The 144,179-nt window shown below is 38.6% G+C and overlaps 3 protein-coding genes across 4 annotated transcripts in view; 2 read left to right on the top strand and 1 right to left on the bottom strand.

Moving 5' to 3' along the window:
- Positions 1 to 217: 217 nt before the first annotated feature.
- Positions 218 to 34,525, bottom strand: ttll11 (tubulin tyrosine ligase-like family, member 11). The gene is given in 10 exon segments (XM_041238562.1): positions 218 to 2,720; positions 8,225 to 8,331; positions 9,010 to 9,264; positions 23,640 to 23,758; positions 24,133 to 24,228; positions 25,422 to 25,997; positions 30,719 to 30,852; positions 31,693 to 31,792; positions 33,511 to 34,028; positions 34,031 to 34,525. Coding segments are annotated over 10 exon segments (2,220 nt in total). The 5' UTR covers positions 34,053 to 34,525; the 3' UTR covers positions 218 to 2,427.
- A 3,441-nt stretch (positions 34,526 to 37,966) lies between these two features.
- si:dkey-34e4.1 (carboxyl-terminal PDZ ligand of neuronal nitric oxide synthase protein) lies at positions 37,967 to 77,443 on the top strand. 2 transcript variants are annotated; one of them, XM_041238563.1, is made up of 11 exons: positions 37,967 to 38,616; positions 40,871 to 40,942; positions 61,950 to 62,042; positions 62,342 to 62,400; positions 64,207 to 64,315; positions 64,778 to 64,919; positions 65,373 to 65,533; positions 69,101 to 69,265; positions 70,488 to 70,653; positions 71,081 to 71,408; positions 76,726 to 77,443. In XM_041238563.1, exons 1-11 carry the CDS (start codon positions 38,488 to 38,490, stop codon positions 77,258 to 77,260), a joined length of 1,959 nt encoding a protein of 652 aa, XP_041094497.1. In that variant the 5' UTR covers positions 37,967 to 38,487; the 3' UTR covers positions 77,261 to 77,443. The 2 variants fall into 2 exon arrangements, with proteins under 2 accessions (XP_041094497.1, XP_041094498.1); XM_041238564.1 differs by lacking the exons at positions 37,967 to 38,616; positions 40,871 to 40,942 and adding an exon at positions 61,228 to 61,651.
- Positions 77,444 to 105,915: 28,472 nt separating this feature from the next.
- Positions 105,916 to 144,179, top strand: part of LOC121306680 (GTPase-activating Rap/Ran-GAP domain-like protein 3) — an 80,061-nt gene continuing 41,797 nt past the window's right edge. The window contains exons 1-2 of the mRNA XM_041238511.1: positions 105,916 to 106,442; positions 133,053 to 133,122. Coding sequence (XP_041094445.1) covers positions 106,342 to 106,442; positions 133,053 to 133,122 — 171 coding nt within the window. The 5' untranslated portion in view covers positions 105,916 to 106,341. The remainder of the gene's footprint in view (positions 106,443 to 133,052; positions 133,123 to 144,179) is intronic.

Below are 144,179 nucleotides of genomic sequence, written 5' to 3' on the forward strand. Positions count from 1 at the left end.
ACAGCAGTCGGTGCCACCTGATGGGAAAATATTGCACATTCATTTTATTACAGAGAATGTAAACATTGCCTTTTAAAAGGTTTAATTTACAGAGTGTAATAAAATAAAAACAAGAAGAAATAAAGACTTAAATCAATGCACCACCATTCAGCCATAACCGAATGATTCAAACTACATGTCTTGGGATGGAGGATGATAAAGAATCTGGACAGCGTGATTGTCATTTGCTAGAGTGTTTAATATGTTTTCTCTGGCATGGCAGCTCAGCAGTGCAGCAGCTTAGATTGTTGAAGCACCAGGGGTATTTGAAGAAATGAAGAACTTGAGGAATGGAATCAAGGGACCCCAATCTACAGCCTGCAAATCAGAGATAAATTCTCACAGGCCTGCCTGAGTGAGGATTAATCACAACATGACAGAAACTGTTGGCTGTTGGCTGGAGACACGTTGCCAAATGTATGAAAAATATGACATGCGACAGATCACAAAGCTACAACTTTTCAGTGGGAGAACGTCCCAAAACACATTACATTGACAAAAGGGTCAAGCAACACCCACATGTTCAGCTGCTCTGGCATGTGACAGTAACTCAGGCAGAGCCTTTGTGTCTTGAGTGTTCATCAGTCTTCTGCTTGCCGCCTCCACCAGCAGTAGGGCTGACAACAGCGGCTATTAGTTTTGTGAACCATGTGGCACTCAGGGCATACAAGTCCACTGCTTAATTTACCATGACCAGGAAAACTAGATCAATTCATGAATGCCATACAGACTATTTTTTGGAAGCTAATACTAAGCAATACTTCAGATGACTGTACTACTGTGCTTCTATACCGGATACAAAATGCCATTCAATTCACATAACAAATCTTTTGTAATAGGCTGAAATCAAACTCTTCATGTATGAAAACCTCTATTAATTGAATACAGTTCATCACCATATTGATTGTACTGGACAGTGCACCAATCAGCTATCTTAACCAGATCTGGTAGTATCATAGAACAATTAAACAGACTGAATGCCTTGGTTAAGCCAATAAAAGCAAGGTTGAGTGCATGGCTTCATATTGTCACAATTATGTACCAGATTATCTGAATGTATGTTAGTTATTTTTATATGACGATGATATAGTTTTTGCAGTGTCTGCAAAACAAAGTAAGCAAACAGGTTATCTTGTGACGGAAGGCAAGTGAAAGTACATCTGATATATCATTTTGTCTGCAACGCCTTTATAAGGAATACTGTGGGAAGGCAAGGGAAGGCTTGTTATCTGTTTGTTTCTGTATAAAATGTTCCTGGTGAAAGCTACTCAGCTGCATTATCACTTCTTACATATAGAGTATATTTTGATTTTTATAAACAACCACATGCTTATGCAGCATTTTCCTTTGCATCTATTTATAAGAGAATATATAATACAGAATACACTTTAAAAAAGAGCATAATTTGAATTAGGCAAAGGTTTATATTAAAATCAAAGAATAACTGCCACTGAAGTCACTAATTGTATTACTGTGACCCTCACCTCAATCAATCATAACGATACATAATCCGTATTAAGTTATTACAAGTGTAACATGTAATTGTTCCTGGTTAATACATAACGTGACCCATTATACTGCAGCAATCAATGATTAATGGTTAATGTCACTAGTGTTGAAGACAAGTTTAATAAAATATTAGAAAGCAAGATTTAAAAACGAACCACTTCACTGAGAATCAGGCGCCATTATGTGATACTGATTCCTTTTTAAGTCTTGTTAAAATGCTGGGTAAGCTATTTATATAACCATAATTAACAGCAAACTGACAACTCAACATCTTGCTTCTCATAATGAATTCAGAAAACAAAGGAAGCTTGACACCCTAATAAAAGGAAGAGAAGGGATGGGGTGGGTGTGTTAATGTTACCATGTGGAACAGACTATAGTGCCTTCATAGTCCATTTCCAAAGAGATAAAATCATTTGGAAGACTGATAACATAACACACAGTAAACTCTGAGTTACAGTTGCATCTGCCTTGACCTGAACAAGACCTCAAACACACAAACCTTACACTTCTTAATCTCATAATTAAATAAATTCCAGACTACTGTGGCATTAAGCAATACCAATATAAATACTAATATAAATAAGACTTCAAAGTACTGCATATCCACACGTGGCATGGGAGACATAATATATATGCTGTAGCTCGCATTTTGTGTGGATTTTGTAAATTCAATAGATAAATAACAGTGCGTAACAAAAAAAAAAGAAAAAGCAAAATCCACCAATTCCTTTCCTTGATCAGCTACTGCTGATTCTATCTGCAATCCATTGCGGAGGCTAGTATGAATGCAGTGTAAAACCCAGCCATGAATGTCAACAGCAGCCTTAATGGGAGACCCTTTTTCAGCTGTTGCTGTCATCTAGGTCTGAACCTAGATCAGTTAACGGCAGAGTTTTCTATGCAGTTTCCTTTGATAGTGGGCAGTACAGGTCGATGAAACCTGTAATCTACAGATTTGCTGGCCGCAGCTGGGCAGTTGAAATGAGGCGGTACTGGGGCAGTTGGCACTGAATGAATTCCTTCGGGCTGGCAGGAGGCTAATGCTGCCCTCCCCTTTGCTGCTCCGCACAGGTCAGCCAGTGCCGCCACTTGCTCGTGAAGAGGGAGGGACTTGAACCTCCGCTGGGCCAGGTAGAAGAAGGCTTCCACAAAGGCCTGCAAACACATCCCTGCAGGTAAAACAGAAGAACTCATGTTATCAATCCCTGAACCTCAACAGAACCAAGCAATCGCATTAAAACATCAGCAATCTGCAAATCACCCTGCAAAGTACTACACAGAATTATCTGTATTAGTTCTAGTTTTGAAAGAAACTATATGAATGCAGTTCAGAAATGAGATGGTTACTGCTTTTGACAATACACCATTGGCGGTTGTTCATAAATCCACAAATGTATTGATTTTCACGAAGGACAAACTAGCTATTTTTAGTCACCGATTAAATGGACTAGCTAAAATTACAATCTTTAGATTTTGCAGTATCTTCTAAATAATAAGCTTTTATTAAGTATTCTATTGCTATAATATTTGTTCTTATTTGTTTACAATAAAAAAAAATCACTCTAGCTGTCAAGATCACATTGGTCCTAATATTTCATAATTGTGAACAACAGTATTTTATTATTTCTTCTTCAGCTACGTTCTTTTAAATTAGCACCACTATGTTCTGAATTACAAGTGTCACATAATGTTTTGTGAAGTGGTGCTATACAAAAATAAACAGAATCCCAAAAGGATAGAGGAGATGAAACACAGTATCAAAAAAAAAAAAAAAAAAATTCTGTGTTAATTTAAATAACACTGCTGTACTTTCTTGTACATCCCCAGGAGTCAGGACACTCTTGTACACATATCATGTTACATATCTAGGGATTTCTTTCATCGTTAAAGATTTAAATACATACATATTCCCTGCCTATGACAAAAATTTAACGGTAACATTAGCTTTAAATAAATAAATTCTAGTAGTGATGGGAATATGCGAGTAAATAAAGATTGATGATTCAGACCGTCCTCAATGGATAACTGTTCTTATATTTCTGCACAGTTTTTATGTGTATAATGAGGATACAGTACATTTCATAACTTGAGGGCATTATATAAAATGGTTGTGCTTGGTGGACTGATGTATTGGTAGTCCTTTTACTAATTTGCATCTGTGTTTCTATCCTGTAAGCTCTCTCAGATTGCACTCATCGTGGGTGGCGGATACAAGGGAATTGAGCTAATTCTCTTACTGAATACATTTTGTTGAAAGCTCTCTAGATCTTGGTGATGATTATACTGGCTCACCCAACTACATTAAAATGCATAACCCTGTTTTCTTATCAGTTAATGTAAAATGGCTTACTGTAGAAGGATTATTTCAAGGTCTTGGCTTCCCGATAATTGTAAATGTCTGGTTCATGTTACAGTAGCACAATAATTAAAAATACATTGTTAACATTGATTGAAAACCCAGCAGAATGGCGCGTGGCAGAAATAACTTGACCTTCTCACAGGCTGCTGATATCATTTTGAGGGAATGGACTTTTTCTGAACAGGATTTTTTTTTATTTAAACAGAACACTTTCACATGACAACACTTGTCCTGTCCAGACTCTGTGAATTCTCAACCCCACAGGGACGCAGGAGATCATTTAACATCTGTACCTGGAAGCTTTCTGCACCAACCCATGTTATCAGGAATAAGCTGCTCCTGTCTGTATTTGTGAAATGACTAAAAAAAAAAAAAAAATGCAAATGTGTAGCTTACATTTCAATATTGATACTGTTTAAGATACATGATAAAATGGTAAAAATGCAAACAAAAATGTTTGTTCCCTAAACACCACATGGCTATTATTTCACCCTGGACAGGTTCTAATGAGTAACGGTTCTTATCCAGCTCAGCTGGATGGGGTTGTTTGGGGATGAGTGCATGCTGAGGGAGCTTCTCAGTATAAATATCTCAAATGACAGGATGTTGTTTTTCGTACCCTATATTTAAATAGCAATAAAAGATCATGAGAGTTAAGCATTAACATCCATTATGGACATATAGAATATAAAGTATATCCAGTGGTGAATAAATAAATAAGGCACCCCCCCCCCCCCCCCCCCCCCCCCCAAAAAAAAAAAAAAATATAGATATGATGCTAATTTTGTTTCAAAGAAAGTTGAAAATAACAGCGTATTCACGGAAACGGAGAACCTTCTCCAGCAGAACTGGAGAGAACCCTGTGGATCTGTGGATTTATCTAGGGACAGCAGCTGTAGCTGTACAGAATCATGCTGTTAGTCATGGCTGGGTGAAATGAGATCAATGCTGCTCTGCTGAGTGACTCATCTGAGCTTTTCCTCCAACACAAAGTTTTAATAAAACAAAACTTGATATTGTCTCCAAACTAAAAATACAGAATGCATTGTGTCAACTTGACACCTAATGCTGTTCTAACTACTCCTGAAACATTGCCAGTTGGTTTCTTTCTTTTATATAAAGACTAAAATTGGTGCAAAGATTGCACTGGAGCATGAGCTCAATAAACACAACTATGTAACTGTAAACACTAAAGTTTCTTACGATGGTGGATGATTCAGACCAGGAAGGTGTGGTCTTCAAAAGATTGCCCCCCCCCCCCCCCCTTGGGCTATAGAGAACTGGCCTTTACCTGCTCATCTTCTACCCTGCTGTCTAACAGTGTGCATATCATTGCAATCTGAATACTCCAGCCTGCACAGATTGTATTATTTTTTTGGTTAGACATTACACTTTACTGTATGCATTCCCAATCAAGCATCCACTGAAAGCGATTATAATGTCGGTAAGTAAAGCTTAATCCAAACATTTTACAATGACATGAGTTAAAAATATATAAATCCTGTACTAGTGTAGGAAGAGGAAGCTGTGGTAGCTGAATAATGGGAATTTATCAGAGACTGCTTGGGGTTTACCAGAAGACCACAAACCTGTGCTGGTATGCTCATCAATATGCTTTTCCAAAACCTTAACAGAATCTTTTGGGCACGGTTTTTTCTATGTCCATCAGGAAGGGAGACATCGGATAACGTACTCATTTAACAACCTCAAAATGATAAAAAAAAAAAAAATTGAGCAAGTTCTTTAATTGGAGCCCAACATTGTTTCAGATTCACATGGATTCAGCTTTTGTGATTGCTTTGACTTGATTAATTACTTATTTCCCTCAATTAAATTTGTATTAACGATTCTGAAATGATTGCTAGGTGTTGACATTCTCTAGTTCCCAGCTGCAGCATCCACTGCAAAAGCCAGAGTGATGCCTCTTATAACCATCTTATGTCGGAAGATTTGTCATTGCCAAAGAGTAATAGGAAAAGAAAGCTGGCATCCTATCAACACTTATCCATGCTTTATATTTCTTTACTTATAGCAAAGTATAACAGAAATAAATACATAATTAAGGAAACTACGGCAATGACTGAGACTGTGCAATAGGAAACTACAACTAGAATACAAAAAGCATGACACTGCTACAGAACTTGTAATTTAATTTATTATATTTATACATGTAATTGTCACCTAATGACTAAAAATTTGTGACTGTCATCTTCATCTGTTTCTACTAATCACATGCTACATCTACTGTAAATCAAACAATCAATCAAATAAAGATGGAATACTAATAACATTATCTACTATACAACATTCTATTGGGTGATTCTTGTGAACTGCAAGACACACAGTACAGAATATATTTCTACTGTAGCTTGACTGTAACATTCAAAGCTTGTGAGGGCTCACAGCTAGAATGGAAAACTGACTAAACTGAAACTGGTGTAAAGGTGACAAACCAATACAGTAGTGTGCAAACTTATTGGAACACTTCAAGATTTATCATTACTATCCTTTATATACCTACCTGCATGAAAACCTCTGGGTGTGAGAATAAACATTTTCAACGTGTAATCAGTGATATAGAAACAATAGGCAATCGTGTGAAAAAACTTCTAAAAACTGGCATGCATTTTACCATTTGTGGCTATGTGTTCCTTTTCTCTTACTATTTGAAATTGCTTGCACGTGTGGCCTAATAAAGTCATCAATTAAAATTAGACAATCACTAATTTGTCTATTTTGACAATGTTCCAAGATTTTCAGTTACAGTGGGTTGATTTCATATGCACAGCAAATGAAAACAACAGAAGCAATGGGGTGTTCTAATAAATGTGCAAACTGCCGTACATATTTGCACAGGATGTGTGAAAGGGCACATAAATGCTTTTAAAACAAAGGATGTGTTTCATTTTTCATTCTCTAGCGTCAAATCTTAAGAAAAATTTTACTATAGGGAATGTCTTTTTTATTATGTTTTGTGTGTGTGTGTGTGTGTGTGTGTATGAATGTAGTGCCAGGAGGGAAGCATCAATAACATAATTCATGTTGTGCCGCATGCTGTGAACAGTACCAAAGCACAACACCAGACTTCTCAACTCTATTAAGCCACAACCTCCGTCCTGAACTAAAGGGAAAACCCTTCCAAATGTGCCGGATTCTAATTAAGTTTCCGTGCTAGCAAGACGTCTGAGGATAGAAGCTAGAGACCGTCTGATCTCATTCTGCTTCACACTGGTGGATCGCTAGCATCAGCATGAACTTTCCCCACTAGTCAGGATGTTTCATCTAAAAAGAATGAAATACGTTGCCTGTCTTTTTTTTTGGGTCACTTCTCTGATGAGCAAATTTGTCTCCGGGGGGGGGGGCTTATACAAAGATGTCTGAAGAGCTGACATATTTTTAATTGCATTTCTCTTTGTCGGAAACCCTGGAGGTACAGAATATACCAGATTCAAATCAGTAGTTTTAGCGAGGGATGTTACCTAGAGCACTTTACTGTCTTGGAATGAAGTACTAGGAATTCAATGACAGAAAGGAAGGGGAAGAAGAAAAAAACTGAAAAATAAAAGCAGAGCAATACAGAGGTTATAATAATAGGACTCCCACTTCAGGTTTCACAATGATGGGTAGGATCTCAATAAACCGCACTCTATAGGTAGCAAGTAACTCACTTAGCATATGATGGAATGGAAATATGTTCTCCAGATTTACAATAAATAGGATTTCTTTCAAATGTGTTGAGGGTACAATTTACATCAAGCTTTTTAAATACCAGGCATCACGTTTATTTCAAGGAGATTATACTCCTAATTATAAACCTGCATATTAAAAAATATATATATATATACAGTTATAATCTTTCTCAACACACTGATTTTCATTTTATCAAATTACATTTTTCTGCCTGAACCAAAAGATAACTAAAAGGTTAGCATGATTATTATTTTTTTAGTTTACCAACGGAGCAGCCAAAAAATCGTGTCCAAATGAAAAGTTTTCCAATCTGAGAGCCTGCACTTTGCACCATCATGGTTTAAGGTTTACTGGGCAGTGTATTTATTTATAAGGCACATATCTGCCTAGTCTCAAGATGTTGGGCTGTTCTTCTCTTCAAGCTCAACAACATTAATATGCACGAAACACTTGGGACAGTACAACAGAGTGGAATACCTGATTTTAGCACAAAAGGGTGGTGAATTTTCTTCCTGCCTGTGTGTATGCTAAATGTTACAAACCTAAAGAAAAAGTACTCTTCTCTGCTAACTGAAAGTATAAGTTAAGTTCAGACATAAACTCTGAGATGTCAAAGTGTTTTACCAGATTCCCGTTGCTCTGCTCCCATGCTGTTCCATCTCCTTGTGATGTCAATGTACAGAATATCCACAGATGCCATCGACAGGTTGCTGTTACTAAGCTTACAGTTCCTGAAAGGTACAAACGCACAGCTTCAAAGAGTGAAGGATGAATTAGGAACATTCTTACAGTCTGAACACATAAAGCTGCCACTAAAGTATTTGCTGAACCATAGGATGGAACACTCACCAGAGTCCCAAATCTGCACCACAAAACAAGGCTGTAAAAGTCTTGTTCCCATATTAAACTGATACTGTTGTCAGCTATATTGTCTAAAATGAAATAATATGAACCCAGGGCTTTATGTCCAAATAAATATGACTGACATCAAAAATGTCCTTCAGATACTTATAATGGTAACCATTTGATTGCTTTTCCATTCTTTTTCTGCAGTTCAAATTTTGACCGCTCCCTATTGTGTACGGGTCCTTACTGGGCTACTTCCATCAAAAAAAAAAAAGAAACAACAATTTGCAGAGACAGATTTCTGCCAGCAAGCTGCGATTCTCACAGGGGCTGACAAGAGCTCTAATACAAATCATTTGGAAACAAATAGGATGGATTGAAAATTACTTTCAAAGCAGAACAGCATTTGACCACAGTACTTTTCTTGTCCACTATGTTAATTAATAAAAGACAGACCTGTGTCTACGACATCCAGCCCCACACTTATTGCCACTGTTTCACTTTGACAGTACAGTCTTCAAACAAAATTAACTTCCCAGTCTGAAACACTGACAGTGATGTACCTTATGAAAGTTCGAAATCCAGTAGGGCCAAGCCTCATTGTTCCTTTCACTCCAAGGAACCTCACAAACAGCTCAGCAATCCGATCAATGACGCGCAGGTAGTTGAACTGCTTGGCATACTTTGGGAACACTTGCTTCAGACAGAGGGAGGGCAGATTGTTCTCCTTCACTCCACTGTCCTGCTCTGACTTGTCCGAGGACCCAGCATCCGATATGTCTTCTTGCATTTCTGATGCAATCCCAGCCAAACGCAACCTGTTATCGGTACGTACTATTCAGCATGACCTATATCCACAGCATGCAAACACTATACAACATGGATCGTTCAAAACTAAACAGATGGTTTCCTAGCCTTCGGTAGACATTTTTAAAAATCTGCAAAGGAAATTTTCTGAGCAATGGTCATGCCAAATCACAATTGGATGAGTAGTTCTCAAAATAAAAGAAAAAGGGTTAATGCCAAAATGTCATTGTGACTATCCTATGTACTGTATCATTACCCGCATGCTTAATCTATATCCCTGTATATGTGTACTGTGTGAATATCACTACCCTGCACAACAGGCATAAAACAGATTTTATTTTTTTTGACAATGAAGCCAAATTAAAAAATATGCAGACTATCACATTAGCAGTTGTAACTTGGATCAAACTGTCTAGAAGTGATGCTAATCTTGTCAGAAGCTGAGAAGAGGTTGGAAAGGTTGGCCCAATTAACACATTATCATATTAACAACAATCTGTTCCAAAGACATCCATACTTTTAGAAAGCATGTATGCATTTGTGATTTTGTGTAATACTGATGAAATTAACACCTGAAATAGAATTGGCTGTGCAACGGAATTGGTTCCAACACTAAAATTTATAGGTTGAACGAACTCCTGGAAACTATACGTTTCTGTATATGGTAACAAAGACATGTCAACACCACCTTCAATTACTGTACATAAACATTCCCAATAAAATACAGAGAGACCACAGAATAAAACATAACATTTAATGACTGGAATATGGAAACAAAAATTGAGTGTGTTTATATTTGTATCGCTGTAGTTTGCAGTCATCTTGTCAGGACCCCATGCAGCGAAGACATTATTATCTTGGTAAATTAAATAAATATTTACAAATTAACTTGAGTTAACAATTGGGCTTGAGTTGTACTGATTGCTGATTGATCCCATTATATTTTAACATTCATGGGTGAAAACAAACCTTTTGATTTAGCATAGAACGTAAACCCACATACTGTATTCTTTCGAATTTAAGACTCCCTGGAATTTAAGATCCAGCCAAAATTTCCCATCAAATAATGATGCATTTGCAAAGATGCACTTACTCATATAATAAAATGATGAATGGAGGCAATTTGCAACCATCTGCTGTCACACAGAGTATTGCGCTGCTTCTCATTTCCACACATGTTTTTCTCTGTTTATGTGAACTGTGGTATTGCTGGGCATGTAGAAAAATATGGGGGTCTGATTAGAACTGAGCCTAATAACAAAACGCTGAAATTGTAAAAGCTTCTCTTCGAATTCCTCAGGAAGCTAATGTCGCTTTGTAACAGAGAGGACCCTGTCGCTGCGCTGCTGTGGTAAGCAGGAAGGCTTGTCCGGAGCGGAGCTGATCGGGAGGTGTGCCCGGGGGGGCGTGCCTGGGGAGCCTACGCCTGTCTAAGAACGCAGCAGCGCCAGTTTGAGGCTACTGCACCATCGCCATAGCTACACAGGCGGGCGCAGAGCAAAAGCTTGCTTTGTTTACCTCGAAGAGGAGATTGTCCGCTCCACGGGATAACTACTACGGAACCCTTCAACTGCCAGTCAGTCACGTTGCTGTGTGTGTACTCAGACTGTCACATCTTTTGTTGGCAAATTTAATACATGCATCACTATACTGTACTCGAATTTAAGACCATTTTTGAGAAGATAAAATTGGTTTAAAAAAGTTAGTCTTAAATTTGAAGGAATACGGTATGTTCCTGCCTTTTTTTCCTTAATGCAATCTACAAAGACACCATTTTACTGGACATATTTTAGCTTTGAATAGCTTTACAAAATAATACAAATTATGTGTCTCATGAGAACACAAACAAGATCCCTTGTATAAATCTCTCGTTATTAAATATGCAAATCACATTCAGTCTGCCTAAAATATATATATATATATATATATATATATATATATATATATATATATATATATATATATATATATATATATATACACACACACACACACACACACCCCTTTTGCTCCTGAAGTTACATTTAGCTGGCAAGACAAGATGTTAAAGGCTACAATAAAAACCAAGATACATTTGTATCTATTACTGCTGTGCTACCTGGGATTTCAGAGCCTGCTTGTCCATTGTTATAATTATTTTCAAATGGTTCGTAATATTGGAGATGAGCCCTAGGCAAGAGGCTTTGGTGCTGGGCGATTATAGTTTGAGGTCTGCATCTATTAAACTTTAGCAGCTTATGCATTTTTTGTAAGTGCCTCAATTCAAGTGCTACTTAAGGGTACAACTCAAGAGCTAACAGTTCATAATTAATATAGAACTCACTTATTACATGTATTACTGCTTGTTAATGTGCTGTAACCCTTGAACTGCCACAATATACTGGCTGGCATATGGGCATAGACAACAACCCTTCTGCAGCGAGTCATTACATTACTGCTCCTAGAGGTCAATTACAACCTGTACATGAACGTACAGCAATACGTTTTGTGATTGCTCTTTGTAGCAGAAACACATTTGTTGCAGTAGCACTGAAATTGTAGATAAGCTTGACATTGCATTTATTGTGTGGGTATATAAATGAAGAAGCACACTGAGAAAAAGATTGCAGTAAGTCTCAGAGATACACAGTCTTGACTTGTCCATTCCACTCATATGTTTCTTAGGCTGCCGGGAAGAACCATAATGAAAGGGAAATTATTTTAAAATGACCATCAAACCAATTGACTTCTCTACTTGATGTGGCAGCTAGCTGCAAAAGCGGGAATTATCCAAGTCAGCAATACAACTTCTAATTTCACTTGTCACTATTAATCCCTAGAACAAAGATTTCGCAAGATCATTGTGATATTCCCGGTGAATCCTACATATTTACTCATCACAGTATTGTATTTCTCATTTCTCTTTTGTCGATTAAGGCTATCATTAGAGCTAACATTTGCAGTGCAACTGCTGAAAAGGAGAAGTGAAATTACCCTTTCATTCTTACAGCTATATAGCTGTACAGAAAAAAAAAAAAAAAAAACAATAAATCAATCACGTGCAAGTGCAATGTCTTAAAACCAGCAAGATAATGATTGCAGTCAAGGCAGACAAATACAAAATTAACTATGTAAAGTACAATCTATTCTGTACATACAGGAATGCAAATGTTATGTACATTTTTCAGGTATGCCGATCTTATTAGAACTTGTAAATATGCATTGTGCATTCATTTGAGTGAGCTGCTATGGCTTGTGTGTCCAGCAGGTGTAGGTGTTGAGTAAATCACTGCAATTGGATTGTGTTTTGTAGTCTGCTCTGACAGAGAGCAAATCCAAAATTAGAATTAAAGCGAACAAGAGTTGGGCCTGGATGGAAAGCCATCAATCATGTATGAGAGATGCTATCCTTCAGATAAGAGGATAAACAAATGTTTGTTTTTTATATTATTACTTTAACCATCCCATGACACTTGTGAGAGGGCAGTGAGGCAAACCTTTCACTTCCAGAACTCAGCACCTCTCCAACATTAACCCACTCTGACCCTAACCAAACCCAACCCTAAACTTAAGCAACCCTTGACCTAAAACCTAACTCTAACCCAATACCTAACCCTAAACTTAACCCTTAACAATCATATGATGCCCTGAAGACAGTTTCTGGTGGACATTCCTTTGTGCTGCAGTTCCCCATACCCTGTGATTGAAACCCCTTCAAATAGCCTCTGCTGTGATTTGCAATGCATTAATGTTGACTTTTAAAAATACATTTTCCACCACGGAGTGCATGGAAAACGCAGCTGATGTTTTGCAAGTGACTTCACAGTGGTGATTAACTATGCATAACTCATAACGCAATTTTAAAAAAGTACATCAAAAGACAAGCGGCTTTGCCAAGTGCCATTGGGAGTATATAGTGTTGACCCTCAGCATCCAGAAATGCAGTAAAATCCTAAGGTATACTGTATTTATTCCTTAATGGTGCAAGAGCATATATCTTAGCATATATCGAATCTATATGCATGCGACATAATATTAAATTCAGACACAATCAGGAGCTGCCACAGACTCTTTATTGTTTATTAGTTGTCGTAATATATCCCCTAACTTGCTAAACAATAATCTCTACTTTTACAATTGCATTTCTTTTTTTTTTTCTACAAGTCACGACACTTGCCTGTATAATAGCCCCACACACGCGAAAAAGAAATGGAATTTGCAATACATCTGCAATACATTTCAAATCTCTCGCGGGTCGTCTAATTTGTCATGTAAGGTTAAAGCAAATGTCTGTTAATAATTGGCATTTGGAAAAGCTTTAAGACAGAATCCGCTTCTGCACTAACATCAATTTCTATTTTACATCTAGTTTATTACAGTCAATGAGCCATCTATGATGTAAATGCTTGGTTATAACTGCCATTTTTATAATGTCTTCTTTTTTGGTTTGCAATACATTAAGCAGGACAGTTAGGCTTTTAAGAAAGGTGCCTTACAATCTTTAATAGCCACCTACCCATACCATGCAACAGCATTTTCACCTTTTTCTACCTGACCCACACATGAAGGCATGCAGTGAGTCAGGGCAGGTCTATTTCACAGCAGTCAGAAGGGGGGAGGGAGGTTACCATCTTCTACAAGCAAGTTTTACACCACTCAACATTCAAATCTCAAAAGCATATGGTACCGACCATGGGCTATCCATGCAAAAAGACACACATGCCCCTAGGCAGGATTTAAACCAGAGATGCTGAACCACCAATACTTATTTCTTCATCCATAAATATTAAACGTTCCATAATGCTGAATTTAGAAACACTAAAAGAAACTTAAGTTCAATGACAAACGTTGCGACTAGAAGTCTTTCTCGATGACTTATATTGACACATGCAAAATAGCTGAAGGGCTGTTGCATCCGCTAAAGATAAAGAATTATACAAATAACGGAACTGAGGCTACGCTTTCATCAGAGTTTGTGTTCAGATATTGCAATTAGATATACTGTTTGTATTCAGTTGGTTCCATCAAAAAGAAACTCTGTTGCTTGGGGCGTCAGTCAATAATAATGAATTTTCAAAGTAAATCTGCTGGAATTCATATTTGAGATGAAGACAAACTCTACTGCATACAAAATAAAAACTGTTGTGATGCCCATAACATTCAAATAACCTCCCTTTTTACTTTCAGTCATTGTTGCAGTGTCTTAACCCTTCTATTAGGTTTCGGGTCTATTTGACCCGACTCTAGTTTCCAATTAGCTTAAATGCTATTTTTTTTTACTTTACTTTAGGACTTTTCCTAAGTTGGGGTCATGAACTTATACATAGAAAACTGAACCTTTGAGATGTTTATTTTTTTTAGAACAGGTCACCTGTTTCGGGTCACTGTGACCCGTGGCATTTATCTATGTAGATTTGTATGCAGGAATAAAACAAACATCTTTAATTTGTTATTTTATTATTATTATATTTGAATTATTATCTCTGAAAATGGCTGCCTCCTGTCTGGAGATATTTATAAACAAAAAAACAAACAATATATAAATCTACAAGGCAGAGCCTAATTTTCTCTGTCAATATTGCAACAGCATTTCACTGGTAAAGACATTCCAAAATGAGGAGTTCCCAGAGTGGCAGTCAAATAAGTTTTATCATAGCTCCTGGATAAAAGAGCAAAAAAAAGAGTCAAACCTTTGCAAATAAAAACAGACAATCAATTTAAGGCTGTTTTAAATAAGTTTGAAATTGCATCGGGTCAATATGACCAAGAACATAACAGATGTACCTAAATTCTGAACATAATAGGAGGGTTAAGTAAAAGCTTTCTTTCATGTACAGTACTGGTAGTTGTAAACTACAATTATAGTTGTAAAGTCTGTCACCAATGAAAACAGTAATAATAATAATAATAATAATAATAATAATAATAATAATAATAATAATATATTTAACCAAGAAAAAAGCACATGACAGTTTAGGAATATAGAAAACCTACAGATTTAAAAAAAAAAAATTGAAATGAAAATTTAATTCCAAAGTTTCACAGCTTCAGTGAGAAAGCAAATATTGTCTAGACTAGAAGTCTGCTGTAAATGGTGTACACACCAGGGAGCAAAACTTGTATCTCTTTAGGGTGACCTCATCCCTATAATATTTTCTACTGAAGTGCTGAAAAACTGCTAGTGGATACAGGTGTAATAGGAATTCTACTGCACAGATTACCTCACTGTATGATTGATTACATTATAAGATCCTTCTGGAGGTAGCCTAAGGCTCCTGGCTGGATCAATAAACTGACATGAGTTTATTCACTTTGTAAACATTGCAATGATAATTGTGATCAGAATTCTTCCCAATGTACTGTATATGTTAGGAGACTTTCTGGTATTAATAATTGTTTTACAAATGCCTGTAATTGTTGAGGAAGTTAAATTCTTAAAGGAAGACCAATTAAGCCCCGTGAGCTATTCATTTTTTTTTTGGCACGTAATATGGCAAGCCCAATGATCATTTAGATATATCTCAAATTCATTTAGAGATATCTCTAAATCATTTCCAGATATCTCTAAATATTTGAAGACATCTACAAATATTTAATAATATATCTCTAAATCATTTTAAGATTGTCAAATACATTTAGAGATACCTCAAAATGACACCTGTAAATGATTTAGAGATATTTCCAAATGAACAGGAAGTGATTTTGAGATATCTCTAAATGGTTTAGAGATATCTTTAAAACCCTCAATTCAAGATATCTCCAAATGACAGTTTGGTGCACCATGCTAGCAAAATCCACATGATTTCTATATTATTTAAAGATCTCTCTAAATAATTTGAAGATATCTCTAAATAACTTCCTGTTCATTTAGAGATATCTTGAAATTAACAGGAAGTGATTTGATGATCTCTAAACGACTTCCTGCGAAAATGCTCAATGTTTTGAATGAACTTCCTGTCTATTTACCGATATCTCCAAATGAAAAGAAAGTTATTTAGAGATATCTTCTGATGATTTAGAGATATTTTTGAAACCCTCATTTTAAGATATCTTTAAATGACAGTTTTGTGTACCATGCTAGCAAAATCCACATGATTTCTACATTATTCAATTTGAGATATCTATATTTCATTTTTAGATATCTCTAAATATTTCTAGATATATTAAAATGCAATTTGAGATGTCTCTACATAGTAATCTGGCTTGCCATATGTCACATGTATGGGGTAACCTTTTAGTGAAACTCCCGACAATCTTTTAATAAGTACGTTCAGGGACCCTTATAATCTGCACGGTCCATGATCACTGTCACCGGGGCCTTTCAGGCATCCAGAATAACAATAGTTTTATCCCAAGACCTCTGTGCTGAAGAACCACTAATGTAATCTGTGAAAGTTTAAAAATGATGTTCCACAACCCACATCTTCTGAACTATTAACGCCTCAAGCATGATTCTTAATCATCTTCACGGAGGTAAAGATGCTACCTTTGCAAGTTTAATATTTCAAATTTCCTCTTAGCTGCTGGGATTCGAATTACAGTCACAATCGTATTGCAGGAAAGAAAGAACAGGTTCTCATTAACTCTACACTGCACACAGGTCTAGGAAAGATAACTCAATTCAGAACAGCAGTTAACGCTTAGGCCACATCGAGCTGTAACCTTTAAGCTGTATTGTAAAGTATTTACAGGCCAATAATATGACTTCTGGTATGGAGGAAAATACAAACAGTGGGCAGTAATTACCATCCATATTAACAACGCTGAAAGCTGAAAGCTGAAAGCTGGTTAGGGCTCTAAAAGGAAATACTAATACATCTCCAAAACTGTAGCACTGGACTGCAAACAATACTGCTATCACACATATTATTGATTAAAACTAAAACAAACTATGCTATAGGGATATAGACAAATTCTTACCATTTGAGAAAACCAAGCCAACTCCTGTATTCAACGGCACGACTTAACAGGTAATTCATTTGGTATCTAATTTAGCTTTAAAATTCTCATTCCCGGTAATTGAATGCATTTAAACGACAGCCAGAGTAATGGGATATTTTGGGCCCTGCTGACCTTAATAGCGTCATAATACAAGTATTAAAAAAAGAAAGAAACGTTGATTTTCTAGTAATAGTCGTGGCGTCAACCCTGACGTACGACAGGAAGAAACCAGGATTTATTACTTTAAATCAAATTTCTAATTACAGACTGCCCTGAGCCAGTACTGTCTACCGAGGATTAGCACAAAAGCGACTTGATAGTGCAATAGTATCTACGGTTTGTGATCTTCAGTTAGCAGGGAATTTAATTATTTTCACTGAATAATGTCAGCGCATCAATACCTTCTGATGATGGCTGCAGTTGCTTCATGTATGAATGGCCTATCTGTGTCGCTTTGCATGGACTTCTGCATGTACAGAATATTCTCATTTACCCCCCACCCTATAAAGAGGGAAATTGCCCCCCTGAAATGCTGAACATTTGCAAAACTCTAATCAGCACATTCACAAGGGCTGTTAGAGGGGGTGTTAATGGTGACATTTGGGTGTACAAAATTATGCTGGAGGCAAGACATGAATCTCGGTGCTATGTTGACGCCACAGGGGTTCTTTTAAAAAGTCACTAGGACAGGTTGACAGAAACAGAAAATGATACAGAGTGAATCTAGACAACAACAGGAATACATTAGTTAAGATATTTCATACCCATGCTTTACAATTTCATTTTAGAGGTAGGCCAAGGGTTCCGAAGCGTTCTTGGCTCAAAACCTTCTATCAAATGAGACATCCAGTCTGAGGACCCACCCCCAAACGATTAATCCACAGAAATGTGAAATGTTGTTCTACTTCAAACACACCATTTTACATACTGTGGGTCCACACTTTACACAATAAAATCTACCAGCATTCATACTGTACCTCTCATATCCATGACGGTTATTCACCAAATTCTCCACTGAGAATTAAAATTCCAGGTATCTCCCACCTTCCAGTTATCTACTGTATAGACCCTCCCTTGGATTCATACTCTTAACAAAAAGGGAAAACTTAACTTTACATTCAACAAAACTGCAGAAAATCCCACGTTCAATTATCTACTGTCTGTGCTTTGTGGCTTAAATTATTTAAATGGAGATTTTTTTCTGTGGCACTTGGTCCTCAAAGGGGTAATAACTAACCAAGGTTTTAAAACCCATTAACATAACCTTCTCCCAAGTACTGTAGCATTCTGCTACTGTTTTTCAGACTTTAATTTCACTTTAAATTGGGTGAAGCCAAGTTATCCAGTCACCACAGTGCTTTTATAGACTGTAGTTAACATTGAATAACTAACCGAGGCTGTAGTTAACAAGAGAAATACACAAGGCAGTACTGAAAAGCCTCTAGCTTTCCAGGGTCAAGGTAATTATTATATTGAAATGGGAGTCAGGTCTGCCAGGATGCTAAATTACGTGCTCTCTAACTTGCTGTCCTCAATACTTTCATTTTAAAACTTTACTACAGATACTATCTCTTGGAAGGCAACTCAGAGAAAATAGGAACTCACTTTTAAATAGGCTTGTAATTTTAATAATGCTTAAGGGAATTGGGTTTAATGCTGCTTATCTTCCACACCAGGTGATTAAGTTAATTTACACTTCATGGAAAATATATTTCTAATCCCTGGTCCAGTAAAACGTGTGTCCTTGTCTGTGCTTCTGGAGATTTTAAGTTGTGTACGATTTATGTGATAAAGCCAGGAAGCTGCATCAGTGGCACCTAATAGATAGTTATTACAGTCAAATTGTTATTTTCCACTCACTCGATGCTCATGTTCGAGATGTCCTAATTCATTCTTCCGTTTCCTAAAAATAGTCTGTCTTAAATATATGTAAATAGGCTGACATATTAACGAAACACTTTGCTTAAAATAACATGAAAGGAGGGGTAATCTCTGGAATACATAGGAATGCTTGCATACTGTAGCAAGGGATTACAGTGCAACATGTGTTACTACCCTGGTAATGAGCGCAGTCAATACCACCACCCTCTACTTCCTTCTACACTGTTACACTTAATATTAAACACAGGGGATGGTGATCAAATGATGCCGCTGATTATACACAAACTGTACTGTAATTTGCCACACTGTTTCAGTGAGTAGTATGTATACACTCAGAATAAACCGTTTAATTAGTAAATGCAGGTGTGTAAAGCACGTTTACCAGACACAATGAATATGCAAACATCTTCCAGAACTACAAACACTGTGCAAGACAGGGAAGGACCCGAGACACATTACTTGGCAGGTGCTTCTGGCTTTGAGTAAACTTGCATTTCAATGCTACCAATGTTGCAAAGATCTATCTGTAATACAGCCAGGATGCTGCAGTAGCGGCACCCAATACATATTTGTTACAGTGAAATTGTTATTTTCTCGTTGTTCATTTTCAAGACATCCTAATTCCCCGGGCAAGGAAGAAACTGACAGACTTTACAGTACGGAAGGAAAAGGGGAAAAAAAAATCCATACTTCCATCTACTCCTTGTGGCGTACGTTCTTGCCAGATGATAAACTGATTAAAAACAAATGAAAAATAATAATAATAAAAAAATAAAAAAATGTACTAAACACTTACACAGATATGTTGCAATAAATGACAGCTGGACAACAGAAGAACAAGTACTAGTTATGTGATATAACACTTCTCAGTGTAACAGATGCACCATTATAGAATGGACCTGTGCATACTTTTGGATTACATTTGAATTATGGCACGCTATAGACTTAAAAAACAAACAACAACGGCGATAATAATCTGATAAATGGTTTATGTTTTTTTTTTTAAAGCAGACTTAGCATTACATAACTGCACATAGTTATCATACTTTATTTTTTTTTTTTAAAGCCTCTATAAGGATATACAGATAGCGTTACACAACTCAAATGTAATCTTAGAGCTAATGTGACACTTGCTTGCATTTAAATAAGGATGGTAAGCTCTGTTGTCCTGGGGGCCACAGAGAAGACCCCTGTTACCTTCAGTCTTGTCCAGTGTGGTCGTATCACAAGGCCCCTCTTCTACTTGTTTTCTCCCATGCACAGTGTGGCCCTTCTCTGTAGGATGCCTGGTCCATATTATACAGGTTCCAATATTCAACACTGAATGAGGACCACGTCATTTACTATACATCACAAGCACTGCTTTGAATAGCAGTTTTCAGAGATTTATTTTTCCTGGGAAATACAGTGAATTTCAGGTTTATTTACTCACTTACTAAATCAGTAAGTGGTGCATATAAAATAGTTAAGCAATGATGCTCAATATGAGAAAGAAGATTTCCGCCACCACAGAATAAATAAAGCTGAACTAATGCTTGGGATATAACTGTTTAAAGTATCCCATGTCATTAGCAAGTCTAGTCACTACAAAGTCTGCACAGACTTCTACATTAATCATTTTAAAACAAGACCCAGGGGCTTTATGGTAACAATTTTCTGACTTAAGTTGCAAAGGGCTCACAGCTTATGACATCCTGAATTCTAAGCAAAAAGGTTACAAATGAGCAATTTAATTACAGTAAACCTTTTTTTTTTAAATTTTTTAAAAGAATGGTTTGCAGCAACAATTATGTAAATAGTTTCAACATCATCACACTGGTGTGAAAGGCCTGTAGATACCAAATCAACCAGGGACTGACAGCTGATGTACTACCTAATTATTCACAGAGTGTCTGCACTCAAGCTTGTTGCAACATGATGCACGCCATACTGAACCTTCATCGAACAGCCATTGGTTTGATATATTGGCGTGAAAGAAACAGAAGTGTATGAGTGAAGATGAGCAATTACATTTAAACAACTATTTTCATACAATGAAGCAGCTCAGAAATCTCAACAGTGTATTTGCTTTAAAAAAAAAAGCTAAACCTTCCACACGCCTTACCCTTTCTGAACAACCATTACCTAAAACAACCAGGTTACTGTATGTTTTCCAAAGTGATAGTATTGGGAAATATACAGGAAGGCAGACAGGGTGCTTAAATGATGCATGGAGCTTGTTTGTTGAGATCTGTAGTGTGGCAAATTAACATGCAAATTCTGTACAAGAGGGAGTAGGGTGCAAATAATAAGGAATAGCCCTGGATCACAAACAGATGAGGCAGATATAATTAACCAACTAATGTAATCAAACAAAGCAACACCTAAAGGCACTAATACACTGAAAAACAGGTCCTGTTGTCCAGCGAGCATGTTAAATCAATAGGATTTACTGACCTGACCTTCACATATAAAAAAAGATTTTCTGTCAACCCATGATCATCAAAGATGACTTGATGCCAATATTGTCTTTCTACAACCGTTAGAAAACTGTTACAAAGATTGAGGTCTGTTCAAAAGAGATATTAAAAACTTTTGAAATTGATTTTCAGCAACAAGATAAATTTACTTAATGGTAAAATGTGGCTTCTGCCTTCCCCTGATAATACAGCAAGATAAGAGCAATCTTGTGTATAACCTTCCCTAAAGCGTAAAGAATAAGAAATGAATCACTGAAATGTTTCCAGCGTGTTAATTCTTCCAACTAATAAGGTGCTCAAATGATGTTTCCTAATGCTCAAATACATTTTTTATGCTTCATTTATTTTAATTTCGTAAATAATTACACAAAAAAAAATCATTTACAACAGCAACTGCCTCATCTAATTGTAATTCAGATCTATTCCCAAAAAAAATCCAATGCAAAGCTTTCCTTGAAAAAGATTATTTTCAATGACAGTCTATTTTTTAAACCCACTGCTACCAGCAAATAATGCACCAGAGCTCAAACTGAAGTCAAATTGCATGAACTGTCTTTTTAATGTAATCTGCACATCTGCCAGACACGCTCTTTATTGCTAAATTAATATGAAATTGCAAACGTAAGGTTGGCAAAGCTAATACATCTGTGGCAAAAGACACAGGCATGGTAAATTATCAGTGAGGCACCGTTCCTTTTACAAGCATCAAGTTTAGGGGTTCCACTCCTGTTGAAATCTGATGTTACTTGCATTTAGATGCATGTAATGCTACAGACCTCTACTGTACTATTCATCTATTACTTCAAAACCACTGTCATAAAAAACAAACAAAGTTCATATTTTGACAAGGCGATAACGGAATATGCATGATGTAGCAGGTACAGTAAGGTGCCAAACCACTTACCTGCTTTTACATTTCATTTCTGTAAAGATTTTTTTCGCAAACCCCCATTCCTTTCTGTATTTTGATACGGTATGTAGTAATGTTCATAATGGGTCTATAAATAACCCCAGGGAGAACACCTCAGGATGGATTACGAATTGCTTTTAATAACTCTAAATGGACCTGGATAAATATACAGCAGAGTTCGAGAGCGGCACTATTTAGATCAGCCATTGTTTAGAGCATTAGAATAGACCTTCCCCATAGCGTCTACTGCGATATTCCATTTTACTTTGTTATTTGTACCTCATTGTCCTTGCTTGCCTCTTGGGGAAGATCTAAACTCAATCTACTGTACAACATTGATGAAACTCTATAAAATACACTGAACTGTATTAGTGTGCTGCAAGGCTACTATCAATCACTAAAGCCCCAACAGTAGTCGCAAAAGACCTTTGGACACAACACTGTTTTTTCTCCAAAAAAACCGACACAGCCCTAACATGACAAATCTTTGCTAGCTGACCCCACCGCTAGCAAAGTTTTCCACTTAATCCATGTCCTAGCAAGTCAAACGTCTATTCACAGTGTATTTATTTCAACCTTTTTTTAACGCATGTAATCCAACAACAGCCTTACGTTGGTCTGCAAAACTGTATTTGTAAGATTAGACAGTATTTGTGTGAATGTGCTGCAGTCTTTTCCCATTATGTCTGTACACCGTGTTTGCTGTCCTACGAGTGAGCGGTTTGTGAGCTGTGAAGATGGTGGGACAGCCTCAGGACTGTTTCATGGTCCCTCAGCTGCTGGCTTAGGGCAATGCGTTGGATGGAAGAATTATGTTAAGTGGCAAATGTGTGGTACGAGGTGCCTTTGAAGAAAAAAAAACCTTGAAAGTTGCATAATATTTAATAGTTCAAGGACTTGCAGAACTGACTAACAAAAGTAACATCATATTTTTTTTTCTTGCAAGGTTTATAGTGTTAAATAGTTTTATTCCTTTAAAAAAAAAAAAAAAAAGACTATAAATAATGTTAAGTGACTTGCAGTAAATAAATAAATAAATAAAAAATTCAATATCCAATATATACAGTATATTCCTGTTAAAGAGAAAGAAAAAATGTGCACACTCATAACCTTTGTGAAGTCATAGTTGCATCTCAGTAGGAATCCATCTTTGGTGTGCCAATGCAATTAAACAGACAGTGCACACATTACTCCTCTGTTTTCCTATTTGACTTACTGATTGTTTGTGGCTTTCCTTGGGGTTGGGTCCACCAGTCGAAGGGTGTCTCTGATGACCCCCACCTTCACTTCTTCATCAACTGCGCTAGGGACATACTCAAACACTCCTGGAGCAACCTGCAATACAGCACCTATCAGAAACCATTCTCAAACCCCCACGTTCCGTTTCCACTTATGTAGCAAAGATGGAAATACACAGTTTGATCATTCCATTGTGTCCAAGTAACAAGCTTAGGTTAAGCACAGAGAAAACTAAAACAGCTTAAACTGCAATGGGAGCCCATTTTACTGTCCCTGCTGCTTCACTTAGACTTAACCCTTTTGATTCAGTGAATTCAGACCAATCTGCAATTTCAGCTGTACTGCATGCGAATCTGCAACTTCAGCTGTACCGCACGCATCATCTTTGCCTAATATACAGAAATGCAGTCTGGATATTAAAATGAAAATGGCCATTATTCATGAATTGAAAACAGGTGCAGCTGTCTCACCTCTTGCTCGTGTTCAATTCTCATGCTTGGATTGGCATTGACTTCCAGTAACACAGGCTTCAAGTTCTTCATTAAGAGGATGTCAAACCCTAATATCTGTACAACACAACAAACAGATATATATATATATATATATATATATATATATATATATATATATATATATATATATATATATATATATATATATATATATATATATATATATATAGATATATATATATATATATATATATTTAGAAATTCGGCCCATCAAGGCTGGTCTTTTTTTTCCTAGCACACCATTTGCCCCATCTAATGGAATCTAATTCCATAAGGCAAAATATAATTGTTTTTTAATGTTCCTGGTGAATTAGTTGCTACTGCTTCACTTAGCCAAATGCAAACTATTCCGTGCATTTATAACTATCTTCCTATAAAAAAAGCTTCCTGTTCTAAATGCTTACTTAGCTTCCATTTTTTCTATCCCGTCCTACCCTCTGTGCTAAGTAGTTTGCAGCTATGTTGCTAATACAAGCAACACAAATACAGTATATATACAGCTCTACTGTGTAAACAGTGACAGTATAAAATCATTCTCTTCTTTGCAGTGATGGACAGACTATAGCAAATTAAAACAAAGCCTGCAGCTGTTGTCTTTTGATGGTATGATGTTCCTATTGGGAACAACAGCAACTTCACCTACCCTTTCTTACATCTTAAACCAGCCGAGTCTTCAATGATTCATCTTCCAAAAGAGTGTTTCACACAGTGTACTGGGTTCTGACTCAAAGCCTATTTATACTTTCTTGGATATTATAGTTTTAGGCTGCCCTGGAAAACTATATTGATAAGGTATTCCGAGCACTATAGAAAGTAAAAATCCAATTAACATGTGGAACATGTTGTAATTAGTATCTGACTCAATTTTATTAAAGTTTAAAAAGTCAATAGCCTTTACTGAGCCAGAACTAATCTCTACTACAGCTAGTCGAAACTGTTATGTCATCCATTGCTTTCAAAACACTCAATAAAGCTGCATTTAGGAATACTAAAAGAAACTTAGATTACATTTTTCAGCACCTTCAATGTTTTGAAAAAAACTGTAATTGAATCCAAGTTCCTTTCAGTATTACTAAGAACTGAGATGGACAACTAAAGACACTAAATAATGGATTTCAAGATTAAATACAGTATCTATTTGTTTCTTGCGTGTAGAATGTCGTTTTTATAAGTAATTTTGTACAGGTTTTACGTAAATGCTATGCAAGCAAAAAAAAAAATGGTCATGGTTTTATTACCAAACTTACCTGGAAGCATGTTGGCCCTGGCTTTCCAGCTGGGATATCAGCCTGATAATAGACTTTTAGCTCTGGTGCCAGTGCTATAACAGTTTTGATAACCAGGGAAATAATATCTGACCACACCTTCTTGATGTCAATGCCTTTGGAAGACAGCCTGTACAGAATACTGGAGAAAGTTCTCTTGCTCCCTGTGTTCATGCTGTCAGAATGAATGAAGTTACCGCTATGGATATTCAGAGAGTAGTTTGTCAAGTGCATGAAAACTTGGTGCAGATTTTTCTGGCTAGGCTCCTGATAGGGCTCTGTGCAAAACCGAGAAAGCCCCTCTCTTGCTATATAGATCTCCAGAGGCTCCAGGGACTTCACCAAGACATACAATCGGATGTCAAACTTGAGCTTGTCTATGAGTAGAGGCTTTACAATGTACTCCTGGATTACTGCAGGCTTGTTGTGGGCGCTTCCCAACATTCGGAAATCATTGGGGTCTTTAATGAGGTAGATTCCATCCCCTTGAGATCCCCCGTCAGGTTTAACAATGAAAGTAGGCTTCCAAGAGGAGTCATTCTCTTTGGCCATGCGTACCTATGTTGCAAAATGAAGGTTGAATTAGTTAATGCTGCATTACCTGCTTTATGCTTTCTGTGTAAGCTTTGATTAAATCTGTTCTTAACATACTGATAACATTTACAGATGAAAACATACATGCTTGGTACAATATTTAATAATAAAAAAACAAAGAACAGGGATCAAACAACTGTACAGCATGCAGCTCATGTTACACCATGGTATTTTTATTTCCCAGCATATGGTGCCACTACACCAAAACACAGTATAACGTATCTATTCACGAGTATCAAGATAGTATTGGAATACCACAACAAAATGGTAATCATCCAGTACAAAGAATCATTAAAAGATGCCCAGAAAGCATTATCGGAGCCCAAAGTAATTTTCCCATTTTAATGTTTTCACATTTTCTTTTCTTTTATGAAAGCTATTATGTTTCTTTGTTTGTAATAAAGATGGGAAACAGATTGCAGAGTTATAGACTCACACTATTCAAAAGAGACCAATGCACAATTAAAATCTTGTGTAGTCATACTATTGGTGTAAACCCTGGATGACAGTCTGTTCCTTAAAATAGAAATGTTATATATATATTATAGTTTTGAGCTAGCCTTTATCAGTGTGCATGACAGAAACAGGAATATAATTAATCTGCCAATTTGTCATAGCACTGCAATTAAAATGAACATCCCAGAATCCGAGAGAGAGAGAGAGACAAACACACACACAGTATATAACAAAAAGAAATGGTAACTGGGTAACTGGCAACAGAGAAAAACATATTGTGGCTGCCATCTGTGATCTTCTACAGAAAACAAATAAGATGCAGATACAAGGTTTATAAATGGAAGATCTGTTTAAAAAGAGAACCATTTGACTGTCACAAATACATGGATTTAAAAAAGCAGAGGCCTATTAGAGAATTCTAGCAGCTGGGCAATGATACAATCAATGTAACTGATCTCAACCACGTAGTGTGGTCCAGTCATTAAAGTCCAAGGCTTGTAACCAGAAGTTCACCATTCAAATCCCACTTCTGCCACTGACTGTGTGACCACTTAACCTCCTCGTGCTCCATCCTGCAGATGTTAAATCAATGTCCTATTGTAAGTGACTCTGCATATAATGTACAGTTCACAGCCTACCTCTGTAAAGTGCTTTGTGATGGTGGTCCACTATGAAAGGATATATAAAAATAAAGAAATTACATTATATTATTATGTAAACAGTGGCGAATCTCAGCATCATCCCTGTTTTAAAATATTTTAAAAAAGACAAAAACTCACTAAAGAGATGAGCACGATCTATTAAAGTTGGTTCTTCATAAACGTGGAATCCAATTTTAAATGGTCTATGCTTACCATAAACAGTATTTAGATCCACACTTTAGACCAATTGAACAGTCACTGGCCACTGATTTAACTCTCAGATATTATTACCAGCCAGATATTCTGAATAAATGAACAAGTAACTCAATAGCAGGGCTCTCTTTAGCTAAAGTGGCACATTCTTCTCTGCATTTTCTCTTGGGCTATAATCTTTTCATTTAAAAGAAAAAATGATACTGCTGCTAATCAGTATGGGACTGACTGAAGATAATGGCTCTACATTTAATAGCACTAACAGAATCAAACAATTTTAATGTTAAAAAAAAAAAAAAAAAAAAAAACTTCTCAGAACAAACATGGACTGGATCCTTTATTCCACAATGAGAAGTTGTTTCTTGTTAGTTTGATAGCATTCTAATAGTTTTATTCTTGTCCGAAATTTGCCTTGACCCTTACTCTAAAATAGGACCCTTCAGAGAGGGGTGCAGACTTCTGCACTGAATTTCCTAGCAAAGGAATTGTGAATAAGAAAAATCAGGATTTGAAATCCATAGATCCTCATGCGACAAAACTATTGAATATTATTGTATTTGAATAAATATGTCTGTATTTTTTATTTATTTTTTTAACTAATTGTCACATCTGCACAGTTTTCTGAAAGATGAAACTTTCCTGCCTTAAAAAAAATAAAATTAAAAAATGATTGAATGCTCTACACCTGGCTGAGGGGGATTTTCAGACACCGAATACCTGAAATGTTAATGGGTTTGTGGATGCCCATCCATTTGGAACAGAGCTGAGCTCAGACTCTTTCAGAAAGTCAGCGTTATGGAATTTAAGGACTAGTTCAGAACCTGCAGGGCGAGAGTCAGTTTCTTTAGAAGATGACTAAAAATGAAAGATGAGCCCTGACGACTGCGTAACCAATCAATCGATCTGATCAGGAAAGCGGTGGATGAGCCAGGGTTTGCTCCTGGAGGACTTGAAAAATCCAATTTGTCAAGGGTCATCGAGAGGCAGGACAGTGAGAATTCTGAAAGTATTACAGACTGCAGGTTGAAAGGCATTTTAACCTTGCATATTGTCTTTTGGGGATTCATCAAACCTCGTATAAGACTGATTTCTGGTTACCAAGGCCTCTTCTTTTGCTCTATACAAACACGTAATGTCCCCAAGGAGGTACTGACAGAATTTGTCTGCAGTATATATCACTTAGCACTATTCTATTTTCCCACACCTATCAGTAAACCTGTTACCATGCAGTATGTGGATATATACGTTATATATTGACATCATCGCCACCTGCTGTACAATCAAGGTATTACAGGTGAATGTAAGAAATCCGGGGCAGGCCTGAGGAACACTGGCTGGCTAGTGTGTAGAAGTGCTAAATAGGCCTCTCAATGTAATACATTAACATTTAGATAATCACAGGCCTGGACACAAGCCGGAGTCTGACTTTCAGTAAATAATAACTTTAAAAAAGAAATAAGCTGGAACTGGATCCAAATTCAAACCAACTGCATCGTAAAAGTTGTTTTTCATCTCTTTGCTGCCATCTAGAGTACAGCAACCACTTGGTACCCATCCCATTATGATGACGTATGGGAAGTAGCAGACAGTTGCTCATTGCATACAGTATGATTATTGGTGCAGGGGCTAAGCATCTAGGAAAATTAATTTAGCTTTTAACCTGGCAATATTCCATATCAACCAAGCCTTCATGTGTCAGATTTTAATGAGAGCATTAGTGGTAATTACTGTCCATTAAACCAGAAGACTGATACACCTGGGATCTATAACATAAGTAAGCTGCGTTACTACAAAAATGAGTAATTATACAAATGCTGCCAATAGATTTGTATTATTGTAATTATTTGTACAGTATATTGGTATTTATTATAATAACCAAGTCACCCCACGACTCGGAAGAGCTTTGAGTAGGCTAGCCTTTCCATTGCCAAAATAAGAATGGAGACTTTATTTAAAAGTCTAACAGTGACTCAAGTTCCACCCAGATTTGAATTACCCAGCAGAGAGCAGAATCTGTCACACACTTTCATAAAGGGAGGCTTATCAAACATTTGGCACAAAACGGCTTGAATGATTAAATTCTGCTACATTCTGCTGTACACTCTCCAATATGAGTCTGATATGAAGTGACACGGTAGTTACAGGAAGAGCTCATCTTATTAGGCAGTCATGATTCAGAATATAATGGCATACAGCTGCTGCAGGCTCTTGTTTACTGTTTAAACCTGCTGAAGGTTTGATAGACTAAAGCAGCATTTCACATGAACCTTCGAGACCTCAGTGCAAGAAAGAGAGAAGATGCCTGTTCGGTCTGTGGCTGGAAGCCAATGTTTAAGCTTGTGCATCTCTTGTGGGGTGGAGAGACAGATGTCTGAAAGGGATTGTGTAGAGGGTTGCCTGACATTACATTTCACTGCTGCTGCGGCTACTTTTTTCCATGGTACCTCTTTCACAGGAGTATTAACAGCGTGTGGAAAAATGAAAAGCTCTACTATACAGCAAGTACAAACTGTGAGCAAGGTCGAGTTCTTATTAATAATTTAATGTTTCATTTTTCTTACGTGTGGAACATTCAATCCTATGATTCTTTACTATGACTTTCACTTTTTTTTTGTTTAAATCAAAGGACTGCAACTGTGGTACCAGAAAATGTAACGAACTGTGCGGGAATGTTCCAGTATGAAATTATTTTTCATTTGTACAGAACATAATTTTAAGTATGTTATTCAGTGGTTTTTAATCAGTAGAAGGAGAATCTAAAACATATGCTTTTTGCTCCATCTTGTGGTTCATCTGATGTTTTCTGAAATAGCTAGCTACAACAGTAACATTATTGTTGCTGACAAGTGCATGTAACACGCTGCCATCTGCTGGCAGTACAAGAAACTGATTTAACAGTGAACTCAATACCATGCAATGTCCTGCTAACCTACACAAGTCCCTCTGGCTAAAACAACAGTCAACAAATTAACATGTTTAAATGTAGGCAGAACATTTTACTCTCCATCACCCATTGTGATCAAAAGAACAATAAGTATGCTTGATTAATATATGTTTGATTACAAGGTCCTGTTACACTGTGAGGTCCTGCAGTTTCTATTAATTAGCTATGCATTAACTCAGGGTTTTCGAACAAAGGGCTCTTAAGTCATGTTTGTCTCACTGAGTCCCCCAGTATGACTCTTTTGATTTAGTAGCAGGGTATCCCTTTCAGGGCTCTTAATGAGTTTGATTGGCAGTCATCAGGAGGGAGTCAAGATGCAGCAAAACCATTGTTGCTGTATGTTTAAACATGGAGTATGTTTAATGAGTAATGCTGAGGCTAATCAACTAAATAGCAGACTGAATAGTCAATAACAAAATAACTACAGGTACCTCGGCTGCAAAAAGCTGGAATTCTTCTGGCAGGATCCAGGAACGGGGGTAGAAATTGTATTCTTCAGGGAAGAGCTCATGCATTGTGCGCACTGCTCGACTCAGATTTATTTTACGCACCATCTCCATCATGCCTACAAGTTAGTTAAAAAAAACATGTTAACTTTACTCCATCTCTTCTAGTAACACAGCTTCAAACATAGAAGTTACTAAAATGCTGATCTGCAGTAAGAAAATGACTCAGTCGAGGCAATGTGAACAAGGTACTTACTGAAAGGTACAACAGACTCCCTCAAGACAGCCTTCAGCAAGCAAATTCAGCTCTCATTTTAAAACATTTTTAAAATTATTCAAATTCCAGACAAGTATTTGCGTTCATCACACAACTGCTATAATGAACAGTAATAAAGCATAAACAAATAAAGACATACAGTACAAAAACAGAAGAGCAATCTAAATTCATATACATGCACATGTGCAGCAGCATTGATCTTTGACTTTTAAGAGTGGAATTTTCTTGGCAGCACTACTGCATAGCCCGTAGAATGTTGTAAACACTACATTCATTTTAACAGCAAGATCATTATCAATATTGGCGACTGCTTTTCTAAGTGAGTGCAAAGACCTCACGGACTTTAATAATGAAAGTGTTATTTCTTTCAATTCACCTCCATTAGTTTTCTGATCTGCGCTGGGGATTCCACAGGGAGTGTTGCTATGGCGCTCCCATGAGAAGGGGGGCCAAATTGTGAGAGACTGAGTCGCCACGCCACGCTGCAGGGGCCCCTACTGGCCAGGCCCCCAGTGACCTGGCATTTATCCTTCAGGGGCTGGCAGCTCACTGATATCAACTGTCAACCTTCCAGGGTGTTAAAAAGCGATTGGCTTGGTGATGGAATCGGAAAACACCCATTGACCTTTAGTTGTAGGTCGTGGGGAGGGACTCCGGTAAGGGAACATAACTGTATATTTACCTGGGAACTTGTTGACTTGACCTGAGAAGATATTTTCATTGTCATGAAATGACACTCCATGCCAGTAAATGTCACAAGGCAGACGACGGCCCGCGGGAAACTAGGAGAAAAGGAGATACAATGAATTAAAGAAGATAAATGCAAATAGTTTTCAAGTATGCAGGACATAAAGAGTACTGAAGGAAAACAAACTTACCATTTACACTTATAACTGCACAATGATTCTACATTCTGCAATTTCTACTGAGTGATTCAAATGCGAGGATGGTGGCATCGACAACTCGTATTTTAGGACAAGATGTGACACTTTAGATAACCACGTTTTTACTGCTGAACCTTGCAATGATAGGGAAAGCTATTGCTTAAGCAATGTTTAAAAGCGCTATATTAGTTGACAGTCAAAGCTTCGTGGCAAACCAGGGTACTGTAAAGCTGTAAAGAACACTCTATGGTAGTGACAATACTTAAGGACACTGATTTGAAATCAGATTAGACACCCGCTGTGCCTTCTAATGAGTACAACAGCTGACTTTGGCAGTCAAGGATTTGTAAACCGCAAAAAAGTTACAAAAGCCAGCAAGGCCAAGACAATAAACTATGAAACCTTTTCTTAAGGACCCACTATGGGTGATTTAGATGAAAGCTTCTTTAGTCTTTACAGTAATACCACTTATTATATCGGAGATATTCTGTGGCTTAGAACTGGTATTGCAACACATCATTTCCAAGGCTAGAAGGTTGTTTTTTTTGCTTTTCAAAAGACACATTACAAACCAATGCATGCACATAGAGGGTCAGCCTATGCATATGCGCATATATATATATATATATATATATATATATATATATATATATATATATATGATATATATATATATATATATATATATATATATATATATATATATATATGTATATATATATATATATATATATATATATATATATATATATATATATATATATATATATATATATATATATAATATATATATATATAATATCACACGTGCAATTTTAAAATATATGAAGATCCTAGGAGTGTATGATATGTCTAACACATAGTGTGTAACAAACATTTATTAGTATAATAATAAATTTTAAAATATATAGCGGAATAAGTGCCGTCACAGTGGTAGTGTTCGTCACAGATACAGAGACTAGGGTGTGTGAACTATGCATCAGCTGCAGATGACAAAGTAAAAAACACATTTGAGTTCTTTATTTTTTTTACTCAGCATACCCACAAAATTAAACCTGGAGAAGGTCTTCACTCCTCTTATTCTTGGATCTTTTTTAAAAAAAAAAAATCTTTAAAAACTTGATACCACCAAAAATGTATGAATTAAAGCAACATAACTTGTAACAGGTCTTCTGGCAGATCTCCTAAGGGCAATACAGCATTCTGTTCCTTAATACTGCAGGTTCAAGAGTATTAAAAGGTAATGACTAAGTGCAGCAATCGTTCTAATTATAGTTTAAACACAAAGTCACTGTAACTGAATGCGTGTGTGGTCAAAGGGGCTGGATCACCTTTCAGGGTAAAAATGGTAGGGTTTCACATGACAGGCACATTTAGACCAAGCTTGATAAGTGTGTAGAAATCTACTGTATTGCGGTTTGGTTGCTTAGTGAAGCCGCTGCCGCTGTGTCCTCCCCCCTTTCTGTGGGGGTGTCAGTTATGTTCTTGGAAAGTTATGTAATTTTAAAATATAAAAATATAGGGGGGGGGGGGGGTTGTACAAAATAAAAAAAGACGAAAAATTGTATCAAAAACTGAAGACGTTTTATATAACACCACACTGGTAGAAAAGGTACCTCTTTCCACTTTAGCTGTTTGATGCTTGTCTTTAACGCTTCCAGCGATGTCTTCGCTTTGGAGCTGTCCACGGTGACCGACTTCCTCTTCTTTCTCTGTACTTTATTCCCATCTTCTTTCCCGTGTTGGCCTTTGCTCTTCTCGGCTTTCCCTTGCAAAACCTTCTCGCTCAGTTTAATTTCCAACGCGGTCTCGTCGCTGCTCGGATTCTGCAGCCGCTCTGCGGTGCTTGTACTTGTGTTCTCCATCTTTCCTTGCGGATTCACAGACGCTACAGCCTGAGTGTCGTCTTTCGCAGATTTACTAGTACTTGTCCGCCCAGGATCCAACGGTTTGCCCCTGCTTTTGCTCCTGGTCTTGCGATTAGGCCTGTCATTTCTGCTTTTTAGATCCTGGGCGACAGATGATGATGATGATGATGATGTCGATGAAGACAGAGATAGCTCCAGTCCTGCCGCAACTTCTACATCCTTTCCGGTTTCTTCGCCGGTGGTTTTTATTTCTTCCAGCTGTACTTGACTTGCACATAATGGTCGCTCATTCTTAAAAAAAAAAAAACACTATGTCTTTGAATACCGTACAGTTCTTACTGAAATATTTTGGACAAACATAATCTTAAACTAAACACGCACCACTGTGAAGTTGTGTCCCTTGCCGTCACTCGGCTACTTAAAGTTGTCTTTCTTTGTTACGTTATGCATTTTTATTTTGCCCACAAACATGCTATTTTGCTCCAAATCAATTACACGACGTCTTTTTGCATTTAACAATAATACGACCTAAACAACTCATATTTACAATTGCAACTGGTACGACTACGGCGACAGCTACGTTGCTACTTTTTCAATATTTTATTATTAGGCTATTTGCTTAGTTAAACAAGTATTTTACTTGCAAATACCAGCAGCTTTCTTTTAAAATATAATAACTGTCAACTTTATGTACAGAAACGCATTCAGCTGTTCGGGAGTAGCTCTTGCCCACACCCTGTCAAATCTCCTGTTTCAGAAAGCATTGTTTTGGTCCCGTTGACAACGCAACCCTACGGAAGCCCCCAAGGCACAGAACTGTAAAGTAGACACAGTAGCACAAGATGGCCAGTGGGCGGCGCTTGTAGCTCGGGTAAATCCCTTGTGCACTGCGTGCAGTCTTCAAGTTCTTTTAAATTGTATTGCATTACTTTGCAGGATGTCGTTAATTTTAATAAGGAAACGCTAGACTTCTGTAATTACGTAATGAAGAGGCTGGTATAACTCCTTTTGTGGCTTAGATTTGAAGTTGAATCAGGCACAAAATAATTGAGTTTGGTCGATTCAGCTAAGCTCCCAGTGGCCATTACTCCACGTCACAAAAGCTTCACACAGTTCAGCACCATTGTGAGTCTCAGCTTGAGAAAAGCCCAGAACAAACTGACAGGGTTGGAGTATGTTTGCAGAGCTGTGAAGGGAAAGCTTGCAGGGCCAGTGTCTCTCGTCCTGTTCATTAGCAATAAAATCGACAATATTAACACCTACATTCCAGTTGTGACCCGCTAAATTATTTATTAGGGAGAGTGTGTCATATCTATCATTTATGGGGGTGGCTATAATGGTAAACATATGCTCAGAGCCTCACACTGAACATTGTTAAATGTGGTAAAAGTTCAAACGTTTCTAGATCATCCTCAGTGCCAACAGGCGAAGAACACCCACACATTTAAACCATGATCCACTTCATTAGGATAATGCTAAACATGTGCAAAAGGTGCATGCATGTCCGTGTTCAATTCATTAAAAACTAGTTGTACTGGGACCAGCATGGTACATAAATACATTCTCATTAAGATAACTGAATTCATCAGCCAATCAATGGAAATACATATAATATCACAAGTTCTTACAGAAAACATGGCAATCCAAGTTCTTCTTCCCTTAAAAAAAATAAAATAAATAAACAGCCCAGAACAGTCATTCCAGGTTATATAGGACAACATAAGGTTTTCTTAAAGTCTTAAAAGGTCTGTATGGCTAAAAATAGAAACCATATTTCTGCATTTCAGTAGTTCACCTTTAGATGGCATCATATCATCTTTTGGAGAGGGGTATTATAGGCAATGAAACAAAAGTATAGATCTGCTATTTGCTGTGTGCAGTTTTGAAAGACGCACATGTTAAAGTAGACATGCATTTACAGTATAAGATATCTGGTACCATACTAGGTTAAAGAAAGCTATCAGTTTTGATGCCTTACTTACAGGTCATCTCTAAACCTGCACTTCCTAGGTCATTTAAGCTGGAGGGTAAAATATTCTCCAAACCTTCCAAAGCCTTCATCAAACAACTGCTTCGACTGAGATCATGTGCAGAAGTACAAGTACAACCTGAAATCAGGGGATAGAAACTGAGAGCTTTCTTTAGCCTAGCGCTGTACCATCTAAAAAGCTTAGAATGTTTGAGCTGCCGAATACTGTTACTGTGGAAAAAAATAATCTTGAAATGAGAAATACTGACCGACGCTAATGTAGTGAGTTAACTATTCAGTTTGAATCCTTTCATGCATGGCGACCTCATACGATTACAAACGAAGTGGGTTTGGAGTGAATATGTAAAGCATGTGACTCGTTGAAGTCATTTTTCACGCAAGCTGATTTTATAGACCTGTTGGACTCTGCAAAGCTTGTTGAATATTTGTGCGGCCACAGAAAAATGCCTCACTTAGTAATTTTTTTCCCCTAAACATTCAGAAGTAAATATTTTTCAAAATGCTGAATACGTGGAATTTAAGTCGCCTACGATAACACATACACGAATAACTCCCAGATGTCTTCCCTGCTTAGATTTAGCAGAAGCAAGAAACATTTTAAGCTACTTTTTTTTTTTTTATTTAGTTTTTGTTTCATGAATAATGCAGCTAATGAAGTTATCAAGCTAGAAATAAACTACAGGCATTCATTTAGAGGCGTGTAAGTAGTCTTGTTTCTCATTTAGAATAAGTAATGCCTTTCAGAAAATACGCTGCTGACAAGTCAACATTAGAACAACCCGCTCTGCTGCTATGTTTAAAATGTTTGTTTTTTTATGTATTTATTTGTTTTAATATGCTAACATTTTAAGTTGGCCTACCTTGTCAAAGTAAGGCAGGAGGTAGGCGGGGCAACATTGTTTCCTACAATACATTGCTTGTTTTACATTTAGATTTCTTATTATGTCAAGAAAATGTATTTGTGAAGAAGAAACTAGTGACTAGTGATGGCTGCAGAGGTGTGTGACAACTAAATTCAAAATACTCAATAACTAGAGCCCCAATGCGTGTGATGAGCATGCTATGCCCAGTGTTTATGGACACTTGTAAAACTGCTGATGTATCTATGCACTATTTATTAGGAAAACATCTAATACAGTTTCCTCACACTATATATTTTTCATGGTAAATTGCCTATATATAAAGACCATGGTATATATTTATTCTTAAGTGCGAATCTCTGGCAAATTGCCCCTCCATACTAAATGTATTACATGAGCAATTTGCCCACAGTGGACTGTACTTTATATCTGATGTTGGGTTCTATACTTTGCGAAATCACTTTTTTATTGTATAGGGCTTTCGATACAGCACTGCTGGCATGGCTTATTATAGAGTCTCTAGTGGAGAGTCAAGCAGCTTCATCATCCCATACATCACAAACAGCTTCACTGAAACAACGTTTCATAATGCCTTGATTTGACCGAGTAGGAGAATTCCATTTTGATTTAGCATCTGCACAAATCCTGCAGGAAATAGATCAAATCAAATATTTTTTTTTTAAAACGCAGCCAATGCATTTTGTAGGATTATAATAGCGAGTTTCATTCTCACCAAGTACATTTCATTGATTTTTTTTTTTTTTTTTTTCTGAATAGAAAGGGTGTGCCCTGTATTGGGCCAAGTCTATTTACACAACTCCTATAAAGACTCCTAATATTGTTCCATTGTATTACGCTAATCCAACACCAAGCCCTGATCTTATAAAAGGGAAACCAAGAAAATGTTTTTAACAATTGCATCTACAGTTTAAATAGCTTTTTTTTTCTAATCTATGTAGGTCAACGGTGTAACGGTAGCATCACGTGCGTCAAGTATGGCAATACAAGTATACATACACGTACTGTACTATTTAAACTATGTAACCATAATGTTACTTAATAGTTTTAACATCACCAGGAAACAATGTAAGTCTAATCAGTTTATAAATAAAAGCACTGATTGAGAACGGTTGACTAGAGCTGTAAACTGCTGTGCGGTTTGGTTCTGAAAAACCACGTTCCAAACAGTAAAACCTGTTTCAGACTCAGAAAGTTTTGCCTTGTTTTACGATTCACTTGTCTGCGCTGCAAGCCTGTTGTCTCGGCGGCACCACAGCACTGTTGTACTATCAACCTGCAGTAAAAATCAGTGATCCTGAAAGAGTCTGTGTGTCTGTTTCGAACACGTGATCCAACTTCGCTCCAATGGGAAAAGCCGCTGGCTCCGACAATAAATGATCTGTGTGTGATCTTACTCAGGAACACGCCAAACCTCTCTCAATACAGAAGAGGGGTCGTGTTTGCCAATCTGAAAAGGGGATACAATTTATTTTTATTTTTTTACTCAGCTCTGATACGTTGTTCATTGTTCATTCTTTGGACTTGTAAACATAATTGCGCGAATTTAGTTTTTTTGCGATTAGAAGCAGCAAGTTGTACAAAACGGACATGCTTGTTGGTGAATCAGAAGAAAAAAAAAGGCGCCCAAATCTATCTTTTGTGGTGGTGTATGCATGGATCCTGGCTCTGTGCTGGAACTAGATCGTATGGCAATGGGCACACACGCGTTAAACATGTTTCCGATGATCAGTACTTTTATTGCACCAGGGAGTCGAGGATAAGAACGTGTTCGTTTTGGCTACTGTGATACGTTCATTACTGTTTGTTTTTAACTGGTACTGCCACTGGCGATGTTCTGAGTTCGGTTCCGATTGAATGATAACAGCTAGAACTGAAACAATGCCGGTTCTGAATAGATACAACCTGGTGGACGACGCTGGTGACTCGAGAGTTCCTTTGCATAACGAGGAAGCTTACCAACATGGGATCAATTTTCAGGCTAAGGTGAGATTTATATACCTTGTTTTCCGCACCGGCACTTTTTGAGTTGTTAATAAATATTATTTTGTTTATATTTGAATCAATAGTAGTGGGAAACGAACATAATTTGCTTGGCACTGCCCACAGGTAGACAGACTATAGCCTGATTCGTCACTGCATACATACAGGGGGTGTACGGGAGTTTTTTTTTTTTTTTTTTTTAGTTTTTTTTTTTGTTTGTTTTTTTGTTTTTTGTGGGAATAACAACCCTGGAACGAAGGTATTGATGTTTGACAATATTGGCAAGACAAATACATTGTATCAGTTTTCACTCGGAGTAGTTGATGTGAACGTGACACTGTTTTTATTGCTGTTATAAATGGTTCTGTTTCTAGCGATAAACAGAAAGAAAAAAGATTGTAACAAAATGACAAATTAAGCACACTGGATGTGGAATTAGGGTAAAGTGCGATGTTAATAGCGGGGAGTATGTCATTCTGTCTAGTCAATCTGATGGAAAAATGTCTCATGTATCGCCATGCGATCCCAGATGGAGCAACATCATTAGCTTTACTATCATTTGTTATTGATTACGTTACCTTTGTGTGCTGCTATACTCTGCGGTTTCTTTATACGGTTCTGTAGTAGACCTGCGACAATACAGTAAAGTAAATTTTGGTTTTGACTGATTGCTTAATTGGTGCATTTCAGACATAAATGGATGTGGCCAAAGAAACTGAAAAGGGGCTTTCAGGTTACGTGCTTGTGGAAACATTGAAATAAAGAAAATACGCTTTGCCACGAACAGATTACAGAGAGTTGCGTGGTTTGTGTATTTTTGTTTCCTGTGCAATAAATTCAAGATATCATGTAAATCTGCTACATTTATAGCCACTGGATGGAAACTGTAATTCCTATATCACGCATGCTGGGTTTACAGTGCCATACTAGGATTGCATGCTAAGGATATAAATCAAGAGGTTTTGTGCATGTGCCATTCTGCTCTGGGGGGAAAAAACCGCCAAACACTGTCAATGGGGCATAGAACAACCATGAGACGCCAGTGTGACAAGTATACCCTCCAAAGTTGCCCACAGAGCCATCATTTTTGAGTCTGTTCTATAACTAACATCAGCCAATTATGCAGTCTTGGATACAATCACACTGCCTGCCTTTAGCCCTCTATTAAAGACTGTCGTTTGCCCATTTACACAACTCCCAGTTTATGAAAGATTTTTTTGTTTGTATGACTATCAGGAATCATTTAAGGGGGCATGCCTGGTAAGCCTTGTAAACAGCCATTCAATTACTTTTTTGTCTCGGTTGATGTAGTGGGTGAGACGTGGAGGTGAAGGGTTTCCAGTCTCATTTCACCTCTGCTAAGGAGCTCAGCCACAGGTCTTGCATGCATCTTTGCTGTTTTTTTCTGCTAGTCCCGAAACAGTGGCCAAAAATAATGCTGAAAAATCAGCACTGATGTCAGTGCTTTGTGAGTATTGTGCTTTGGGCTGTGCCAATAGAAAGTAATCCTAGTGTGAATAAATAAAGTACCATAAGAAGCAAAGAAAACAACATGCCGGTTTTTGTTTTTATAAAAATGTTTTTTTTGGAAGAGATGTTCTCTGTTGTAAACAGGGGTGGGGTCAAATCCTGCTTTTCAATTTCAATTCCCAGTTCCAGTTTCCATTCCCTTTTAATTCATTCCAACACATCATTGATCAAAATTGCAATGGGCAGTATTCTGTCAAAATAACTTCTCACAGTGGCAACAAATTACTTCAGTTGAACTCACTAGTAGTCAATTAAATTGGCTTCAAATGAATTGGAATTGATTATATAAAGGAATTGGAACTGGAATTGATTTTATAAAGGAATTAGAATTGAAATTGAAAAACAGGAATAGATCCCAACCCTGCTTGTAAAATGCTTTCAAGTTTTTGTATAAGGTGTGTATATAAGGACATCAAACTTTCCATTTTTATGGTCACTCATATCATGTCCATATAATCATTATCACGTCGGTCACATTTTCACAAAACAGCCTGTAACGTGACACAAAATGACACAAAAGTCCATATCCCATTTGAAAATCAATAGGCTCATAATTTGAGACACATTCTTTACCACCATCAACATTGCTGTTCTAACTTGAGTACATTGTCGTAAAACAAACTGAAACTTGGTAGAAAGCCAAATGGATTGGAGGTTTCTAATTGGGTCACAATTTTATAATCTGCCATTGGCCGTCATCAGTAACTCTGAACTGTTTGATTTGCAGTACGTCGGGAGCCTGCATGTGCCAAGGCCAAACAGCCGTGTGGAAATCGTGGCTTCAATGAGAAGGATCAGGGTAAGCTTGAGAAAATCATAAAGCTCTACGCTTTCATTTGATCTTTTCTATCTGGAAACATAAACATCAGAGTACTCTGTAATTCAGTTCTGTACAAGCGATGTGTTTGATCCTTGCACAGTAAGTCTTTTATTGATGCATTCCATAGGAACAGCTTTACATATTTTAGTAGTGATGTAATTTTACTATCTTCGTGTGCACTCGATATACACTGCATGGCCATTTTATTAGGACACGTCTACCCATTTGGATTAGGCATCGCCCTAGAAGGCTGAACATTGCTGTATCTTACTTACGCCTCGTTGCAGATCAAGCCCACCTGACAATGCTGCACTTGTACCCTGGCAATGGCTAATTTCAAGAGGGTAATGCACTTGACGGCCGTGCCATGATGGTGCACAAATGTTTTGAGGAGCGTCGTGGAGACTTTGGGCATCTCCCATGCCCATCTCAATCACTGGATCTCTCTGCACCAGGTTGATATTAGATACAGTTCCTAATACAGTGACCAGACAGTGCCTGTCCAGTGTTCCAATACTTCTTGTTTAGACAAAGAAACAACTGTTGTTGGCTTTGCCCGACACATTTGATTTATTTTCAGGTAAGGTACAAAGCTGTAGTTCACCTTTAATGCCAAGCATGGCACAAAACTCATAACAATTAGAAACGAGGAAGTCTGAGTAACTGGGAAATTCCAGCTGAACATGCTTGCCCTCATACCTGGGTTTGGAACTGCTGGAGGGTCAGGATCAGAAGGCCATAGGTGTGGTCAAGGTGTGTACCTGGTGATTAAAACAGGAGTCAGAGACAGTCTCCACATCATTTCAACTAGGAGCAAGAGGTCACTGAAGTTGACTCAGGGATGATGTTGTTGGAAGGCGTGAGAAGAGGAAGTCACGGCAGAGACTGGCAGTGATGCAGTAACAGGCACAGTTTACAGAAGCACAAAGCAAAATATTGCATTCACAATTATGACTAATTGAAGAAACACGACTAATAGTTCTGTACAATGCCAACAAGTGCCAGCATGACTTTGTATATCTCCAGAGATAAAATGGAATTGCACATAAACAGGCTGCAGCCTGCATTAATATTGTATTGCTTTTTTTTTTCTCTTTAATTTAAATGTACTGATTGGCCCAATACCTAAATTAACTGTTCAGAGATAGTGTTAATACATGTATATGCAAAGCCTATATATATATATATATATATATATATATATATATATATATATATATATATATATATATATATATATATATATAAATAAAACGACTATTTTTGCTTGTCCGTAACAGTATATTGTAATCTTTAAAGTCCTTGACGGAGGGCAAGAACTGAGTTTTGTGATCACAGACCTGTGTCCTAAAATAACTTTCCCTGTACAGGTACATTGTTTTTCAGGGGAGGTTGGTTTCATTTGCAGCTCATTTATGTTTCAAGTTGTATGCTTTTTTGAATGAAGCTGTTTTAATAACAATTGCAGCTGTCTATTCTACTATTCTGGGAGATGTAAAAATAGTCTGTGCCAGTTCATGCTATATAAAGGGGCTCTCTGGAGGAATGATGGTTATAGGCTCTGAGATATATGGGCGCCGCTAAGGGACCCATCTAAATGAGGCTACTAGAGCTGGCTGCATACAAAACAACTCTATGCGCTTGTTGAGATGGATTAATCACTGTGGTGCTGATTTTCCACTGGAGGCAAGTTATCCCCGTCTTACATTTTAAGTGACATGGGCAAGTTGACAACACTGGGGTAACAAAATATTGTCATATCTTTATCAGGCGTTACCATACAACATGTGCTAATGTTCATTTGGAAAGTATCCCCAATATTTAGACTCGAGAGAGACCTTTTTTTAGAAAGTAAGTTTAAAATAAAAAGATTGCCACAATTCCTTTATTATTATTATTATTATTATTATTATTATTATTATTTATGCATTTATTTACTTTAACTCTGAATGAAGCCCAGAATGCAAAGCTTCAAGTTAATTTCCTCTGCTACAGGTAATAGGACCCCACCTGTACCTTGCATACATTGTTTGCTGCCCACAGAAAATGTCTACTCGCCATGACACTGATGAATACAGTGCTGGCTCATCAATAAAGACAGACCCATGGGTGATACAATACAAGTACCTGGGGTTCTTGGGATCCCTTCGGTTCACTTTGATGTTGTCTACACAATGTTTTCCAGGTGCTGACGTGTACTGTATACACACCCTTTTTGGTATCGAGTTTCCCTCCCCATTAAAGGCTAGTCCTGAGTCAGTGTCAAACAAACATGAGCACCATTTGTAAATACAATAAAAAAAAGCTTTTATTACATGCCAGTGGGCTTTCTATGTAGATTAAAACACGTAAGCCTTAATAACCTTCTGTACATAAGAGCTTATCCGGTCAGTATCCCTGCAATGCATTCAAATGTAGGGACTACTGTTTTCCCACAGGAAAAAAACAGCCATAACTTAATTAAATTCAATCCTTAGATCTACAGTAGTTGAAATGTGAGCTGTGATTGTCGTTGGCAGTCTCATGGATATGGCATTTAGTGTATACAATAAAAGGAAGTCTGTTTTTGTGACAAAGGTCTTTCAGTGCAGGTCTTTCCTGTATAAATAATTCTTTATTAACACATCTCAGTATATTAGTGTCTTTGTCTGACGCATTTACTTACTTAAATGCTCTATGATGTCTGGTAACTACCTCTGTGATGTGTCTTCTTATTGCTTGAGTCGTGTTTTCTTTGGATCACTTTGAAAGGCATGCAGAAACCCGTCTAGATCTGTTTGCAGTGTACATTATAAATGGTGTAATGTCAAGTCACAGAGGTGTGAATTGGCTGCAGTGCATCTGAATGTGTGCCAATTTGCCTGCTAAGTGCTTTGCAGTTCTGTTGTCTGGAGGTCTGAGGGCAGATACTGGGTGAAGTGCATTTGGCCCTAAGGCAGTGGCAGGTGATAAAACGACTTGAAAAAGTTGTCAAAAAACACATTTGGTTGGGTTGATTTGTTGGTTGCTAATTATCGGGTGCAGCCCAAGTGATAAATTCCCCCATAAGGGTAGAGGTGAATTCATGAGTATGATGAGATCGAACGCCATGCAATCTTTAAATAAAGAAATCAGAACATCTTAATACATTTGTTACGAATGACCTAAAAGTAAATTGCACGCCTCTCATGAGGTCCCAGTACTTGTTGGAGAGTATAGGTGTACTGTAGATGTATCAGACTTTTCTAGGTCTGATTTCAGTGCATTATTTTGTCCAGAGAGCTGCTCTAATGTATCTCATTTTATTTGAGTCATTTCTGTGCTGCTAGAATTGTGAGTGCATTTTCCAATTTATTTTCCATTCTGGGCGAAATGAGGTGTGTAATTATTTCCTGTGACACTGGCGAGTTTGGTTTTGATGGAGGGCTGTTGCTGCTGCTGCTGTAGTATAGATTAGAAAGGGAACCCTAATGGAAGGAGTAGTACATTATCATAACCAAGTTCACCCCTTCGTTGCACAGGCCTGGTTAATCATACACTGCAGAGCTCTGTTCCCTGTCACAGGGAATTGACTTCTCTCAGTAGAATAATATTCCGTTGTACTGTATGTGGAATATACAGTATTGTTTTCTCTAAAAATGAATGCACACTTATTTCCGCTTTGGGCTTTTTGTACCTCCTTGGAACCAAACTTTTGGGGATTTACACTTTGAATCTTTTATGAGAATGTTTTCATAAAGCCTTAACTCCTGAGTTTAAGAACTATCCAAAGTCTCTTTTAGAGTAACATACAGTTTGAAAGTCAGACTGTTTTTGACGTTGCTAGCGTCTTTAGCACAAGAAGAGCAATTTCAGAAATATTTTATCAAACGTGATTTGTTTCATTAAAACAGACTTTGAAAAGAGTCCATAGTCTCTGTGGCGAAGGGAGAAACCTAGCAGGCTAGCCTAGAATGAGCTCCCATTGCAGTGAAATCACTCACTGCTCAGAGAAACCAGGGGCAGTCTAGCCTGGAATGAGCTCCCATTGCAGTAAAAATCACTGCCCTGGAGGCTGCTGATCTGTCACCAAGAATGCCAACTGGAACAATTCCATTGACAGTACTTGTACTGTGCGGTGCAAGCCGAAAAGTATCCATCTACAGCTTGCTTTAAATCTCGGAGATCCATACTGCCAGTGTGTGTGGTGAGTTTTATTGTTTGTTTAGTTAACTAGAAGAGTACCTGTTGAGACAAAAGCTTCACAGGCAGTGATGTCCTGGTACCGGGCACGAGAGATTGTTTGGCATGGACCAGTCCTCTTTGTGCATCAGCAGCAGTGGTTGGCACAGTTGTTGTGCAGTTGCCAGGAGCCGCAGTGCTGTGGGGATTACTCTTGACATTGTATCAGAAACCCATGAGAATGTCCCTGGAGTCATTACATATGATTGAAAGCTCTCTGAATCGTACAGATGCCTGGGATGTGATCGTGGAAGAATTTCGATGTAGTAGCACGATCGCTGAACCTCATACCCACAGACGTACCTGCCCCATTTTATTTGCTTTTCTTAAATGAAGAAATGAGTTATTATTAAGTGAGGGACTAACAGGTACATTCTACACTGGAAACAGGGAGTTTAACTTTCAAAGTTTTGGAAGTGTTAGAATTAGCTTCACTAGACTAGAAGGAAACTTAAGTCAACAAGGGAGCTGCCGTCAGTGTCCCTAAGTAATGCACCAATCATTGCAGGGTAACGACGTGCTTTGCAACTTGCAGTACGCTGCTTCTCTGAACCAGATCAATCTGCATGCATAGTGCTGTACTAATCAGAAGTAATTGTATAAAAGTGCATCAGTTGAAATCTGACAGCTCTGGAAACAACCGGGATGCATGGATGAGTTGTTGTTTGTCCATGTTTCTCAACAGGTATTATGAAGTGTTTGAACAATGTTGTGCTGGTGGAACTGACTGTCCTACTTGCAGTGCTTCTTTAGGGATTCCAAGTCTTCATATCCTACCAGATACCCGACATCATAGGTTATAAAGGCTTTTACAGTAAAGCCCATTTCTGTATCACTTGTGAATGATCCATTGCTTAGACACCCTTCTGTTATTCTTTTTTAAATCCAGCCTCACAAGACAGGAGTTTTTGTTATGCAGCGCATTGCACGTTGCACGACAGGAAGGTGTTTTGTACAAGAAGCTAAATCTAGTTACTGCACATAAATGAAGTAGCTTTTCACATTTAAAAAATGCTTGGGTTAATAATAATAATAATAATAATAATAATAATAATAATCTTGTGCTTGATTGTGTCCTGTACCAGTACTTGGATTTGACATTCATCTATGCTTGATCAATGTGTAACATTGCTATGTTGTGTTGAAACACACTGTTCATTTTTTCTTCACTGGTCTCTCGTCCCATTTTTTTAAAACTCAAACCCCACAGCATTCTACTTCCAGCTCAGCTATTTTTTTTATCTGATGGAGTGTCCATATGGCTGCTGTTTTAATGCTGAGAAATTTACTGAGCACATTTGAAGTTTATCACCAGGCTTCATGCTTGATAATTTATAGCCTTCTTCTTCAATTGCCAGCGCTGTCCAGACTTCTGTTCCAGCTGAGCGGCAGGTGTGCAGGTAAATGTGAAATGAATCACCAATCTGATTTGCATAAACAGGTAACCTCAGGGAGAACATGCAGTAGCTCTGCGTTTGGGGCTTCTGCTTCGTTCATTTTCGTTATTTTCCAGTAATCTTGGATGGACAGCAGTGCCATCAGCGTATGGTAGGTCAGTCAGTATGTTGTCAAGGGCTACAATTCTGTGGCTTGTGAATTCACTGTAATAATGAAAAAAAAGTATAATGTGTGTTAGTTTCTTTCAATACAAAGCAGATTACATTATATAAACACTGGTGCTTGAATGGATGCTTGTCTGTTCATTCATTTCCCGAAGGCAGGGGTTGTTTTGTTTTGCAGTAAGTGACCTTGGGACTGTGTGTCTGCCCGAACCACTCCTTTCTCACGTTCCATTTTCAAACAGGGGAGCAGCAGATCAGGCCAATCACCTATCTGGCCTTGGGGAGAATGCGTTATTCTAGTTGGTACAAGTACCGCTAAACTAACTGAAACCAAGGGCTCCCTGCTGCTGGAACTTCATGCCAGAATGCACTGAAAAAGTGATCACTTTCTTATGCCGACAATGAAGAGAGAAGTAGACACTCGGATGTCTACAAGGTTAAAATACTGAAAAAAAAAAAAACAGGTTTAAGTCTCCTGCATTTGCAATGGTTGCGTAATGGTTCATCAGTTATAATACTGCAAGAGACTATGGTAATCTGGAACGAATTGTTTAAAAATTTCAAAACCCAATAGGAAGCCTGTGATTCCAGGCAGGAACACAAAGGAGTCTTTGTTTTACTGTACTGACGGCAGATGTAGCATCCAGCCATTGCTTACATTGATTTTGGGTATACGCTGCAATGCATTGCCAAATGGTTGATGTCGCGAGTATTTGATAAGTCCAACTTTTTTTTGAAAAAAAGAAAAACTTGACAAGCTGTGAGTGTTCAGATAATAGGAGTTGGCAGATTCTTTCTCTGGGCAGTCTTGGATACCGAAGCACAGGGAGCAAAATGAGACTCGTATTACATAGAAGTTTCACACATTTTAATACAAGCTTGGTTAGCCACAGTGTGCAGGTAATAAGCTCAGGTGTGTGTTTATACCCAAAGTAAAACCGGGAATGGATTAAACTGCTATGCAATGGGTCTGTGGCCGTGCCTGAGTGCCCACTTTATCAGTCTTGTGATATCCTGTTGCATGGATGACCATTGAATTGTCCAGCTCTGTATGGCTATATTTCCTTGAGGCTAATGTCTTGATGCACATAATCTAGCACTAAGATTCCACTGTGTGTTGGAGACAATAAAATAAAGCAACACTTGCCTGAGTCCGATGTAAACGTTTTGAACGGACGACCAGCAGAGAGAGGCTCTTTGTGTTTACTGCAGGGCTCTATTCCTTTTCAATGAAAGTCCTTGCTGCTCTTTTGCTCAGTAGAAGGTGTTGTCCAGTAGAGAGCAGTGCTATCGTAACAGCAAGAGATGGGTTGATTTAAAGAATCCAGGGGCTGCGTGTCAGCTGAGATTTACTGGTGGGACCTTTCTGTTTAATTAAAAGCAGCTCCAGTCGAGGTGTCCTTCACTACTAAAATGTATGTCTTAAAGAGCAGCTTCTTCTAGGTATGAAATATCACAGGAACTTAACTTCTTGCTGTTTGGAATCACTGTATCATTTTCTGTCTCTTTAAAAAAAACAAAAGCAGCTCTGTGGCCTCTGTAGAGCTCTCAAACATGTCTTATCCCAATGTACAGCTGATACCCCCTTCATTTGTCCTGTAAGAAATCATACATTTGTTCTGCGGTATTTCCTACTGATGTCATTCTTCTATCTACTAGAGGCAGAGAGTTGTAGGGACTGTGCATTGAGAGAAAATGTGTTTGAAATCTCTATTTACGTCACAGCAGTGCTTTAAATGTCAGAGGTTTTAAAAAGCCAGCGTGATGTGATGACTGGGACAGAAAATTGACCTTTTAAGAAGGCTGAATCCCCAGGATCCAATCTTCTTTCTCTCAGGAGGGAGGAAAGGGAAAAATGTCTCTTCAGGAATCTTCCCAGATCCAGGGACCACCGCAGTGAATCAGAGGGGCCTATTCATAAAGCTTTAACTCGTGATTTTAATAAAAGAATATACTTTAACTGTTAAATGTTTTAAATAATATAGAAGCATACAACTTTACAGAAGAGGTTGAGGCATACCAAATGTTATTTAATCCATCAGTACAGTAGAGGTTTTAATAACTATTCTAAACTTCGGTATTCCCCAGGGTTTCATTGTAACAGTCGTGAATACTGTCTATTTTTCCATTTTGCACAGTGTTTTCTTGAACCAGTATAATACTGGTATGTACAGTATAACTTCCCTCTCTTAAAGCAGCCACTGTAGCTGTTACACAGAGTGACATGCTTGAGCAGGGGCTAGTTAAGTAGCTGTTCCAGACCCAGGGGAATATCAACGGCTTTTAATTTCCCTTAGTGTGAGGCTATATAGTGTGTGGCATAGATTGCAAGAGAGGGGAAGTGGTTCTGGAGTGACAATTTGTGCCATTTTAGTGTGCATAAAAAAAAAAAAAACATTCAGAAACAGTTTAGACCTACTATGTACTGGACTCACCAGACCTAAGCACAGTGTTACTGGATCCTCAGCTGATGCACTGTTGAACAACTATTATGTCATTGTAGATTAATATGTTGTAGTCCTAACTTGTTGCCTCTTGTTCATATTGTATTTTAGTAGCATAATTTGCCCTTACTGTAAACTATACTGTATTTAAATATTGCTTTTGCATTGTAACCCTGTATTGCCCTGCAGTCCTTGTAAGTCACCTTGGATAAAGCTGTGTGCCAAATAAATAACTAATTATAATAATAAGTTAACCTCTTAACCACAATGCAAAATGGAAGCTTATTGTGCGGCGTGTAACGATCCTAGCTTTATTAAATCAGAACGTTTTTTTTCAGTTTGTTTACCTTTTATGTTTTCTTATTTTCAACTATTCAAGGGCCAGATGGAATATACAGTACGATATCTGCGACACAGTATTACTGAGTGGGTAAAGTAAGTAAATGAATCAAGAAGGTTCTGGGGATATCAAGCAGCTTCCAGGCCAGAAGTTAATGGGTGAGCATAATAAACAAACTGAGATTGGATACTCCCTAAATCTCCATGGCGATGATGAATACTATTTCTAAAATGCATTCCATCTGGCTTGGGTTTACCAGAACTGCAATGTCGCATTTTTGCATTTCTATTTTAATGTTTAATTACATAGTTTTGCCATACTCTAAATTGATAGTTTTGAAGATGAAAATACACAAGCACAGCACCACATTTATGGCAGATATCTTAAAAGTGGAAACTTTAAAAATGTTTAGGATGCCTTGTTTTGCATTGTTTTTGAATTCTACCTTAATGTCAACATTATTGAAAACCCTTTGATGGTCAAACTGCTGCTCTGATGTTGCTTAAAGTGTGACTCGCCATATATTTTCATATGGATGAAATCATATCACCATGGTCTTCCTAGATGGGTAATCTGCCAGTAACCATTAAAAATATTTGTAAAGCTAATTTGAGGTAGGATATGTTACAGACAGTACCTGCAGTCTATCCATTATCACTGTAGATGAGAAACTGACTCGGAGCTCAGTTCAGTCCAGCTGTCTTGCAGTTCAGTTCAGTGTTTTGTTTCCCTTTGAATTCCGCAGAGCATCTGTACTGTAAATCTAAACCAGTTTAGAAATTCCTCTGGTGGTTGCTGTGCAGTCGTAGGGTTCAAATTGCTGACTGGTGCAACTTTTAAAAAGCTGTATGGAAACCCTTGGTCATTTCTACAGTTCTGACCTCAATTGAATTCCTTATGCCCAAATCAAGTGATACTAACTGTAACTGCTGTAGAACACGATAGTTTAATGAGTTATCGATCTTGAATGTCAGAAATGAAGTTCTAGATCAGTGGCAGGTTTTTCATCTATTCCATCCTAGACTTGTTCCTGCCATGCCCTTAAATACTGACTCGAGCAGTCCAGAGTCTTGCTACAATTGTCTAATTGAACCTACTTTTCTCAGTTGTGCTGTTCACCTGACCCTCTGCTTTTGTCAGTCTGCACTGGCCTGCTTTCTAAGCCAGGGATTTCACAAGTAATTTTCTGCTTTGTATATCGGTGAAAGGCATGCGTCTGCAGAACTAACTGTCAGTCGTGTGGCACTGCACAGAATTGAGCTCAACATCTGCTCAGTAGTGTACTTTTTCCCTTGACTGTAACAGCTGACCATTTCCTGTGACTGAGAATGCATGCATTTTCAAAAGAACCGCTGGCTCTGTGGTTTTTTTTTTAAGTCACTTTTTCTCACCATTTATTTAATGTAGAATGAGCGTTGTCTTTGCTTGTTAAAGTATTAAACTGTTTTAATTTAAAACCAGCAACTCATTTTCAGCATCAATACAAAATCTACATAACTTACCACTGGAATATCATCTAGTGTGCTGTGTAGCCCTGAAGAAAACCAGGCAACTGTACGAAAATTAAATCAATACTAGCAATGCCCTTGTAGAGAAAGGCTTTGAGTGCAAGCGTCTGTCTTTGAATTTATTTCTAACTACAACACTATTCAGTGTTTAGTGGATGATAGCAATGGCAGCAAATATTGCACAGAGGTCCTGATAAAGTAACATATTGGTACTGATAAGGATTACCAGTGTGGCACCGTTTTTCTGTAAAAATGGGAATATGATTCCTCTGTGGTACTGTCACCGTTCTCCAGAACCACTGGCTCATTCTATCTACCCTTGTGCTACCCCTCAATACAGAACCTGTGCAAGAGCATTGTACTAGCACAGCAGTAACACTGGGGATAACTGTATACAGTGTGTCCTGTGCACGGTCCAGAAAGATATTCTAATGTATGCAAATGTATTAAAACTCCCCATTGCGTCTGTTGTTTTGACCTGTTGTGCATATGAAATCAAAGTACCGTAACTGAAAGCCTTGGAAAATTGTCAAAATTAGTGATTGTCTAATTTGCTTGATGACTTGAATTGGCCACACATGCAGTTCATTTAAAATTAGTAAGAGAAAAGGAACACAGCCACAAATGGTAAAATGCATGGGACTTTTTGAAGTTGTATACAATGCCTAATTAAAGCAATTGTCACACAGGATATAAAGGATATATCTTGGAGGTGTTTTAATAAATGTGCACACTGCCGGTGGTTGTCTTTCCCGCCTCCATTCTGATGTTCCCTTTTCGGAAAGGAAAACACGCTGCCTCCAGGCAGTGCTCTGGCTTGTTTCCCAGCTGGCAGGCTCTCAGTTAAGCTGATGATTGGCCCAAATTTCCTCCAGGACTGGCAGACTTGTGCAAGACTTCTCACCCCTGCGTTTAATATTTGGTGTTTATCTTTCTGTTCGGACGGCTGAATTCTTGTAAAGTCAGACTACTATGTCAACACAAAGTGTTCATATTTTACTGCCTCTCTTTCGAAGGTATTTCTCTTCAACCTTTCCCCTTCTATCTCTCTCTCTCTCCCCCTTCCCCTCTCTGCCTCTCCATCTCCCTCTCTCCCTCTCTCCCTCTCTCCCTCTCTCTCGACTCAATCTGGCACCAAACAAATAGCCAGGAATGGAATTTGCTGGAATTTTTGCTGAAAATTTGCTGAAAAACCAAAGTAATTAAAATGGAATTCAAGTCTGGATGCAGGGGATCGCTCCATTGGAGGACCCTAAAGTCAGAGCAGCAAGGTCACTTTACATCTGCCTGAGGCCAATTCATTAGGACAGTATAAAGGTGCTTTCAGGAATCGAACAGTGGTAGAGCAGAGCAGCGAGAATCGACTTTACATTAAATCTTCCATAATTCTTTTGATTGCAATGAACCATTCACAGGGAAGTCATTCAATCAGTTTCATTATAATTGTATTGCAGTCACTGAAGTGTCAATCAAGGATTTCTAATCAATGTTCTTGCCTCTTGTTCAGGACCCTGCAGTATAGTTGGATCAGAGTCCACACCTGTGCGATTTCCAAATATATTCCTTATAAAAGTTTATCTTGGTAGATGAGTACAGTAATTTAAGCTTCCAGTACTTTTCCCATGTGTATGCATGCATTTACACCGTGCATATCATGCATTATTTAAATTGCGTTGGCCATCTGTGATTTTATATCATGTCTGTTTAGTCAGGTTTGTACCATGCTATTCCACCAAAAACTTTTTTGTAATGGATAAAGCCACCTGATTTTAATAAAAATGACTAATATTAAAAGCAGCCCAGATCAAAACGCATGAAGCCCAACTCGGTTAAACAGGAGGGAATCTCCTTCTTAAATTGAATGTCAGGCTTCGGTAAACACGAGACCCACAACATACCTTGAAGACTGCGAAACGCTAAGCCGTCAAGCGTGAGCCAGCCCTAGTCCTCCTGGTTGTAAATCGTCCAGTTGCCTGTCAGCGCAGGAATTATCCCCAGATCCCTCCTGTAGGTTTGCAATGTGTGAGGGTAGAGATTCGACTGTAGCGCTTAAGACTCCGCTTGTTCGCAGCTTCATGGCCGTATTGTACGCATTGATTTTATTAGCTTTGTCTTTCAACCAGGGTGAAACACCCCCTCCCAATTAGTTTTAGTACCTGGGTGCAAATCTGCTGCTTACATGCGTTTGCAAAAGCACTGACATAAGAAATAGGAATTCTACTTTTAATGGATCTGATCTGTGTTGATGGAGGAAGTGGCAACTGTTTAAACGTGATGCCCTTCTGTCAAATTGACACTTGAACCAATTTCACAGACAAACACTTCCTAGGCATAATTGATTTGAAAGGTGTACAGTAGTTGACAATTGTAGTGGACATTTGAAAATCACTTAGCCAATGACTTTTTCTGTGGGACTACCCTTGTATGTAAGTTTTTAAGAGAAATTACGTCCTGCCTGCATTCTATTTTAGTTGGCATTGAGGACTGCTTCCTGACAGATGTAGCATCGGGTCCCTCTTTGTCATCTGCCGGACTGTAGCAAGGATTTCAGCTTGCAAGTTGTCAGTTTTGTCGGTTTTATCCGCCTTTATCTGCTGAGAACTGACACGTTCCTCTTTGTTTTCTCTGCTGCAGATTCTTTGTGCGATAATTTTTTAGGACATGTGGGGTTGGTGTTGATCTCTTTATCTTGTTTGACAAAAAGGGAAAAAAAGAAAGCTGTACCTAGTTCTGTAGGACTGTTAGAGAAGATCTTTTTTTATTTTACGTGCTATATATAATTGTCCACGTACTATCAATACTTTTACAGTATAATAAAAATGGTTGTTGCACTATAGAGAAGTCGTGTGTGACAAATACATCATTTCAAGGTTATGTACAGTTCTCTTTGTAAAAGCAGTTGCAGGGAGCAGTAAAAACACCATATATTACTGAAAAACAATATGGACAGGCAGAAGATCAGTTTGTGGTCAAATAAGTTTCCTTTGCTTTACTGCATTAGCGGTTTGCAGGTTTGACTGGCGTTCTTTCCTGGACCTTTATCCAATTACAGTATATTTCCATTCTTGTAGGCCACTACTTTCTATAGAGCATGCAACTATTTTACTCAAACGGTTTAAACGTTTTCTCATTGCATTAACACCCAAATTAAGCAGTCTTGCAACGGCTGTCTGTCAAACAAGAACTTGCAGTATTACAGTAGCTTGTAATGAGATCACTAACGTTCAGTAGAGCTCACCCTGCTCTGCTTAGCCCAGCAATGTGCCGTTCATTCTTGTTCCTTTGTGATTTATTTGTCAAGATGAGCAGGATTTTGCTATAGTCTACCTTCCCCCATGTAACTATGGAATTACATCTTTGCAGAGTCTAGACCTGTCTGGGGGATCCAAAAGCACATACAGTACAATAACCACTAAGCTCCTTAAATTCATCATTGACGCTGATGTAATCCTTATTGTTAAAGTGTTCTCATTGTGCCTAAACAAGGTGCCACTACAAGTGTGTGCAGTGAAGTAGGTGAAGGTAAGTAGGCAGCATTACAAATGCAAGTATTAACATTTATATGCAAAACTGGAAGACCGTACAACGTTAAATACATGTATCATTCCTGTAATTTTTTATGTAAAAGATCACAGAGGATTTTCCATATTATTCCCTAAATAAAAAATAAAGGAAATCTGCTTGTGTTTAAGGATATGAGTAATATGTTTCCTGCACAGAAAGTCACACATGTTTCAGACAATGGGAAACCTGCCAAGCTAACCCAGAGACCAGAATAACTGTTCATTTATTTCGAAGGGGGGGGGGTGTTCCTGATAGCCAGCAATGATGCCGAATTAATCACTGTCCTACCTCTGCTTCCTGTCCTGGAAGTGCTGTATGCTTTTCGTTTTCTCCACTGCCCCATGAGGATGTTCAGGCTCCAGACCCTCACAGATCATGTTGCCGGTTATAAGTCACCGACACTAAGACACATTCCCTTCCCAAGAGCTCTAGGGTAGTTTGGTTGCTTCTAGTTGCTTCTAGCACACCAGCTGCAGTTAATGCAATTCTTAAGTCTGCAGAGGTAGCAAATAGGAACAGTAAAAAGCCCCAGTACTCCTGCAAAAGCATCTACTTACTGTACATGAAGAACCTATAAGAGATTGCTAAGGAGAAGATGATTAAGGCATCTTTGCCCCTCCCCGGTTGTAACAATAAGGAATATGACCTATACTTTTAAACTAGCACCACGACAGTGACAAGTATATACACCAGCACCACCTGCTGGTCACACAGATGCATTACAGTGGACTGAAATGAGTAAAAAAAAAATCCTTGTTGATATTCGCTTCTGATCTTAAATACTCTCTGGAAATGTAAATATACAGTAAGTTATTTTAATGTGTTATGTAGGGTGTCCCTTATTGTTAGACGAGAGCAATTTGGGCTGTGCAAAATCATGGCTGACATATTACAGTAAGAGACCTCTTATGCATGTATTGCTTATTATACATTTTATACTGTGGAACTACTATTAAACTTCATAATTGTGTTCTGTGCACAGGATGCCATCAGTACACAAGATGATGGAATTTTGACAGATCCTCACGATTTCTCATATGTGAATTATTATTATTATTATTATTATAATTATTAATCCGGGTTAGTTTGTCTCCGATTTTGATAAAGGGACAGCTGCACTGCAGACAACCTAACCTTGCAAAGCTGAATAGAGGTGACAAGCAGACTAGTGTCTGTTCTGCTCTCCATCCATCCCATGCTCTGCTGCACTCAATCATAAGAAGAAAGTGTTTACCCTTAGATGAAAAAGCAGCATGTCAGTTCTGTAAAGAGGTATAGTTTCTCTGACCGGTATTAGCCTGCATTGGGTTCAATATATTTCACACAGATGCATCTGAGCTACAGGATTGGGGTAATGGTCTTTGAACCTTCACTTGTACTTGATTTTGAGGGAGGAATGAAAGAGAATGGAGTGACTGGGTTCTGCAGCATCAAACTGTTAGTAATCAGAGAGGGGTTGGTCGTGTGCATTGGTACCGAGAGTTCGCCTGCAGCTGCTTTTTGAACAGTACAATAAATAATGGATCGGGACTCTTTTCTTTCCAAATGGGAGAGGAGATCAGTGGAATCTATCATGCAAAAGAGCACTCTGTGATCTGCAGTACATAGGCACGGTTTTCATCTTGCACAGAATGAAATTACATTATTGCTAGGCATTGAAACATTTTTATTTTTTGTTATCTTTTAGGTTTTAGGTCATTTTGGGGCCAGCAAGTTGAACAAGCTGCAAAGAATGAATACTCCTGGTTCGAATGATTGAAAGAGAAGCTTTTCCTTTTGTTGTGTTGGAATTAAATAATAATAACACCTGCCAAAACATTGTCAGTAGGATGCAGTGCCACCATAAGCAGCCAGTGAACAGACTGGAAATGGCTTGCCGGTCATCTCTTTTACGTGGTTCCTCTTAAGCATGTGTAGTTTGTGCAGCCCTTGATGCCTCATGTATTGCTGCATTCTTTTTGTAGGGCTTTGTTCTTTCTTTTTAATGATAATGATACATTATATAAAGTAAAAGGGAGATGCAGCTTTTATATTGCGCATTACTGTACATGTAGGGGAATTTGTTTGCATAACAAAAGAATCCATCATATGCATAAGAATATGCTGCAGTTCCACGCTGAGTGGATGTTTGAGTGCGTGACATCACGGACCAGGCAGTTGACAGACTCCAGTACTGCAGGTTGAAGCGTGGGACGCATATTTATTAAATAAAAAATAAATGCAATAAACAAAAGCACTTTTTCAAAACAAATAGACAGATACAAAACCCTGAACCAAAAGTATCGTGCTGGTGTAAAGCCAGCACAAGTAGCTGTTGTGAATTTTTCTCTTGCTTTCGTCTTTCTCCCGTAGCTACTCTCTCCTGCAACCCACCCTCAACACAGACAAAGACAAGCTTGTATACATGAGCACATGGCACTAATTACAAACACTCAAACAGTATGCTTCTGGGATAAGTAGTGTTTTTTGTTTTTTTTTGTTTTTTTTTAAGGCCTTTAGCCATGACACCTTTCCCGTGGACTACAAAATTCCAACACACACAGTGATTACCCAGTACATAAACAGGCCGGGCTCTGCCCTGCCACATATCTACACTCAGAGCTCTGCCCTGCCACAGGGTCTTGCTCACTTTAAGTCATTCTGTTATTTTTTCCTTTTACTTTACCAGGAAAGCTGTATTCCTCTGAAACGTCTTTCATCTCAAACTTTTGTTGGGCTGCACGTGTTCCTAAGTAAAACCTCTTTATGTTTCATAATCCTTCATCCCAAAGCCACGGTCAACGCTTCATGCCCCCTTGTTCAGGGCATGTACAATGGGCTGACTTTTACAATGCACTTCACTTTCAATGAAATTAACTGCTAGCAGTAGACGTGGCAACGCTCTCTGCATGCCAAAGATGAGGAATTGTAAAGAAAGAATTCTACCCACGAAACGACCCATATCTAAACAACAGGGGATTCCAACAACGGTGCCGTCATGTCCTCTAACGCTGTGAGAAAGACTGAGCTATTTCATCATGAGCTCTATTAAAGCAGTGATGGAGCGTCCTGTAGTATGAGACCGAGACTGCATTTAACAGGAGCAGCACCAACAGTGGATTAGACGAAGACTCTTAGAGGTTTGACAGTTGCAATGAATTCGTACTACCAGAAGAGATCTTGGGAAAATCTAAAGAAATACCTGCCTATTGTTGATACATGTATATACCAGTACCACAGTTCGTTGAATAGAGGTTAGGGAAGTGTGCCAACGGCAGCCACAGTGGAAGCCAGGAAGCTCTGTGCTTATTGCTAAGCAGACTTGATAAACTCCTTGTGAATTGTAAATCATGCGGCATTATGTACGTAGGAGGGGGAGGGGACAGAAGGAATGTCAAATGATGTAATTGTGCATGATGTCACCCATCCAATAAAGAGACTAGGCAAAAGACAGAGGCCGCTAAATAGTTTGAAGGGATGCCATGGTTTACAAATCAAGGGTCACTTTATAAGATACAATCTTCCTTTTCATGGGGTGCGTTTAATGATTTAGTCAGTGCCCCACTTGACTTCCCTCCGTTGTGCAGTTCCTTATCTGTTAAGTCACGCAGTGCTGCCCTGTTGCTCTTCAACACCTAGATGTAGGAGCGTATCTGATTTTAAGAGATGCTTGTCCTAATTGTACAGCTGTAGGACGTTTCAAGGCTGCTGTGCAAAATGGCAATTTTGATTTCAAGACAAGAACGATAGCTATAGCCTGCATATGCAGCAATGCAAATTGGTGTTATAATAATATAAATGGTAGAGGATGCTCATGTCATTTGGAGCCATTTAGTACATTAATAATGTGTCTGTCGCTAATTATTCACAGCGATTTGTCCGTCATTCTAAACACCATGTACTTCAAATTGATTTCAGATCAGATATATTCTCACTCGGTGGCTTCTTTAGAGGATGCAGTTTGCTCTAGGGATTTATATTCAAACTGTGTTTAGATTCTTACAGAAAATAACACATACTGTAGAGGGGCAATTAAACGAGCATTAGTGTTACAATACTGCATACATTTTCACTGATAGCCATTGCGTTTGAGCCAGCTGAGCCCTATGCTCTTTTTGTTAACACAAGCTGTATTATTACTGCTTTTTCCATCAAATGTAGACAGTGTGCCATTCTTCATGTATTTGTGGCATGGTGATTTATAGATTGGATTTCGATCGTGCTTTTCTATAGAAGATAATTAAATGCAAAACCACATCTGTCCCTAGTTCTGTATACACGTGGTTGCCAGGATGCACAGTATGGAAGGTGATAGAAGCTTTTGTATGACATGAGTAGACTACAGTATGCAGTTTGGGTAGTCATATTCGAGTGATCTTTCAGGACCTCCAGCATTTTTAACATTCTGGTGGCATTGCCAGCGGATTATAAGAAAGCAGTGATTCAGTTTCTCAATCAAAGCTCCATTTTGTGACTGATCTGGAAAGAAGTAATTTCTTATTGTCTTCAGACCCCATTTGAACAAACTGGTTACTGTATTTCTGTAAATGAGGATGTAACTCTACCTCTATAAACATACATTTCTTATGCAGCCATGAAAGGGTGTTCATTTTGCCACAGCAGTTTTGCACGTGGAAAATTCTGTGTATTAATTTCCATCTTAGCTCTACCACTTGCGCGGGCTTGCACAATAAAGACAGTGAAGTCTGTTGAACATTGTAAATGCTTTTCTTGTTTGTTGATTTTGTTCTGTTAGGCTTCGGAAGTTCGATTTCCCCCAGACAAGCAATTGACTTCATTCACGGGGCAATTACAAGCACCATGCACCTGCCGATTCAGTCTACATTCATGGGAACTGGAAATGGTTCCTTTCAATGAATATGCAAATCCTCTGTGTTGCCAAGGGAGTCGTTTCCAAACGTAGCAACTAGTAATTGCAGCAGAAAAGAGCACCATTATTGCCTGTGTTATACGTGGTAGTGGCGCTTCACACTAGCAGCGAACAGGTATGCAAATGATCTTTGGGCTTTCAAAAAAAAAAAAACATATTGCTGAATGCGCCATTTCTATGTGTTCTTTAATATGTCTGATGTATTGCTTTTATTAAGGTGTTATATGTGTACATATAATGTGTTACCCTATCAAATGCCCAATTATTTATTATTTTTATCCCGGTTTACCGCTTCAGATGCATCAGTAACATCCATACGTGATGTGTAAAGGTTATTCAGTGCGATGCTAATCAAACTGTTGGGAGTCGACAATAAATCCTCTCTTGGAAGCAGCGAGGCTGTGATGTTAATTAGATCGGTGACCTTTCCTTTTCAATATAACATCTTATTTAAAAATTACTCTGGGTGGGGTGGGGGGGGGGTGTTTCACAAACATTGCTTGTCCAAAGCTGCTTAGCTGTGTTCAACCACTGCAATCATTTAAAAACATACGGCAATGACAACCCTTCCCCCTGTCCTTTCCAAGCAACTGCTTTTTAAAGTGCTGAAGAAAATCTCAATGGAAAGTAAACAGAAGCAACATAACTTGGTCAGCAAGTTTTGCAAAAAGTTAGATTTCTTAGAGCATGGTAGAAGCACTTGAATAGCATTGATTGTCTTTTTGTTTTCTATTAAATGTATTTACTTTATGTCACTATTGAAAAGTATTTCAAGCGAGTGCATACTGGGTGAAATCTTGATTATACCACTCGTGGCTCAAGTTTCATCAGTTATTTTTATTACAGTATGTCATGAAAAGTTAGTGACTGGATTGATTTTTCATTGTGACGTGCTGTAAGTACATTTTATTGCTAAGCTAACTGCATGTTATTGGAAATGATTTAGAAAATGCTGATATTCCCAAAATATAAAATATTTTAGAGGCATCAAACTTTGATCTACCTTTTTGACTTCGATATTTTAAAAGAGGAATTTCAAGAACACAAAACACTGCACTTCTGTACTTGTACAAAGTTATAGATTGCCCTACGACAGCACTTTTCATATGAGTTAGGTTAGTCTTATTAATATCGTATTTAAAGAAAATGTTAACCTTGTTGCCAAAACATGACATACGGTATTTAAGTCCTGGGCGGCACGCGGTAGAAGGAAAACAAAATCTCCAGAAGGCTTGTTTGGTATCACTGCGTCCGCCCCTGACACAAATACTGTATGTCAAGGTTTTTCATGACAGCCTCTAAACAGGTGACGCTTCAAAACCCAGTAAAATACTAGTAGGCTGTGCAAGACTTGTACTGGACCTTCTAGCTGTGCTTCATCAAACACTGCATCTGTGCTGCCTTCTGCTTCAGTCGGCTCTGAATGTTAAACAGGCCTCTTTATAAAGATGTATGTTCCTGTCTTCAGCAGCTCAATCCCATATATAGATATATATATATATATATATATATATATATCTATATATATATATATATATATATATATATATATATATATATATATATATATATAACGTCTGTCTACTTAGGATTTGATTAGCTGAGTTAACGTTGTCTGAATTGATGGATGGTTTTAGAAAATACACAGAACAATAGAATTGCATTAAGGTTTTCACATTTTAAGATGCCTAGTATTTTCATTGTTTAGAGTCATTTTATTTTCCAGCAGGCAAGTCTAAATTATGGAAGGGCTGGGTTTTTAATGTGGCTAGAGGCTGTATGGTAAGATTAGTCTTTACAAGAAGAATGTGTGTCACGAAGCTTTTCAACATCCTTCTAATTTCAGTTGTTTTGGTACAGAATCGGTTTGTGGGTATTTCTGGGAAATCACTCATGAAAAAGCCACTAGAACAGAACGCGCAGGCAGTCTTAATGTTAAGAAACAGGGTTCCACGGTGGTACTGTACGCATTGGAAAGTTCTGGAGAAACCACATAAAGCCATTGAAATGTATGTAACGTTTGAGGCAACTTGACTATCGGTTTCTGTTTATTGTAGCACCTTAAAGCTTTCCCCTCTAAAAATCATTTTAGCCAGCACTGAGCCAACGGACTATTGAAGTGATGAAAATTCAAAATGGAAGCCTCAGGCCAAACAGCTGTTCATATTGGAGGGGATCTCGTTAACATAACTAATTGAAGGTACTGTGCCATGAGAGCAAGGCTTTATGCGTGTTTAGCCTACAGAACAATCTAAAGCACTCATTCCGTACGTGTTCATTATTCTTTGTGTGAAATGTCCAACATATTGAATGTATGACCAGTCTTTAGTGTATGAGGTTAGTTTCATTCAAAATAACACAAACTGTTTACAGTGCTCTGTTTTAGCTTGTTCGCTTTCTGACCAATCTCAATGCTGGCTTTTCATATGAGAATGGAAAACGCCGTCAAACAAATACAGCAGTATGTCCTTTTATCTTTTTTATTTTTTCTTCTGCAGTACGAGTTCAAAGCCAAGAATATCAAGAAGAAGAAAGTGAGCATCATTGTGTCGGTGGACGGGGTCAAGGTGATGCTGAGAAAAAAACAGAAGGTAAGGTGACCATGGGCATGTCTGCTTGCAGTCTACAGGCTGGTTCCAGGGTAAACCAGCATGGCTTGTGTGCCCCAGCCCTGGGGTTCAGCTTTGGCCCATGGGCAATATGTAAGGACCGGAAAGGAGCAGTAGATGAGTTTACACTACAGCTGTAGGGATTATTGTATTAGAGCAAATATAAAAAATTAAATTGTATAATGTGGTCTTTCTATACTTGGGGTACTTCATGTGTTTTTATTATTATTAGTTTATTTTAAAGTATTAATAGTTATTAAATGTTTCTTTTTTCATGACAGAGAAAAGAATGGACATGGGATGAAAGCAGAATGTTGGTGATGCATGACCCGATCTACAGGTAAGGGTTTTGAGCAGCGCAACGTTTAGCACCACACGATTTATAAGCATCAGTGCACCTGCATCTGTTCAAAATAACACTAAAGCAAACGAAATCAACTGGACAGGTCATATTTGCAGCGTGCTGTACAGCAGGCCTTTTATTGGTGCGAGCTGCAATTACAATCACTTTTTCTCAGTTGTTTTGTCGGATTTTTGATAAGCGTCTCTTTCTCCAGCATCACTAAGAGACCAGCAGGTAATAGACATTTTATTGAATGTCCAGGGACCCCACATACTGTATAATGATAATATCAGTGATGTGTTTAATTACCTACAACACTTGTGTATTACAAAGAATCCAGTCACAGTGGAACAGATTTCATGGAATCTTCTGTTGTCCTTATTATTATGTAGTTCACTTTAGTGTATTACAGTAGCCTTCGTAATGAAGGGATACACCAGTGACCAGTCTGCAGAAATGAGTAATAATTGGCAGGCATGTAAAGCTAAGGATAGCAACAAACTGCTGAAGTGTTTGTTGTAAGTACGTTTTTTGTGCCAATTTAGTTCAAGTATCTTGCAAAGAGTTAACCCTTTAGATGCTGGTACAGCTGCGCAGGCTGTAGATTGTATCTCTACTGTGACTGCTGATTCTTTAATAATCACTAGATCTAGAAAGGGATGGGGAGGGCTGGTCATTCTGGGGTTAAAAGGTGAGACACTGCAAAGAAAAATATGTATTATGTACGCGTAAATGGGCAACTCTTTCCAGAGTTAATGCTCTGCTTAGAAAAGTTTTGATCGCTCGTCAAGGTTCAGTCATCTTTAAAGAATGAAGTTTTAAACTTACCATGGCTGTATGTTTAACTTTGTTTGTGCTTCAGTTCATACTGTGTTTCCAACTTGATGTGAAATGTTTAAAGTTGGTTTGGGTGTGCTAGCTTCCTGGGAATATAATATTTGGGCATGTGTCCTGGAAATGAACACCTCAGGCAAGATGTTCAAATATGTTTTTTTGCACCAGTGCTTTTTGTCTGAATATAGCCAGTACTACATGTTTAGGCAACATTTTAATAGCATTTTAACCCACTCTGGATGTCAGGGTGTTATCAACAGATGGACAACATTGTCTTATACAGAGATCTTGAAATATTCAGGCAGTCTGTACAGCCATACAATCTGCAAAGATCACATGAGCCAATTGACCTCGGCCAAAGTGTCAAGCACAATGCGAACTGCATGGCGATGAATCTCATAGTCACGGACTAATTAGCTGAATATCCAGTGGGGCATGAAGGCCTTCATTAAACATTAAAAAAAGACACGCAAAGACACATTTTCTGTAATTGCCAGTTAACAGCTACAGCAGTGTTATAATTGTACGCATTTCACATGCTAATGTGGTGTCAAGTATCAGATGAGAGTTAAAGCAGTAATAATAGGGACAGAGGGCTAGTATAACAACGCCTAACATCTGACAGACGCTCCAATTCTTTTACATACTGGATAGTCTTCATATTATTTTACACTAATTTACCCTAATTGTATTTTATCTGAGGATTAGTTGAATATCGAAAGCTGCCATTGTATCACACTCCATTAGCCCAGCCACATTTTATGTAGGACTAGCTTAAAGGGTATATCCACGCATGCTGTGGCTTATCCAGCTGATGTAGAGTGCTGAATTACAAGCCACGGGGCTGGCAATAGGATATTTCAAATGATATAGCATGTGTATGTTTTCACAAGCTTTGAGTACAAAGTTTTAATTGAACACTTTTTTTTTTTCCCCCTTTTTGTTTGTTTGTTTTGTTTTAACACTAAGAATATTCTATGTATCCCACGATTCCCAAGACTTAAAGATCTTCAGTTTCATCTCCAGGGATGGAACTAGCAATACTTTCAGATGCAACGTGTTCAAATCCAAGAAGAAGGTACTTGACTATAAGGGCACTGTTAGTATCTGGAGGTTACAGACAGACAGATATTTCAAAATATACGTATTTCATTCTCGGAATGAAACAGGATATCTAATGCAGTTTGGTCTCCTTGTGCTTGTAATTATGAGTGTTATTAATCATCCCAGTGCCTTTAAGCTGTTCCATTAATTGTGTCTGTTTGGATGAGCAGCTGCGTATTTATTTTAAAATAAACACAGTTTGCAGACCTCTGCAAAAACAGCCTTACTGTAGTTGAACTATTGATTTTTATGTTTTTTCCACAGCCCAGGGAATGTACTGACCCTGTTAATAACATTACTGAATAAAGTACAGATTTTTCTATGTAGAATAGCTGTCTCTAACTGGTTTGCAAAATGCTTGTGACACTGTGGCCTTGTAAAATCCATGGCGACGGAAGGGTATGGTAAACATGCCCGTGGGTGTGCCCTCTTGCAGACACAGGCTATGCGTGTAGTGCGCACCATCGGCCAGGCCTTCGAGGTGTGTCACAAGCTGAGTCTGCAGCACGCCCAGCAGAACGCGGACGGACAGGCAGACGGGGCCAGCGAGAAGTCCGTAGAGGAGGTGCAGCCCGAGGGTGAGTCTCTTATTGCAAAGAGGTGCTGACAACCCTGAAAATAGGCTGTTTTCTCAAGCAGGAAAGTACTAGACCAATGTAAAGACACTTTGGCTGACACTATGTCTATGCCAGGCAGCTAGACCTGAGCTCCTGAGCTCCTTCCCAAAGCACCTTAACAAGCACACTATTTAAGTAATTGCACACTTTAATCAGAATGATTGCATAAAAGTAAAACGCCAGTGATAACGCTGCTATTGCTAATACGAGGTAAGAACATGTATTGATTTAAAATAACTGGTGTCAATAAGTGCATTTTTTTAAACATTAAATTGCAATTACTACCTTTGTTAGCTGAGGAAACAGTGGAATTAATTTGCGTTAAAAGGAAAGCGGCTGGCGGAAAGTTTCTGCAATGCTTAAACAAGGATGCCCTTTTCCAGCGTGCTGACGTGTCTGGGTGCCCTTTTGTAGGTCGCCAGTTAACTGGAGCAGAGCGGGAGGAGGAGAGGCAGATGGACAGGGATCTCGAGGGCTCCACTCTGTGTGAGCAGGCGGTCTCCGAGATCCTGCAGAGCCTGGCCGAGCTCGACGTGGTCAAGTCAACCCAGATCCTCAAGGAGAGCAACTTCCAGGTATTAGAACACGCAGCCACCCAACGAGGAGAGGGAGTTTAGACCGGGCCCGCTGAATTCTGGGCTCTCTGTTAATGTGAATAGCAGGGCCAGGCAAACGTTTGCCTTATCGACACACTACCTGTGTTACACTGCATTTAGGAACCCGGCAGCCGGTTTAGTCTGCTTCCGGAAAATGATTGAGATAGAGCTGCATGTCTAAAATGTCTTCAACGAAAAAGACACCGGCTGCATCAAAGATTGGAATTTTGCTAAAGATTGCTCTGTCCAGTACAAGAAGGGGACATTTCATGTATCTTGTTATTTATCTGCTTTAAGAAATCATGACATTACTTTTTTTTTTTTTTTTTTTTTACAGTGAAAACCCTAATTATTGTATATTATTGAATTGACCAGTTGCACGGAGAGACCGTGTTTTATACTGACAGTTCTCATGATAACATATTGAAAGCCAGAGCCAATATCTCTTGTGGAGATTGGATGCGCTTCGCAAATGTCAGCTCCTTCCCCTTCAACTCATTTGTATCCTGTGATGAGTGCTAGTCTCAGAGGAAGCATTGTGGTCCTGCTCCCCATAATTAGAAACTGAAAGACTTTCATCGCTAATGTAAATGCTCTGGAATGGGTCCCTGGGCACTGGTCTCACAGGATATAATGTTCGTTAACTCCTGTTGCAGCTTCAGAGACTGATGCGCGCAGCTTTCTCCAGATCTCCAACGTCTGTTTCCTGTTTACCAAGTGATTTCTGAACTTCTGTTGAAGGAAGGAGACTTAAAATGCAGCAGCAATACCATAGCCAAGCTAGCAATTCTTACACTGGAGCATAGCGCCATCTAGCAGAAAAGCTGAGTCATCACTGCATTACTTTTCAAGGATTCTATTCCTGTGACTTTCAATGAAGACATGGGGTTTGTGTTATATGGGTCCTGCATTTAATTATGCCTCGGTTTTATTGATTTATTTATTTATATCCATAAACATTAAGCAGCTGACAAGCCTTGATCCTGGGCTGATTTTTAGGTCTAGTAAAATACTTGGCATTCAGGTCCATTAGTTATAGTCAGCTGTCTCAGTGGAAAGACATAAGCAGAGCGCGTTAGTGGGTTTAAAGAAGATAAACATTTCAAAGTTTCCATTGACAAGTTAAGAGCTGGGAAAGCGAACTAACAGGATCTGCAAGCTGGGACTAATGTTCTTTTTCCTGGAAAGTCTTGTGTCCTTGCAGACCGAGTCGTCTCTTGTTTTTAGAAGCTATTAAACCAGTCAGCTGTGACCGGACTGTTTCTGTCCCATAGGTAAAGCTACTGTCAGTTACAGAGGGGCTGGGCATGTTGAGGTAGAGGACTATGTGAGACTGCAAACAGATCCCAGTCCAGTCACACTCAAGCTGGAAACTGCTACATGTTTAAACACACTTTCTTCTCCATTAATTGCACTTGTTATATGAACAGAATACTTCATAGCATTCGTGCCGTGTATATTTCTGCCGTGAAGATGGCTATAAACAAGTCATTGCAAGGATAGAAGTAAGCATCCTATTGCATAGCAGTTTGCTAGAATAGTTTGAAAGCATGAAAAATGATTATCTCCGTAAAAAATACATATATTTATACCTGGGATTCCCGTGAGGTTCAAACGGCATATGTTGACATACAGCGCTGAGATAAGGACAGAAAGGGTTAAAGTCCCTCACGCTGGCACAGTGCCCCTCAGAGGGTTGCCCGTTTCATTTTAAATGCATGCTTCACTAGCAGGGAACTGAGCAAGGGAGTGAAGATTTCTCAGGCTTGGATGCTGTGTACCACACAGTGTCTGATTGGGACACGCCTACCCTGTTTTTATTGACTGAGTGCTCCACAGCCTAAGCAGCTGAGGAAAGAACCGCCTGGCAAAGGCATCACAACCCCTCTGCTCTGATGAACTGGAGGTGCAGATAAACCTGGTGATCACGGACACTTACAGCATGAGCTGAACCAATGAGGATTTTACAGTATGTGGTTTTTAAAGTATGTAGTGCGTCCCCTCCTGGTTTCACTTAGAAAGAGTTTGCAAAGGCTTCCTTTTCCTACAAGTCTGTTTTTCTGTCTCTCTTTTTTCTCTGTGTGATCACCTAATTTATATCTTTGTTCCGTCATCACAGTCGATTCAAAATCCATCTGCAGCGAATTGAAGCCAGTCTGGAAAACTGTAATTATTACATATATGCCTTTGAACAATTTAGCTCTGACAGTGTGTCGTAGGTATGGCAAACATAATCTCTCATGAGGCATTGAATCCGTTTTAGCAATTTGATTACTGGCCTGCTGCAAAAAGCAAATTATATGTGACCGTTTCATTAGTGGAAAATGACATACTGCTTTTATCCTTGCTGATGAAAGCTGATACAAATATATCATTGCATCTCACACACGCACAGAGAACAGACCCTTCAGCCAGGAATAACATGGCATGCAAATATAACATGTGGCATGCTTCAAAGAGAGGGCGACGAAGAAAAAAAACGTGACTGTGCAGTTTGATAAACTGCACCCCCTTTTTTAACTGTTCATGCAACGAGTCTCAGTTTGGACATTGTGAGAGAATCTACTTGTTTATGAGAAGTCCTGGTTTTGGATTGGTTGGGATAATAAAGGTTCTGTCTTAGGAACCGATTGTTCAGTTTCATGAATCTTGTGTATGTTACAAGGTTCTGTTGCTGTACAGTTATCAAGTTTCCTTTGTTAGAAAGTAATTTTTTATTTGAGTTTAAAACAGTGTAATAAAATGTGCTTAAATACATGCTATCTAACGACGTGATGTTCAGTGCTATTGCCGGGTCTGTGTAAACAAAATTACTAGGACCTTCTCTAAAATAAATGTTTTTTTTTATAGATGTCTGTATCTCTTTGAACACTTTCTAGTCCTGGAAATAGGACTGGCTGTGTGTGTGTGGACTAGAGAAAGCAAGCTTACATTACACTGTGTTCTGAGTCTGACAGTGTTTATAGTTTGAATACTTAAGAAAGACTTTGTCAGTGAGTTTCTCAAAATAATTAGTTCTGCTTTATATCCAAGAACCAGATTAGGCCTAAGTTTATGCTTCATGCTTCATGGCAGGTCCTTAGGTTTCCATTATTCCCTAAACACAACAGCGAAGCACTAACTGTTCTGTATATAATTGCGAGTTCTGTATGTAGAGGCGAGTATGTTGGCTGGAATCCATTTCCCTTGGAGGCGTTATTGTGCAACTGGGTTGCACAGATTTTAGGAGGGTTTTTGTTTTTTTATTCATATGTAAAATCTGTTGTGGTGTGATGGTAGGCACTGCTATTTACCAGCACTATCTAGGTTAGGACAGGGAGAAAAAAAAATATTACTATTAATAATTAGTAATACTAACACATTTCAATGTCAAACCTATAGCATCTGAAGATCCTCAAGGTCCTTTCCTTTTGTGTTTTGAAATACTCCATTGTGCCACCAAGTGGCTACATACGTAACTGCAGTGTTTCTCTCACTGTATACGTCAGCACAACCAACAGCTCTTCCCAGGCCAGCCTATTCATTTTGTGTCTCCTTTCCCTCCAGGATGTTGAGGACTGCTCTGTGTACAAAGCCGTGGCTCACAAGAGCCTGTCTCCCAGCAGCCCTTGCTCCCCGGCGCTGACTCCCCTGGCAATCCAACACCACCTGCAGCTGATCCAGCACCAGCTTCATCAGCAGCAGCAGCAGACGCAGGTGGCAGTGGCACAGGTGAGGGCACAGCAGGGACCGGGACCTTCCAAGCCATGGGGCGTCATCACTTGATACAGTATACCAAGTAACCGATATTAAGACTGTGTTTTATTCACGGTTATCACGGATTTCATGATGTGTAGTTCGCCGTGAAAATTTTCTAAAAGAATAGTGTAAATATATTTTTCATCACTTAAATAAATTAAATGTTTGCCTTACTTGACTCACTTCTTGTGTTCCACTGCATTTAGGAACCTGGCAGCCGGTTTAGTTTGCTTCCGGTCAATGATAAGAACACACTGCATAGGGCTGCATGTCTTCTGAACTGCTCCGTCCTCCAACTACGTTTTGGCTTCTCCTCATTTCACGAATGCACATAGCTTAATAATACTCTTACGATTGTTTTATTCTTGCAAAACCAGGCCCACTTACACTAGCCAAGCCAGGAGATGTGTACCTCGTAACAAGCAAACTCTGAGAGGATTTTAACTTGAGGCTTGGCTTGTCTGTCAGAGAATGACAGTAGTAGAGTTATGGCTTGTCGTGTCTTGTTGCGGCATGTTAAATCAAGCAGCGTACCAAAGCACTTGTTTGCTCGCCCAATTGAGCATAAATCACTTTGAAACCTGAAGTGCGGCCCTGTACTCAGCCGCTATATTTAAAACCAGTCCGTCACGCCCTGTTTTTCTGTGTTTTGAAAAGGAACCACTTGAACAGGCTCTGGCAGCAATAGCAGTAAAGGAATACAGAGACAAAACAGATTGAGGCTACTTAAGGTCGATCAATGGTACTCAGACATGAATTGCTGAATAATAAAAATCAAACTACGAGACCTTATTATTTTCCACACCCATACCAGCATTTAACAGTTTTAAAACAAGACGTTTTATCTTTTGTCCACTTGCTAATGTGTCTTAATATAAAACAAGTTAAGATGTGCTTATTTTGAAATAAAAGTACCCAATTAATATTCCAAATAAACTGCCAAAGAAACATATCACGGCAGGGCTGTCGTTGTCCTTTATCCTGATTTATACTAAAAAGTATTGGAAAAATACTATCCGATGATCTCAGTTGCCATAATGCTGGTTTTAAAAAAAACCTTTTTCTTACATTACATTTGTAATGTATCAAATTATATAAATACAGCTTGTTTTCTGACAAAGAAAAATAATTAAGTGCTTAATTGTTAAGGTTGCTTTTCTGCGCTCTCACTCCCTGCTTCCTCTCCCCCTCTCAGGTCCAGCTCCTGAAGGACCAGCTGTCTGCAGAGACTGCAGCCCGGATTGAGGCCCAGGCCCGGGTCCACCAGCTCCTGCTCCAGAACAGGGACCTCCTGCAGCACGTGGCCCTGCTGGTCGCACAGCTCAAAGAGCTTGAGGTCAAAGTGCAGTACACTCACAACAGTAAGGCCCTTTCTTCCTTTTTTGTCTTTTAACAAAAAGGCCTATCATTAAATGACAATTTGATATTATTGTGCATCATATAGTAGCCAAAGTAGCGACCTGCATGTCGTGATGTGTACCTTCAGATTGGTGTACAGTTACACCACTAATAGCATGGAAAAATGCTATTGCAGTAAAGCAGAATTAGGTGATTCTGAACATGTGATCAAGATCAAGTTCTTCCCAGGACTTAACTATTAAAATATTATGGCATACTACACCTTTAAACTATATGTGGTTCAGCTGGTTTGTAATTTTTTTGCATTGAAAACATGTACCTTAAAAGGTATGGAGTCTATACAAAATCACCAGCCAAAGGTTTTTTTTTTTAAAGTTGGCTTAGTGTGTGTTAGTATTGCTTTGACTTTAGCCTCTGACCTTTCCTTAGATGAGAAAAGCTCCCTCTGGAATTCTGTGTCAACGCAGTCTCTGTCACTCAACTTGAAGAACCACTACAGCCTGGGAACTGAGCTGCCCGTCACCTCCACTCCAGCGGGGGAGCTAGTGAGCACTGCTGCCCCCCTAGACCAGATGGATGGGGCCGAGTCCTACCTGAACCTCCTGAACCTGGAGAAGGGGGCGGTCCTTGATAGCCTGAAGGAGGAAAGCAATGGGAAGAAAGAGGGAGACTGGAGCACGGAAGGGTCGGAAGTCAAGGCCAATGAGAACGCTTTCCTGAAGATTGACAGCTGGACTTACAAATCAGGGAATGACAAGTAAGATTCTGCAATAAATAAGCAGATTCATATTTAATTTTTTTTTGTTCACTAACCCTACAAGGCTGGGATCTTCAAATATCCATGTATTCATTATTTTTTTTAGTGTTAAATGTTTTTAAATGTTGCGTATTTTTTTAAAAGATATTCATGTTTGGTTAAATGTACTATCATCTGGGTTTTTATTGTTATTATTATTATTATTATTATTATTATTATTATTATTATTATTATTATTATTTATTATTTATTTGGAAGGATCAATCTTATACAAGTCCATTAAAAAATTAATTGTATGTGAAGTAACCACAGAGACAAGGTAAAGACTGATATGGCCTATAGTAGTCATTAATTTGGATATCGGTCTCAGTTGCTGAAGAGAGCTTTGACAAGCACACATTGTAAATGTTATAGTGTTTAGACAATGTAGGTTTGAGCACATATGTATACCAAAACTCCAATCCGTTAGGCACCTTGACCAAGCAGAAAATCCATGTTCTTGTAGAATGCTCTAAATGGAACAAGCTAATTCTACAGGAGGACAAGTGTATTGGGCATAGGATTGCAGGTAACCCTGAAGGCTAATAGTTTGCATTCCATCACTGCCTGTCAGTAGAGCCAGTCATTATCTGCACTTTGTCGTCCTTCAAATTATGCTGAAGCCAATTACTTTGTTTCTTCTTGTTACTACTGTCGAAACAACATCCATTCCCACTGAAACCGAACACAGATCCATCAATCTGCAGAACTGTTTTATAACCAGGCTTTGAAACAGGAGCTCAAATTGAATCATTACTCAACTGAAATCACTTTTTGATCGCCACTTATGCAGGACAAGAAAATAGTTGGAAGGGAAATTACAGAGCTCATGAGAGAATAATGACTGGGGAAAACATCTTCAAATAAATTGTCATCTGTGAAAGCTAAGAGTGCTTAATGAGAGAAAGTGCTCTGGTTGTTCTGTGGCGTTCCTATAATAATAATCCTGTGAGTTTTTAGTTATTAAAAAGGAGGCATGCAGGTATTAAAACATTTTCCATTTGCTAAGCTGATTTTGTAACTGAAGTGGAGACCTTTCCTAAGCAGACACAGTCTTGAATTAGCGACAATTAAAATATCCCCCAATTCTTCCACAAGTCAGACAAATAGCTGGTCTCAACTACTGTACATACCAACAGTATAACATTTATAAGCATTGATTTGATTCACCTCTACCCCATAAGCTGCAATTTCATAATTTTTTTACAGTACAGTAAGTGGTTGATGCTATCCAAGTGAATTCCCTGGCACTGTAAAATGATCTAAAGAAATCCAGTTTTGGCTTATCCATGGGGGGGAGGGGGGGGTTACGGTTTTAAAATTCACAGAATTTTAAAGTCAGTCCTCGGTTACAGCTTTCCAGACTGCAATAGCGTTTGTCAGCAAGTCTCACATAGTAAAAGCATAGCAAAGTGTAATAAAGCACAGTGAAAGTGTGCTAAAGCATAGATAAGCATTGTAAAGAATATCAAGGTGTGGTAAAGCATATTAGTAAACATGGCAAACCAGGCTCAACTTTGGGAAATGCATAGTATAACCATGGGAAAAGCATGAGAAACCTGCAAAAATACCACGGTAAACTTTTACAAGGGAAAGACATTTCATCCAGCAAAGGCAATGGAAATGATTGCAATTGGTTCACAGTTGGGAATAAACCTTTTATAGCTTATTTTACAAGATGTCTGTTTTACTCAAGTTACTTGGCAGTTTTCATATAGATTTAGTGCTAGTGAACACATCTACCCAGTGAGTCGAAGGACCAGCGATGATCTGGAATGACATAATAATAGTGCAAGGACAGTGCATCGGCTGAGCATCCAGTAACATGGTGCTTAGGTCAGGCGAGTGCAGTACACAGCAGGAGGGCAGTCTGAACAAGTGGGTCTTGAGGAGGCAGTGGAAGGTAGTGAGAGACGGGACAGTCCTGAAGTTCTGTGGTAGCATGTTGGGCTAATGAGCTGTATTATATCAGAGTAATCAACAAGAGGAAATTAGCATGTGTCATTTCCTCCACATCTTGTGGAGAAATTGGATTTTGATTGCTGGTTCTCCTCTAGATTAAATGTTGACTTTAGACAGCATCTTTCAGATACAGATTATTTTTTTTTTTAGTATTGGGGAACAGCGAGATCATCGGCATAATGAAACCAAAATAGTAACCAGAGATGTTAGAGGAGTTGCTGCATTTTTGGAATTGTCTTAGCTAACCTATTTGAACCAGCAGTATCCATATGGCGATTATTCTAAAATAAAAGGTTGAAAAAAAAAACAGATTTAGCAGAGGAATTAATTGATTTTGAAATGCTCCATTTAGTTTTTTCGACGTCAGAGATGACTCAATGTGAAAGAGCACTTCTGCATAGATTTTTTTAAATGCACGTCATCTGAAATATTTGATGTTGCTTGCAGAATTAACCCCCTGAGACGAGCCCTCTGGGTAACAAATGTGTTATGATGCTTAATTCACAAACAGTTCAGGGTTCTGTTGTGATGCGGTGAAAATCTTTTCCAGTCTGGGTTTAACGCTGCTCTCTGACCTGTGGGAGTTTCATTGGTTCAGTTTAACAGTTTACAGCATGGCTGCTTTACAGGATATATTGTACCTGCTGCTCACTTCTGTCACAGAACGAAGAAGAAAGACTTTCCCTAGTACAGTAATAAGGGTTTAGGTTTTTGTTGACATACTTTACGTTTGAATGTCCCTCAAGTTAGTTTTCACTGTGGCATGATTCATCTACCCAGTGCCTCGTAGCTGTTTATCAAAGTTAAATAGTACAATATCAGTGCGCAAGAGGGCTGGATAAATGCATTCTAATAATACATGCAAGCATGCTGCTGTTAACAGGAGCGTTAAGCTAGCATCCTGCCAGAGTTACTCATCTTAATTGGCTGTAAAATGGCTAATTGTAAACCTCGAATTAACAGCACTGTTTCTGCGAGCTTGGAGTGTATGTAAATGTTTGGCAGACTGTGCATCTGTTGTGGAGGAAAAAGTGACGTTAGCATGCCAGAGTAGAGATGTGCTGAGGGTAAGAGAGGGAGGGGTTCGAGGGGTACACTGACGTTCTTGGTGGATGAGGAGGGAGAGAGGGAGTGGTGGATGAAATAATTGAGCCACATTTATTTTATATAGGGATAGACTAAACATATTAGTCATTGCTACCGATTTCACGGTGAAGATTTCTAATGTACAGATTCCTGTGATCATTTCTTTGCTATCCAAAAAGCATGCCTATATAGTCTGTAAATATCACTGTATACAACACTGGAGTATTAGTAAATGAAGTACATGTGATGCAACAGATCAGGTGTCCTAATATCCCCATTTGAATGTATTTATTGGTAGTTGATATTAATTCCTGATCAGAGGTGGATGTTTCCATTGTAAGTACACGCTTAGTACAATCATAAGATGAATGGGAGACACACAAACCTATAGTATATCGAAGCTTAAAACACTTACATTTGTTTTAATCCTGTTCCAGACACACCTTGTGTATTCATACAGTGTCTGTCGCTTTCACGGTTAGATGTGAGTATACTGTAAATATGCTGTGAAATATATGACTCTCAAGTAAGTTCAGTAAACGATCCTTTTCTGGTTTACCAACCCCTCCGTTACATCCAGTATATGCAAGTCATGCTGGCCTCTGTTCAGGTTTCTGTACCAAGGTGGGCAGTCTGGCCCTCCTCAATAGAGCATGCAATCTCAGTCTGGGCACAGCGGTACAACACAAATCCTCTGCTTGTCTGAGTCACTTCCTTCTTTGTGTCTGCTTGATGAGAAACAGTAATAGGAATGCCTCTGTTTTTACATATCAACGGCACACAGTGTGCAGTTCTGATGCTGCCCTCTTCATTAGTGACATTTCATAGCACAGATCAATTAGGAGCTTATTTATTAACTCCTGGCACTCTCCTACTGCCTGTTGCAAAGAGGGGGAATCACACTGCAGAGCCTTGACTTCCAGTAAATCGTCACTTAGACTTGGATTTCATACGGGCAGGGATAGGCTGGATTGCATGGTTGTTGTTGTTTTTTATAAGCAATTGCACATTCGTAAGGGTGTTTCTAATTGAAGTATGAAACACATAAAAAACCTTCAGCCGGTGGGAGAGGATTAGAAACAGTGCTGAGGTTGACATAAGGTAGTGAAATAGTTCCCTTTGCTTTTCTTCTCCCACCTGAAGAAAAAAAAAAACAGTTCCAGTACATTGCATCCTTCCTGACTCCACGCTTGCATCTCTTCATTATACCCTGCTGGGTAATACTGTATGAACCACATCTGTTTAATTCATAAGGACTTGGCATGTGAAAAGGCTATTGAAAAACTTCATGAAATGCTGCAAGCTCCGTGTGTGTGTGTGTGTGTATTATTAAAGATAAAAGTGGAATCGCAAATAAAGAAAAGAAATATTCAGTCTTAAAAAATCTGTCATGCAAGGATTGCAACCTTGTATGTGGTATATTTTGCACAAAATGTAATAAAATAAAATAAAATCTGTATGAGAGAGAGGTACATCATTATATAAAATAATACAGAACCACCTATCAAATCTAAGAAATAAAGTAAACTATAGACCTATAGTTTGATTTTAGAAAAAAATGTAATTAGATAATGTACAGTATAGAAGAATAAAAGAAAATAAGTGGACTAGATACCATGATGCCTGAAGGTTTAAGTAGAAAGGGACAGCAGATCGTTACATCATTAGCTATATAGTGAATGACATCACAAAGACATTAGATTTAAAGAGAAATAGATGTGTGGTTACCATGGCATCAAAAGCCTATAAATACCTCCACAGTGTTTGTTTTCAAACACACTTTCCCTTGACAAAGGCATGTAAAAATACCGAAACGTTGGGAAAATCAGTAGCAAAAGATCAAAATCAAACAAGAGCAAAAAATAGAGAATCCGGTAAATAATTACATGTAAGAGAGGGTTCGACTGAGAGCAGTTAACTTATATTGAAAACATTTGCTTCTCCGAGTAAAGTATGAACACATAGTAGGTAAGATGAATCGATGAGAATGATTTAAAATAAGAGCAATTACAAAAAAAACGCGAGTACAGATACCTAGGAGAGTAAAGTCAAATACAAGATACAGGAAGTAGTTCTAATTAAGAGCAGTAGTAGAATACGGCAAGATATCAATCATACTGGTACACATTGGCTGTGATCAATGATGCGAAACTGTGTGCTATACAAATGTCAGCCATAACATTATATTTTCTTGACATCTGTCTTTTTTTTTTTTTTTTTATTTTCCAAGGTTTCAACAAATCGTCCCCAAGCTCAACCCACCGCCTCCACCCCTCAACAGGAAGCGACCAATTAGAACGCTGTCTCCGGGTCAGGAGGCGGAACCCAATGCCACACCCGTTTCCATAGAGCGTGTGAACGGCAGCCTGTCTCACCACCACAACACCACAAGCTTCACTGATGTCACTGCCGGCACTTTCACCACATCTGATTTCGAGTCTCTTGATGGCGAGAGCAAAGCTCAGCCCCCGATTGAATCCCAGAAACCATCTCTAGCCTCTTTAAAAGAGGGACTGTTTAAAGAGAATGGGACTTTGCATTCTTCAATTGAAAGCTACAGCAGTAAACTTGCAGATAAACCTGCTTCCCTCTCAAATGGCATCAAAACGAGCCCGGCCAAGAACGTGGGAACCCTGGAAACCAACCACAACAGCACGCTTCCGTTTCCTTCTGCTTCCGACGAGACGTGCCTCCACATTAGCTTCTCTGAGGATGAGCTGCTTGACAATGAAGCTGATGATTCCAGCTTGCCTCTGCAGAGTTAAGATGCTACCAGCAACCTTAAGAAATGCTGCCAAGACTATGGAATTTATTCCAGGTTGATTTATTGGGAGGCAGCTACGGCTGTTCCAAGCATTTCTTTATATACAACTACGGCCAAAGGTTTTGCATCACTGAGATTTTTACTTGAGATATAATTTAAAACAAAAACTATATGAAGATTTTTTTTTTTTTTATTTAACATCATGTAATCAAAGAAGCTACAAAGTATTTTTCCTGTTAGATTTTTGAAATGCCACATTTTTCAATTCAGTATATTGAAAAATACAAAGCAGTATGTAATTCTAATATGTTAACGTAACATTATTCAGCAGGTTTCATTTGACTTTATGAAGAAAAATGAGTTCATTCTACAGGGCGATGCAAAACTTTTGGGCCTTAGCTTTAAAAAAAAAAAAAAAAAAAAATAACTAAAAAAAGTTCGCAATTTTTTTTTTTTTTAAACAATTGATTTTTGGTCCCACATGTTAATTTTGACATTTTTATTTCAAACCTTACTCAAAGTAATGGTTTAACTGGAGGTTCTGTAACGCTGTAAACTACAGCAATGGGTTATGTACATACAGCATCACATGCGTCACTTTAATTGTATTACATAGGTTCATAAGTATTCCTGAACAGAAAGACACTGTTTTTTAAAAAAATGTTGCAAAGAAACACTGGTGTCCAAAGCTGTAAATCAACCAGGATCTGAAATCAGTGTCCAGCTATCAAGAGAAACTGTAGCGAATTGACTCTTTGGAACATATGCCAAATGCTTCAATGAAGTAGTGTTCAGTATGCATTGTTAACTTTTTGTTTTAATGTATTATTTAGCTGTGATTTATTTAGTGAGCGTAAGATTGCTTGAGGATGGTATTAAATGTTAACGCTCTTGAATAATTCAAAGGCTACACCGGTGGCAAAGAAAGACGAGGGGGTTGTTTGTGAAGCTGTTTAAGTGAGGGAAGTAAGGAAAGTGTCGTGGAAGTAAGGTTGAGCTAAGGTTGAAAAATGGTCAAAGGGTCTTGTAAGTAGTTACCATTTTGTGTCTAATGGCAGAGATACACTGAAACTAAAAACCAACCAACCCAACGTGGTCTAGTACCGCTGTAATGGAAGAGTTTTCTTAATACCTTAAATATCATAAAATAGCACATTTCAGTTCTAACTTGTATACCGGAGAATTTGGGTGTTTTGATGAATACAAAGATCTTTCCTGGTGTCAGCACAAATCTTTTAACATTAGCATGCAGTGGCTGGGTGAATTGTGTTAGAAGACCAACATGACAGATAGATCAATATCATGCCGGGCGGAGTGGGAAATGTCTTCATTAATTTTGCCCAAGTGGGCTAAATCTAGCCTTTGAGAAAAAGATCATTGCTGATTTATTAACTTTAGATGCTGCGAGAAGATTTCAAAACCTCAGAGAAGAGGGAACCAATTTAAAAGGGCATTTGAGGCACTAAAATAAAATATTCTAATCACCAAATGTCAAATTGCCCTATAAAAGTAAATTTTGATAAAAACTATTCATTGTGAATTGTATTGATCAATAGAAAAAATGTTTGATCAGGAAAAATTTGTAGACCAAAGTTTAACACACATCTACAGATGCATAATCATATGACTTATTAAAACATGCTGATGCTAGCTAACTTGCCATATGGTTAGTGAAATTATTGAATTGCTTGCACTCAAATGTACACGCCTTCCAATGAAACTGAATGGTGACCGTGTTGGGAGTTCTGTCTGTAATCTGAATACCCAGTGCTTTAAGACCCTAGGTAAGTGTGTCACTAATTGCAGCTTGTGTGTCATTGTGTTTGTATTTATGGTGAATTTATTATTCTACTCGGCAATAGAAAAAAAGAAAATACTTCATGAAAATCAGCCAACAATGATAAGAATTTCCACAAGTCTAAGCGGAACATTGCGATATTTAGAATTCCTATTTATAAAGTAGTAAGTTGCAATCTTCCATATTCCAAATGTTTTGTTTTCTAACCCTCAATATGTTACACAGGGTGTAAACTGTGCCTTACAGTTCATTTTAGAGGGTAGAACTGTGATCATTTCATAAGCTCCCAAGCCAAGATTACTTTTCCAGCCTAGATTTATTCAAATGTCTTACGTATGATGCAATACTGCAATGCAACTGGCAGCTGGACGTGGAGAGTAATTACTCAACGCTGAGGTTAATTAACGAGAACAAAATGTGCAGATTGGAAGAGAATCCGCCAGGATGGAAATCACAAAATGATCTGATAGCTGGTTTGAGGATGTGTGTAATTGGACTGCGAGTGGGTGCTTTCATAATGATAGGAGGAAGCTGAGGTTTAGACGCAAGAAAGATTGTGGCTTATAATTATCATTGGATAGGTTAAATCAAGTTACTTATAAAAGAGGAAGAGAAGGTACTGTCATGCTGTGCTGTTTTGTTTTCTATGGTTGGCAGTTCTAGAAATGCTGCTACAAATACCATTTGTAATTTCATGTTGTCAATAATAGGTTTATATGTTTCCTGCCAAGTCAACCTTATAATTTAATAATCCTGTTTGGGTTACCAAACAATGGCGATCCTTAAAACACTCGACTGCTGTTTTTTTTTTTTTGTCTGTGTGCAGGTCTGTAGCTGTTAGGATTCTCATTTGTATTTATTTGTGGAGCCTAAAAAGTAGCAGATTTTGTTGAATGTGTGTTTACTGCTCTGTGCTTTAATTTGGTAAATGAATAGTGCTAAATTAGCTTAGGCTGTCACTTTGATCAAGCTTCTTCCAGCTAGGATAAGTCACAGCTGGAATAGTGCATTTTCAAGGTCTTAATTGAACCAGTTCAACCTCAATCCAGACCTTGAATTAGTTACTGTAATTCTATCCTTGTATCTGTTAAACCTGGAGTGGAATGGCCCTGATTGGACACCCCTGCATAAATCACTTATTTTTAGGGGTAATCCTGCAAAGCCATTGAAAGAGTGATTCTCCAGTGCTGTAAAATGCTCCAATAGAACCCAGCTGTGGCATTTCCTGATCAGATTGACTGTTTAGAGTAGTATAAGGGCCCTTGCAATTACCTTTTTAGTGGAGTGGAGAAAGTTTCTGAAAAAAAGTTCCCAACAAATGTGGGGTGATATGTACATTTTAATTTGATTGAACACAGTATTGATCCCAGTTAATTCAATTACAATTTGTCAGAACTTTAGTTTCCAACTAAAAAGTTGAATTGCGGTGACCTGTATTTTATATGGTGGGTACACGGATGCACGCACACACAAGTAGCATGGCTATGACTGGATAATATCCAGCAGTGCAATAGTGTCTTCAAATATTTAATTTATATATATATATATATATATATATATATATATATATATATATATATATATATATATATATATATATATATCTTCAACACATTGGGTATGTTCGTGCAGTAATTGAACTTGACATATATAGATATATATATATATATATATATATATATATATATACACTATATATATATATCATATATATATCTCAGGATATATATATTTAGATAGAATATAGTATATATATATATATATATATATATATATATATATATATATATATAGATATTATATACTTTTGGAGTGACACTTCTGTTGAAACCCACTTGTTGTCATCTTTGTACTACTTTGATTGCTTGCAATAAGTGATAAGTTTACATTTGAATAAGCTTTCACTCTTTTGTGGGAACATTACTGTTGATTAAGTATAGTATTCATGAACTTAACACATTGAGTACAGCAGCAGTAATTGCTGTTACACTAATCAGTAAGGATATTAAAAGTTTATTTTCCAAGTGCATATGACCTTGAGATTGCTCTTCACTAAGTGTGCTGAAATAGCTTTAAGTACAATATCCTGTGCTAGCTGCAGAGTCCCACAAGTCCTTCAAAACTAGAATGTATTGTTCACTGCTGTCCGTTTTACTGAAGGTATAAGGTTAAAAACCTTGTAAAATGCATACAAAATATTTGATATATATTTAAAACCTCAACAATTCAAAGCAGTAGCACATACTAAAGTGTAGGTGTAGTTTGGTTTAAAAAAATACATTAATTTAATTAACTACAAAACTAAAGTACTGTTTGTTTTCCTTGTGCTTGATATACCGTGGAGTATTTTGTAAGAAAATGTGGATTTGAAAATGTTACTTTCCTGAATACTGTATGCCTTTATTTATTTATTTCCCAGTCCCAGGATCCAAGTTAAAGCTTTCTCGGTCAGGTCTCCGAACATCTGTTGCGTTTAAAATCAGAAAGACCCCTCCAATTTGAGTTTGTACTCTGAGGTTCATTCAGAGTTCTTCGCAAACATTAAGACTCCAGTCACAGAGATGGAGCCTGCAGGCTCACTGCCACTGTGCTGTCAGAACAGTAATGGTACAGCTCTGAGGGAGCTTCTTCCTATTGAACTAACAATGTTGAAATGTTCAAAAAGCATGCACAGGGAAGCACAGCATTGATCAGCCCAGCATTCTTCACCTTTGGTGTCCCCAGTAACTCCAAGCAACAAGCTAAAAATACAAATAGGGTGCTATTAAACAAATTATCTACAGAATTCATTTTTCTGGTGTCCCCAGTAGGGTTTTCCAATAGCCCCAGAAGTCTTGATAGCTAAAAAAAGAAATTGCTACATAACTAGAAAAGTGTTTTAAATGCTAATTTTACTACTGCACCAATAGAATGAGATAACTGTCTTCTAAGCTTATATAATCTTAGAGCTGTTTTTTTTGTACTAACAAGGTCCTGAATTTTAAAGTAAGCTTCTGATGTGACTCTGACTTTAAAGGAATCATGTATTCTGTGCTGTGTTGGGAATGGGAGCCTTTGTGATGCCTGTGTGTTGGAATGGGACGGTGCAGAATAACAGGAATCCCAAGGAACGTTCATGGTGGATTCCACTTGTCACTTGTCTTGGAAATACAAATTAAATAAATAATTTAATTTAGAACTGCGTCATCAAACCCGTCTCGGATCTGGCATTGTTTTTACTTTTTTCAAAGCTGCTGTTTTATAAGCTTAAATAGTGAACACTTCTCATTGACGTAGAATTCAGTTGCAAATTTAAGAGAAAATAAATGATTAATCTTTTTAATCAGAAATTCCAATTATCCTGTTGCGCATTTACTTTTGGTAGCTTAAATGACACTTGAATAGCCCTTTTTATATGCAAAATAAAGCACCCATTTCATTCAACATTCAAAGGTGTATTTTAATTAAATGTTGTTTCAATCAGCAGTGCAAAAATTTAACTAATGAATGAATAAACATCAAGCATTTCAGTGCAACCAAATCAATTCCTTTCTTTACAGATTACTGCAGTCACAGAGTGAAAAATCATCTCCTGCCTTCACTGTATTAAACTTTCAGATTTTACTTTGTCTTACAGGCACTTGTATTACATCCTATTTACTTGTGTCAGGATAATGGATTTTCTTATGCAAAAATAAAGGAAGTACGTTATAAATGGGGTACAGGGCCACCATGGGAAGCAAGAACTGATTTATTGTTTAAATATTTCAGGAGGGATGCATGATACAGCTCCTCTAGGAAAGGAATTCTACTCTATCTATCTATCTATCTATCTGTACAGCGATGCATCACCCTATAGAATGAAACCTGCTGAATAATGTCACATTAACATATTGAATTATATACAGCTTTGCATATACTTAACTTTGTGTTAGTGCTTGCACTATTGAAATGTGTCTGTGCTGGCCTGGTGGGCACAAAGTGAATAAACTAAACTAAAACCAAATAAAAGTTCTAAATTATGTTCAATTAACTTTTTACCCATGATATCTTTGGGGATGTCCCTGAGCAAGCCTTAGCATGATATTTATGAGGCCAATATTACAATCCATCAACAGTCCAAAGTCCAAAATCCATCAACCATTGACCATTGAGAGAGAGAGAGAGAGAGAGAGAGAGAGAGAGATAGATTGCCTGGAAGGAATTTAACAGGATTAATTTTCTTATACTGGTACTTCGTTTGTAACATATTCAATCTGATCTCTGGAATAACCAGCAGGGTTCAAGCCAAATGCCTGTCAAATTGTAATTAATGTTTAAACCACATCAGCCTTTGATAATAAATGAACAGTCTGTAAGCCTTTATGGTAATAGCTCCTTAAGAACCCACTGGTTAAATATTAAAGTAATTTACTGAATCTAGACAGTTCTACCTCTCTTTGCAGACCCTATATTTAACAACAGGTGGGAGTATATCCACAATATATACAGGTACATGAATGCACTGAAATACTGTGTGGTGTTTATTAACTCCAATTCATTGGCAACATATTTTCTATGCAGCCATAAAGCTCTTGTCTGCCAGTCTAGAAGTCAAGATTTATACGACAGTTTTGGGCCCATCTTCATCATATATTTTATGAAGAGTAATAAAAGTGAAATCAGAGAATCATGAAAGGACTCAAGCAGAGACGCCTGGTTCTTTTAATTGAAAAGACAGCGTGCCAAACATCTGTGTAAAACACTCTTTATTTCAAAGCTTGAAGTAAATTACCGCTGGTAATTGGGTGTTTTACTTTAATATTAACTTAATTCAAAGGCAAGAAAGGCTTGTCTGTTAGGCCAAATAAATCAATTAAATTGAGAAAAAAAAAACCCAGACAGCAAACAACACGAAAAGGAAGAGAGTACATTATGTTCTAGAATGTAGTCCCTGTAATGTTTAGAAATACAATGTACAGTACAGCAAGACAAAATTCTTTACCAGGTAAACAATGCTGTCTTCCATATGAAATCAACGGAGCTGATATTATATATACAATAGGTGTCTTTTAAATCTTCCCATTTTGATTTAAAAGTACAGCTAGTAGATGTGGACAAGTAGCTTGCATTTAAACCATGGTTTCAGGAATTGATCTGTGAATAAATCCTGTGAATCATTACACTTAAAGAGGATATGAGATTCAATCCTATAATCTTATGACAGCTGTGTATACATATCCAAGAAGATAAGCATGCACACAGTAGGTATTGCTATTGCACTGTGTTTTGGTATCAAATTGCTTTAATATTCTGAAATACATGTAAAATGGTTGGCAGTTAAAAACAACAACTAAATATTGCAACATGAAAGGTTCCTGGAAACAAAAAGTAAGGTAATAGAATTGGTCTGGGCATCTTTTAAAGTGATTCTAGGCAGCGAATTCAATAACTCATAAATCTCACCTGCCCAGCACTTCCATTAGTCTCATGCAATAGATCAAATAAAGTATGTGAAGTTTTCTGCTACTGTCTCGGGTCCAAAGGCATTTCATCTGAGCAGTGTCTTTCAATTCAGGGAAAGCTGCTGGTTGGTTAATGAAAGAATAGTGGAGGAAAATTTCACTCTTCAGGTGAAATGACCCAGTAAAGCATGCAAACAGCTTTCTTTAGCCTCGTATTGTACCCCAATGCATTCTGCTAAGTGTAGTCCAGCTGTGAAAGGTACCTGAGACAGGTAAAATGTACCAGAATGCATTGCAATGTGATTTAAAAAGCCTGAACTGTCCTTGTTTCCATGGAGTGCATAGTGTCTATGGTAGCTCTACTCCAGGGTCAATCAGTATATAAATCACAAATATTTAAATTCAAATTTGACTAGATATGCTACAATAAAATACCAGATATATCGATTTTTTTAAAAGCATAATACATGTGTTTCTTTCAAAACTACACATGTGACCTACAGCAAATGGAAGAGGACAACAGGCAATATTTATGGAAATTTTCCATTAGCTAGAACCCCCTGTCATTTATTTTGCACATCAAGTCTTTAAAACATTTGTCTGAGTTTCTTTTTTAGTATTACAGCCTATTAACCCACATGACAAAAAATAAGTTTTTCGCAGCACCAGTATAATTATTCTGTGGTGTACCTGTCAGGGAGAGAGATGCAGTTCTTTTAAGCACAGTGTTTTATCTGCACACTACAACAGTGAGTGCAATGCTCCAAGCAGAGCTTTTAGTTTTTGGCCAATAGCAATGTGATTGCAATTTTAAAGGAGTGATATTATGTAGCGTAACAGACTCAGCAAACTCCAAACCAAACTCTTTAGTTGTTCAGTTTTGTTCCAGTTTACTAAAAGAGGGAGAACAAATGGACCATATTCTCAATTACTATTATTATTGTCATATTATTGTTATTTTAATTTACTGAACTTGCTGTGAGTCTATTTTCTAGCTTAATACATTTGGGGATGTAAGTAGAGGTGCAGTGCAAATAATTGCGCATACAAAATAAAAATGGCATTGCGGCCATGCAATTATTTTCCACTGCATCCTATGTAAGCTTAAGAGCAATGCAAATTACTCAACATGCACAAATAATGATCCGCAATTATGACAACAAAGAGAGCGGTAGTCGCTGTATGACATTTGTGGAGCACGAAAATACAAAGCAAAAAAAAAGATGTCGGAAAAAAGGCCAGCAAAGTCCTCTTGGCGCACGGAAAAGAAAAGAAATGTTTTCGGAGAAGGAGCTGAGAGTACTTACAGCTGAGGTCACTCAGCACGAAATGGAGTTGTTTGGAAAATCCTCAGCCAACATCAGTTATACTAGTATCCTTGGGAAATTACATGTATTGACCTGAGCTTTTTAGCATGACATCCAGAAATGTGCTTAGCACTCTGGAAAAGGTGGATTAGGCTATCCCTCCAGACATTCCAACTGTGGTCTGAAAGGAACCAGAGGATAATTAGTGCAGAGAACACAGCACTCTCACAAGTGCAGGGATAGCGGTCCCAAGATTGACGCTGGGGTCTAGCTTATCCCTCAATTCAGCTATTAGGTCTAGGATGACCTGCAGAGTGAGATGATAAAGTTTTAGCATCCTCCAGCATCTCAAACAAAGTGACCCTGGGATTGAATATGCGGGTCTTCTTCATCTTGCCCTTCTCCTAAGAATGATCTCTGCAGGTGTGCACTTTTAAACAGCTCTGCTTCTACAATGGTTTGCATCTTGTAAGAAGAGGTGTAAAGTTTTTGGAGGGTCAGCAATTGCCTCAGTGCAAGGCAAAATCCTTACATCACATTATAATGTTTGTGCCTCTTAGTATCCAGATCCTGCTTAATTCCATGCTTGTTTCTTCATTGGAATGCATTTCAATATCATTTTAGTGGATTAATGATGTCAAAGTGCAAATTTGATGGCTGGTGCAGAATGCCAGGAGAAAACTATTCTTTACATACGCCTCATTTTTAGCGGTCGGTAAAATCAGACCTTATCGCTGCTAAATACGATTTACGGCAGCATTATGGGGGTTTTGCACCCGCAAATCACTTTGCACGTATCCTTGCATCACCCTCTTGATGTGCATTTATTACACACAATTCAGTCAAACTTTGATTATCCGTATGCTGATAATCACATGCTATGTATTGGCACACAATGAACGGTAAAAAATGGATTCTGATTTGAAAGAAGTTCTGACATGTTATTGGCCTGGGCTGCTAGTCTGCAAAATTGCCTCTCTTTATTTATTTTTTAAATCTTTGCTGAAGGTAGCGACAGACACAAAGAAAGAAAAAAAGGAAATTTAATCAGGAAGTCAGGTCAAGTTTGAGCTGCCACCTCGGGTTAGCAAATGAAATAAAGTTCAAAGTGTTTCAATCGTTCTCTGAAAATGATTTTGTTAAAGGTTAAAAGCAGCCCAGTGTGCTACAGGGTGATGGCTGAGGGTGAGTGTCATGATAGCTGCTCTGTCAAACTGAATCAATTTCTGATTAAAAATGATATGAGCTTAACCTGCTCGAAATCTCGGGCTGCTGGTGACCGACAAAAAATAGTCATGAGCATCTGTCTGTCTTGTGCACAGGATGTTTATCTGCCTGCCTCGCTTGCATTTCTTTCTTATTACTACAGAAACACTTATCCAAATGTGATGAAACTTCTAAGGACATTCCTTGGCACAGTGTATTTATTGTATCAGACTACGGGGATGTATAGAGGTTGTCTATATGTTACACTTACTGATCGCTCTTATTTTTTCAATGATGCTAGTGGGAGGAAAGAGAAAGCAAACTGCTGTCAAAGCACCAGGTAACAAATGAAACCCTACATGCACAATGGTACTATTTATGTAGAGTAACATATGGCCCAGTTTTTTTGTTTTGTTTTGTTTTTTTCTGGTGAATTTAGATACTGTGAAACCATAAAGGACTGACGATTTAATTTTTTAAGGTGTTTCAAAATCTGATCTTGTAGGAACAGGGAGCCACATAGTACAGCAGTCCATGAACATTTGTCTGACTGTTTTGAGGACTGTTCTCCTAATGGAACCACCTGCATTCAAATAAAGATGAGCCATGCTCTGCAATTTCAACAGTAATATGCATTTTAATAATGTATGGGTATAACAGACCAAGGTAAGACTTGAGATTCCCTATGTGCCTAATCCCACCACACTCATCTGTTATTCACTGTATATGTTTTTAACACAGTACAATATTTACATCTGTGAAGAGAACCTGTCAAAAATGTAACAATGACCATGTGGCAAAGCGATCTGTGTCTAGGTAGCATTACAGTACAGCATAAACCGTCCACTTTCAAATCGAATCAGGAGTTTTATAATGAACGCAACACTAGCTGTAGCTACTCTCCCCTCATCAGGAGTTTTATAATGAATGCAACACTGCTGTAACCACTCTCCCCTCATCAGGAGTTTTATAATGAATGCAACACTGCTGTAACCACTCTCCCCTCATCAGGAGTTTTATAATCTCTAGTGTGCTGCTGTGTCAGCATATAATGTACTTTCTGAGACAATTAATTGGCAGTCACAGTTCTTGGTGACTCTGTGAAGCACTGGCAAACTGTGTAGTAATGGAAGAAGCCTCTGCTCGATCCTACAGGGGGACATGTATTGAATGATGTCTACTAATCCAGATTTCTAGCCTGTTAGGCAGCCTTCCACTGACTGGCCAACTATAATGTATGCCTTGGGTCATAAATTCAGCATGTATATGCACCAACTTGCAAAGCCAAGGTCACATTGACATTTCGTGTTTAAGCTTATGGTTTTATAATGTAATTTAGATATTTCTGTAGGCGGTGAGGAATAACCTGTAAGGTTGCCAGATTGATTCAATCAATCCTGTTTGGAGTCGTTTGGTGGTTACCAAGCATTTAAAACCCACCGGCACCTTTCCAATCACAAGTCTAAACAAAGGCCCTATTAAAAAGGAAGAGCTGAAACAGGGGCTTGTGTTCTTTAGTTCAAGCAGTTTACAAAGTGACGTCTGCTATGAGGGCAAAACTCTTTTTATTTGGCAGATGGGTCTACTGCTACAATTCAGCTGACAGATGCTCTCTCTCTCTCTCTCTCTCTCTCTCTCTCTCTCTCTCTCTCTCTCTCTCTCTCTCTCTCTCTCTCTCTCTCTCTCTCTCTCCCCCTCCCTCTCTATATGTGAAGTTCTAATCCTTTCAGAAAATAGCACAATTTAGACTAAAATAGCCTTTTATTCAAAATCGTAAAATCTAAACTGGCCTATACAGTGTGCCTCTCAAATGTATTTGAGAAACCAGCATGACAAAATACGTATCTTGTGGAAATAAACTGAAAAGGAAAAGCATTCGGATTACGCTTCGTCAGAGCCATTCAACTGGGAGACTATCTGAAATTGTTCCTCTGCTAGGACTGGCGCACTATTAAGCCACTAGTCAGTCCCAATTGGTGGTCTTACTAGAAGGAACTCACTGCATCACAAACGATAAACGGTTCAGTGAAAAGGGTAGTGACGCTAATAATGTAGGGAAAGTGGTTTCAAAAAGTTATTTACACTTGCTAGATTCTAAGATTAAGTCAAATGTATAAATCACGAAGCAAGTAATAACATTTTAATCTAGTGCAGACCAATATTAGTGTTGACCGGGGTCTTTGAAACCAACTATTTGAAATGATTTATAAATACTCAGAATATCCTTTTCTGACGAAATACACAACATTAAAACAGTCTTGGGGTTAAACTCGAGAAAGCCATATTTCTATCCCCTGAAGGAATATTTTAAAAGTATGCAAAACCTGATTTCACCGAAAAATGGTTTTAAAAAAATGAACCTGACAAATCAATGTATATTGAGCAGCTAATATGAATCAGGATACTTTCAAAACCAATGGTTTGTGTAAAAATGTAAATCAAAGACATTTCCCTCTAATATGGAAATGGGAAATAGATTAAAATGTAAAGCTTCTGATGTTTTTTTTGTTTCAAATATGATAGATCATATCTATCACGACCCCTTTTTAAATTAAAACGATTGTATTTGACAATGTACTGCTCTTTCCCTACTTTGCTGTTACCCAAGCTTACAGAAAAAAAAAAAACCTTACTGGTTTAGGCATTGTACAACATATAGGTGACTGGAAATTGGTGACATAAGTGAATAAATCACCTTGTTCAATATGATGAAAAAGACAGCTTGCACTGACACATTATAGGGAAGAGTGTTGTGTTGAATATTAATGCACTGAAAAGGGATCCTAGGAAATGCCAGGGTTTACACCTGATGCAAATAAAATAAGTTGTCTGTAGAATAAGGCCAATGACATATGTCTTCGTTGCCTATACTCAAAATAGAATGAGATCTGCATTAAAAAGATTGACAAGGATCCGGTCTTGGTGTCTTCTTTCCTGTCATTAACAAACCAGCTGCTTCCTCTAATGACTGACACACGTCATCACATGCTTTGAGCCCCAAGGCACTGTGGAAGTAAAATGACCTAAAAGTGAAACAGTAACAGACTTCCTGAAAGGAATGCAAGGAAACGGAACACTTTCTTTAGCCTATGTAGTACCAGAGACATGTTTTAGTATGAAAGCACATGCAGTGCGTGTTCTGTAAAGGTGTAGAGTTATTATATTGCAATTTGAGTAGGGGAACTCTGACTTGACTTTCATATCACTGCAATCGTTCAGACTGCTGAGTCTAATGAAGCTTCAACTTCACTTTTAATCTTTAGACTCTTTTCTTATTTTTTTTCCTGCCAATATGAATAGTTCTATAAACCAGCTGACTCAACTTTTTTTCCACAATTATTTGGCAGGTAAGCCTCTTCATTACAGGATAACTGAAAAGTGGTGATGTGCAAGAATGACTACAATGCAATTAAGATGCGGACCACCTACACTCAGTTAACTGTATTTGCAGTGCACAAGCGAAGGGATTGAGGCGCTTTCATTATTCAATTGAAACACAGTCCTTTTTAAAAATCTCAATAAGCTACCAGGCTGAAGCAGCCTCCCTTTAGGGATCAACATTTTAGATAGGCCTTCCCAACCCTATTATTTACCTGTCACAGAACCAGACTAACATTGAATCACACATCAGATAAAACAAGTGTTGTTTTTGTTTTGTTATATTGTAATAATTCTGTAAATGCTTCTCTCTACAGCTGGTATTATAACTTTCTGGATATGACAACATTTCTCAACTATCCTGTGCTGGTTTTATGGTAAATTAGCTCATGATCAAAAGTAAACATTTCTGTGAATAAAAGGAGTTTAATTTGAAACTTGATCCCACACAGTCTGGTGGTCTGAAATTAACCGTTGCTAAATGAAGTAATAATCTAGGGCAGACTCCTGTCCAAAGAGTCATACTGATATCCATAAAAATGTAAACACTTCATAAGGCAACCTTAAACAGGTTCAGTCTACTAAAGCTGGGAAGCTGACGAATGCATGCCAAATATTTATTCATTCCCGGAGAAATATGGGGATTGCGTCTCTTGCTGAGTGTTTTCAGGCTGGATGCAGAAATGAATTCCGTTTAGGAAATTTAAATAGCCCAATATAAATGAGATCTATGGACTTAGTGGACTCAGTGCTCTCAGAGTCAATGTGTTAACAGTAGGAATACACAATTATAAAGTTTAATATGCACTGCATGTTAAATACAGCATGTGTCAGTCCAGACTGCAGCTGCATGTTAACTTGTATGCCTGGTGTGAATCCAGTGCTGTACAAACAGCCTTATTTACCTGTCATGTTGATGGACTAGAAACAAGGAAAGCCTTGATTAAACATTGACAGATACTGTTGATGACTGTATTTGGGTTTTATTACCTGGTGTTGGGAGGCTAGTTATAACGGCAGAATGACTGCGGCATTGCCATGGAATGCACTCAAACAAGCCACTCATTAGTAGATAAAGCAATTTAACACATTTCCACTTTCTATGTAAATTCCAATGGCAAATTCAACTTTTTCATTGACAGAATTGAAAATGACCTCAGGAATCCGGTACATCTGGTATAGGGTGGCAAGTGCCTGTAGAATTGGAGTTCTGCTGCCACACTCTGAGTGTCGATACAACCCATACTGCTTTATTGTTAAAATACAAGTAAAAGAAACCCTGTGGCATTGTTTCTCTACTCATAACCATCCTTTATATAACTTTGAAAAGATGGAAAACGTTGCTGTAGAGAAGACCGTTAAGTGGATAAGGTTAATTTTTAATTAACTTTGCGGTTGCAGTTTTTAAAGCAAGGATACCCTTTTTAGAACAAAGCAGGCGGGGAAAACTCAATATGGCTCAATATGGCTGAAGCTATGAAATGGGTTTGTCTGAGATGTGTCATAGAATTCAGCAGCCAAAATGTGTGCTCTGACTGGCGGAACACTCCTCAGCCATCCACAATAACGTTTGTATGGGTTGAAGCCCTTTCTACAGGGCAGTGTACAGGATAGGGGTGTGTGTTTCTTTAAGAGTCACAAGAGTTTCCAGCTTAGTCATATTTTCCTCCCAACTGTTTTAACCATGGCAAGTTTTGTATTTATATATTGAAATTAAATAATTGCAAACAGTTCACCATGGTCAAGTCATTGAGAAACACCTCACTGTGTGAGTGCTTTTCTTGTGATGAACTAGCAATGTGTTATATAAATACATTACATACTGCTCTGTGTTATTTACACATGATTACTGAGGATTCTTCTGAAGCGCATACCAGTTTTACAGGTTGAAGGACTGACTCTGCAAAAAAGTGTTCAGCCTATACATACCAGCTTCACTTCCTAACTCAAAAAAGTTAGAAACACTAGCAATCTATGAAGCATTACTGTAAATTTCTGTGTATGGGGAGCTGCACGGTGAAAAGATGTAACCCTTTAGTTCTTGGTAGACACAATTTTTGCAATTTTTCCACAGTTTACTCGACACTAATGCCTGTTATGCTTAAATGTCTCAAAGGTACTTCCCTCAGCTGTCACTAGATGGCAGCATCAATTATCATAGCTCCCTGTCATCTAGGAGGCTCAAAAGGTGAGCTTGCCAAGGGATGAGTTACTGGCTTTCATTGTACAAATACAGTAAGCTATAATTATTGTAGCGTGCCAGGGGTTAGAACATTAAGGTATGTGACTGCCCCCTACGGGTAAGATTAGCTGATGCTATACAGAAGGGTCGTTCTAACTGATCTGCTTCAGTTGTGTAATCCTCAGCCCCCTGGCCTGTAGGTTAAATTTATATATGGAAAGACGTTTCCTTTAGCTTTGCTCCCTATACCCTTATAAAAGTTTACCGTGGTATATTTGCTTTTAATTTGACAGTTTTCCCATGCTTTACCCATGCTTACTGTAATTTACCCTGGTTTGCCCTGTTTTTTTTTAATATGCTTTACCATGCCTCTCTGGGCTTCACAATGCTTACATTTGCATTACCAGGCCTTCAGGACACTTTGCTACACTTTCCTTTCTGTTCACCAGATGGTGCAGGCACTTACTAACATAAAGATAATTTGGCTGATCAAGACCACATGTGTCTATTGCAGGACACCAGAAATGAATAGCAGCTCCGGGACTCACAGTCAAAGGACCATAGAAAAGACATGAAGTTTGAATAATTAGTATGATTGAAACATTATAAATAGGTAAGGAACAGTAACTAAGAAATTGTCATTTAAAACTATTTTCACTTTAAGGACTAACAAAGAATAAAAGCACAGTGAAATCCTGATAAGGCATGGGTAAGCAGTCTAAAAACCAGAGAGGTGCGGTAAAGCATATGTGATCTAATACTCATGCTGTACTTTAGCTGCACCTGTCTGTGTTTTCTAGTCTTGATCTTCAGGCCCTACTGCTGTACTCCTTCTTCGGAGATCTCAAATGAACAGCAATGCCACATGGTAAAAACTCTGCACACGTTTGCTGTCAGATTGAAGGTCACTTTTAAAATTCATGTTTACAATTCGCAAACACAGGGTTATTAAAAAAAAAACTGCAACAGCTCAGATAGGACTGTGTAATGTTTGAAAGACCTTACTTGTCAGCATTAGCAGCTCACCGTTCGGAGTGCAGATGCCTGCTCATGATCAAGGCTTTTGTTTTCGATATTAATGAGCTCAGTTGAATTTGCAAGTGTTATTTCTGTGGTTGGTGGTCACAGCACATTGTTTTTTCTAACCCTCGAACCTATACTTTGTATTATATCGGGCGAATTTGCTGGACAGCAGGAAAGGCTGCATTTAGGGTGATTCATTTCAAATCCACGAGAGAACAACAAATGCTGTATCATTTGGAGATGTATTTCTTTTCAGGGGCTGGTTTGGTTTTCTTACCTGTTACAGACTGCATAGCTGTACTGTGTATATATGTGTATGTATATATATATTTTTACATGAACGGTGTGACTGAACCATGGAGCAATCCATGAATGAAGCCTTGAAAATAACATCCCAAATGTACTATAATTGTTTTTCATATGGGTGGGTCACTTTTTCAAGGTTAGAATGCTGTAGTAAGTCTTTCCCTTATCTTGGATTGCTAAATGATTAACAGCATTTGTTTTAAATATAACACAAAGGGGGTCAATTTTAATGACATAAACAACGGCAGATCTTAATACCGCCTCCCTAAAATGAATAACTCTGATTTTCTGTGAACCCTCACTTCACTCTGTTTCTATTGCATGACGTTCTTTAAAAGTTGGTCCCTAAGTTACCCAGCTGTATTAATATACTGTAGTTAAAGAGAATCAGTATTTTCCACCAGTATTCAGAGCATTAAAACAGACCACACTGTCTTGTATATTGTGCATAGGAGGCTGCATCATTACTGTATTTGTTGTGAGATACAGCAGTGCTGCTTTTCTCCTCAGCCCAGACTCTGCAGGTACAGTGATCATAAAATATATATTCAATCTGCCAATGCTGTATTCTTCTGGGAGCTTGCAGATCTTCAGCTTTCTAAGCACATACTGCTCTGTGTGTAAGCGGTCAGTGATCAAAGATGAATATAGGTGGGTTAATAATACCCTAATCATAAAAAAGACCAGATAATGCCGTTAAGGTCGAGCCACAGTAGAATTCATTTTCTTCATACGTAATGTATAACAGGAGGGGCTGGGGATTAGTTACATAGCAAAAAAGCCACAGTGAGAAAAAAAGGTAACACTTTACATTGTGACTCCAATTACTGTGTCATACAATGCTTGGCATTAATTCAATGGTGTGATCAAGGCCCAGGCACAGTAACCCAGCTGATGAAAGTCATGTACAGTATAGGGCACTCTTGTGGCAATGACATTTTAAAAGCATGACGGAGAGCTAACTTGAGAATAAACACATTCATTGAGCAGGGAAGAGTGTTTAGCTCATGGTCAGGTACACTTGATTGTTCTTTTGGCTTCTCTGTTAAAATCTATACATTCAAATGTTGCCTCCCATGTTATTCCTAGATTTTACTGTTCCTTTCAATATTTCTTATTTACTTGGGTGTTTAATAGTTATAAAGATTTGTACGAAGAAGTTAAGTTCCACATCTTTTTTTTTTTTTGATGATGAAATGGATCCCTATTTTCATTTGATTTCCATTAGTCTCAGTTCTCTCACTGATCCCTTTATCCCTGTGGAATGCATTCGTCAACTTAGACCTTCTGAAGAATTATTGCGGAAGCACTAGCTCCCCCAATGCTGAGCTTCGCTCGGAGAGGCTGGAGCAGACTCTCATGGGGGCTTCGGTTGAAATGGGAAGTCTTTTGTAGTTCAGGCTAGACATGTTCAAAGTTAAGATCACAGCCTTTTTCTTGTTATAAAAAAAAAGAATATAATCTGAAATACATGGGGTTCCCTGTCACAGATGTAGAGCCCTATATTGTTTCCATAAAATATATGTTAAAATGAGATGATGGTGAGCATATCAAAGCTACAGGCGTTTTCTATAAATGTTTTCTGCATAAACTCAATATGGAAAACCAGGTACTTTCTTACTGAAGAGATTTTGCTTTGAGCTCTGAGCTCTAATACAGCCTGCTGGTGAAAGTGAACCTTTCAGATCTGCTGCAGTGCTGCTTTTCACAATGACAAGAACCAAGTAGGTTTCCAGGGAGGAGAAAGCTTGTGCCGCGGTACTGTTGTGTCCCTATGCTCAGAGTCTATTAACCAAAGAGCATGCGGCATCAGTAATGGGTCTCAAAGAGTCAACCAAACAATGAAAACATTTATAAATTACACATTTTTTCCCCTGATAATCTTTTTCACAGCTAACATGGCTTTAGCATTTTAGACTGCATAATCACTAACCGAACACTGTGTTTACAATGTGTGTGACACAATGTATATTTCACACAGTGGTGTGCTGACTTGACCCCCACCCGTCAAAGAAAGTACAATCGGTTCAGATGAAGCACCAGTATAACGAACACTGTCAGGAAGTAACACGTCAAGAGATGGCTGAGCGCTGTGCTCCACCTATTGTAAACCACAAGAGTGAAACATTTAGCAAGGCGTTAATTATGAGTGCAGCAGGACCAGAGCCTTCATACTGTGAAAGTGCTCAGCAAATATAAATCGACCTTTTGGCATTTACGTTATTGCTCATTTTTACAATAGCGGGTAACGTGCTAAGAATTAACTTTGACCAAATTTGCATGGTAACTTTGCAGTTTTCCCATGCTTCCCCCCTGGTTACACTATGCATTTACCATAGTTTTCCATGCCATACCTCTCTGGAATTTACAATGCTTCCCTGGGCTTTATTATATTTTGCTATGCTTTCACTATGGGAAACCTATACAACATAAGAGCAGTTTGTTCTTTGACCCATTACACATCCAATCCAGTGTTAAAAAGTGGAAGTAAAAATATATTTATTATGTGTTATATATGTTGCTTTAAGAGGTTCATATACATTATACAGTCTTTCATAGGTTCTGAGTTGCTTTCCTAAGGTTATAATGAAAACACACTGAACCTCTAGAGGAGAAGTTTGTGACAAGCAGGGGCTGATTGCAGCATTGTTACTGAATGCATTCTGAACACATTTAAAGCTGCCACAAAAGCAGTCTAATCAATAAGCAGGGCAGGTTGGGCCAACATTCCCATGGCTGACTGTGCAACACAGCCCTAGAAAAACACGACTTTTGCTCCCCATTCAATGAAGCCTTGAAAATAACATACCATTATGAAGCATTATAACCCATTAAAAACCAGAGGGTGGTTATCATAATGGGGAAAAAATGACAGCAGCTGCCAGCATTGTCATTGAGGGTCTTCTTTATTAAGAGGATGTGACAGAATTGTAGAGGATTGAGGAACAAAACAGCTCTATTGACAGGGTAATGGAAGTACAGCTATGGGAAAAAAGTTTTGCATCAACTCTGTAGAATTAACACATTTTGCAAAAGTCAAATGAAACCTGCTGAATAATGTTAAACAAACTTCAACTTACTATCCATGACAAAAACGCACCGTTCCTGTACAACACAACATCTGTCAGTGCATAGGCGATCGAACAGATAGGAGAGGGGCGAAATGAATCAATGCCCAAGAACGTCTCCCAAGGGAGGATGAATACCAACGGTAGAGATTGAATCTTCTGAACCAAATTGAACATTCTCCTGCTGAGAAAGACGAATACAACTGCTGTTTGAAAACCACAGTGTCCCACAATTATGTCTGATGTATTCACTTGTTATAACTCACAGAGATGCGTGTTCTTCGCACGGCATGCCATCTCCACTTTTATGTGCTGTAAACCCTGAAGAAGGGGCACGGCACCGAAACGTTGATTTGACTGAATTTCAGTCAGTCGGTCACTTGTAAAGATCTCCTGCCTGGGTGTTCTACTCCTTTTCCACATGATCCAGAGGGCCATATTTCTTAGCGGTACTAGGATAATGAATGTACAGTCTAAATGGTTTGGAGATCAGTTGGTAAATCAAAAGCTCTTTCCTGCCCTGGGCTGGCTAGCCCCTGGTGAACTACATTTTTAAAACCACCACACATTCGCTTTAATGGGACAATTTGTTGGCATAGGATAGACTGAGGATGTTGCAGTACAGGCTGATTCATAGCATTAGGATTGATCTGTATAGAGTACAGTACAAGCCTAACAAATGATCCTGTGTACAGATACTAAATCTCTCTGATTGTCACATTCAGTCTGGAACTCTATTGGACTGACTTGCGTGGTGTCTGGTCCAGGCTAATAACTGCATTTTTAAAGTAATGACACTCAAAAATGCTACGGTCTTCTACCTTGGAATTCGATACAGACAACAGTCCTTGCTAAAGTGTTCAGGTCAGACTGTCTGTAGCGGGAAGGGTTACAGCGTCTACATCAAGGCATTGTATTTCAGCTGTGGTTCGACCCCCTGTTAATCAGACCTGAAGACTTGCCACTAATTAAACCTGTTGAGGTGACTCCTTTTGTTAATTTAAATTGCAAGTACACACAGAGGATTAGTTTTTAATTTACGCTTGGCGCTGTTGTCGAGTAATTATCAAGGTTTATTTTTATACCTTCGTTCATATTCTCATTTCATTTTAACTCAAGCTCATAAACGCCATTATTCTTGTTGGCAGTCAATATGTATTTGTTCCAATTCCTTCACACAGTACCTCTTTCCCATCGCTACAAAGAGAACTGCTTTGTCTATTCTGAACATGGTATTTACAGCCTGTTGGGTTATGTGTGTGCTAGTTCTTGACAATACTGACTGACACACCTAGTAAGCAATAATAGCACACATTTCATTTAAAGAGGTGCGTTTCACTCAAATGTGTTTCATGTGACATTACTTCTTTTAATGTCGCCCTGACTGTCAAAGAGAAATGTCATGTAGAGAATATAATGGGCGTCTTACTGTTTTGTCACACGTAAGTTATGGTTATTATCAATCAAATGTGTAAAATTTTCCATTTTACTGTACATCACTTCAAAGCACAGGCACCTCTTCTGACGCTCTCATTTATACTGTATTAATGGTGTAGATGACATGCAATTAAGAGTGTGTGTAAGATTGTCACTCACAGACAATAATCAACTGAATCTGCATTGCCTCAATTTAACCTCAGTCCCTTGAAAGTCATATTAACATGTTTAGACTATAAAGGATACTTTAAGCTTTGCTAAACATTGGGCATGATGGTGTAAGTTGAATAGCTGCTCTAGCTCAGAAGCCAGGAGATTCCTTAACCTGAGATCCCCTTTGCAAGGTTGCAACCTTTGTAGACCCCTTACATAGCGACACCAGCCAAGGTATTGATTTGCATTACTTGTGAACCCGCAGGTGGCTCGTTACACTGTTAAACATTTTGAATCCACTTCACACTCTCATTTCTATTATTTTTCTCTTACATTTTCAATCACCGTCATTATATGCCAATTCTGGTGTTAGAAAAATCATTTACAGGATTTACTGCTTACTTTATTTGCCAATTCTCCTGCAGGTGTGTTTTTCAATCCTTCAGGAGTAAATATAACCCCAGGAAAAATAATCAACGTGGACATGCTTTGGTTTCTACTAAAAAACAAAAAAAGGTGATTAGAGAAACAGGCGTTGGTAACTGAATCTGTGTACAAATAGTTGTCCTTTCCATGGAAACAAAGAACCAGATAAACATGGAGCATTCAGTAGCCTGGCACTGTGACAAGGCAATACACCTCGGCTATCTAAGAGATTAAAGCTTACTTGTTCTACTGCATGGCTCATTCAAGATAACATGCTCTCACCTCAATGAGTTAGCCTTCATACAGCAGACATTTCCAATTATAGAAGTACAGTACAAACCCACACACACGCACACACACACGCACACATGCACACACGCACACACGCGCGCACACACACACACACACACGCACGCGTAGGTCTTTTTTTTAGCCATTTGGAATCTATTCCATTACTACAGCACAATAATGAGTTTCTCTGAATTAAAAAATAACTTAGACTATGATGCAATAACAAAGTGTATGAATGGAATGACATTGGCCTTGTGCGCTTCGAGCAAGAATGTGGAGGGGAACCTGGTGGAGTTTCATGTTTTCCCAGTGATTGTAGGTATCACCTTGCATTCATCGCATGATAAGGTTGGCAACAGCTGCTTTAGTTCAAGCACGACCTCTAGAGTCCTTCTATACACGATATCACCGCAAGCAGGCCTAAGCATGTGAGAAGACTCCTTCTCAGCACAGACTTTTTAATTCTTTAAACACAACTCATGAGTTTTGCCTTATAATGATTACGCTTACCAAGTCATATAAGAATCTTTTTTTTTTTTTTAATTTCATAAAAAAAATAATTATGCAAGCTAATTAGCTTGACCTTGATGAAATACATAATTTCCATTATTCTTAATCAAAAGATATACTATGGTGCATGAATTCATTCAGTTATTGTTCTCTGTCAGGTCCTAGGCTTGGTATTGTAGTGGCTGTGAACAACACGGTCGATTCATTGCTTGATCCTAGTGTGGTACAGACCTGTCCACTCTCCCGCATTCACCGGGAGTCTTATGTATTTTGGACCCTTCACTGGGGACAGATTTTCTCCCCTATTCTACTGTTAAACCACCTTATGTCAGCAAACCTTTAATGCCTACAAAATTCAGAAGAATTCTGTTCCCTCATGGAAATCAGTTTCCCCCACCAGTAATTTACCAGGTTTCGTCTGGGCGCGTAATCAGACGAATATAGACTAACCCTCACCCTTAACCTAACCTTAACCTTAGAAAAAAGTGTTCCTTAGGGATTCAGCCAAAACAAACCATGGCAAAAGTGTGGAAGACGAATCAGCAGACCACCTGTTTGCATATAGTACAATAAACAGGGGAAACTTATTTCCATGGGGCACTGAATTCTGTGTAACATCAGTGTGTGATTACTACAATCGCAGTCTGTAATTAGCAGGGTTTAGGACCCAGGGGAGTCTTGTGGAAGGCATGCATTCATGTATCACGGATTGCACAACCCCCCCCCCCCAGTTTTGATTTTTCCTATTAATACACAAAGGAGATACAAGGGGGGGGATATAAAACACACTGCAAATTGCTGCATGTCAGACATCAAAATGATTCACAAGTACCAACAATTGCTTGTGCACTGAATGCACTGAAAGTAAAGCACCATCCATTTGAAAACAAAAAAGAATGTTATTAATATCATCAAATATTTATATGACAAGGGCACCTTGATCTCATCCCTTAAGATAAAGCAGCACAGGTTTATGTTTGTCACAAAAATGTGTTTTCCGGGTGATTATTTGTAAACTACACACAGTAAATTAGCAGTGCAATAATAAGGCAAGATATACCTCACTGGGGAAAACAGCTTACAGCAGACCTCAACTAGACCGTCCACTACAGAAAAATCATATTGTATATAATACCACAGACATTGCACAACATTGCACAATGCACTCCATGCACTGAAAGTAAAGCACCATCCATTTGAAAACAAAAAAGAATGTTATTAATATCATCAAATATTTATATGACAAGGGCACCTTGATCTCATCCCTTAAGATAAAGCAGCACAGGTTTATGTTTGTCACAAAAATGTGTTTTCCGGGTGATTATTTGTAAACTACACACAGTAAATTAGCAGTGCAATAATAAGGCAAGATATACCTCACTGGGGAAAACAGCTTACAGCAGACCTCAACTAGACCGTCCACTACAGAAAAATCATATTGTATATAATACCACAGACATTGCACAACATTGCACAATGATCCTAAAACTCCAGCCCATAGGGTTCCGTTCTACACTAATGTGTATTGGTTACTTCACTGTGATACCACTGGCATGTCAAACATGAACATGTTACCACTGTGCCATTATTACTAGCAATGATGACTCATGCCATTGTACAGCAGCTGCTCTTGTGCTACGAATTCCACAACATTGTAGCCTTTCCATTGTACTGGACTACCACACTCCAGTCCGGTATATTTACCAACCTGGTGATACTTCCCAATCATTTCCCAAGCTCTTAAATTTTGCAGTTTATCATCTGGGAAGATACATGAGTCTCTTTGTATAAAGTTAACCCAAGACACAACTTCAAATTTGGCACAGAGAGAAGAACAAGAGGGCATGAGTAAAAGGAAGCTGAGTAAAAGTAAGTTTAGAACAGAAGGTAGGAAGCACTTTTTTACACAGAGAGTTATAAATGCATGGGATAGACTACCAGGTGAAATAGTAGGATCTAAAACACTGGGATCATTTAAATAAAGACTAGATGCTGTGCTTTTAAATGAGTTCTCCCCAGTAGGGAGAATGCTTTGCTAACAAGGGAACAGCCTTGATGGGTAGAATGGCCTTTTCTCGTTTCCAAACTTTTCTTATGTTCTAGTGTTCTAAATTACTTTGAAGTAGACTGTTCTTGATCCCTATTGCAACTAATATTGCATGAAACTTTGGACTGATTTAATAACGTGGGATGGTGGTGTTAGCGAGAAAACTAGAATCAATAAAGAAAAGATTAAAATTGGGTGCAAAATAGCAGTTGGACTTATTACAGCTTTACTGTGTCTTGTACTATATTAACTACATAATTTATGGAATCTATTTCTGTAGTTCTCAAACTAACTCCTTTATCAGGGCAAGCACCAATGCTCAGTGCGAAAACATTTCCAAACAGGATAAAATGTTAATAACCTTGCTGTCAGCTATTCTGCATCATATTAAGAGCATGTCTAAAAGCAAACCTTGTTAAGGAATAATACATCAAAAGAGTCTGCTGCTGTTTATTAAAGCCTAGTTGGTTTACACCACTTTTCCAGACTTCAAAAGTTTAATAGGAATATATATCAAAAGAAACTCTGCCTCCATGCAGAGCTACTGAAGCAGACATTCTGAATCAATTTCAGGTGCCACTGGGTTGACTGTTTGCTTTATTGTTTCAGTGTAGGACCGTAGCATATGGTACAGTCAGTAAGCATTTTTGTCTGAATATGGGACAGAAGGGCTTCAGTCTGGCAACACGTAAAGGAGAGCCCGTGTAACTGGCTAGCTGGCTACGTGAAGGCATCAGAGCAGTTGATGCCTAATTGAGGATCACAGAATAAGAGCCATGGTGATCAATAATCGATCAATTGATTAATGGTTGCATCTCCAATTATAACCAGCCTGCATCAGCTTTTGACCTGCCTCATATTATATTGCTGATATGGTGCATATGTTCTGTGTTGTTTATACTGTATGATACAACTCTGAAATACAAAGCCTGTGATTTGAGCTATAGTGTAGCTTCAGAGTAAGAGCTGTTAGGTTGAGGAACCCTGCCTCCATACCTGTTTGAAGAAAATGTGTTTTAACTGCATCACTAGTGACATACACTGCATGGCCCCTTTATTAGGACCTCCTATCACAATTTGTTAAAGGGAAGGAAATCCCTCTGAGATGGAATCACTGTGTTACAGAAACACCCTCTTGGCAGCAACGCCTAGGTTATCTCTCAATTATCTCAAACATTTGATACTTGCCTAATCCAGGGCAAAAATTAAGTAATACTTTACTGACAAGTCACGGTCACACGCTGTTAGTCTAAAAGGCTGGGATGATATTTATAGCTAATTTCATTGCAATTACAGGACACTGTAATTGCCCATGTCACCCATGGTAATTCATTTGTATTGTAAATACACAACCACATGTGTAATACAGCATACTTAATGTCCATGTTGTTAGTAGCTACCTACTACTATAATTGTGTACTTACTGCATTATAAACCCTTACAGAAAATTAGGAATAAAGCTGAGGGAACACCAAGCCACTGTGTGGATTGGAACTTGGTTTCAGGGCACTGCATGGCACACCAGGGGAGACTTGGGGTTTGATACAACAAAATTGCCTCAAACTAGGCCTCCCGGTCTCCTGCAATAGATTGGTAGACCAATCTTTACAGAACTAGAACAGGGATTCCTGTTCAACTAAACGCTGCTTTTTCTTCCAGTCACCTTTCCTGCGAAGCGAGCTGTGTGACGTGTCGATTCTCCCACACTGACGTCGGCCACATTTCTTATGATATGTCACAGTCGTCGTGCATTGGGATAGCCTTGCTCTCTGAATTGATCAAAGCCAAAGGGGCGGGTGCTTTATGGTCGAGGCTTGTGGTTTGCCTCTGGAAAGGAGTGTGAAACTGCAGCTGTGCTTGACGTCTATACCTCAGAAGACATGGCATGTTTAAGAAGCAGGATGATAACATCAAGGTCCACAGTGCTAAATCCCCTTAAGAATTACGGAGCAGTAGAAATGAAGAAAACACTGTCTTCATGCATTGTATTGAGCACTTGAAACGGATCTTTTGAGACAACTATCATTCTTGAACGATCTGTTAACAGTATGCCCCAGGCTTGTCAAAAACAACCCTGTACATGCAACGTGGAGCTGTCCAGACATTATCACCACAGGCAATACCGTATATTATATAGATTAGCATTCTGTTCAAACAGCCACTTGATGATCTGCACCACGCATTAAAATGTGGGTCCTCTTTACTTCCAGACATTTCACACCTAAAAGAAATGGAGAGTCAACCAACAGTAACAATTATGCCTATGGGACCTGACTTGTGGAGCACCCTGTAGCTAATTTTTACATGGGAGTAAAGGCAATGGCAAACGTCACTACTGTGATGCTGAGCTGCCCTTATCCTCCTATCTGCACCTGTGTTCTACCATTGACCCTTAGCACAGGATCGTTGCATTACTATTGCAGTGTCGCTTGTATTGCAATCGAAGATCACTGGCTATGGCATATTCAGAATGTTTTACTATTCGCTCAACAAAAGCAGGTAAACACACATGCATTGCGCTAATAAGGGACTGTGGTGTTTAAACCACATACTCCGTTTATGTCGATGGAGAAGCTATGGACTCCAGTTCTCATGAAACTGACATTAGGACTGTGAGTGAATGTGATTGCTGGATACTGATATTGATCCAGTTCTCATGCTAGTGAAATAAGAGTAGCGGGGTGGTCACAATGTTTTGTGTTTTAGCATATTTAAGTAGAGAGTAGTGGAATTCTCGGCACTAGGGAATTTATAAACGCCACTAATTCAAATCCCTAATTTAAGCACTATATTGTTCAACAGTAGAACGCAGTATGAAAGGATTACTACTGCACAGTTTCCACAGAAAATGAATAGGTACCGTATATATTACACCCTCCAGAGCATCTTAACAAATTATAGGCCCCTGTGATTTTCAATATTCCACTGGAACCTTTCTTGACTGATGGATATGGAGAAAACGCTTCTAACAGGTGCGTGTGTTTGTTCTTTACGCACAATTTGCTGACTGTACGATTCCAGCTATGAAATGCAAGCGCCTATTCTTGTAAGGCTTGACAGCCTCCTCCAGAGAATCGCTGAAGGTTCACAAAGTATTTACTTTTTTTTTTTTAATTTTATTTTCTATGTAGACCACACAGCAAAGAATACAGCGTCTTCTGTATAGCGTGTTCAAGTTTAAATAACTGATAGTTTACAGTGCCAAGAAGTGGTAGGTCGTTCATTTTAATTCATCCATTCAACTGTTGTTGTTATGGTATACTAAAACTTTCAGTAGTATACCTGATCCAGAAAAATACTCCATACACATTTGCTTACTGGGGGCTGTATACTGGGTGCATGATTAAAAAGAACACCTTTTCAGTGCTATCTACCTGCACTTCACTGAGCGGCCAGAGAAACAAATTAATCTGGATTATGATTATTCGTGCAGTCTACACCCATTGCTATTAGAATCAATTGACCTTGGCATACTCAGTAAATACACACACAAGGTAGATTAGCTAAAACCGTGTGTTACATGTGTCTGGTAAATTAGCCTTGAACAACTGAACACACATTGCTGGAGACACGGGTTGCAAGGGTTTGACACGGGCCCATTTTGTCACGCGGGACTTCAAGAAGCGAATTCGGGATTACCTTTGTGCTTTGCGCATTACTTAAAATTACTCAATGCGTTGTTTTTTAGGCTCCCTCTCAAGCAATCCCATTACTCGATCGATTGGCTTGTTGAATAATTAATGCCGTGCATTTATATAACATTCCGGACTACAGAAATATATTAAGGGTTTAGGGCAGAAACTGTGAAATGATTTAGAGATATGTTTAGTTAGTTCCATCTGCTAAAATAAATTGGAATTTTAACAACACCTGCAGTGGTGCCAAACCATTGGGAACTGTACAAATTCATTTGGCAGGAAAAGTAAACATTTAATATTATTAAAAAAAAAAAAAAAAAAAAACGGCTATGCTATTAGGTTATTGGTATTAAACAGATTTGTACGCATTTTACAGTATTTAAGTGATTTTCCGGTACCATATTTTACCGGCTTTAGGACCTAGCAGAATCTGTTGACGGCTGTCGAAGGAGTGGTGGTGTATCTACTCCACTGTGAAGTATTGAGCACTGACTGTATGCTGACTCTCGTTTCAGGTGATTACTTTTGAAAAAAATAAGACAGATAACTGGATTTGTGACTGGACAGGTACCGACCGCATCTCCCTGAAAGAAACACAAAAATAAGACCACAGTCAGTGTCGATGGACTTCTCTTCTTTATCGGTTTCCGACACTATATTTAATTCCACCTCTGGACGTTTTCTTTTTTCTCGTGTATTTTTGTATTTGCAAGAGAACGTCTGCCGGTCGCTTGTATGTTTCGTTTTCAATTTTTTGTACTGCAATATTGTACTTTTTTTTTTTTTTTTTACGGCAGGGTCATTTCTGCAGAGCTTTGCAGTCACCGCCTGCCCTTGTTTTAGGATCAATTTATTTCCGAGTTTCTGGAATTAGGTTGTGGCTGCACTCATGAATTCGGATATCAATATATACCTCGGTAAAGAAAGGTCCATTATAATGAGAAAGAGAGCGATGTTGCTGAGAAAGGGCTGCAGCTTTGAAATAAGGAGGTATGCTATTTTATTGTATTATACTACTGTCAAACTATCCTGCCTGTTTTACTAGACCCTGACAATCACTTAGACTATGTGTACAGTATTCTGCACCAACACAGCACTGACTTTGAATTTATCATACAGTTTAATGATTTAGGGCTATTTTTTTTTACTAAGTAGTAATGGTCATTTGCTGTCCCTTCACTATATATGGCAAGGTGTTTGCCTAATACGTCATTGTTAGAACTTGGCAATGTTTTTTTTTTTTTTTTTTTAATTTGTACTCAACAGAATGTTGCAGCCATAATGTACCCGGGCTGTGTGAGGCCAGTCCAAGTTGCGCGCATTGCTGCCCACATCTCACCGGTTACATGCTGCAATTGGACCAGGAGCCAGTCTCATGAAAAACGCTGTCAGCTATGCAGCTGGTAAACACTGTGTCCTGTCACCGTGTTAGTTTGGGAACTGAGAGCATTTGCAAAGCATAGAAAACAGCACTGGCGCTACTGTGTTACAACGTTTTAATAACCCTTAGCTTAGGAGCTGTGATATTATTAAGAATGAAAAAAAGGCTTTGTTTTGTACCCCGACCTCCATTTAAAAGAAACATACGATGATGCACTAAGCATCTTGGCACACTTCATACTGTAATAATACTTATTATTATTATTATTATTATTATTATTATTATTATTATTATTATTATTATTATTGCTACAATTGTACATAAACATTGTATACATAATATTAAATGTTAATATTATATTATTAAATAATAATAATAATAATAATAATAATAATAATGTGTTGTAAACACAGGTGTAGTCTACTGTATTAGTAAACTCTGCACTTACTGTGAACTTCCTGTAGGAAACAAATGATGCTGCTTGTTTCTGTCTTTTATGTATTTTTAAACACATTTCTGAGCCTCATAATAACTACATAAATGACTCTCACATTGCGTTAATAGTCTGTCCTCTGGGGACCGGAGAAGATAACTGTGAGCAAAGTACTGTGAAACGCGTTTACTTGCATAGATAAACTAAATATACTGTGACTTATTCAATTCTATATAAAAAAATAAAAAATAAAACCAAAAATACAGCCAGAAACCGCGGTTAACAAAACAATACAGGGGTACTGTATTTAATCATAATTCTGTAAAACTGAAATTAATTGAAATTTAAGTTTTGAGTCATGCAAAGCAGCGTTGTGGCTATGTGTTGGTGCACACAGAATAAGACAGATAAGATAAAGATGCATAATTATAATCATGTTTTTAGAAATTCCTTTAAAGATATCTTTATTCAGAAACCTTTTCCATTCAGCATCAAATACTGTATAGTGTATCTCATTATCGGTCGTAATCTAGTCCATTAGAAACTGTATTTAGTGGCTGTGTTTTCACCACTAGGTGGAGACATAACTGCACAAAATCCACTAACTGGTCAAAACAATGGCTAAGGCGTAGCTCCCAGCACAGTGCTGAAATATGGCTTTGACAGTACTTAACTCAGTAGCGTTTCCTATAACATGTTATCTGTACAACAGTATGTCACCCGTAACCCCCCACTGCTTCATGTACAGTATGCTCACATCTGGCTCACAGTATCAAGTGGAGGTTTCAGAACAAGCCCACAACAGGAGTGTACGCATCAGGAATGAAGAGCAAGGACAGTATGGAGAAATGTAAGCTCCATCAGCCAAAGTGTGTGTAAGAGCCATCAGCCAAAGTGTGTGTAAGAGCCATCAGCCAAAGTGTGTGTAAGGGCCAGCACCCTCGGGTTAACAGCAGCCAGCAAGACTATAGGAAACTAGAGTTAGACAAGATTCCATTCTGTGCAGTGTGTCTTTGGCAGGCAGCTGGAACAGAAGAGCTGACCCTGAACTCCAGTGAAAGTACCCGAACACTGGACAAAATCAAAAGTTAAACACTGAATTGCAGCTGGCATTAGAATGACTCAGAAGGATTGCAATTGAACATCAGATACAGGTAGGGAGCCAGTAACACATGACGTGTGAATGAGTCTTTAATAAAAAAAAATAAACAGTAGGTAAACAGTCTAACCCTGACTGGCTATATACTCAAAAACACAGCATGTTATTATAATATCATTAAAGCAGTATCTCGGACACTTGTTAACACTTCTCTGCATTTCTCTGCGAGAGTCCGTATTAAACAGTTTCATTACTTTAATGGAAATACAAAACCTACAAGGGGTGGAAAATGCTCAAAAAACATGAAAACATATACAAAATTACCCAATTTCAACTTCAAATTTCAATTTTCAAATGCACCAGTATTTCCTTTAGCCCCTGTACCTTTCATTATTGTATTATTGTGTTGATCCCCTACTCTCCCAGCCTTCTCTAGACTTTAGAGATCTGCAGTCCGGGAGTCAGGGTAAAGTCCTCATTAACACTGTGTGTGCGTGTGTGTGTGCATGTGCGTGCTGTCGGCTTGGACTGACCTTTTTAACCTTTTCAATGACGTTAATTGAGAGGCCTGGAGTCTCAAAGGCCTTCCAGGAGATCATGTATACAAACAGCTCAGTGGCTTCCATGTCATGATGGATCAGCTCAGTGCTGAGTAGATGCGAGATGACAGGGCTCTATAGGGGATTGCCTCAGCCTATATTTAATCTGCAAACCATCTGGAGAAGTCCATTCCTGCTGCAAGGGCAGAGCTGTAAATGTGGAATTGCATTTGCGTGGGTGGGAAACCCCAGAAAGACGTGACGGGAACACAAATGCTGTTGGGCTGCATATACATGAATTTAGCAATGCTTGCCCCTTATGCAAGCTTACCATAGTAAAAACATAGCAAAGTGTAATAAAGCATAGTGAAAGCATGCTAAAGCATAGGCAAGCATGGTCAATTATAGCAAGGTTTGGTAAAGTATATATAAAAAAAAACAAACATGGCAAACCATGGTAAAATATGGTAAATGCATAATCCTATAATCCTGGGAATAGCATGGTGCAATTTCACAAATATCATGCAGACATACTGTGCTCAACTTTTACAAGACACTTGTAGACACTTTTATCTACATCTTCACTATAGGTGTTAATACATTTTAACGCAAGAAACATGCAAAGAAATATTGCAATCATTTATTTATAAGTGAAATGAAACCTTCTCATTGTGGCTTCTCTGATTGGTTTCAAATATTTCCACTATGTTTAAAACAAATTGGAAACTGACACCCTTAATACTGACCATGCTCATCCCAAGCCAGGTAACTGACTGTCTGCTAAATATAACACAGGTAGATATCTTTATTCATTGAGCCCATACCTTCAACAGGTAAGAAAACAAAGGAGATGGTCATTAACGTTCATAGTGTAGGGTTAAGAAGACATTTCCATGTGGCTTGATTGGGTGGGATTTACAATATGTTCAAAAACTCTTAGACCAAATTTAACGAAATGGAAATCTGAAACGATTGTCTGGTTTTGAGGAAACTACACATAACATGACCTTGTGTTAGGAGCCTCTACCCTAAGTATAGCCGTGCTGTGGTGCTCTATGTAGACTAGGTCCTGAGGCACAGCCAGCTGATGCATGACCTCTGCAAATTCAGTTGTGATGTAGCTCAGAAAAGCACAACGCATGGGATTTTTTTTTTCAAAATATCTTTTTATTCTGATATCATTTGACAGGAAATGCCAATACAGAGTACCATGAGCTTATAGGGTATTTCAAGGTTAGAAATGTACAGTAGTCCTGCACCCGGCACCCTGCATCCTGGGTTCAAGAACTCCCCTTGTTAATGTATCTTATTAAAATGACCAAGTGTCCTGCTAAATCTTCTCAGAACTGATCACACATCATAGCATGAACAAGCCTCACCTGAGTTTGTAGGCTTCATTTCGGAGTTGTTCGTGCGGCTATAGGAGAGGGACAATTTATGAAACAAGGGGCTTATTTCTCAAACTGGGAGCAGAGCTGCTGTGCATTTCTAACCATGAGCAACTGCAACATTTTTTATAATGTGAAAAAACAAGACACAACGTATAGGGCAAGATGCTTCAAGCTTTTTATTCCTACAGATCAGTCTGTTAGAAAACGGCAGGTCTCAAGTTTAATTTCACACTGTTACCACACTGTGGACCTGTACTGTTAATATAGGCAGCATTGGTGCAACAAGAAATCTACTCACAGATGGTCATAGCTCACGTGTGCAGTCATCATTCTCAGCATGGACATCTGGGTTATCAACTGGTGCTCAGTGAAAACACAGCAGTGTGCTACATGTATCTGATGGAGGCTGGGTAGATCTGGCTGCTGTACGGCCCCATAGTAAGTTTAACACACTGCAGAAAGACTTGACTAGTTTGCTAGGGTAGCGTTTCAATACCATTACCTCGCTTCACCTACAGGGGTCAGCATTCTATTCCAGCTCCTGCTCCAAGTGGTTAAAAGCGGCAGTTATAATCGTTTGTATGCAGACAACAAACAAATCTCTCCCCCCCCTGCAGCTGTTTGTTATGTACCATGAAGTTAACTGGGACTTGTTGCAAGGGGGGAGGATGTCTTTAACATCTGTTCTAATTTATATATTAAAATCCTGCAAAATCTAGCAGTAGCTGGTTCCACGAATATGGAGCCAAGTAACTCTTCCTTAGATCAGTTCTAAAATGGCTATGAAGTGTGACACTGTATTTACCGTGACTCCAGGGCTGTCTGTTTCTCTGTGAAGTGTTGTGTCGGTATGGTATTAATATAATAATAATACTGATATGCTCTAAAATGAGTTGCTACCACATCATATAACAAACTTGCACTCGGTCAACCTGAGTCCTCTATCAAAGGTAGATTTGCAACCTCGTTACATAGGCGACATCTGAACCAGACCGTCCAATAAGAAAGCCACTACTCTCTATTCCATTGTTAAAAAAAAAGGTAATTGAAGCCGTGACCTTTCTTGCCCTGTGTCAAGTGCAATTCTTTTCCAGGGGTCACAGGGTTAGAGAGATGCAGCAATTCCAATGAAAGACATATATAAGAATGCGGTGTAAACCGAGAAGCTGGGTACATCATGTATGACAGATCAAAGTGGCTTCGTAACAAAATCATATCTAACTTATTTAGAATGATTGCATTCCCATAGTTAACTGATCTGTAATAAGTAGTATTCCAATCTGAGATCTGTATTCTAACTGTGTACCATTATACTGCTGTCTTTCCTTGTCGTTTTCATAATCAGTTTTCCAGCATGCAGGTTGCATGTACTGTTTAATATGTGTAATAGAAATGGCTACTATGCTAGTGCAATACAAATTTATAGTGAGGGCGTTTCACTCGCTCGCTCAAGGCTGACCCTACTAATCTGTATGTTCCAGTACAGTACTTGATCAGCCAGCGTAATCCACAGTTTATGTTTTTACGAGAATATTATTCATGAATGCCTCTTTCTCAGCCATTTTATCGGCAGGGTTGGGACTACAGCAGAGGTGTAAATTGCTTGCAATCGCTTGCAGACATGATTCAGCCTCTGACAGCTGCTTGGCGCTAATGTTATGTATATACAGCACGTAACTGTATTAAAGACACTGCTAGGTTTTTAGCTTTCGTGTTCTGTAAACTGCAATAGTGCTGTAGCATTTCCCACTTCCAGCATATTACAGAAACCATACTGAGCCTGAATAGTTACACTGATTAAATTATATTGGTTTCTTTTCTTCAAAGGATGCGCTGTCAAACAGCTTATAAAAGTTCACAGAACAAAGCACAGCGGAGTTGGTCTTTATTGAGGTCTGCCTAACAACCGGGTAAAATGGGACAGGAAAACAAGGGCGATATTGAAGAGTGCAAGATAGGAGTTTACACTCATTAGAAGTATACGCCATCATGCATTAAACAGATATCAAATGCCTAGGCTCTAATCTTCAATGGTATAATTAAATGACACAGGAGCAGTACTGGATAGCTGGCTATGGGCGTGCAGGATATCACACAGGGGAGACTATATATTGATTAAAAGGCAGGTCTAAATACCACTAAAATGAACTTTGTGGAAAGCAGCATCTCTAGCTGTGTTTGCGAGGCTCTTTCCTGTATTTCTGTCTTTTGAAACAAGTAAAATGCCAGGATTGATGGAAGTTAAATATTTACACAGAGGTGGGATTTAGCTCTTCCTACTGTTTAGATCAGTTGAATAGTTTGCAAAAAAAAAAAAAAAAAAAAAAAAAAATTTTAGCAGAGATCTAGCACAGCTTCTTTACATCTATTCAATATCTGGTCAATATCTCGGAGATGGAAATAAGGCTCCTATTGCATAGCAGTTTCCTCCATTCCAGGTGTTAATTCGCCACAGTGTATCTGTAACAAGCTCAGGTGTGTCTTATTAAACTCATGGGAAAATCAGGAATGGATCAAACTGCTATGCAGTGGGAGTCGTATTTCCAACCCTGTATCTGCAACTACTACCTCTAAATACGATGTATAACAGAACCTGGGACATTGTGACAAAACGTGGAGTGCACATATATGATGAAGCCCTGCAGCTGATCCACCATGGACTATGTCCTAATCCGGTCCTGCACTGTATGGTTAAACTCTGATTGTAAGAGATGGTCCCCAGTGAATGAGATGGTCCCCAGTGCATGGGATGGTCCCAAGTGGATGGTATTGGTACGGAAGGCACTTAGCCATCCAATTGATCATCCTATCATGTTATGCTGTACCAATTTCATTTCAATAGCGTCCTTTGTGTTCAAGCATCCCTGGGCACTTAAAAAATCTGCTGTTAATTGCTTGGCAGTAAAAGGACAGATAGAATCTTTAGAAGCTTAAAGTAGAAGCTGAAAGTGAGTTCCAAAGTGAAGGAGCTTCATAGTGTTTTATTCAAGTTCTTGGAATTACAAAGAAAACGTTATGGGCAGATCTCTAGCCTACAGGCCAGTTTGAAAGGGACAGATTACTCACACGAACAGGCAGGACCAAAACCACGGACAGCTTTATGAAAGTGAGGAGGCATTTTAAAATAGAAAGCTTCGCTGGAAGCCTGTGTACCATAGTGACCTGACAGCAGGGAAAAAGTGACAGAGCTAGACTTGGTATGTGTAGCGGTTGCAGAATCTTAAACCGAGGTCTGGTGTTTGTAGTGAGGTGCAATTCTACATGCTGTGGATTGCAGCGTGACCTACTTTTTCCTACAGGCACCTGTCAAGAATTGAATTGTTTGTGTTTGGTGAGGTTTGTAACTCCCCTATACTGTAATTTACAAGAGCTGTGTTAATCTGTGTAAACCAAGAGCCACCTGTACCGAGGCCACTGGAAATAAACCCCCTCTTTGTGTGTTGGTTCAGAGACTGATTGGATTATCAGGGTGTGGTTGACTGACTCCTCCAGGGGTTTTCATTCTGCTGCAGCACTACAGTGGCTGGAAGACAAAGCATTAGTTGGATCATGATGGGTTTGTTAAATGGCCCGTAAGGAATCGACCGCTGTGTTCAGCGCCACAGGCACTTTACTGCTCAAAGGCCTCTTCTGAAAAATATATTGATCACAGTTCTTTGGTCAGATGTTGTGATGCAGATTTCAATGTTATTTCTTGGAAAATCTTTTAAAGATGGATCTATTAAGATTTTTCTGTACCGGACTTGAAGCCGATAACCCGCTAGTGTTGCAAGTGGAGGAAGCCACTTTGAAGAATGTGAGCAATGAACTGTGTTAGACAGGAGGCTGAACTAAAATAGAATGAAATAAAGAATATGAACATCTTTTAACTAAGAAGAAAAGCTGGTATTTATACAGTACTTTATGCAAAATGTTTGCACAATTATATTATTCAGAGCAAGTCACTTAAAGTCCTTGTGCTCCGTCCTTTGGATGTAAAAAAAAAAAATAAAAAAAGTTGTGATGCATAGTTCACCCCCTAGTCTCTAAGTCATGTTGAATAAAAGCACCTGCTAAATGACCTAATAATAATAATAATAATAATAATAATAATAATAATAATAATATTCTTGAATGAAAAACACAATGTGATTTCAAACAATATATTTTTTGTTTACAGTTTTAAGATTTTCGCTCCCCAAAAGTAAAATTCGAATGCCTGTAGTAGCATAGGTCAACCACAAGAGGGAGAAGAATTTCACTGGATTCACAAAATAAAAAAAATAAAAAAAAACATTTGAAATTGAATATATTTTAAAAATTATTTATGTTTTTTTCATGTAAAAGTAGCTAGAAGCTTGTTTTATTCACATGTCTGCCATAGCCCGGTGATAAACACATGTGGAGATAAATTATTTGAATGCGTGGGGTAACTATAAGGGGGTTGGAGATGTGTCTGTACAGGGTGTAGAAGGGATGGGGGTACTGTTCTGTGGGGTGTATTTACACAAATAGTTTTTTAAAGAGATGTAATTGTGATTTACTACCTGTAAATGAACTTGGCGATGCATGTCCTGTTCGATGATGCTGCACAAGCCCCAGGTGGCAAAACCCTAACTGTGATGCACACACGCGAGAGATTAGTCTTCATATCAATCTACAAGTGCACTGTGTTTCATTACACTTTACTAGGCTTTTGCCAGGAAACACAACAGCTTGCCTTTCTAAAGGAAAATAGGTGTGTTTGTGCCAGTGATTAAACCTTTAGAGAATTTGCATGTCAAATATACTTTTCATGTTAGCCGGGCTGCAAATGCTTATTTTGTGTATTTAATATTTGTTCTCAATAATGAGGTCTTTTCTCCACATGTTACTGTTGTACACATGTACTGTTGTCCTATACACAAAAATCTTCTCACTGATTAACTCATTAATATGTTGTCTCTTGAGTTGATATGCAATTCAATAGCAACAATGGACTGAGGTCAGTCAGGTTTTAAGTATCTTATTTATGAAACCCTGGTGTTTCAGCATTTGATATCAGTGTATTGGTTGAAGCACATGCGTGTGTAGCTCAGATGTGTATTGGTGGAAGAGGAGGGAGCTCATCTTTGAGTTATTGGGTGTGGAGCTTATCTGTTTGTTATCCTCTGGTCCAGCGTATCACCCAGATGGACTGATAGGGATGTGGGGTTCTGTCTCGTCAGCAGCCCGGTATTGGAGTTTAATCAGGTCACTGCACAGACTCGACGGATAAGGATAAGACATTGTCATCCTAGCGGTCCTAGCTATCGGGCCACAGTTTTGCAAAACTCTGGGTGCGACCATCTGATAAGGTCAGTGTGTGGACCTCGTTGCAAACAAGATCATTTTAATGAGCTAAACTGCGGGAGATACAAGCTTCTAGCCCTGCTCTATCACGGAGCTCCATGCTGGGAATACAGCACAGGGATTCTGGTGGAGTTGAAGGCCAATGGTTTTTTTTAGATGCGTTGCTCACTTTAAATCAATAAAATAGACCCAGTTCCTGGTACACACTGTCGTATCACGTGTCTGACTGTGTGATATATAAGGCCTTGGGCAGTTAGATAAAGGTTGGCCAGAGAATGAGTGAAAGAAATAAATGGCCATTGTGTCGCAGATCCTAAAGGAATGACCGCAACCTGTTGAATTGTTTAAATAGATACTGTAGAGATTCTTTCTTGGAGGAGGGAGGAGAAAAGAGTCATCATTCAAAACCAGGAACCCCAGGGCACAGAAAGCCAGCTGCTCAACGTGGCGAGCTGAATGATTGCACAACTACCAGCTGAACGAAAACTGGTCATTTGATTCCAGCACCAGTATGTGCAGTGTCAGTCACTGCCAGATGGGGGCAGTATGGAGAACAGAAAAAAAACAGCAGCATTTAATAGCTGTGAAGCAAAGAGCCTTGGGGATGCAATAAATCACCCGTCACAAGAATAAAAAACTAGCCTTATCAGAGATCACTCTGGGGTTTGCCTTTAGTATTTGCAGCCATATAAAGTATGTATTTTGGAGTGGACAGCTGTGCTTGCAAGCAGGGCAATTCTTGAGCAGATTAGGCTGGGATTGATTGAAATTCAGTGCGGATGTATTCGATTGATTTACTGCCATGATTCAGAGGAGCTGCGCACCTAAGGGGATACAGAGCAATTGGAAACATGATGAATGGAAAAGGCAGAGGTGCAGAGAAGCACTTCATTGTAATCCGAAAACTAATGACGCAGAGGCACAGCAAAGTTGCCTTTCAAGTTGTTTTAAGTTTCTGAAACAATAAAAAAAAAGGAATTTCAGACCTAATGCAGGACATATGAAAAATATTAGCATAGCATACTGTAGTAAAATAGCTCAGAAATACCAGGGTTTATTAATGCTAATTGCAAGTATTTGTAAACCAAAATGTTCTTCCGTTTCAATTGGTTTTACAGCACATGTGTCAAGGTACAGCAGTCTAAAACTGGTCCTTCAAGGGTCAAAGTATCAATCCCCACCAAGCAGTGTTTATAGATTCTGGTCAGTGCAGGAACCTGCTATCTGCTATTCACAGACTGAAAACGTGTTTCTCAAAGTTTCACAAAAGTAGGACTTATCAAGTAACTGCATTGTCTGTTTAAAATGATGGCATTTGTTTTATTTAGGTTTTTCTCTGTGGGAGTGTAACAACTCCCACAACTAACATTGCATTTAAGGGTAAAAACAAAACAAAAAAGGTGAGGTCAAATACATTGAGGAGTTGTCTAAACTGCCAGACAGATTTGTTTTTATAAGAAATGTTCATTTCCAAGCAGCACTAATTGATCTTGCCTGACTGCATTATAATAAATATAAGGAAACAAACTTTCATATTAAGTTAATGTAACAGGGCAGATGTTGGGCAGGAATCAGAGAGCACGCACACAAGCTGGAGGCTTAGCCACTGTTGTACATCTGCATTCATGGTTTTAACCTCATCTCTCTCTCTCTCTCTCTCTCTCTCTCTCTCTCTCTCTCTCTCTCTCTCTCTCTCTCTCTCTCTCTCTCTCTCTATATCTCTATATATATATATATATATATATATATATATATATATATAGGATAGACTGTTACTGAAATGAAATGAATGCATTCATTTAAAAAGAACCATCACAAATAGTCTTTGCTGTTTTTAGTTCCTATGAGCATGTTGCATCACATTTCCAATGTTGACAGAGCAGGATTTGCATCCCACGTACCCGCAAGATTGTAACACTAAAACAAGAGCCGAAGACTCCATTAGAATTCCACAGATGACTCATTGTTTGGCAAAGTCAAATGTCACAAAATTGTCAGGTGGGGCGCTGAGATGTCATTATATCATAATAGCTGTAGGGATTGATTGCTTCAGACAAGTAATAAACTGGATACGTGCTTGCCTACACTATTCATAGGCGGCGCATTTTTTTTTTCATTTTTCATCCCCGTAGCTGCACAGCATTGATAGAAATGCATTTAAATTAAAATGGTTGTTTATTACTTTCTATGTTGAAGGTAATGTTTTGGTGTTCAATTGCACAGTCTGTGCCCAAGGGCATATAAGGGAACTTTCCACATTGAACACCCTTTCTGTCTTCAAAGCAACTCCGTGCATGTGACTAATATCAAAGAACCAGCCACACATGCACAACTCGATAAGATATGAAGAAATCCGACTCTATTATGGAGCAGTGATAACTGGAAGGTAAATAGAAACCACTTGATTTAATAATCATGCATGGCATTTCAGTATATACTGTAGTAGTTATAGAGATAAAAAGAAGCAGGGTGGACAGGGACACCCTTGAGAAGTGGGAGGGGGCTGGTGATCCAGGCGCCTATCGATTATCATTGTGATTAAAGTTAATAAGCAAGGTCCTACAGATATGCAGCTGATTGACAATATTACAGGACTGCAGCAAGCAATGACTCAGCACACTTCTCGCTCGCTCAGAGGTCTGTGCCCATTGCTGTGATATGGGGATATGAGCAGCTCACACTGAATGGTTCCCTCAGTAGAAGTGTCCTGGTTTTGGTTTGAAAGCAACTAGACAGGTGTGGAAATAAGACTCCTATTGCAGAGCAGTTTCACCCATTCCAGGTTTTAATAGGCGCTTGATTAGCCACAGTGTATAGGTATCAGGTGTGTCTTATTAAACTCATAGTAAAACCTGGAAGGGAGTAAACTGCTATGCAATGGGAGACCCTGCTAGGTTGGCTAGTCAGACTGCTGTCTTGATGGCAGTGGAGTCCTGCATGTTCGTCTGGAGTGAAGGAAAGGTGCTTCCTCAAGGTTAGTCTGAGCTGGGATTGGAACCCACAATCTCCTGGCCGATGAGCTGGCTTTTAAAACCTGACCCCACAGCTCAGTTGGCAGAGAATCTGGGTGATCAAATATTTATTTGTCACTGGAAAGCTCCAGTCTGTGTCTGTGAGTGAGACTCATTTCTGAATTTTTTAGTGGTCTGTACACACAGAGAGTTACATGAAAGCAGCGGCTGTTTCGGGCTGTCTGAATGATTCTTAACTTATGGTCAGACTGTAGAAGCAATACTATTTAAAGTAATAGGCAGGGATATGTGTGTGTGTGTGTGTTGTATTTTAAATAATCCGTATTTCTACATTGGCAAGAGCGGGTGTCCCCAAATGAGAGTCTGAACCCTGCTACAAAACCAGTTTGCCACTGACAAGAGTGGTTGACTGCTATGTGTTATTCGCATTACACAGGCTTCGGTACACAATGCACCATCTGTGGGCCTCAGTGCACTGTGTAACGCTAATATGCATCCCCCCCACCTCACTGCCTCTTTTCAGTATTTTTTTTTTCTGTACCAGTTAGTAGGCTTGACAGATGCTTATCTAAATAGAAACAACATCATAGAATCACATAGAGCACACAAGTAAAGTATCCCTTGAACTGTTAACTATGTCTGTCTCTAACAAGTTAGGATTTGTTCTTACCAAGTGTGGTCTATCTAAGAAACACTTAACAAGTCTGCCCAAGAGTTCAGACCTGTGGGGGTGTCAGCCCAGGATCACCTGAAAATGAGAAACGAATGCTAGGTAGATGTTAATACAGGAAACCAGCTTTACCATCTGAAAACCAAAAAGGGATTGGACTCCATTTGCTTCTAATACCCGGAGCGGGTTCTGCTAACAGTGACAATTCAGTTTTTTTTAAAATGAAATGCATTTAAATCCATTAATCTTCATTGTCATGTTACTGTTCCTGCTGTTCGACTCTCTGCAAGCACAGGGAACGTGTGCCAGTGATTGCCCCGAGTTCCCCCAGGGAGCAGAGACTGAATCGAATTGGCCTTTCTAGCCCTATTGCAGATGTCATCCAAAAAACATCTGGGATTACCAGTGGAATAAATCAGAAATGCTGAAGCCAAACAAGCAAAAAAGAGAAACAAAAAAAGAAAATCAATTGAAGCCGGTGCCTGTGCAGAATTCTGGATAGTTTCAAACTCTTAGTAATCCTAAATCTGTAGGCATGTCTGAGTGTGTGTGCTTGTGTTACAGTGAATGATGAACCGCACAACACGAGGAAGCATTTGCTGCATCTTTCCTGTGATAGTAAGTGTAGGGAAACAGGAAGGCTTGCCGGTAACGCACCCCTCAAACAATGTCGTCTCTCCAAGTACAGCTGGTACACCAAAGGGTGACCATGCAACACTCTGCCCCTAGTGGACCTAGGGCATACTGCATTTGTTTAATGTTTCTTTTTTCTTACTGATGTAAATACCAATCCTATCCATTTAGCACGTGGTATCGTCCCATGCTATCCGTGCAGCATTTATTTTTTTGTAAGGCTGTTACTCATAAGCCAATCTGTTATATCACAAGGGCAATAATGTGGGATAAGCAATGGGAGGGGTTAGTAATGTTAGAACTGTGGTACAGTTCCTGATGCGGCGACGCTTGGCTCTTGTTGAGGACAGGCAGGAAAACCTTGGGAGGAGAAGGTCAAGATGAAGAAGACCCCCCATATTCAAGCCCAGGGTCACTTTGTTTGGGGTGCTGGAGGATGCGGTGATAAGGCATTGTCGTCTCACTCTACAAGTCATCCTAGACCTAACAGCTGAATTTCACCTTTTCATCACCTGGCTGACTGTCCTCCTGGTAACACAGACAGCGTTGACTTTCTCCACTATAGCGAACCATATGGCCTCTTTTGTAGCATAACTGCTGTTGGCTGAGGCTTTTCCAAATAACTCAATTTCATGCTGAGTGACCTCATTTCCGTGCGCCAAGAGGACTTTGCTACCCTTCCTTTTGTTTGGTTTGATTTTCGTGCTCCACAAATCTCATACAGCGCCTGCTGCTCTCTGCTCTCCTGACTCACCTCACCTCTGGGCTGCAAGTGCAGCCGCTAAATACCCCGATGCACACGCGGCGCTCGTTGCAACCCTCGTTACCATGACTGCAGCTCATTATTTGTGCGTGTTGAGTAATTTGCATTGCTCTTAAGCTTACATAGGCCGCAGTGCAAAATAATTGCCTGGCTGCTAGGCAATTTGGATTCTGCAGCCACAATTGTTTGCACTGCGCCTTTTCTTACATCAGCCCCTGAATCTCATCAGAGCAGTGCAATATAGCACCACCCAGCACAATCCTCACATATTCAATTCCAGTGTGTTAATTACTGCTCACAGACTTCCTGTAGGGTAATTTATTCCTTACATGTATCCATAAAACAGAAGGAATATTATTTGTAACAAACATTAGGGAGACTAATAAAGAAGCCGTATGTAAATAGCTCTGTGAATGGTAAATAATTGGGTTCCATAATTATCAGCTACAAATACGAAAGAAGGTTGTGTGGGCTAAGCATAAACCAAATTGCTGGCAGTTCTCAATGCAGTTGTAGAGTGTATGTTCAATTTGCTGGGGCTAACATGCCCTATTACCATGAATAAATACGACCGGAAACTGGGCAATTTGTAAATCTTTCAGGAACATTACAGAAAGACTACGCTAGTATCATTCATTATAAAGTTTCAGTGTCTTGTAAAAAGAGACATAGATTACTACAAGTATAAATTTATTAGATTAGTTAACCTGTATATTGGTCTGCAGTGCTAAGCTAATTAATTACCAATATAATTGTGTGTGTGTGTGTGTTATATATATATATATATACACACACACACACACACACACACACACACATACATTGCATTCCCTAAAGTACTGTTTCAGATTAAAAACACCTTGAATTGCCCATAGACACACATAACCTATTGGAGACTAATCAAACCGAATCTATATTGATCGCAGATACGCAATACTGCATAGATTCAGTTAAGTGGTGTTGAAGATCTCATATCTAGTGTATTGCGTTACATAAGTGTTTAATTCCTTGTACAGATGCCTAGTTCTGTATCTGTATTTGCATTCCTATTGGAGTGGCTCTAGTTTACATATACCTCTCTCTTCATTTAATGAATGGTCCATTTATACTGACAGTTTAAAAAAGCACTTGAGCTGCAATGCAACCCTGTTTCCCCTGCTAGTTTACAGTGTAGCAGCTAGGAAACGTTTGAATATGTGTCTGCCTAGTACAGATACATGGTTAACTGAAGGAATACTAAAAGAACAAGTATAACATTGAAAGACTGTCTCTCAAGAGTTTGCAGTTTTCTAAGTTTCCTTTAGTATTACCACAGTACAGTTTTCGATTAACTTTTTTTTTTTTAATCTGAAACCAAAGGAATATGTTATTTGATGTTATTTTTAGCCTGGACATTTGTAATTCATTGTGTTTTGTGGTCCATACTTGCTGTTGGTAGGCAGTCAGTCACCAGTTACCACAAGGAATGCACTGGGACACACTGAGCTAAGTGTAAAGCTTTCAAATCTAGAGCCAGCTCGATATTTTGATTTGAACTGAAGTATGTCTGACACCCACACAGTGTTTGTGTTTATATATAATGTATATAACTGTGTTTTATGGGTGTGTGTGTGTTTAACAACATATTGCAAGCATTTTAGGGAGAGGTCGAGAGATCTGAAGCCTCTTTTACGAGGAACAAGAATCTAAAGCCCCTTTCACAATGGCAATCCTTCCCTAGTTCCAGTGACCCCACTCAGGATATGGGTTGACACGCTTTGACCCTGTTGTGAGCGAAACAAAATACTTGACTGCCGTTCATGAGCGGACGCAATAACAGACAGCCGGGCCTGCGTGAAGGTTTCACGTCCGCAAGGAACGTTTCTGTTTATTCTGTTTAGACATATTTGTGTTGATTGAGACACAGCATGAGTCAGATTGCAGCAGGGATGTAGAAACATTTGCTATAAGTAAAAATTTGGCAGATGGTTCAATCCAGAGAAGCTACTTCCGGGGCACTGATACACGCATTGTTTACTCGTGTCTGTTACCACGTCAACCCTGCATTATCAAAAACAGTGTGAAATCACATACCCGACCCGCATGACACCGGGTTCTGCCCGGGTAGGTTCTGACCCGGATAGATCATGCCAGTGTGAAAGGGGCTTAACAGGATTAAGTAAAATATGCAGTATATATTTAAAGATTAAATACTTATATTTTAAATTAATGTTGCTGTATATTTGGCACCAATACAGAAACTGGTAGTACAACTGAACTACACCTGAAATAAATAAATATCTAGGCATAGGCAAGTGCGCTATGTGAAGGTCTTTGGCAGAGTGGCTATGGCTATGAAGACTGTAGGAGCACATTTTGTCTTGGTTGAGACAACACCCTGCCATGAAAGATTAAAAAACAAAATTTATTGCTATGCAGTGAAAATACAACAATATTGGATACGTTACATTATTATCATAATTCTTGATTCATACGTCTTAGAACTTCTCACTCAGCCTCTGGATTAAATCTAAATTATGGCGCCGCCATATCCATTGTGAAATATAGCTGTGGTGCTCCATAGACTTTGATTTGACTCAGGCCCATGTGAAAGTAGAAGCTCTTGGGCTCAACATGCCTGAGCATCCATTGTGTTTTTGTCCTTCATCCACTTGGTGGCATTGTAAAATATTGGTTTGACATGAGAACAGTTTGAAGCCTGTTAATGGTGCACAAGATGTGCAAAACCATGCCCAGCTCATTAATATTAAACCTGGGTTTGGAAACTGCCAAGTGACTCTATGTACGGTTTTGAGAAGCCTGTCTTCTGAGAGAGAGAGGGAGGGGGGCTGAGGAAGATGTCTCTGTGTGTGTGTGTGAGTGAGTGTGTGTGAGTTTGCATGCCAGAGAAAAGCAATGAGATTTTGAGATTACGAGCCTTTATTTTTACAAAGAACATGAAAAAGCTTTTGCAGAGGGGAGCCTGTGATCTAAATTTAGCAAGAGTTTTCTTCTTAGATTATATAAATGGTGAAGACTTCAGGACTGGTTATGTAAAGTGTACCATAGATTATACAGCATTTAAGTAAAATATGCAAAGGATCAGGATTCGTTTTAAGGTCAGACGCTGAACCTTAAACGAATTCCTGCAAATTTGACAGCAATGTGTCAGTGAATACTGGCGGTAACCTTCATTTGACATCCATTGGAAAAGGCATGTTGCCGTTTAAGATGAAATTGGTGCTGTTTTTATTGCTGTGTCTAACTTCTATGTAAAGTAAGTGCATAACCGTATTGATCACTTTGAAAAGTGTTAACATGCTGCATATATGTCTCCATTATATGTAGTCAAATGTGCTGTCAAAACATGTGTCACTATAATGCTACAGACATTGCACTTATTAGAATAAAAAACCATAGTAAAACAGTTAATAGCAGGCAGCGAATAACAGAAATGTACTTGAAATGCAGATTTATTTTACTGCAATACTTTTGGTTTGCAACAAGTGTTATGACCTGTTTGCACCAAGCCTTACACTGGAGTGTTATGTAACCTTATGAAGGTGGTTTTAATCCTGCATAGTTCCTAATTCAAATAAATCTTATGCTACAAAGATAAAAAAATAATAATTTAGCAAATCTACTTGAGGGCAGGAAAATTGATTTTAATTACTAATTGCTTCATCTTTAATGGAAGAAGGGCTCAATATTGAATGAGCATCTCTACCTCCTCCACAGTGAGACAAAAAAAAAAGAAAGATCAATTTGGCTGAGAGTAATCTTGCTTGAGCTGTCACTGTGGCACGTTGCCACACAACTAGAATGCATTGGGATGTCACTCACTATGGAAATAATGGGTTGTCTAGCATTTTATACCTCGATACAGTACCGTATTTTGCACAAGTAATTCTCTTAAAAAAAAAAAAGGAACATTATTAACAAAACACAACAATACTGATATGTTTTATGTTCAAAAATCATAATATGAAAAAAATAGAATAATGTTGTAGCCTTAGTTGTGCTATATTGCCATTGCTTACATAAGGAATGTAAGGGACAAAGCTTGGAGGAAAGCGACATCTCTAACAGTCTGTGTAAGTAAAATGGCAGGTCCTTATTTAATATTTAAATGATGGTGGTATATAGATGAAGATATATTAACTATACCTCCATGTCTCCCCGCAGCTTGTTTTTATTTGCTACAGTAAGAGGGCAAAAAGACTTTAATAAAAGCATTGCTTTCTTTCAGCAGTATCGACAGTATGTTATCCTATTTGGTAATGTCCCTTCACATATTTTATCAGCTTCTCCCAGGGAATAAATCCAAGGAAGACATGCTATGGGGAGATGGGTGACAGATTGCCTTGCTGTTTTGGCAATCCACATGATCCAGAATTAGCTTCTGTAAAGATGCCTGGAATATGAAGTTATAGAGAGTTATGTAATATACAGAGCATTCAATTACAATTTTGACAACAAAGCATGGATCAACAAATTGAAGTCAGTTGTGCTGTATTTTACCCAAACGATAGAGGAAGGTATTGTGACCTTGGCGTTATTCAATGATGTAGTCGTTGAATATTCAGTGTTATATAATCATGAAACATTAAGGGTTTCACAGGGATTTCACAATCTGAGACAGGAAGGATTTATCTTATGGTAGCCCCGGTAATTTAGCGCAGTGTAATGGGATGTGTCATGACCGCCAACACGTGTATGCAAACATTTGCAAATCCTCGGAGGCAAACGAAACACATTAATTAACCTACCGCATCATTTAGCCTTCCACCTGCTCCCCTGCTTTCACGACAGTGCCTGTCAATGCAGCTTTCCAATGGTTTATTTGAACGATTTAAAAACTGCATTCAAACAGAACCATCGCAGTCTATTTTAATGGTCTAAACAGTGGCTGATCTAAATACCGCTGCCGTTACTTTATATTAACCCAGCTGGGGTTTTATAAATTATAGACGCACTTATGGATTTACAAAAAAATAATTACGAAATTGGGTTTGCATAGATCGAGTTGATTGGGGTGGCGGCATAAAATAAATCAAAACAAGGGAACATGAATACATTAATTTCGAAATACTAAAAGAAACTTAATTCAACGACAAACGAAGTGTTTCTCGGTGTCTTCAATAGCTCAATTTTCAGTCAAAATTGGCTGTTTCGCTCCAGATAACCTGATGACCTGACCAATATACTTTATTGACTAGATAGCCGCTCACTGCAGCCCATGCATTATGCACTTCGAGATACTCAGAAACACGGTTTCATTGTCTGGTTTATTGGCAGGGTTTCGTTGTCATTGTCCACCATAGATATTCCTATTAAAAAAAAAAAAAAAAAAAAAAACGCGCTGCAATGAATTTCTCAGCCGTTTTTTGTGAAGTGTACTGGGCGAGATTTTCATGCGTTTACAGTTCGTATAGTAATTTTCATTGGGTATGGCAGAATTAAGCTCTCTAAGCACTGGACCATAGCTGCAGAGATGCACAGAGTGGTATTTTTAATCACATGGAACATGGGACCTTGTTTTCTAACTAGGTTATTTGGGGTATAAAGTTATCTTTGTTTTTATTTCAAAAAAGCTTCCTCAGCGCCGGCGACAGCAATTGTGAAAGCTGTTACTTTATCTGTGCTGAAGGAACGCCCTGTTTGACGCGATGCGTACACTTCAATAATGCATTCCATTTGACTTGCATGAAACTTAATTTCAAGGAGAGGCTTATTCTGGGTTGTACTTTAACATGATTAACAATGCAGCCCTGGAAAGAAAACAGGTTATAACGCAGACCCCTTTCCAACGTATTCCCGTCGTGTTTTTGTTATTTTAAAAGGTGCAGTTTTAATGTTGTCTGTGTAGACTATATTAGCTTGAGGCGTTTCTTTTAAAATGTTATCACTTTACAAAAACAGAAGGGATGGGCTCTCCTTTTTAACTATTTACTGTATACTAAATTGTTGCTTCGCTGAGCAAACAGTTGAGTTACGGCATTCTAACCCCTAGTTACTGACCGCAGGTGACAAGTATGGAACTGAGCAGTTCAGTTGAGTGACAGAGTGTCTTCAAAGCCTCGGGGGGTGGAGTGAGAGTGTGTAACAGGAGTTAAAACAACATTAGGTAATGTAATTTAAACATGGTAAACCAACCCGTTGTGCACAAAAAAATGTACTGAACGTCTTACACAGAAACTCATTTTACAGTAATGCTTTTGTGGTGCGCTGTTCCTTTTAGACGATGCTGTACTTATTCCAAACCACAAAACATACTCTATTGTGATTTTATTCACGGTTTGCCACAGACATTGACGAATTTTATAACTACAAGTCCCATCATGCAGTTCTGTGCTGAGACTGCAGCGGGAGGCGGCCTTTGCCGTGTGTGTGTGTGTGTGTGTGTGTGTGTGTGTGTGTGTGTGTGTGTGTGTGCGAGCGAGCGAGAGAGAGTGTGTGTAACAGCCAGCTCTAATAATTCTCTGTTGGAAGGCAAGGCTTTCCATTGCAACGTATGCGCTGTGGATGTGGTACTCGAGTCAAAGCAGTGGCAACAGTGCACTGCATAGTCAAAACGCTCAGAAGCCTTTTCATGCAATACTAGGTTTTTTTTTTTAGTTGCACAGGTTCGGGAGGCTAACCAATAGCAATGCAACATTAATTTTATAGACAAGGCAACACATAATACATTGATAAATGCAGTTAGAGGGACAGCAACCTGTAAAAAAAAAAAAATTCTGAATCAGGAATGTTAGTGGTTCACCAGTAAAAAAAAAAAACAACAACAAAAAAACTGAACTGTTCTTTCTTTTTGGATATAAACGCATGTATGGGGATATGTGTAGTGCGGAAACAGCTTCTGCAAAACTGCTGACTTTCACCCAACGGTAAAATAACATTATTATTATTATTATTATTATTATTATTATTATTATTATTATTATTATTATTTATTATATATTTAGTTTTTTCTCTTGCATATTTAGTGTGTGTTGTGTGTGTGTGTGTGTGTGTGTGTGTGTGTGTATATATATATATATATATATATATATATATATATATATATAAATATATATAATTATATACAACGTCGTTGTAACAAAACATTACAATGTAATGTTACTGTAGTTTTGTGCACTTTTTTTTTTTTAATTATATTATTAATTATTATTATAATATTAGTCATGGCGAGTGCCAATTATCGAGCAGGTCAGTTGCAGACCACGTAAATAAAACAAACCGTATTTATGCTGTATGTGTGGTGTTACTTCCCTTTGTGTTTATTTTGTACGTGATTGCAATACTACATCAGTCGCTTTTGCCACACAGCTCGAAATAATCCAGCTTTAAGAATATTAAGCAGAGAAAGATCTTTTACACTATCGTTTCGTTCATTAGAAGTCGTTTAAATGCGGACTGTTCCTGGAAACAGAAGGTATTACTGAATCTCTAGTTGGTTAAGAGTATCAAATAGACTCAGGGTATATACATTACTGCCTGTGGAATACCGCTGTATTAAAGACACAGTACACATATGCGCACAAAGCACTGAGTTCCGCCGTTTTAAATATTATGTCGTTCAAGTTGACGTATGATATCTCTTCACAGTATAGTGTTGGCACACGCATAGTGATTTGGAAGCAGCCTTGTATAAAACTATAGAAGTGCAGTCGTTGTTAAGCATGCATACGGTTGAATTGGATTTGGCTGTAACTATCCATCCAGTACATGAAGCAAACGGAGGAGGCGGCTAATACTAGAAACCCACAACCCTGCAGCTCCTCTGGGACTATCTTAAACATCCAATACTGCACCCAAACATAAAATAAGCGACTCCAGCAAACGCTGAACGTGTACCGTCGTTTTGGGATCTGAGATAAAAACCAATGCGTTATGCCAGAAGAATAATTCAACCCTTGACCCTGTGGCTCCGTGTTCAGTGGAATAGTTCAAGCTTTTCAACTCACAACCCAGATGCATTCTGGTAAGCGTAGTCCTGCTACCTGAGACAGGTAAGAGATACCAGAATGCATTGGGTTGCGAGCTGAAAAGCCTGAACTATCCCGCTGAACACAGAGCCATATGGTCACCCTTTACCGTGGAGGTGTCTGGTAATGTTCTTTTTGCCGTCACATACCGCCTTCTCTGATTGGTTGAATTGCTTGCATTTGACACACTCTGTAGCAATTTGGCATTTGCAATGCGTGGTGGCACATATGGGTTTAAAAATAGTTCTGAAACCTTCCCCCATAGTCTGTTAAAATAAATAAATAAATAAAATAGTAACATGAGCATGCCAGTGGTTGGATCATGCAAACAAACTGGACAGTCAAGTTCTGTTTTCTGACAAAGAAGTATACTCAGACAAGTGAACTATATATATACATATATAAAACACCAACAAAATCTTCAGAAAAAAAGTACAAATATATATTTGTTAATGTGTCAATTATCACCCGCTATATTCTGTACTGTAGATGTTTAGAACCATTTCCAGTTTCAAGTTACCGAACAAGGTAATTGGATTACATTCATGCATTACCGTGTGGTCTCCCCAACACTGCGTCCTTGGCCATTGAACGGTCCTGGGTATTCTTTTTTTTTCTGTGCGCATAGTTTAACGTATTCAAACATGAGCGCATTTTGACAGCGTACGATAATTATTTACACAAAGCCATTTTTATTGAATGGTTTACTGAGTTTCTGCCTAACTGTTCATGCAGGTGCCATGCACTGTGCCGAATAACTTGGATGCAGTGGATGTCACAGCGTCACACTGCTGCAGATGGAATAAAAGTTTATGATCACGTCAAGGCAGATTCTAAAATCATTACAGACAACAAGAAAGACCAGAAAGTTATGCTGAACCAGCATATTCATGGTACCATGGTCCAACTTGTTTGGTGTTGATAAAACTCTGCATGGGCATTTGTTATTAGATTATATTTGACATACTGTGGATGCAGGTCATGGACACATAGTGTATCATTATACTGCTAACACATATGTATGTTTATATTCTTGGACCAGGAATATGGTACTGACCTATTGCTTCTAATGGTCTGGAATGGTATCTGAGACTCACCAGTAGACTTAAGAAATTAAGCAGCTGGTAACCAGTAGCCTATAAGTCCATGTTTGAAAATCCATTTTAAAAGGATCACCCGTAGCAACCCTCTGGGAAATATCACAAGGGTATCGATCTACACATACTTTTTTTATTGATAACTTTTCACTACAAGAGCGATATAATAGGTGTTCCTTAGAATGACGCAAAATAGCTTGGTGGACCTGAATTATTTATCCACATTCACAGAGACTGTTTCAAAAGCTCTCTCTCACTCGCACAAAAGGAACACCATATACCACAACCGTGTCGCGTTGTCCTTTTCACTCGATTTCCTTTTAGCCTAATCAGCGCGGTTTTGTTTGGAAAACGGAGCAACCGACTGGCTCCTGTAAAGAGAACGGTGCGTTTTGTTTTGCGCACTATTGTATGGATTTTCTCTCACCTGTTTCTCTTAACATGAATGTCTTTTCAGCAGCAGCGAGACAGAAGAAAGAAAATAAAAACAATAATAGGAGAACAATGATAGCAGCCCCAAAGAAATGAGCCATTGATGCCATTTGCTAACTGGAAATATACGAGGTGTTGTTGGTGTTGATGTGTTAAAAGAATAGCTTATTATATTTGTATAGTAACACAATGGCATTGATAAAGGGTCTTCATTTTATATATTTATTTTTATACATATTTAGTGGTTTATTTCTCTAGACAGTTTTTATTAATACTTTTATGAAGCCAATTAAATTACTTGCAGATAACTGTTAAATGACCACATTTGTGTTACAGCTCAATTTGCCATTTGTGTAGTTTGCACATGTTGCCTTTTTTTACACAATATAGTATAGATTAAACCTGTACTAATTAACTGTGGGACAAAGAGAGGGAGCAGAGGATCAAAGGGGGTTCAAACATATATTCCAGCCCTCCTTCAACAAAAATGCCACAAAGATGTTGCAAAGTCTCCCTGAAAAATGTCTTACAATCACCAAATATTCAACTTCCTTAGCCTTTCTGAAATATCTAATACTGTTGAGAAAACATTTAACGTAGCCTGTACAGAAGCTGACACTCATTCCTGGCTATTTAGCAATTACCACAGTGTCTATCTGAAGCAGTCTGAAATCCTACCTAAATTAAAAAGGGCTGCGTTTAAAATAATGGGAGCAAAGTAATTTAATTAAAACATTTCGCCAGGGCAGATACCTTATCTCATTTGCATTGTATCCTCAATGATGGAAATGATGAACACTACACAATGTGGCTGTGTAAAATGCATGTTGTTAAACCTCCCAGAATCTAATTCCATATACTGTGCAGGGGTTGGTTAGACAAGAGACTGTAACTCATATGACCTCCTTTGTAAATGCGCTTGCTCTTACATGACGTATCTAATCTCTTCTGTAAATTGCATACCTGATGTGTATTCTACACTTATATAAAAGCAGCGTTTCCTATTGCTAGTCTAACAGATAGAGGGGCTGATAATAGTCAAGTAATTGGCAGATCCTTCCACAATGACTCATGTGTTTCACAAGCCTCTTTTTTTTTTTTTGGATAGTTCCCCCTATATATAGCTTGGCATTATTAAAAAATAAATAGTAATTTCTGAAGCTCATAAACTTGATTTCTGAACACCCTACCACCTAGTATAGTGCTGTTCTTTGCATAATTAATTTTACTTTATATAAAAAAAAAATTGAAAAGTATTAACCTCAATCAACTTTAAAAGCGGTGCAGTTTAAGAGGACGCCCAGGCAGATTAAAGCTCTCAATGCTCTTTTTATGAAAGCAGGGTGAAAAATAACGTAGCGCGTGATGCACAGGCAGCAGCACGAGAGCTCAGTTATTTCAACTATACGCAAATTCCCATTCCCTTATCCCATTCCCCTTCCTCTTACTGCCTCGAGATCGGTCTATTGCAAACCAGCAGAATATCCCCTTCTGCCATGATTTTTAATTAGAAAATGTTGAGATTTTAAAACAGTTTGTGTGAACTCTATGGAACTGGAGAAGATGGCCTGCCAAAACATATATGCAATATACAATAGATACAGAGAAGCTAAACGTGACACGATTGTGCCCTCAGTGACTGAAGGGGATGTGTTATTTTTTATTTATTTGCATTGAGTGTGTGGAATTTGAATACTCCCGTTTAACTACAGTGAAGAATAGCTGGGCTGGCCTTTCTTGGGTCACAGTTAATGCTGTACAGACCTTTAGGCACACTGTTACAGCCGTGCTTTTTAAAATGAATATTGATGTGCACAGAGGCCGGCCACACCCCACAGTGCTGGCTAATACCTGAAGGCTGCTGGAAACGGGGGTCAGTTGTCGGAGGGTTTTGCACGGCTTCCACTCCTTCAGCAGTTGATCACAGGCCCTTTCTTCAAACTCAGTTAAGCATCTGGCGTGCACTTTATTCAGGGGTGCAATTCCAACCAAAAAGTGGGATTTAATCTTCCGACCGCCCCGTGCATGGGTTGAATACGCAGTTGTGCTCTGAGCTGCTGTGTGAGGAAGCCTCTACTACCCTTTGCATTCATTTAACACATTACTCTGCGTGAAATGCATGCCGTTTTGCAGTATAGCATAGAACTTTGTGTGAAAAAAGGCAAACCCGTGCAGGTGTTAAAAATCTTTCAGCAAACATCATGGAGATACTGTGCAACCCTACTGTTTAGTTTGTTTAAATAATCCAGTGTAATATAAATGGTATAGTGTCATGTAATTGTCTTTGAAAAGAACAAAAAGGATTTGATTACTTCAAAACCAATAGCAGACAAGGTTGTTGTTTTTTTTAAAGAAGCATGCATTATAATGCCTGAAGTAAAATGATTATTTAATATGTCCCTTTGAGCACTAAAGAAAAACGTGAATAGCCTCCATAAAGATATTCCACACAGTGCTACCAGGGAGAAGGTGGTATTGAAAACTGGTTGTTTTGAAGGTATTTTACTGCAGCAGACAGGCTTGCTGAAGGGTCTGCACCCCCCCTCCCAGGTTACTGAGAAAGACCTCAAATGTAATTACAAGTCAGCTCTTGCCCAGAGTCACATCGATCACATAATGACTTAATATTTAATTTAATCAGGGCCTCCCTTCTAAAAAGGGTCTGGGCATTTCAGTTGCATTCCATGAATTCAGGCACAGCCTGGCAAGGGATGCTGCTGGAGGCTGGGCAGTTTGGATGGCAGCTTTGATGCGGGTTCCATGCAGAGGTTGCCCCGTTTTGAACTGGCTGGCTGGCTGCACTGGAATATCTTTGTGCTTGCTCTTGTTGTTTTTTTCTGGGATTGAATGGTAACTGTTGGTGCTCCTTGCTGCTAGCTATGTACGGTTACTTATGAAGCGTTTCTGTTCCAGCTCTGCCTCTGAAGATCTGGGCTGCAGGCGTGGGGAATTCAGCCGGAAACACTATGGCTCTGTGGAGCTGGTGAGTCAATTTATTTCTATACCTCTTCTTTCAAGGGTCACCAGAACCCGGGCACTTGCTTTCTGTGTACACCCTATGCTGTAGTCAAATGACGAAACACAGCCGTGACAAAACTCACATGACTAGACCTTTTACTAAGGTTCTGAAGATCAGTCGTGGTTATGTGATATAAACAGTGACGGGGATAAATACCTCAATCTAAAGAGGTATCTGCCACTTTTTAGATCAATAAAATAATAACAAAACAGCATGTGATTGCTAAGATATCTCTCCCTGCATGAGTGTTATTGGCGATTGTTGTAGGACTATAACTGGAGCTATAATACAAAATCTGCAGGTCGTTAGGTTTAGGCACCAACTGTGTCCTCCTGTACTTCGCACTGTATGATATGCGTTTAGAAAACATACAGATCCAGATATACTGGCCAACAGCCACAAAGAAACATGAAAAAGATAATCAGATTTAGCAACAAGCTGTTAGATAGTGATGCACTCCATGTATGGAGAGACTGCTGCAGAAGATCCTGACCACTCTCATACATAGCCAGCTCCCCAGCCTGCTGGGAGACTCAGGAACAGGGAGGCTGTGCATTAATGAAGCAGCGGCACAGCATACAGTCCAGTTGTGTACCGAGGGATTTGCATTTCTTTCAGCCAGTTCAATGAGAAAAGTATTTTTTCATTAAGTACAGCAGGTGACTTGGGATTGACCTCTTATCAAGCGCTGTTGTCCAAAGAGTGAGAAATCACACAGAAGTCAGGCTTCCTGCTTCTGCACAGAGCGTGGCTTGTGGGTAAAAGAAACACAATAAAAATAGTATGATAAAAGTGAAGTAACAAACCAGCAGAAACCCAACGGATGGAGTAGAATATAAATATACAGTGTGTGTGTTATTTACATATATATGTTTAACACACTGTGACAGGCGCCTGCCGTGTGTGTGCGTGCATTCACTGCTGAGTGACAGGCAGGAGATAGAGGCGGAGGTTGGAGCTGAAACGCTCCTCAGGTGAACAGGATTTATTTACATGTCAACACACTGACTCAACAGCTCATGTGACACTGACAGCAATGGTAGCACACTGAGGACATACATGGGGATGTACGTTAATCAAAATAAAACACTGCTCAATAAAGAAACCTCGAATCCTGCTACTCGCCAGGCCGTTGGTGGTTTCAACTTGCTAACTCCTCAGTATCCAGCCCTGGTTCACACACACAGCCGTCGGCAAATTTCAAGGTTGGAAGCAGTAGTAGCAATAATCATAAGAAAGAAAACTAGTTGGAGGGAACAGGTAACTAAGGTAGAAGCACAGGTAGTAGGAAAGTAAAGTGAACAAAACAGAAGGCCAAAAAAATAACAAAGGAAAAATGGGTGGAGTGTCTGCAGGGCCTCAGATATTCCCCCCCACACACACACACACACATACGCAAACACAAAAACAAGAGACAGACAGAGAGAGATAAAGGTGGATGAAATAATTACTAATGGAAAACAGTTCAAAAGCAATGGATGATGAATGAAAGTTAAGCCTGAGCAAGTGTAGCAGAGCAGAGTAATTGAAAACCAAACAAAGCAACAAAAGAACAAAACCGCAAAATACAGGACGCAAAGTATCAAATTAAAAGTAGAAAAAAATCCAAACAAACAGAAAAGGAATCATCTCACCAACTGATAAGGAAGTCCAGCAAAGAGTCCAGTAGTGATGGTGGAAAGTAAATTAAAAAATAGAGAAGATTGAAAAGTCTGAGATTGAGTGAGTGAGTGAATGACACTACTCAGGTAGGCGGGTCAAACAACCTTTTAAATCGTAACTCTGTGACTGTCCCCTGAAAACATAAAATGAAAGATCTTTATTAGGGAATGAGCTGTTAAAAGTAAAATGCGGCATTGCCAAGACAAACAACATTCACACTGAATTCCACTGATATATCCTGAATTCCACTGACATGTCCCGAATGCCACTGACATATCCCGAATTCCATTGACGTATCCCAAATTCCACTGGCATATCCCGAATTCCACTGACATATCCCAAATTCCACTGGCATATCCCAAATTCCACTGACATATCCCGAATTCCACTGACATATCCCGAATGCCACTGACATATCCCGAATTCCACTGACATATCCCGAATTCCACTGACATATCCCAAATTCCACTGACATATCCCGAATTCCACTGGCATATCCCTAGTTCCACTGACATATCCCGAATTCCAATGACATATCCTGAATTCCACTGGCATATCCCGAATTTCACTGACATATCCTGACAAACAGTTGTAGGGAGGGGTTGGGGGTACTCTTGCACTATATTGAGTTAATTGTTTTTTCTTTATGATATCATGATTAATGAATTTGGTCCAGTGTGTAGAAAGGGTCAGTTTAGCAAAACAAAGACATAAACAAAACAAGAATAAATAATAATAAAAAAAAACCTGCTTGCTGGTTTTCATTATAAAATGACCTGCAGCCCATTGTTTTGGCAGCTTTGCAATAGCAATGTTCTTATTCAGCCTCCACAGGGCAGATGTGCTTTGTCAGCCGTTCCAAAAGGTTTGCCATTGAGCCTCTGCAGACTTGCATGGTATTGAAATCACGAGTGGTGAGGAATCCCTCATAGCACTTACAAACTGGAATGGGTTGGAGGAGGGAAGGGGGGGGGGGGGGGGGGGGGTTTGCTGCAAATTGCTTTGGTGTCTGGCTAGACTTTTCTGGCAGAAAACATTCCTGCAAAAGTCTTGTATTTGTCTTTTTGCGGTTGCCCATGCTGCATTGTGTGCGGTGGGGTGTTCAGAGACCTATTTTTCCACTTTGTAATACGTTTGCTATCAAAGGAATTTTGGAATAAAATCAGAACACAAGCTGTATTTATGTAATTTGATACATTTGAAGAGTAAGTTATCATAACAGTATAGTTAAAGAAAAAATTACAATAACAGGTAGATGATGCCAGTTAAAAATGCTCCAAAAAAATACAGCAGCCTTTCCTCAAACGAGGACAATCACACTTAGAGTAAGTAGCGGGGTTCTGAAAAATATAGCGTTATACATCCTCACGTGTTGCTACAACTGTTTAAATAACATATCTGTCATTTTTCTTTTCATTGTTAACATCGGACAACTTTTGACACTTCCTGCAGTGATTCAGAGCCGCGGTTTTCAACCCTGGTCCTGGGACACCCCTGTGTCTGCTGGTTTCCATTCCTGCTGAGCTCTCAATTACTCAACTAGACCAGTTGCAGAGTTCAAGTTACTTTCAAAATGTTATAGCTAACTTGAAATCTGCAACTGTTTAAGAGCTGAAAACAATTAAAAAAGGTCTAATTAAGCCAATTATCAGTTCATTTCAGGGTCTGGTCAAGTAATTGAGAGATCGGAATGAAAACCAGATGACACAGGCGGTCCCCAGAACTGGGGTTGAAAACCACTGATTTAGAGAACAGATCTCAAATCCCAGTGCACCAGAGCAGCCATTTTCAAAAGCGATTTTTCTGAACCCTGCTACTTACTCTTTAATGGGTTAAAAGTGTCATCTAAGGTAGTTCATCCTGGTATTCTTGCTCTGAAAAAAAATTGTACATTAATTCAACGCCAAACTCTGCGAGGATCACATTGTTAGATGACGGGGTTTAAAACCATCAAAACACATACTAGAATATACATGCATGAGGGGATTGATCACTGCCGGACAAGGTGAAATATTCATATCATTTTTAAAAATGATATTTAAAGGACTGGATTATTATCTCCATTTGAAGAAAGCCTGCCGTGTGCAAGGCATTGCGCGGAACTGAACTGCGAATAAGTCTATACGCTGTGGAGTGTAAACGTGACCAGACTTTCACTGAGATGAAGTCATTGCATCCCCTATTAAAACTGATGACACGTGTTTAAATGGCAGAATGGATTTTAAATATTTACAAGTGGCATTTAAATTCAAGAGAATTGGTGGGTTGCTTTAGCAGCGGTGTGTTTTATGTTGCGATAAACTTGCATTAATTAGCAGAGCATTGGAAAGAAGAGGTTGTATGCAAGGAAATGTCTATCATACTATTTATTAATGCATTCCTTCAGTTTTAAAGCTGCTAAAGGGATTGCATACATCTTTCTTATATAATGTAGGTCTAGCGTGTCAGGTGCATAAGTATGTATTTATTCAGATTAAGAAAGGTGTGACAACGTGATTGGGGGAGAGCCTAATTAAGGGCGGGGCCGCGATATTTCCCATCATGAGCAAGTACTCTGTAGTCAGTGTTTGACACGGGCTATGGAAAGCCCAAGAGTCTTTTACAAGAGAAACAGATTGGAAGATTCTCAGAACTTACATATTAAAAGTACTTTTATTGGTTAAAAAAACTAAAGATGTAATTTTCGCTTTTTTTTTTGTGTTCTTTTACTCTTATTTCACTCTTACAGGCACATATCAGAGAGGGCACTTTTTCTTTTTCATTGATTATGTGTTAAATAATTCAAGTCTAATAAATATCCACTTCAGCTTATTGCATACATTTGTATTCTCCCAAAATGCCTATTCCTTGCTAAAAAGACAAATAAAGGGGATATTAAATACTGCACTCTCAAAGCACATGCCAATAATATTTTTTTGTCTGCCTAAAAATGAAGATACATTACAATTATTTGACACCACAAGATTGCATTTCTGACCATAGGCTTTGATGAGTAATGAAATGTTTTTCTAGACGGGATCGGGGAAAAGGCGTTCTGTTTCGGTTTCCTTAATGGTAGTTTGCTCCCCGAAGAGACCCTGGTAAAAGTAGAGCAGGTGTGTGGAGTGGTGAGGGGATACAGTTTAGTCTGCATGCCAGCATATCATAATCACTGGTTTCTTTGAGAGACAACTAAAAGGGACCAACTGTGTCAACCTGAAGCTAGGTTCGTCAGCCCTTGGGTTTGGCTTGTGAAGCAATAAAGCTGAAATGGGAGTATGATAAATGTACTGTTGTGGTGCCTTCTGTTATTTACAATACATTTAGTGCTTCTTGCCTCCAGACCTTGAGGCACGGTGAATAATAACAAGAATCTATACAATCTGTAACTAATAGGTGAATAAAATGTTAAGCTCACTATCTATCCATGTAACACACATATTGAAGTGAATTAATTTGGTGCCAGTTTGAAATTCTCTCATAACAGATGTGATCTTTAGCTCTGGTCGTCTTTTTTAAACTCTCACTGACTCAAAAGACTCGTGAGCTACGAACCTATCTTTCCTCTAACTGTATATCAGTCCTCCTCCCCCCTCTTGCACGGCTTCTTAGCAGAACAAGAACAAATTAAAGCATTAACTTGAGCCATTTATCAAGGGACGAGCTTGGACAATTATAAATGGCTGTGCCGTGTGTATCTGTAAAATCTAATACATATGTTTTACAGTCTCACACTAGCAGCCAGAAATATATTTTAAAACAGTGCATATTAACATCGCCTTTTCTTTGTGCTCAGCACAGTCCTGATAAATGTCAGCTGCATCCGAGCTGTCAGCTCTGACCATTACAAGCGTTACCTCTTTCAAGGCACACAAGAGGTCCAGCAAATAAATCCTTGGGCTGAATATATTAAAACAAAGCCTCTACTGATCTGAGCTGTTTACTCAGAAGGAAGGTGGTTCAGAATCTCCAAGGAGGAATAGTTCCAGTGTGTGTGTGTGCGTGCGTCCCTGTGTGTGTGTGTGTGTGTGTGTCTGTGTGTGCGTGTGTGTTTAACCACAGTTTGAAAACACTTAAAGACGTTTCCTCTATGCATTAAAAGGATAGCGTTGTTTTCTTCTGGCTGTCTGAGATAAGCTTTGCCATTCATGACATCCTGGCAAGTGAAATATACATTTTTTATCATTTAACAGTGCATGGCGCAGGGCAAATGTAAATGGGACTTCAGATTCAGACTAGTTGCATTACACTTTTGTAAGAAGAAATTCAGTCACATGTTCCTTCTATCTGTAAACTTTGAATTTATAGTCTTTTTACAGGTCTTTTTGTTAGCTTTGTTAATTACCCATCTTTGTTAGCACCCTCTTTTTGGAGGTGCTAAAGAGAATCTTTTTTCCAGCTGTCACTCGATGGCTGGAGTAGTCCCCTAACAGGTAATTAAATAGGACTACTACTACTACTACTACTAATAATAATAATAATAATAATAAATAATAATAATAATAATAATAATAATAATAATGCAATTTTTTAAAATCTGAAATCATTCCATAGACTGGATATTGGCTATGAAGCCTTGAATGAAAAAATATACATCTTGTAAAGCCCCCGACAGACCCACTGCAGTGGATGCATAAAGGAGATCAATATTTTAAGTATTAGAGAACACCCATAACTCCACAGTGTATAGTACAGCAAACCCTGTCATAGTAACCAGCTGGGCTGCAATATCATAAGCACACTTTGTATTAAATATGAACGCCAATAGAGAGACTAAGCAGGGTGTTTTACTACAATGCAGTGCAGTTCTAGTAAATACAGTATGCACAGTCAGAACCTCTCCTGCTGCTCTCGGCATGCCTGTAAACCTCTGCTGTGTTCACTGGTGCATAAACAGAATGTCTAACAGTTATGTGTATGTAGTGAAAGCACTGTATTGCCCATATATGACTGATCGGATATGATTTTAGGAATTTTAGGGCTGATGTAACCAGGTCGTCAATGTATAATTCAGTATTTAAGCCACTGCCATTCCTAGGTAAAGACCATCTGTGGATACTTATCAAAAGTGCTGGGATGGGGTTGTTCCTTTACCCAGTGTTCATAATGATGGGATTTTATGCATATTTTATGTTTTTCGGTGACTCTCTGTTTGACTCCTGATGAAACACACATTGCCCAGTCTGCCAGCACAGAAATGCTAGGAACTCCAAGTAAAATGCAGAAAATCTGAAACGAAAGAAAATCAATACAGACAAAAGAACAGCTGTGATGCACAGTGCTCTAAGGCATATCTTTTCGAAAGGCAGGAACACAGAGGGCCTTGCAAAAATTGGTGAAATGTGGTGATCTATTTATTCTCTTGTAAAAAGCACGCTGCAGCTAGAATTATTTATACTCGTCGTTTTAATGGGTAAAAGAGGAACAGGCCCATCGCAGCATTGTAAAACGCATGACTTGAAAATGACACTTATGGGTAAGAGAAACTGTACATGTTCACTTGAATGGCTGGGATCTCTTATCCTTCCCTAAAACAACAGCTATGTTTTTGCCCAATGTCAGTTACAAGTCTACTGCATAGCCAGTACCATATTATATGATATGAATAATCAAATATTCAGTTTTGTTTTTTCAGACAGAATTAGGCCTGTGGATGTGAAAGAGTCCTTGAGGATCTTAAGCCTCAGCTCCTAAATGACTTTTAAATGATCAAAACCACCCGGATTGGATTCATATAGAGACACTGCAGCAATACGTGGCGAGCAAGCAGCGGTCTTGTGTAATGCTGCGCTTTGCTTCCCAGTATCTGCTCTAAAAAAAGAAAGCATGCAGCAGTGACAATGAAACACATTTAAATCTGAATAGCATAAACCTACAGCGTGCATTCCCTTTCAAATCGAAATAGCATCTAGTCTGCAAAATTAAATGAAATGGCTCCCCCAGAGCCCCATTCATATTCGTCTCTCTGTGAGAAGAGCGTTGGGTTAATCTATCTCCTGTCTACGCTGCTGATGTAATGTGTACTTTATATGAATCGCTCGATCGAGCAGTCAATCAGTAATGCAGGAAATGAAACCAATCCGAAGGCGTTTATATGAAACTCAAAACACACTGTTGTGGGTAAATATATGAAAGATGTTTCAGTTTAGCAGAAGCTTTGATTGCAGCATTAGCATTCCAACTCGTTGAAAGGTGCTTCCCAAAGCCTGACAAATATGTTTAGAGAGGCACACGGAGATGTGGGTCGGATTGCAGGAAACCGAATTCAATAAATACTAATATCAAAGGTTTAGGAAGGACCGTGCAAACGGGGGACTCTGTACGCTCCCCCCACCTAGCGTAATGGACTCAACCTGATTACAGTGGTAGGACCTGTCTGATACACAGAACATCAAGCACTTTGCTCTGCAGCAATTACCACCCAGTCCGCGAGCAACTTCTTTGTGGTGCCATTAAGATATTATATCACAAAGTCAATAATGTGTGCACTAAAACAAATTGCTGTGACACAGGACAAGCGCAATCTATCTTGACATCAGTTTGATGAAGAATATCTATAACACGTTATTAAACGGTTTCTTTAAATAAATGCTGGGGGGCCATTTAACAATATTTGTATCGCTGTACCATTTAAAACGAACATTGTAGTTGTAGCAAGATGGTATTACACTGGACAGATGCCACGGACAAATAAATACTGCAGTATGACTTAAACCAAAAAACTTAGTGAGAAGTGTTGAACAAATGGCAATAACATCGAAACTAGTAAGAAAACGATGCTGTCAACTTTACTCATTGTAAGGTTGTGGCAAGCAGGAAAGAATGAAGGATGACTGAGTGAAATGGCTTGCCCAAACAACAGTTCACACGGTAACCGAATCCTTCTTAACTCTTAACTTTTCTAACTGCTGTACTGTTGCAGCTTCTGTAATGCCTTTATCCTAACTTGTCCTTTCATCTCTGCCAGGCTAATAATGGCCTTCAGCTGCCTTCTTTAGGCGCTGCGGTTATAATTTTCCACATATTAGTATAGCACTCACATGAGCTACTGCTGTGTTGTATATGCCCACAGGTAATGCAGTGTGAATGTCACAGAAAGAAATGGCCTGAGCCAGACAACTTTCTTCCTTCCCCTGAGCCAAGCAATCATCAGTGAGCATGCAACAGGCGTTGACAGCACGTGGTTAAGAGGGTGCTCACAGCTGCTCTGCCCCTCAAAGGGAAGGGTTCTCTGGGTGATACACAGCAAGGAGACCCATCAGAACCCTTGTCAGGGGTCATTGACCACAAGCGTAACTGAAGTGTGCCTCCGAGAACTTTTTCCTTTTGAAGGCGCAGCTGAAACAGGGTGAAAATGGTTATGTGATAATAGAAATGTCAATTTATTTTTTCTTTGCAGGCGATTTTCTGGAGCATTCGGAAGCCGGCTTTGCCCTAACGTTGTTCCTTACTGTGTGGAGGACATTTTGTTGGTTTGGCATTGGTGTATAATGAACCAAAGCTACAACAAACACTGCCTTTTAATCCTGCCTGCTGTGTGTGATTATCAGGTGTGGAATCTAACCAGCAGGTAGTTGTGTTCCAGCAGGGCATCAGGTATAAAAAGATCCTCTCAGGGCTGCTGCAAAGCTAAAGCCAACAAGCTAAACTTCGTCCACTCTACCCGGAGAAAGAGTCCTAGACCTTGCTGTAACCCTCTGATCACCGTGAGAGTGACCTGGGATCAGAACATAAGGAAACCAAAACCGCCGATGGCCGGGCGAGTAGCTGAGGTTTGTTTAGTATTGAACAGATTAGTTTAGGGATTGTAGATTCCACCAAGGTCTAGAGAGCGAGGTGAATAAGCAGGACCTCCTATGCATTAGGAGCAGCGCACGCTGGTTTCACTGCACCTTTTGTTTTATATTTTTGTAGTGTTTTATTTTGCCTTTTGTACTCCGGGCTGTATGTCCCATGTGAGTTACCATTGCTGGTAGCATCATGTGGGGTTACTGTATGTTTTATCTGTGTATATGTGAATAAAACCTGCATGCCTGGAGGGTGTATCAAGTTCAACCTCCGTCTCGATCCACAGCCAGTCACTCAGCAGCGAATGCACGCACCCACGCAGCAGTAACCTGTCACACCTTGCTTCAGGTGACTTGAAGAGAACAATAGCAGGAGTAACAGAACCCTCAAACATCATAATAACAACGGGGCACGCATCTGCTAATGAACTCTGTAGCTTAGATTTCAGCGGCTATTGTTCACTGTGTAAAAAAGTCACAAAAGGAACCATCACAGCCTCCAGTGAGTGCCTGGATCCTCGTTATTGTTTATTATTTTGCATTTGTTAAATCGTATTCAACTTGAATTGCTGGACTACCACAGTGGGTCATAGATGTGCAAGATGCGCCCATATACGTTACCTGAGGACTTTCCATCATTAATACTTCAAAACAACTGAATATTGACTGCCGTTGAGGGATATAGTAGAAAACTGTCACCCCAAAGGTTGAAAAAGTGACAGTGAGCAATGATGAAGGCCGAGGGGCTTTATAGTAAACTGGAGGTTACTTTTTCAACCCAAGGGGAACAGTTTTCCTACTGAATGATGAAACTTATAGTTAATATCTGTTTTATATAACTTACTTAAAAAGATTCATATAGAAAGATCCGTGACAGTGTGGCTGGTCCGCCATTTTGTTTATCAGGTGGTGGAGCCAGGAGGCAGTGTTCACCGCTCCACTATAGAACATTTTTTTGGGAAACAGTACAAACTGATTTTGGCCACATGAACCTAACAAAATAATAACGTGCTTTAATGCATGCCTGTGCCTGACAGCGTGCTAATTGCTTTTTTTTGTGCTACCAGTGCAGTAACTCTTGATCAGAGGCCCATCTTAAGACATACAGGGTTGCTTTGCATGATCATTAGTGATTACCTAAACAACCTGCTGTTTGCTTAGCTTTTTAGAGTTTTGTTCTCCGATTCACTGTATTCACTTTTGAGGTTCTAGTTAGGGAGCTGTATTTGTGTTAACAGCACCCAGGAGGCTGGGTCAAGGGTAGAAAACAGCCTGTTCTTGAAAACGACAGAGATCAGATATCCCAGAATATATTGCAAACTGGGATCTAAGCAGAAATCATGACAGAGAATCGTACAAAACACACTTTCAAAGGTCCCACGAAATGCTGGTTCTAGGATTCCCCCTTCCCTCGAAAATTTTGGACAATGATTAAGCTGTCCTAAATTGTTAAAATTACATTTAGAATCAAGGAAAGAAAAAGATAACGACATTAGTTAATTTACTTGAATTATGAACCCATCAATGATCTTACATATCACTTTGATTTTGCAGGCTGTACAATGACTGTCTGCTGGCTTTAATGTCAATTTG

The sequence above is a fragment of the Polyodon spathula genome, chromosome 49 (genome assembly GCF_017654505.1).
Source record: "Polyodon spathula isolate WHYD16114869_AA chromosome 49, ASM1765450v1, whole genome shotgun sequence".
Lineage (NCBI taxonomy): Eukaryota > Metazoa > Chordata > Actinopteri > Acipenseriformes > Polyodontidae > Polyodon > Polyodon spathula.

Excerpts from the sequence above, each read along its gene's own strand:
- si:dkey-34e4.1 (XM_041238563.1), top strand. The coding sequence starts at position 38,488 with ATGATAACAGCTAGAACTGAAACAATGCCGGTTCTGAATAGATACAAC. Across the intron at positions 40,943-61,949 it reads CTTCAATGAGAAGGATCAGG|TACGAGTTCAAAGCCAAGAA; the intron begins GTAAGCTTGAGA and ends TTTCTTCTGCAG. Across the intron at positions 65,534-69,100 it reads TCAAGGAGAGCAACTTCCAG|GATGTTGAGGACTGCTCTGT; the intron begins GTATTAGAACAC and ends CTTTCCCTCCAG.